We start from the raw sequence: 110982 nt of genomic DNA on the forward strand, positions 1-110982 counted from the left end.
GCACTGTTGAGTGCAAGCCCTTGTACATGGGGAAAAAGAATTTTGAGAAGTAGAAGAAGCCTTCCCATTTTGAAGAGACGTAAGAACATACTGGATTTTTTACTTCTCTTGTTTACTTGTCTTTGGAGATAGGGTCTTGCTGTCAACTGACTTGAAATTTACTAACCCTGAACTTCTGATCTTCCTGTCTCAATCAATCCCTCAAGCTGGGATTAAATACACCACTACATCCAATTGGAGTTTTAATTCTTTTTTTTTTTTTTTGCCAGTCCTGGGCTTGAGCTCAGGGCCTGAGCACTGTCCTTGGACTTTCTCAAGGCTAGAGCTCTACCACTTGAGCCTCAGCACCACTTCCAGTTTTTTTCTATATGTGGTACCAAGGAATTGAACCCAGGTCTTCATGCATGCTAGGCAAGCACTTTAACCACTAGGCCAAACTCCCGGCCCATGGAGTTTTAATTCTTAAAAGCAAAGTTAAATCCAATGAAACACCACAAACATGTATTTGTGCTATTATCTCTTACACTTCTAAGGGCTTTTGCATTTCCCAACTAGATAGTGGCAGCCTGGTGTTATTAACTGGTCCTTTTCAGTAAACATTTATAAAGTGCTTTTTGTGGTTAAGAGAGATTTCATGTCCAAATAGATACAGTTTCAGATAGGGAGTTCACATTTATCTGTAGGGAGCCTTAGGAACAGAATAGGTTCATATTTTGGGAGACACCCAGGTGCCAGTGCTTGTGACTTGTAATCCTCGCTACACAGAAAGCTGAGATCCCAAGAACAGAGGTTCAAACCTAATTCAAGCAGAAAAATCCAAAAGATTCCATTTTTTTTTCCCCATTAACCAGCAGAGTGCGAGACTGGGACCATGACTTAAAATAGTAGAGTGTCAACTGGGACCAAGAAAGCCAAATGAACATGAGAATCCTGAGTTAAGGCCCCAGAACTGGCAAAAGGGAGGAGGAAGATTCCAGACCTTATCTTCTGGCGAAGAGGTCAATGGGTAGAATATATAATTTACGAGACCTGTGAGGATGACCAGTATGACCTTTTGATTGTCCAGTAAAGGAACTACCCAGTCTGGGATGGCTAGAATGTAAGGGTAGAAATGGAATGTTAAAACAGATTTTTGGTAAGGGGAGCAACCATTAAAGTGCTCCAAAAAAAAAGTTTCCCTTTTCCCTAAATGTGTGTGTGTGTGTGTGATCTCTGAAAATCAGGTGACTCTGACTGACTTCCTTTTTTCGTTAAGGATAGAAAACAAACAGTCCTGACAGGTACCAATCTGTCGCAAGGAAGAATGCTTTTCTGGCAGATAGAGCTTTGGACCACTGATTGAGCTGGGCACCTGTGTATTTCCATCTCTTAATACAACAGCCTGAGGAGTTAATTCCAGTTACTGAACACAGCTGGCTAGCAATGAGATCTGGATTCAAACCTAAATCTTAGCCCAGGGTACTCATCTATGTTCTACAAAATATTCTAACTCCCAAAGTAGGAGTGGTAGTAGCTACTATAACAAAATCTTACATTGGGTTTCTGATTTTCTTCCTTTTCTCACCCCCATTAATCTGTAGACTGGTATTTCCCACAAAAGGCCTGTGAATACTGTGCTAGTCAACACTTACTGAGCATTATGTGCTGGCTTCTTTTCAGACAAATTCTCTTGGTGGGAAAGAGTCCAAAGCCTGAGTGTCCACTGCTTACGGTCAGGGAAGGAAAAGAGTCCCTCTTACAATATCCAGACACAAAGGCATCCATGGGTGTCTTTGATTGGATCTTATGTCCACTACTTAGTTGCAGTCTGCTCACAAAGAGATAAGGTAGCTGAAGTGGATGACCCAGAACTTGCTAAGGCCAGTATTTGCTGGCCAAAGTGTGGAACTGTGATTTTAACATCCCACTCTGACCAGATGGAAGGCAAGTTAGAAAAGAAGGGGGAAGAAAGAAGTAGGTCAAACAATAAAATACCTCCCCTAATCACAACAGGGAAGAATTATGGGACCAGGATTCTAGACTAGAAGGAAGCCTTGGATGGTGTAAGGGTTCGACAAAGAGGAGACACATGAGGGTAAATAGAGGCAAAAGGAAATTTATCAGAGTACACTCCTGGGTGAGCCCCCTGGTGGGAACCAGAGAAGTAGTATTGGAACCTAGGCAGCTGGAATTTTTTTAGGCACAGTTCCCAGCTTATGGGGACTGTGATTGAGTCAACATCATGCTGGTGCAATTGGGCAGGCACAATCAGTATTGTGCAAGTGTATCTGACTCGAAGGGGGAGTAGTCTCTGCTGCCACTTCAGTTGTCCCGATGCCCCCCAGCGGCACAACAGATGGTAATCTGGAGAGCCCTCAATGTTGAGTTGTGTCCTCAGGAGGGATAGCGTGCAAGAGCTGGGTTCCAGTGTCTGCCTTACAGTTGGTTAAATCCTGTCAGTGCCCCATCTGTGAAATGAGGTGAGGGGATAAATCTAGATCTGTCATTTCAGCTCTGGTCCTGGAAGTCTGTGATTCATCCACCTTTTCCTCTGTCACTGTATCTTACCTACACCTCCTCAGAGGAGTCTTCAATCAATGTTCGTGAGCACTAAAGTGTTGAAGCAAGTTGACAATCTTATCTATGCCTTTTTGTACAGTTGATTTTATTTCCATCAGGAGAAAAAGCAACCAAACACTTTGGTAGGAAAGGAATGATAGCTTGTAATTTGAGAACTTGAAACAAATGTCTCTACATGGCTTTGGGGTCCTTAAGTAGTAAGCCCACATAACACATACTCCTTCAGTGAGTCTGCACTCCTGTGCCTGCCATTTGGGCTCCAGGAGGGTTGGCCCAGGACCAAGACTTGAAGAGCACCATTCTCCTGCTGGTGCTGCAAATCTGGGTCACCCTTTTGACATTCCTGAGTTGTGTTTACATATTCCCCCTCTCTGCTGTAGAGCAATGGGGGCAGGGAGGGGGCTTTGCCTTTTAAAAAGGCTGCCTTAGTTGACACAGCAGGAAGAGAAAGAGTTAATGCTGTGAAATATCTAGAACCTCTAACTCATCCCTTCGGAATTACAGGAACTGTCCTGAAAAAAGATGGGATGTGTATCGAGGCACAGAGGGATGGAAGGATGGAAAACTGATGTATGAAAGCTTGTCAGTATTGGCTTCTGTTACAATAATAGTGCTTGTTAATTTATTTCAGAGAGGTAGGACTGGAGTGCAGGTAGAGAAATGGAAGGAGAGATTAGTTGAGATGTGAACTTTATTTTTGTTTATTTGGTTTATCTGTTTTTTTTTTTGTTTTTTTTTTTTTTGCCAGTCCTGGGGCTTGCCAGGGCTGGGACACTGTCGTTGAGCTTTCTCAAGGCTAGCACTCTACCACTGAAGCCACAGCACCACTTTCAGCTTTTTGTATGTGTATGTATATGTGGTACCGAGGAAATGAGCCCAGGGCTTCGTGCATGCTAGGCAAGCACTCTTACCACTAAGCCATGCTCCCAACCTGTTTGGATTTTTTTGTTGTGGTTTTAAATTTATCTTAATTTCCCCTGCTAGGATTTTTCTATTAGCAAAAGGGCTGGTTCCACTGTCACTTGTCCAAACTTACAAACAACTTACCAACCATAACCTGATCCCTTCCCCAATCTCTCTCCCCTATTCCACTTCTTCATTTCCCAAATGTTTTCAATAATCACCTTATTTTTAACCAGATATTCGCCAACCTGGGCATAGTGTAACAAATGTTGGACATGCCTTGACCAGACCTTAGAAAGGGTGATAAGACCAGATGTCATGTTTCCTTGTGCTTCCAGGTACTCAGGAGGCAGAGGTAGGAGAATCACAGTCTGAGGTGAGCCCAGGCAAGTTTGTATAAGACCCCCTCTGAAAAATGAACCTGACAAGTACAAGGCCTGGAGTTCAATACCTAGCACCCAAAATCAATAATGAAAAACAATGGATGATTAGTTTTTCCTCCATGGCATTTATTTGCATTTGTGGGACATACTTCCTTCAATGATAACTCAATGACACCTTGCTTGCCTTCCTCCTCTTCCTCCTCCTCTTCCTCCTCCTCCTCCTCCTCCTCTTCTTTCTGTCCTGGGGCTTGAACTCAGGGCCTGAGTACTGTCCTTGGGCTTTCTCAAGACTAGCACTCTTATCACTTGAACCATAGTACCACTTCTGGCTTTTTCTGTGTATATGGTACTGAGGAATCAAACCCAGGGCTTCATACATTCCAGGCAAGCACTCTTAACCACTAGGCCACACTCCCAGCCCCAAAGACTGACTTTTCTTTATTGAAAGCCCTATTCTGTTGGTAGACTGAACTCAGTGAAACAAACAGTAACAGCAGTTAATGGGGGAAAAATAACTAGAAAAGTCTCAATTGAAAAGCCTCAATAAAGGTATATTGAATGAATATTAACCAATTGTAATTCAACATTAGCTGCATATTGTGGTGTAGATCTGTAGTCTCAACTATTTAGGAGGCTCTGGCAGGAGTAAGGCAGAATGAGGCCTGGTGAACAGAAACCAGGAAATCAGAAATGGTGTATTTAGAAACACAGAAGCACTATCTTACTTGCTTCTAAATACATTGTTTCTGAACATCAAAGATGAATATCTTTTTTGGCAGAATGCATTCTCTTCTAAAAGGGATGCCTAACTAAACTATTTAAAGGATAAGTCAGCATTACAGATATCCAGTATAGGTATTTCTGATATACAAAACCTCAGTGTTTCTCCTTTTGGGAGCACCTGCCTGCCTCCCTGCTTGCTTTCTCAAGAATAAAAACAAAAAACAACAACAAAAGCTCTGCCAAGTTTTCTTACTATGACTTGGCCACAAATTATTTTTTCCTGCTTACATGTTTATATTTTTTATCTCAATGTATAGAAGGGTTACAGTTATGTCTGTCAGAGGGTGCATTACTTCTCACACATTGATATCCCTTCTTATGTTTTTGTCCCCATTTCCCTCCCCTCACCCTGTCCCCTCATTTTTCCCCTCCTATTTCAGATAAACAAGTAAACATCTATATAATATACCAGGTAACAAAGTGGGATACTGTAGCAATATGAGATTAACCGAAGGGCAACACAAGAGAAGGGAGAAAAACATGCTACATAAAGAAAACAGTCACTAATAATTAAGCTCTTGTTTGCATGTCCTGGAGGTCCATTAATTTGGCCTCATCCTATATGTTGGCCAGAAATTCTTTTCTTTTCCATATTTTTTAATTGTAATTAATAAAAGGGTTACATTATAGAAGATAAAAGGTGCATTACTTTACAAACATTGATACTCTTTCTCATGTCTTGGTCCCCATTTCCCTCCCCCCACCCCCACCCTTCATCTTGTTTTCCCCCTTCCCTATCCTATTTCAAATAACCAAATAAGCATATATACAATATATCAGATAACAAAGTGAAATACTATAACAATATGAGATAATCAGTAGAAACCTTGGGCTTTCCTAGCAGAGATTTACAATAGAACAAAACCTAGATACATAGGCCATATAGTATGACCCTAAATGAAAGGACCTCTAGGATATAGAAACAAAAGCCATATAATGAGTGACTGTTGTCTTTAATGTACTATGTTATCTCTCATCTCTTTTGTTTTCCCTTGGTTATCTCATCTTGTTACAGAAATTCTTATTCTACAATCTAAGTCAAGGACCCTAAGTGGAAAGTTCCTAGCTCTAGAGGGAAACTTGACACCCTCTCTTGTCTCCTGAAAGCTAATTACAGTTTGAGCTTGTGAGCACAAGATTTCAGCCCTAAGCAACATACCAAGTGCCTGTCTCTTAGATTTTTGTTTTAAAAGAAATCCAGCTAAAAGTTTACTTGGAAAGATGCAAAGGGACAGGCAGGTTTGTACCGTCTATCTCTCATGACATAATAAAGGCATTGCTGACGGAAGAAAAGATTCTAGTTCAGATTGGTTTCAATACTTCTGTGTATTTGGTAGATCCTAGGGCATGAATGAAAAGTCAATCTTAAAATCCAGCCATCTTCACAACCAAGATACCTGAGGTCCAATTACAGCATTTTGTAGGAGTCAAGAGGAAATGTGGGAAGACAAGCAGTTAGACTAAGGGCTTTGATCAAAAGAAACTCTCTCCTCATTCAAGTTATAGATGCCTTCATTCTCTAGGTGCTGCAGAGAATCAGAATTTGCCTCATCTGTAAGTTTCTGAGGGCACTATTTCCCAAGCTACAGGAAGAGAGTAGATAGCCCTCCTGTGACTGGAGGAAGCAAAGAAGACTTCATTTTCTACTAAGCTACAGTGTTGCTGCAATTCAAAAACCAATCTCAGAAATGGAACTGTGACTCAAGTGGTAGAGTGCTAGCTTTGAGCAAAAGAAGCCCATGGAGAGTGTCCAGGCCCTGAGTTCAAGTCCCAGGATAGTATGTGCACACACACACACATACCTTGGAGACTTAGTTCCCAGTCTGTTTTCTCCTAAAGAAATGTCTATATCATGAAAAATTATTGTTTCTGCTTTTTATTTTCATTACTTTCAAGTAGTTATACAAGGGATTTCAATTTGAGTACCATGCATCTTGACCAATATCACCCTTCCATCATTCTCCTCCAGCTCTCCCAATTTTCCTACTTCTTAAAATGTGGTTCCTAGAAAACGAAGTGTATCTGACATTATATTTTTGTTAGGCAACACTGCTTCAAAATATTCACCCAGTAAACTTAACCAAGGAAGAAGATTTATACTTTAAAAACTACAGAATGTGTGAAAAGAAATTAAAGATACAAATAAGTGGAAAATATACCATATTCATGGATTGGAAGGCTTAATATCATTAAGATAATCAATATCAGCTAAAGTTAACTACAGATTCATTAACATCCATTCTCTGCCCCCAAAGTCGTACTAAATCTAAGTGAAAGAGCGTAATATAAGAAACAACCATTTAAAATGGCTAATATGATAAAAGTCATATTATATGTAATTTACTACAACTAAATTACATATTTATATTTAAAAGTCTTACCCAAATATAACTCTCCTTCTTGACTCTAGTGAATTAGGGGCTGTCATTTTTTTATGTTGGACATGCTACTATCATGGCTCTTATTGGGTAATTATTCATTAACAGGATGAAGGTTGGGATAGAGCTGGAAGGGGATGAGTACTCATCCACTTCTGGGGCCGGATCAGAAGCTGAGAAAATAAATAATAGGGTTTTTGGCAAGAAAGAAAAGAGGCAGTTTTCCTAATGGCACAAGGGATAGCAAAAGCATATATTGTACAGTCTTTTCACCTCAGGCTCGACTTGGAGAGACTTCGTATCCAACATCTTTCTATAAGCAGTTCTGCAGATCTTTAAGGCCCTTTTCCTGTCCAGCAGTGTGGCTTAGTGGTAGAGTGCTTGCCTAGCATGCATGAAACCCTGGGTTCCTATGTACCACATGAACAGAAAAAAGAAGTGGCGCTGTGGCACAGTGGTAGAGTGCTAGCTTTGAGCAAAAGAAGCTCAAGGACAGATCCCAGGACCTGAGTTCAAGTCCCCAGACTGTCAAAAAAAAAAAAAAAAAAAAACCTCCCCTTTTCCATCACGAGGACAATCAGCTGAAAAGATTGTTCCTACCTAGTCTAACTCATGCCAGGAAAGAGAGAAAGATGTTGTTTTAAATAGATTTGAACTGGAAGCATGATTCAAATGGTAGAGTGCTTGCCTAGCAAGTTCAAAGTCCTGAGTTTACACCCCAAGACCATTAACTTCTTTTTTGGAAAGCAGATTTGAACAAACAGCTTACTTACTAGATAAGGTAGGTACTTGTGTTAGTCAATTTCTTATGACTGTTTTTTTTAAATATCCGTGAAAAACAACTTCAAGGAGTATAGATTTACTTTGCAGAGGTTTTAGCATTTTGTTGGCTCCATTGCCTTGGAACTGAGCCAAGACAAAACATCAAGGAGGTAGGAACCTTTGGTAGAGACTACTCATCTCTCATGGGAGCCAGGAAGCAGAGAGACAGAACAAGAGGTATGGGGATAGGGCAGGGACAAGGTGTATCCTGGAGCTGTGACCCCAGTGACAGTAATTCTTCCCACTAGGCCCCATTCAGCTCTGAACCTATTGGTAGCTTTACTCCATTGATGAATTTAGTGCCCTCATGTCCCCATCACCTCTACCAATGCAATACCACTCCTTCAACACAAAGCCTTTTGGAAGATAATTCATACTCAAACCACACCAGTCCTGAGGCTATATTGCTTTTTCTACATGGATTGTTTGTAACACCTAAGAATTATTTTTTCTAATACTGGGCAATTTTCCTGTCCTGATCTCATAGCCAAGAGGTTTATATTTGTTTGATTTGTCTTGGCTCCCAGATAGTAAACAAAGAGCAGGGACCATGCTTTATTCATTATGCCTTGCTCATTAGTTCTGGCACAAAGGAGGTGCTCAATAAATGCCAAACAATGACCCATGGTTTGTTAGGGCAGAGGGAATCTTTACAGAAATCCAGAGAAATACCTAGCGTGTATCTAAGACAAGACAGAATTTGAGAATCACGGGGCTTGCCTGGTTCTCGGTGGAATTCAAAGGCGAAGAGGAGGCATGAGGAAAAAGAACATCTCCCCCTGTCTGTGTTTTCTGACTTGCAGATCTAAATCTTCTACTCAGATGGGTTAATTTTCCTTGGAGAGTTCTGAGTGATGTTTCTGTAAGGTCTAGTTCTTTAATAGTTCTGCAGCAGAGGGCTGAGACCAGAAGCACCCTATGGGTTGACGGCTGCAGGTCAGCCACAAATCACTTATGCTATCACCCAGCAGGCATTGCCTGGGCACGTACAGTGAGCACCTGAGCTGCACAGTTGGAATTGGGCCACTGCCAGCTGCCCAAGGAGCCACTAACAGGATTTAAAATTCTGATTGTGAAAGAGCGAACAAATGCAGCAGGGGTACTCACTGGTCGAAAATAAACTATAGAATTTGTGGGTGGGATGGGAGGGGAAAACTGGGAGAGGGAAAGAGTGATGTTGTTCCAAAAGAAATGTACTTTTTACCTGCCTTATGTAACTGTAACCCCTCTGTACATCATCATCATGATAAAAAATTGTGGATAGGGCCTTACCTGGTCATGTGACTATTTAAAAATTTTCCATCAAGGATGTGGCTTGAAGGAAAAAATAAAAATAAAAAGCAAAGCTGAAAGGAAAGAAGGGGTTGTCTGGAAACTCTTTCTTGGGCCTGAAGAAACACACACCATACACACATACACGCATATTTTGGAGTCTGAAGAACCGAGAGACAGAGAAGGGGGGGCCTGCCCCACTCTCCCCACGACCTCCTGGAGCGGCCGGTACCTGCCCAGTGGGCGCGGCTGGGCCGGGCGCCTCTCCCCTCCCCAGCCCGCAGGCCGTCGTGATTGGCTGGTCTTTCTTCCCCGCGGAGTCCCTCGCTCCTCTCATCCCACGATCCCTCCCCCCCCCCCGCTTCCCCTCCCCTTTCCTCTCCCTCTTCTCCTCCTTCCCCCTTCCTCGCGGCCACTGACTGGGTGACTCGCCCAGCAACAGATGCCAGCCGTCCAGCCTGGCATCCCGAGGCCCCGCTGAGGCCGGGGGCAGAAGCTGGGGGCACGGGCTGGGAGCGGGCACGCGAGGCGCGCCGAAGCCACCGGGACCCGCGCCCTGCCCAGCCATGCCGGGCCCGGCCGCCGACCCGGGGCAGGTCCCGCTCCGCGCGGGGCTCGAGGGCCCGCGGCCGCGCGTGGTGTGGAGGAACGTGGTGCTGATGAGCCTGCTCCACTTGGCGGCCGCCTACTCCCTGGTGCTCGTCCCCCGAGCCCAGCCCCTCACCCTGCTCTGGGGTAAGTGGGGGTGGGGTGCGCCCCCGGACTTGGCCCCCCGCGCACCCCCAGTTCAGGAAGGGAGATGGCGGTTGGCGGGGGGGGGGGGCGAGGAGAACCCCGACACGGGGCTGACTCTTGCCTTCTGAGCACCACATAGAAGAAATCAGCTCCCTCCCACCTCTCCGGGCCCCGGGCCCTGCCTGCGCCGCGGTCACCCAGGTCCAAGTGCAGTTCTTCGGCCCTAAGGGCTTCTCAGCCCCTGGGCTGGAGCCTTGTGCCCCGCACCGAGCTGAAACGTGGCGGTGAGGGTCCTGACTCCTTCCCGACCCCCGCCATCCTCAGGGGAGAGAGCTCAGGAGCTGGCCACTTCTCTTCGGGACCCCAGGGACTCCGTGCCTGCCCTGCAGTGCTCACAGCAGAGGCCCTCCTGACCGCACCCCCAGGACGGCCACCCCTGGGTAGTGCTGGGGGAAATGCTTTTAGGTCCCGTCTCTGAGATCTCGAAGGAAGGAGAGCAAGAGAAACTCAACCTACTTTTACTTCCCGAGGAGGGAGAGGAAGAAGGAAATAGGAAAACTCCCTACAAAGCTTATTCTGCATGTATCCAGCACAAGTAGGTGCACTCACGCGGAGAATACCACTACTGTGTGTCACGCTGCCCTGGGAAGCCCTGCCAGCTCCTGTCTTGAAAGTAACCCCGCCTTGCAAGTGGGCACAGTGTCTTAGGGGATGTGGCTCAAGGAAGGAACTCTAGTGCTGAGAATGTGAGAGAAGCAGGGGTCTTTGGGGATCCCTAAAGGGTAAGATTCCCCCCACATTCTCATCCTGCTTCCTGCAAAAGTTTGGCTTCCAGTTCTGGGCCTTATCTCTTCCCTTTTCAGTGCACCCTTTTGATTCTTATTATCTGATTTAATATTCTTCATAACAACGTGTATGAGGTTCAGCCATTTCTCAATGGGCACATTTCCACACTGTACACCAAAGCTGCATCTCTATCCAGCCCCTGGCTCCCACCCTCAGATTGCAGAGGCAGGCAGAGAGCCCACTGGGCCCTAGGGGATGGGGCTGATCTCCGCCAAGATCAGCAAGCACTTAAAATATTTTCTTACATGCCTGGAGCTCCACCGTGCCCAGATCTACTCCCTTACGACCACTGAGTTCTGAGGTGCTGGCATTCATCCAGGGACCACAGGACTAGGCCTGCCTTCTCAGGTTGGCCAAGCCACCTCTGCCCTTTCCAGATTGTTCTCAGTGGTAAAGATAGAATCTTTGTTCTGAAAGACCTTGGCTGGAAACTCCTCCAGCTGCTCCAGAGAAGCTGACACACTTTAAGAGACTGTTTTTTTGTGGGTTTTTTTGTAGGTGACGTTGCTGAACTCCTTGTACTTTGCTTGAATGGAAATCTTAAGAGCTTTAAATTTTAATTCTCTCTAGCCCTTCATTGAAGGTATTTTCTTTCTCCAGAAAAAGAAATGTTGGTCACAGTAGTTCACACCTGTAATTCTAGCTACTGGGGTGGCTGAGTGTGTAAGAATCAAGATTCAAAGGTAGACCAGGGAAAAAAGTTGAGGAGACTCTCTGTGGAACCAATCTGCAGGTGGTGTCGTGCTCCTGTCAACTCAGCTGTATGGGAGGGTGGTGGTTCAAGCTAGCCCAGACCCAAACCAATTCGAAAAGCTACAAAAGTGAAAAGGGCTGGGGGGCAGTAGAGTGCTTCTAGCTAGGATAAGCTGCTGAGTGAATTCAGAACTGAGTTCTGTACTGCTCAGAAAAAGAAAGAAAAAGAGCAGACAATGAGATATATATATATATATATATAATAGTTTCAACATCTAAAATTATGGCTTAAAAACATTCCAAACAATGTTTTGTTTGTTTTCTAATAGCTATCTTTTTTTGGGGGGGGCGGTGAGGAATGTAAAGGACAATCCATTTCCAGCTAAGACCAATTGTGAGAATGGCTAGGCTTTGTCAGGCACCCAGAGAAATACAGTGAAAGTGTTCTGTCAGTGAAAACATCAGTGCTTTGGCCTCCAACTTTTACCTCACAGCCCCAGGCCTTTCCTGTCATGGAGTTATTTTGCCAGCGGGCTGCTCAGCCATTCAGGGACAGGAGTTGTTACAGAAGTAGCCTTAGCCCATTGTTTGCCATTCTTCACTCTGGGAACAAGAGCTATCCAGGCAGAGAGAGCACTCCTCAGCCAGAGGATGCTTTCCATAACAGTGCAATACTGAAGAAGTGAACTTTCATTGTCAGAGATGTCATCTGTGACAAACCCACCAAGTAGTTCTGTTCACCTCTCCCTCACTCCTGGATCCGCTCACATCTGCTCATGATTCTCCTTGGGGTCAGAGGGAGTTGTTTTTCCCCTCTGATCCTCCTGTTTCCTCAGTGGCTGCTCTTGATGCCTCAGGAGTGAAGTTTATGGATTCCAGGACAGAGAGCAAGTCTAGCAGGAGACTAAGTCACCTGCAAGACATGAGCCCACACAGAGCTGAGGGTTTCTGGCCATGGGAACAGTTAGACAATGCACTGCAGGTCAAGAGCAACAGTTAGAGGTCAAAACTCATGAGGCCATGTTCCTGATCATCTCTAGACGAATTTCTCTTTCTGGACAACAGTCTGGCTGTCAGCTCCCAGAAATATTTTGGTGGTTTCATCCTAAATGGCACTACAGTCCTCCAGTGGTGCTCTGCAGTAGTGTAATGATATTTTCACTTGTAAAATACAATTTCAGGGGGCTGGGAGTATGGCCTAGTGGTATAGTGCTTGCCTAGCATGCATGAAGACCCAGGTTCAATTCCTTGGTACCAAATACACACAGAAAAAGCACAGAAGTGGTGCTGTGGCTCAAGTGATAGAGGTCTAACCTTGAGAAAGCTTAAGGACAGTGCACAGGCCCCGAGTTCAAGCCCCACGACCAGCAAAAACAAGAAAAGAAAGAAAAAGAAAAGTAAAAAAAAATTGACAACTTCAGGGCTGGGAGTTTGGCCTAGTGGTAGAGTGTTTGCCTAGCATGCATGAAGACCTAGGTTCAATTCCTCAGTGCACATACACAGAAAAAGCTGAAAGTGGTGCTGAGGCTCAAGTGGTAGAGCTCTAGCCTTGAGAAAGCCCAAGGACAGTGCTCAGACCAAGAGTTCAAGCCCTGGGACTGGCAAAAAAAAAAAAAAAGGAAAAGGAAAGAAATAAAAAAAGACAATTTCAACCACAGATCTGGCTCACTGAGTAGTAATTTATTCTCTTAGATGGACTGGCTGGCTGTCCTCTTCCTATCCTGTCTCAGAGCCATGGGAGCCTTCTTGAAGGCAAATGGAGGAGTATTTCTGGACAATCTTGAATGGAGTCCATCCAGTGACAAGGAAGCTGAGAAGGGGTGGAGACAGAGGCTGTGGAGGTGGGCAGGGGAGCCCAGAGAAGCTGGGGTTTAAGAAGGCTCTGTCAAAAATCTCAGAATCAAAGTCCAGGAGTTTGGCCTAGTGGTAGAGTGCTTGCCTAGCATGCAAGAAGACCCGGGTTCGATTCCTCGGTACCACGTACATAGAAAAAAGCCAGAAGTGGTACTAAGGCTCAAGTGGTAGAGCTCTAGCCTTGAGAAAGTCCAAGGACAGTGCTCAGGCCCTGAGCTCAAGCCCAGGACTGGCAAAAAAAAAAAATCTCATACTCAACCATAGATGTGCTATCTTTTCAGGAACTGGGCAATCTGTATTCACCCCTTGGGTGGTCCTAGCGTCTTTCTGGGTGATTTTTCCTTCTTATCAGGTTCCCTGGAGAGCATGGCACTCAGCTTCTGTCTTGCCTCCAAGTTTTGCAGGATGAGCAAGGCTAATTAAGTCCCGGTGGTAACCGCTGCTTTCTTGCTTGCCAGCTGTGTGGCCAGGAACAAATGAATATCCCTGACTTGTAAATAGCTGAATTAGTAAATAGTACTTGCTCATGAACTTGTGAGAATTAAATTAGCAGAGTTCATGGCTTTTGGTTTCTGTCAAGAAATCATTAGTATTACTGGACCTTATACTGGCTCTTGACATTTTTTTTCCTTTTTTTTTTTTAATATGGGTCTTTTCTTATTTACTTCTTTTCAATATTTCTGTCTCTTCCTTCCTTCCTTCATTCCCTCCTTCCTTCATTTTTCTTTCTTGCTCTCTCTACTCGTATATATGTGTGTGTGTGTGTGTGTGTGTGTGTGTGTGTGTGTGTGTGTGATCTTCTTTAGAAACAAAGTCTTAATATCTAGCCAAGACTTGAGGCCAGGGGAAAGCTAAGCTGGTCTGTAGCAATTGTGATTGTGGTAGAGACATAGCCCAAATCTTTGTTTGACCGTGTCTCAGGTTTGAATTGTTTTTCTTCCTCCCTTCCCTTTGAGTCATCCTTTAAAAACAAGCTCTAATGTTTAATTAAACCACTAAAAACCTGAAAGAAGTGAATGTCTTTTATTTTTAAACCCTGCAATTTCCAGCCACTGTTGTTGCATTTTTAATAAGTGGTTGAGACTAAGAGCAGCAGCAGGCAGGACTACGGCAAAAACCCCCGAGAGTAAGATACATTGTGCTTGCTGAGTAGTTTCAGTGAACATAAAACAACATGGGCTGACACTATTTACTCAGGTTTTTTTTTTTTTTTTTTCTAAAACTGCTCAAGGTCCCTGTAAACTGCACTGTGCTTATGAAATGAGAGGGGAGATCCGGTTGAATCTGTAGAGGGGAGATCAAGGTTGGAATCTCAGCATTGCCAATTCAGACTTCTCTATAATTTATAAACCTCAGTTTCCTTGTCTGTAAAATGGAGATTGTAATGCTGTGCTAGGATGAGGGCAACCTTGTGGACAGATAGTGAGTACTTATGGCTCAAGTGTGAGGCTTCACCACTCGAACCACAACACCACTTCTGGCTTTTTCTGCATATGTGGTATCAAGGAATTAAACCCAGGACTTCGTGCATGCTAGGCAAGCACTCTACCACTAGGCCACACTACCTCCCCCCAGCTTTTTCTTTTTCTGGGTAGGGAGATTGGACTCAGGGTCTTGCAGTTACTAGGCAAGTGCTCTACCACTTGAGCCACTCTAAAAGCCCTCTATGCTTCAGTTTATTCTTTTTGTATAGGGTCTTACACTTTTTTCTGGGCTAGCCTCAGTGATCCTCTTACCTCTGCTGGGATGGCAGGCAAGTGCCAAAATATCCAACTAAAACACATCTTTTAAATTCAAATATTCAATCTTGACTATATTGCTTTAGTTCTCATGTAATTTTATGTATTGATTCAAATTATAATAGTCACTTGGAAAAGCCAGTGATAGATTTATAAAAAAGGTAAATAGCCATGGTAGGCTTTTTAAGGATTTACAAAAGAATGTGCATTTGGTTGGTATTTTCCTCGCTGAGCATTTATTTTCCTCTTCTATAGTCCATGCCAGGAAGTCTATGTATTCCCGTGTCCCAGGTTACCTTAGGAGTGCCCATTTGGGGATAAGGTATAGGTACTGTAGCTGGGCATGGTAGCGTCACCTGTATCCTAGTTACACAGGAAGCTGAGATAAGGAAGATTATGATTCCAAGACAGCTCAGGCATAAAAGTTTTCTAGATGCCATCTCAGAAAGTTGGCTACACGTGAAGCATAGATAGGAGGATTACAGTCCACGCTGGATAAAGTGAGACCCTGTCTCAAAAATAAAGAACAAAAGAATGGCTGGAGGCATGACTCAGATGGTAAAGTCCCTGTCTAGCAAATATGAAGCCCTGAGTTCAAGTCCTCAAACTACCTCATGGGAGAAAAGAGCATGGGTTTTGAAGGGAGAGGATGTAGTTTTGAAGCCTCACCCTCTAGAGTAGCTCTGGGCAAATCACTCATTGTCTTGTACCCCAGCATCTACAGCTGCCCACTGGGGATCCTAACACTCCACCACCATCCGCTGCTGCTGGAATGAAATGAACACCTCTGAGATTGGCTTGCAGGCAATACCCTGATGCTTTGTACGCATGCTCCCGCTGCTCCCCTCCCTCATCTCTCTGAGTGTGGCAGAGAGCCTCCTGGGTAAAGAAAGCCCCCTGGCTGCCAGGAGTTAGTCCCAGTCATGTCTGTGTAAATTCAGTTTGTCTCTGGTTTGATTTCCTTTGGGCATGAATTGATGACCTCAACAGGGGCAGCTGTCTTGCTCCTGTCCATGATGTATGTGAGGCCTGCACACTGTCACATAGCCATTCACTCCCAAATTCACTCCTGCTTTCCATGAACAGAGCGGAGAAAGGAAGTGACTGGGTCAGAAATGGCTACCCAATCAGGATTGTGCATGCAGCTTCCATAGTTTTCAGAAGCCCAAGCTCCTGACTTAGAACCTCTCACACCAGTCCCTGGTTTATTTATTAAATTTGTAGGTATTTTGTGGTCCACAGCCAGGCTCAGAACTATTACTTGATTTCTTTACTTGACAAGCTTTGTCTCTTATCCATGAATCTGCTTGGCACTGGTACTGCCTCTGACTGGGCCACTGAGGCAGGTCTGTGTGGAGTCCCCCGGGCAACATTAGCTTGGTGGGTGGACTTGGGAGAGTCCCTGAGGCAAGACCAGTGTCACCTGGCAGGAAGCTGGTGGAGGGACTTCTAAAAGTGTGTGTGTGTCTTGTCCTATATTCTTTTTTTTTTTTTTTTGCCAGTCCTGGGCTTGAGCTCAGGGCCTGAGCACTGTCCTTGGACTTTCTCAAGGCTAGAGCTCTACCACTTGAGCCTCAGCACCACTTCTGGCTTTTTTCTATGTATGTGGTACCGAGGAATCGAACCTGGGTCTTCCTGCATGCTAGGCAAGCACTTTAACCACTAGGCCAAACTCCCGGCCCCTGTTGTCCTATATTCTGAGCTAGCTTCACACTTACCATTTAGACCAGTCCAACCCTGAATTCTCAGTCCTCTTGCTTCAGCCTTCCAAGGACTGGCACTGCAAGCATATACAACCACACCGAACGTCGTGCTTTTCATTCTGTCTGAGACGGGGCTCACACAGGATTTGATGTTCATTAGGGGCTGAGCTATGAGGAGGAGGCTATCGACCTGCACCTGTCAACTTCCTTCTCAAGACTTCCCGGAACTTTAGAACGAATGTACGAACAGTGCCTGGTCTACAGCCTCCTACAGAGAGAGGGGGGTGGATTTTGAGGTTTGAGCTCAAGGCCCTGTGCTTAGTGGCGGGTGTTCTATCACTTGAGCTAAACTCTCAACTTACTTATTTTTTTACATAGTATATTGCTTTTCTGCTAGGGCTAACTTGGATCTTGAATCTTCTATTTATACTTTTCAAGGGATGACAGGCACATTGCCACTGCACCCAGATTTTCTTTCTTTCTTTTTTAAATGAGTTGAAATGAGGTCTTGCAAAGGCTTTTTCCTAGGGTGGCCTCAAACCATGAACCTCCTGATTCTAGCCTCCTGAGAAGCTAGGATTATAGGCTGAACCATTGTGTTGGCAATATGTCTCCAGATGACTCATCCGCACATTAAAATGAAAGAAGCCACAAGTCTAAGCACAAGCTGACAGCTTAAGGAAGCTGAACTTGAGTAGCGTTTTACAATATTTCTTTATTTTATTTTATTTTTGTGCTGGTATTGGGGCTTGAACTCAAGGCCTGAGTGCTGTCCCTTAGTGTTTTTACTCCAAGCTAGTGCTCTGCCACTTGAGCCACAGCTCCACTTGAAGCATTTTGCTAGTTAATTGGAGATACGAGTCTCACAGACTTTTCTTCTGCGGCTGGATTTGAATCGTGATCCTCAGATCTCAGCCTCCTGAATTGCTAGGATTGTAGACATGAGCCACTGATGCCTGGTTGGAATTTTTCCTTTTAATGTCCTTTCCTTTGCTGCTTCTTCTACTCTTTTGACTCCTTATAGCCTATTTTAGAGCATTCCAGGATCCAGCTCTTTTGCCAGCAAAAGATGGTTGCTGAAGTCCTTCAGACATCAGCAGCAATGTTTAATTCATGCACTAGAAAATTAATTTTATTTCCATGACTAGAGTCAGGGAGACCCTGTGCATGGCCTTTGGGAATTCGATTTGTCTATTTAATGGATGAACTGCTAATAGTGAAGGAAGAGTCTGTAGGGAGGATTTCCTTCCATGAAATTGGAAATATATATATATATATATATATGTGTAGTTTACATATATATTCTCTCCACATATGCATATATAAAATGCATGTGCATGTGTGTACATGTGGTGGTGGAGATTGAACCCATGTTTCACACATAGTTCTGAGAAGCAAATTCTCATGGCTAGTATGCTTTTGGCCATAGGTATCATGGAACCGCTTCACATGCATTCAGTGACAAGGATCACGTCTAGTTTTACTAAGAAATCCTAGGGTGGCATGTTTGCTGTGCACACAGGGGGGAGGCCCGGGCATGCATGGAGCAGGAGATGCTGAGACTGGCCACTTCTTGGATGGCAGCAGTGTAACCAAAGTGCCTTTGTCCTATGGAAGAAGAGAAAACGTACCCCTTCTCCAAGTCTTAGTTTATCAGTGTAAAGTTTTTTCTTGGCAGCAAGTGAGCTCTCACTTGCAAGACTGGGTTGCATGTACTTTGTGAACCCATCATGGGCCCCCCCCAAAAAAGCAATTGCCATGGCTGGGTCAGCTCTGTTAGGACTGACGTTATCTGAGTCCATTCCTGATGCTACCAAAAAATACGAGAAATGGAGTGGTTTCGTGTGTACGGGCCTGCCTCTGTTGAGGCTTGAACTTGGGGCCTCCTGCTCTGCTTAGCGTTTTTGCTCAAGGCTGGCCCTTTACTATTTGAGTTTTACTACCACTTCTGGATTTTTACTGGTTAATTAGAGATGAGGGTCTCTCATATTTCTTATCCTGGCTGTTTTGTGCTGGCAAGCCTACTCAGATCTCAGCCTTCTGAGTAGACTAAGATTAAAGGTGTGAGCCACTGGTGCCTGTGTAGAAAAGTTTTCTTTTTGTCAGTCTTGGGGCCTGGGCACTGTCCCTGAGCTTCTTTTGCTCAAGGCTAGCAGCTACCATTTGAGCTACACAGCACCACTTCCTGCTTTTTCTGTTTATGTGGTACTGAGGAGTCAGAAGTCAGACCCAGGACTTCATGCATGCTAGGCAAGCACTCTACCACGAAGCCACATTCCCAGCCCTGGAGTAACTTTTAAAGAACAGAAATTTGTTTCTCACAGTTCTGGGGGTTGGAACGATTGATGTCTAGTGTTGCCTCACTTCCTGACTGATGGCACCTACTCATGGTGTAGACACGTGGGAGAGCCGTGTGGCTGGGCTGTGGATGAAGAGAGTGGGAAGACAGCAGAGTGGATGGAGAGGGAGGAAAAGGGAAGGGTAGGGAGGAGAGGGAGAGGGAAAGAGGAGGAGGAGGGGGAGGAAGAATGCTCTTGAAGTATAATGCAGAACCCATCCAACAGCAGCTCTATGGTCATCATCGAATCATTGGACTCTGAAGTTCTAGTGACTTTCAGGTTTTGGAGAAGAGACTGCTGTACTTTCATCACATTTTGTATTGTAGGTATGAGAGCGTCAGAAGGGATCTAGCTGCCAAACTCATAAATCTGGGAAAGGCCATCAGAAAATCCTTCTGACTGCTGACCCCTGCTAGAGACAGGTGGCATTGACCTCAAGGCTCTGACTTCCTACCTGGACATGACGTGGGCACTGGATATGTGGTTGACTCTGGGTGAGGATGGATTCGGATCTGGGCAGTGTTGTCCATTTGTGATCCTGATGTCTGAGCTCTGATGCTTCTTCTCTTGTGGAAAGTACAATAGCAGCTGAACATCTGTAATCCTAAAAATTTAGGAGGATTGTAGTTTGAAGCCAGCCCCGGCAGGAATACAAAGTCTGTGAAACTATTATCTCCAATTAACCACAAAAAACCCAGAGTGGAACTGTGGCTCAAGTGGTAGAGCATGCGTCTTACACAAAAACACTCAAGGACAAGGCCTAAGCCTTGAGTTCAAGTTCCCAGGAATGGCAGAAAAAAAGAAAAGAAAAAAAGGTAACAGGGGAGAGAGAGGGGGGAGGGAGAGAAAGAGAGAGAGCAAGAGGGAGAGAGAGAGAGAGAAAGAGAGAGAGAGAGAGAGAGAGAGAGAGAGAGAGAGAGAGAGAGAGAGAGAGAGAGAGAGAGAGAGAGAGAAACAGACAGACAGACAGACTCTGTCTGGGGATTGAATCTTGGCTACCCTCTTGCGATTATAACCTTAATTTATAAGGGAATGAAGATTTTGTACCTCTTTACCTACAAGATCTGCTGTTATTTTGACAAAAATGGTCCCTGGGTCATATTTTTACTGTTCCCTTTCACAATTTTCCATTCTTCTTGCATCTTATCCCCATTACTGGCTCCTGCTTTGTAATCTTTTTTTTTTTTTTTTTTTTTTTGCCAGTCCTGGGCTTGAGCTCAGGGTCTGAGCACTGTCCTTGGACTTTCTCAAGGCTAGAGCTCTACCACTTGAGCCTCAGCACCACTTCTGGCTTTTATCTATGTATGTGGTACTGAGGAATTGCATGCTAGGCAAGCACTTTAACCACTAGGCCAAACTCCCGGCCCCCCTGCTTTGTAATCTTTAAGGTCTGCAACAAATGGGAAAGATGCGCTCATAGAAAATTCTGGAGTTTAGGGTCGAAACCAGGATCAATGGAGAGTAGAAAGGGAGTGGATAGTTGAGAGAAGGACTTTTAAGGACAGAGGCATTCAAAAGTCCTCATATCCCCACCTTCAGTGGTGCCAGGCCTTTGGGACAAGGGTTCTGGGCCATGGTTCTACTTCAATAGTTTCATAAGCTCCTTGAAATAGTCTGCAAGGTTTTGTGGCTGTTGGCAAATTTCTCCCATCAGCTTCTGAGCGGTTGCTAATTTTAAAAAAGATTGAGTGCTGCTGGTCTAGAGGAGCCACATTAAGCATGCCAGCATTTCCTGAGAGTATAAATAGGGAATGAAGGAACACTTGTGGGATATTTCCATCCATTATCCCCTTAGAAACCTGGAGTCAATGTAATCACTTTTATGCTTGATTTAATAGACAGGGCTATTATGTCTTGATACAACAAAGGGGAAACTGCACTCAGTAGATCTTTATGGGGTAAAAGCAGGGATCCCTTGGAATGATGGAGCAATACAAGGACAGCAAGAGAGGTTTCTTTCTTTCTTCTCTCTCTCTCTCTTTCTGTCTCTCTCTGTCTCTCTCTCTCTCTCTCTCTCTCTCTCTCTCTCTCTCTCTCTCTCTCTCTCTCTCTGTCTCTCTGTCTCGTTTGCTCCCTCCCTTCCTCCCTCCCTCCCTCCCTCCCTCCCTCCCTCCCTTCCTTCCTTCCTCCTTCCTTCCTTCCTTCCTTCCTTTCTTCTTTACTTCCTTCCTCGCTTTCTTTCTTTCTTTCCCATCCTGAGGCTTGAACTCTGGACCTGGATATACTGCCCCTGAGCTTTTGTGCTCAGTACTATCCCTCTGTCGCTTGAGTTACAGCTCCACTTTAGGGTTTTTCTTTTTCATAATTAGTGGAAGCTTTAAGCAATTCAAAGAACAACCCAATACAGAATGCCAACATTGGATGAATCTTATTTTTTGATCTAATCTGCTATTCTTCCTCTTTTGATTGGAGAATTGAGTCCATTAATGTTTAGGGTTATTATAGAGAGATGTGTCGTGTTTCCTACTATTTCTCTGATTTCCTGTATTTTGTTTTTTTCTCTTCCTATGTGTACTGAATTGATCTTTTGTTGATTATTTTCTGATGCGCTTTTTAAAAAACATTACATAAGGTTGTCTTTAAAAGATCATTCACAAAATACCATATCCATAGATCTACGTTTTGTCAGAGCACTGAATGTATTAAGTGTTTGGAATTCCATTCTCATTTAAAGGCCCTCTGGAAAGCCCAAAGTTTGGGTGGATTTGTTCTTACCTTCCACACTGGGGTTGTATAGGGCATGTGAAAGCATCAGGTTTGACTGCGACCACATAATGCAGGTCTTCCTTAAGTTAATTATTGGTGTTACACAAATGGTTCTTATCTCAGAAGCAGAAAAGATGGCAAGCAAAAGGATGGAAGGTATGAAGAAAGGGAAGGAAGGGAGGGAAGGAAGGAGGGAAAAGGAAGGGAAGGAGGAAGAGAGCTCCCGAAATTGCTGAGATCTTGCAACAAAGACAAACAAGAGCAAGCCTGACAGTGGTGGCCACCAAGTAAGCACACTGCCCAGGGGCCCAGGGCCTCCAGCCGTGCCAGGCCTCTTCCCCTAAGACTTAGGGCAGGCTGACCCCCACCGGCCGGGCCTGCAGAGCTCTCCATCTGTTCTCCCAGGCACCACCTAGCCCTCTCCTGGGGTGCTGGCCAGGGCCCCGGTGGAGGGCTCAGTGACTGCAGCTCACCTAAGATTCCAGGCTCGGGTGTCTATGTGTGTGTGGGGGGGGGGGAAGGAGGAGGTGATGGACACAGGAGGTGGAACTGCCACTGAGGGATGGAGGCCTCTATGCCGGGGGCCCCTGCTTCGGACCCCGTTGGGGGAGCAGAGAGAACGAATCGAACCCCTGTGCTGGATGGCATCCAGACTCTGAGCCACCAGGTCTCACTGTGGGATGAGGGCTGCTCTGCCTGGCGGCCCGGGACCCTGACCGAGACTGGGATGACAGCTGGGGCTGCTGGAGGCGGCGGTGGGCACACACAGCGCAGCATGCGTTTGGAGCAGCACCCAGAACAAGGAAGGCCCCGCAGGGCCCCACGCTCACCCCTGCCGAGCGAGCTTCGAGGAGCCAGGAGATGAAGACACGCAGGAGAGCCAGAGGCAGAGAGGAAAGAAGCGGACGAGCAAGGGAGCAGGGCCAGGGCCGGGAGGAGGCAGGGGGAGGCATCTTTTAAAGATTCTGATTGTTAGCCAGGCCTGGTCGGTCACGCCTGTAATCCTAGCTACTCAGGAGGCTGAGATCTGAGGATCATGGTTCATAGCCAACCCCGGGCACAAAAGAACTTGAGACTCTTATCTCCAACTAACCTCGAGAAAATGAGAAGTGGGGCTTGGTTCAAGGGTAGGGCGGTAGACTTGAGCTGAAGAGCTCAGGGACAATGCCCAGGCCCAGGGGTAGGGTGGTAGCATTGAGGTGAAGAGTTCAAGGACAGGGACCCATGACCCCCCCACACACAAATCTGATTGTTTTCTTTAGATTGCTCCCCTCCCTTTAAAATTCTTTGAAATTTTGGCGTAATGATCATGCATTTCTCTAATTTTTGTGTGTCAAGGAAGATATTGGTTTCACATCTAATATAAACGATATCTTCATTTATGTTGACAGTTGTTGACCTTCAGTGCTTGGATTATACCAGTCCAGGCTCTCCTTGCACTGAGGGTTTGTGTGGAGAGGTCTATAGTGATTCTGATTTTCTTTCTACTGTAATATAGCTCCTTCTTTAACTTCGTGGCATTTAAAATCAATTCCTTGCTATTCACATTTAACGATTTTACTTTGATGTGTCTAGAAGTGCTTCTCTTGGGTCCAGTCTACTGGGGCTTCTATATGCTTCTGTTAGGCAGGTAAGATTTTTCTCTCTGAAGAGTGGGGAAGTTCTCAGCTATTATTTTATTGAATAGGTTTTCAAAGACTTTAGTATTAAGTTCTCTCCCCTTGTGGTTCCCTAGTTGAGTCTGCCAATTCCTGGCTCTCAGTGTTTTTCCATACTTTTGACTTTTTGTTCTAGCTGCTCTGCTTTATTCTCAGCTTTTGAAATTCTATTTTCCATTTCACTTATTCTGTGACCTATGGATCTCATGGTAATTTGCATTATGGAAACAGCCTTTTGTGGCCCATCTTTTAATATGACATGTAGTGTGTCTAGTTTTCTCTTCCTATTTTTCTGGGAGTCTTGGATTTTCTTTGTCATTTCTTCTTGAAGTTGTTATTTTTGCATCTCCCCTTTTGTATTATTGACCCGTTCTGTCATCATTTCTTTCTTTCTTTCTTTTTGTGGGTCATGGGGTTATGGGGCTTGAACTTGGCCTGGGCACTATCCCTGAGCTCTTCAGCTCAAGGCTACCGCCCTACCCCTGGAGCCACAGCCCCATTTCCCTTTTTCTAGAGGTTAATTGGAGACAACTGTCTCAGGTCCTTTTATGCCCGGGCTAGCTTTGAACCTTGATCCTCAGATCTCAGCCTCCTGAGTAGTTAGGATTATACAGGCGTGAGCCACCTCGCCCGGCTTCTGTTATCATTTCTTTATTATTATTATTATTATTATTATTATTATTATTATTATTATTATTTACCAGTTGTGGGGCTTGAACTCAGGGCCTGGGCACTGTCCTTGGGTTTTCTCAAGGCTAGAGCTCTACCATTTGAGCCACAGCACCACTTTTGGCTTTTTCTATATATGTGATACTGAGGAACTGAACCTGGGTCTTCGTGCACTCTAGGAAAGCAAGCACCCTACCGCTAGGCCACATTCCCGCCCTTTAGTAGTTCTTTTGTCTTCCATCTCTTCTTCACTGTCAGTGGAGTCCTTCCTGGGGTTGTTCGCTGTTGGATTTGGTTTGCTGTCTTGATGACTCATGAATCTTGAGCTCTTTCATTGCCGTGTAGGCATCTGGGTTCAGAGACGGCCAGGGCCGTGGCCCCAGCTTGGCCTGTTTGAGCCTGACTAGAGGGAGCCCTCGCCTGGCTTGGCATAGGTCAAATGGCTGGGCTAGCACACTGGGTCCCCCTTGGTGAGCTAGCTGGAGGGAGCTTGGTCAGGTTTGCGGTGGTCAGGTCTGCAGAAGGACTGGACAGGTTAGATTCAGGCTTCTGAGATGGACCGGCACAGGGCTGCTCAGGTCCCCGGGCCTCCAGGCCTCTCCAGCAGCTGCTGGAGCCTTCGACAGACCGCCGGGGCCTCTCCCAGTTCTGCCGCCTGGGCAGTGGGTTAGCTGGGGTGTGGGGTTTGCCATCTTTCCTCTATCTTTCCAGAGAAGCCATTAAACCTCTTCTGCTGCTTCGTTTCCCTCTCCAAGGACCCTTATGGTTACATCAAGATACCCAGATAGTCAAGGATATTCTTCCTAGTGGAAGGTCAATGGAAAACCAGCCTAATTCCTCTTTGCTCTGGAATGTACCATATTCACCGTCCCCAAGGACTAAGCTGTGGCTGTCTGTGGGATGCAATTATTCTGCTCAGCACACCAGCATAATAAAGAAAACGAATACATTAGTGCCTCTGGTTTTATAGATACTTGTTTACATAGAGACCTCTCTCTCTCTCTCTCTCTCTGTCTCTCACTGCTCACCTCATTAGGTGAGCAGTGGTCGTACTGACCATGAACGGACTCTCCCTCGGGACCTTTCGAAGAACATCATTGTTTGAACATCCACATTAGCAAAAGTTGACAGGAAGCAGTGTGGGTTATGGAAGCTGTCAGATAAACATTTGTCTAGGATGGATGAGAGGAAAGCTTCGTGGGCCTATTTAGCATGCACAATTCCATGTTCCCTTGTGCAAGGACCATACACTGTGCAGGAGCAGTTTGTGAGCAGTTGGAGAGGACAGGATGGCAAGATAGGACAATGTGATAATGACAATAACAGCAGAAAATGGTATAAATTTATGCAAGGAAGAGCGGGGGTGGGGGAGAGCCACTGGTCATTTAAATTGTGAGTCACCTAAAATGACAAGATCTTGGGTTTGGTGTCTCATAGTTTTAAATATTTCCATTGGAAAATACCACCTTTCATAAAGTGGAGTTTGAGGGCTAGCTGAGTGTTGAGACTTTGTTGGCTAATTGCATAGCTTTGGAGCTCTGGGAGAGCAGATTGTGTGTGTGTGTGTGTGTGTGTGTGTGTGTGTGTGTGTGTGTGTGTGGTCTTGGGGCTTGAATTCAGCCTGGGCACTGTCCCTGAACTCTTCAGCTCAAGGCTACCGCCCTACCCTTAAATCAAGCCTTACTTCCGGTTTTCTAGAGGTTAATTGGAGATAAGGTTCTTTTGTGCCTGAACTGGCTTTGAACCTTGATCCTCAGAATCAGCCTCCAGAGTAGCTAGGATTATAGGTGTGAGATACCGCACCCAGCCAGTAGATGGTTTTGAGGCTGAAACACCTTTGCTATGATTCTGAGTAAGTCATAGACTTACAGGAAGCTCTGAGGTTGGAAAGGCTGACTGTAGGAAGAAATGATTAAGAAGCTTTCCTAGAAATGGTACATAATTTACAGGGTCCAGTACAAATCCCTCAACAACTATGAAAGATTTGAATTACTTGCAGAGTAATTCTATGGAAGGCATGTCTGTAAGCATGCTTGATGTAGTGCATTCAATCCCCAGCACTGAAGAAAAAATTCAATGTGTGATAAAAGCATATTTAACCAAGCATGGAGCCCTTCTAAGCTTGGAGCCTCCTAGGTGACCACATTGGTCACATACAATGAAATAATGTGCCCCGTGTGTCATTCCAACTCTTATCAGGAAAGACATCCAAGGTTTCTTTCCCAGGAATCTGGCACTATTGACTCACTTTCTTATCATGAAACTTGCCTGCCTTACCCTGGGTATTAGTTGCTATTGAAAAAAGATTTTGCTCAGTTCTTGGGGGGAGCCAACATTCCAGGGGCAGAGAAGGAAAAGGGGCAGAGGAGGTAAAACTTGAAACTCTCTCAGAGCCTTCCCTTCCTGGTTGTGACCTTGGACAAGCTGTCTCAGTTCTTCTGTACAGTGGAGATCATATTTCTGACCCCAAAGTGACATCATAAAGCTTTATTGGTGAAGACCCTCTGAGAGAGGGTCAAGACTGCCTGGTGTGTGGAGATTAAAGAGAGTGTCTTTTGATTTCCATCCATCCATCCATCCATCCCTCCCTCCCTCCCTCCCTGTTTTTGCCTGGAGCCTGTGCCTCTGCAGTCAGCATTTGAGTGTGGGACAGAAGTAAGGATCAACCCGGTTCCATATGGTTTCCCAGATGTTCTTGCTTCTCCTTATCTCTGAACACACTTATTCCCACACCTGTTCCTGAACAGATGCTTTCCTGAGCAGCACAAGAGCATAGACTTAGCCTCCACAGTATTAGTCCACTCAGGATCCATTACTCCCACGCAGCCACTGGTTGGGCTTGAACACAGAAGGATGATTGTAGTCTAATGAATCTGGGAACATCCTTAAACCTCCCGACACCATGCCTCACACCTCTTTCCTAGCAGTCTGTTTTCTCACAAGAGACAGAAGCATGACTTTGAGTTTTTCTCTTCTGCCCACAGCACTCTGGCTGAGCCTGAGGTGCTAATTAGCAGAGAAGGGACAGGCTGGGAGGGGGAGGGAGGAGCCAGGGGACTTAGCTCCATGGCACGTGCCTGAGGAAATAGTGGCTGCTGCAAAGAGTGCCTCTTGGTAAGCCCGAGGGCTGCCAGGCAGAGCCAGGGAAGCTCTAATATGTGGTCTTCACCCCTGTTTCTTCCCGTAAAGCTTGTTGAGGGGAGAACTGCAAATTACACCCATCTCAAAGCTGATAGACTTAACTGGAATTAAAGCTGGCTCCTTTCTTTGGAATCCTGGAGGACAGAGAAGGTGGAAGTGGTAGGCTGGGAGATTTGGGGATCTATTCAACCATTTTTTCTCAGGTAATAAATTCCTCTCATCACAGATTGGAAGAAGCATAGGGCAGGAAGGGAGGGAGGGAGAGAGGGAGGGAGGGAGGGAGGCAGAGAGAGAGAGAGAGAGAGAGAGAGAGAGAGAGAGAGAGAGAGAGAGAGAGAGAGAGAGAGAGAGAGAGAGAGAGAGAGAGAAAGAGGGAGGGAGCATGAGTGCTCGCCTTCAGTAAAAAGAAAAAAAATCTAAAGCCTTTTGTTCTCTGAAGGATTTGGGGCCAAGGTGATTTCTGATCATCCTGGCAAGACAAGCTGAGATTGAGGAAGCTCCGTGCAGAGCTGATGAAGGGGCATGAATTTCAATCCTAGTTCCACTGTTAACTCTCCAGACGTGTATTCTTGGGCAAAACACTTAACTTTTCTTAGTCACTTGTTCCTTATGTGCAAAAACTAGGATGGTCACATTTGTGGGACTGTTGTGAATCTCCAAGGGGACAACATAGAGCAACACAGTCAGTAGGTTTTTAGTAATCTGCATTTCTTTCTTTCCTTCTTGAAACTTCTGCCCAGAATCAGATATAGTGAGAAGAATCGGAGTGGTCTGAGTGTGAGAAGTTTATATGGGAAAGAGAGAGAAGTCAAGCCAGGGCATGTTCATAACCAGCTATCACTGTGGGCCGTGGGAACTCTGCCTCTCCGGGGATATCTGGGAGGCTTATTAGTATGAAAAAGGCCTCAGAGGATGAAGAATTATGGGGTGTTTATGTACCAAGCTGTCCATCCATCATTGACTGAAGGATGCTCTCAGGAACAGAACCGCCCCAGTGCTTCTGTTCTGCCACACGCTCATATGCAAGAATGGCGAGAGCAGAGGGGACATGCACAGAGCCCTGACAGTGTCCACCATACTGACTTTCACCGAAAGAACATTCTTCATGCTCACATTTATCCCCATCGGTGCTTATATTTAGCAAGTCTTTCACTGGAAGGGCATGATTGGGGATGAGATCCAAATGGACTATGTTCTGTTCTTACTGTAGCTAGAGATCTAGAGACCTAGTAACTTTCCCTCCCTCCCTCCTTTCCTCCCTCCCTCCCTCCCCTTCCCTTCCTCCTTCATTCTTTATCACTTAACAATTATCTCCTAATAGGCTTTGTATCAAAATATAATCATATTCTGGGGTACAGAGGGTATAACTTCCATGTATGAATCTTTTGTCATTCCTGGGACTTGAACTCAGGGCCTGAGCACTGTCCTTGGGCTTTCCTCAAGGTTAGCACTCTACCACTTGAGCCACAGCACCACTTGCGGTTTTTTCCTATGTATGTGGTACCAAGGAATCAAACCTGGGCCTTCGTCAGCCCCCTGCCCCCACCTTGTGTATGAATTTGGGCCTCTTCATTGAGTCCCATACACATATTCATATTCAATATTCATATTGAGTTCCATGACAGCCAGGGACATTAGTTGACATTAGTTGTCATAGCGCCCCCTTGAGGATCATGCCTCCCAGCTTCCTTGGTTCAAGACTAGTTGCCTGGGAGCAGAGTGTACTCTCTTTCCCCAGCCTTTCGATGTCAATGAGCCCAGGACCAACCCAAGAGAGGAAGGATTGAGTAGTTCACCTCTCAGAGTTGGGGACGAAAGAAGGATAGGAGGAAGCAAACCTGTCCACCCAGAATCCTGTGTTCTATTTTGTCTATAAGAAATTGTACATCTCAGGTATAGGTGTTAATTGAATTATTACTATAATCTTTTCCTTCTGAATTAATAGTGAAATGAACAAACACTTTAAGTAAACAATGCAGTTCCCTCTGCAAGCCGGAAGAACTAAGGGAAAGAAGCTGGCAAGGCCACCAACATCCTCACCCACAAACACCTCTGATTGCCATGGCAACCATCTTTGCTAAGTTTAGCCCCAGGTTGTCAGATTCTAGGTGAGGTTTGATATTTGGGAGAAGAAAGGAAGGATTTGTAGGAAAATGCTGCAGGAAAGAAGGCATGAGGGCCTGAGCCACAACTCAGGAGAAGAAATGAGGGCAAGTCCTTGGAGCAACTTAAAATAGATGTATTTACTGGAAGCACCACCATCTCATGGCAACCTCTGGCAGATCTGTCTGTTGCCATCAAACCTTCTTCCTTCCATGTGCACAGAGGATCTCTACTGAGGATCTCAGGGTAGAGCAGGTTAGAGTAACCTAAGAACGGACAAGAGGAGGTGAGCTCTTAGCCTTGGGGAGATTCTCCCAAGAGACAGGTGTCGATGATGTTCATGAGCGTGGTAGCTCTATTTCCTCCCTCCCTCCCTCCCTCCCTCCCTCCCTCCCTCCCTCCCTTCCTTCTTTCCTTCCTTCCTTCCTTCCTTCCTTCCTTCCTTCCTTCCTTCCTTCCTTCCTTCTTTCCTTCCTTCCTTCCTTCTTCCTTCCTTGCTTGTTAGGAATGTAGGCATGTAACAGTGGCAGAGCTCTTAGGTTTGAAAGGCTGTGGTATCTCTCTTCCTGCCTCTGTGCTTTAATAACCTGAGGACACTTACCAACCTCTAATTCATTCATTTGATAACAGCATTCCATCTTACCAAGGTCACCTCTCAGACTGGTGAGAGGCGCATATCCCATCCTCAGGGTGGATGCCCACAGAGTGAGTCACTTGCCTACATTTCTGCAGCAAATGGAAGCAAATGTTCAGAACCCTCAAATGACCAGTTACTCCCGCTCACTGACCCCCACTTTTGGTGTGTGTGGGGAGTAGTGGGGTGGGGGGGTGGGTGTACCTGTTCATGCATATGCCCTCCAAGCATGGTGGTAGGTGTTGAAAAAGTGAGGAATCAGGTATGGGACCTGCTTTTGAGGATTTTACAGTCTAGATGATGGAAATGCAGGGTTGTGACAAGAACGAATGACAAGATGAGGTGGCACCTACTACCAAGGAATGTTCTAGACAATGTGCTCCATGGGAATTAGAGAGCAGCTTCTTGTTTCCAGACCTGGGAGGAGCAGAGAGCCTTGATGAGGTAAGGCTTGAATTGATCTTAACTGAGGGGCAGGGACTTGGATAACCGGAGGATCTTGGAAACAAATGAGGAAGAGAGTTGCAGGAGAACTGATAGAGGGGTTGAGGATGGGTGGTGGCTCAGGGGCAAAGAGCAGAACTGTGGGGAGAAGAGAGTTCTGAGCCTATATGGAAAATGGGCCAGGAGGCTGAAGGCTCAGGGTGTCACAACTCCAAAGGCCACACTGTGGGCAGACTTAATCAGAGGGTTTAAAGAAAGAGAGGTGTTTGGGTCCTTGTTTGGAAAATGATGCTATAGGATGCTTGAGCTGATAGCCAAGTGTTGGATAGATGAAGGAGGAGGCACCGTAGGTGAGGAGAGTGAATAGAAAATTGCTTTGGGGAATAGGTTAGAAGTTGGGCAAATGGAAGGAAAGGAGTGAATGGATGAGTGGAATGAGGAGAGAAACTCCAGAGATACTGAGAAAGGAGACTCTACCTGGCTGTTACAGAGAAGACAGAGAACACAGGAGAAGGTATGGATGTACTTTAGGAGGGAAGGAGCCAGGCCTTAGAGAGAAGTGATGCCTACTAGTTAATCAAAAAGCATAACAACAAAAAAAGCCTGGCACAGTGGTGTACATCTGTAATCCCAGCATTCTTGAAACAGAAGCTGGAAGATCCAGAGTTAGTAGTCAGCCTGAGCTAGATAGCAAGGCCTTATCTCAGAAACGAGTAGATGACAAGAAAGTTCTTGCCAATAAGGAACTCACAATACTCCGATGCAGAAGAAAGATTATCGATGCTGCGACGGATGTATTTAGAGAACAAGGATGGCTCAAAGGAAGGACAGGATAGGAAGAGGAGCTGCCAGGAAAAGACTTGTAAGGGATGACATTGAGCTGGGCACCAATGGCTCCTGCCTGTAATCCTAGCTACCAGTGGGCTGAGATCTGAGGATCACAGTTTGAAGCCAGCCTGGGAAGAAAAGTTCATGAGACTCATTACCCTCCCAGATGCTATGGAGATCAGTGTTTCTCCTAAATGCTCTGGGAGCCTTGGAGGTACAACAACTGATGGGCCCTCTGCCCCCTCCTAGGAGCTGTCAGCATGTAAGAATGTCCATCATTTTCCTGAAGATTCTTTTTTTCCATATATTTTTATTGTAATTAATAGAAGGGTTACATTATTTTCACCAGATAGAAGGTGCATTACTTCACATCCATTGATACCCTTTCTCATGTCTTGGTCCCCATTTCCCTCCCCCAACCTCTGCCCCTCATCTTGTTTTCCTCCCTTTCTTATCCTAATTCAAATAACCAAATAAGCATATATACAACATATCAGATAACAAAGTGAAATACAGTAACCATATGAGATAACCAAGGGACAGCAAAAGAGATGAGAGATAACACAGTACATTAAGGACAACAATCACTCCTTATATGGCTTTTGTTTCCATATCCTGGAGGTCCTTTCATTTAGCATTGTCCTATATAGCCTTATGTATCTAGGTTTTGTACTATTGTAAATCTCTGCTAGGAGAGCCTGAGCCTGGCCCTGTAGCTCTTCCAACCAGACAGTGAGCAGAGAACAGAACACTTCAGTATTTTGGCGAGAATCTACCACCTCACCTGTTCCTTCTTAGCTCTTGCACTAAACTACATCAGGAGACTTAGTACATTTTCTGACATAATAGAATCCAGGGTTTGAAAGCAGAGATATTAGTTGACTCGTTGATTGGTTTATGCTGGTATTGAGCTTGATCTCAGGGCCAGAACTCTGTCTCTTAACTTCTTTGTTCACTGCTAGTGCTCTACCATTTGAGCAACAGCTCCATTCCAGGCCTTTTGGTGGTTAATTGGAGTTGAGAATCTGCCTGGGCTGGCTTCACACTGTGATACTCAGATCTTAGCTTCTAGGACAGCTAGGATTACAGTGTCTGGCTTTTCAGCCTTTTTGTTTGCTCTGCAATATTCATATTTCTCTACTTTGACACCCCTCTGCTTTTTTAAAGAATTTATTAATGTTGATTTTTACATCATATTTTAAATGACAGGTTTAACAAACAAGTGTTCAAGAAGGGAATCTCTATTTACAATCACTGGGACTTAGTATTTAGAACTTAATCAAAATTAGACCTCTCTCCCTTTTTAAATTGTTATTATTAAGTAGTTTTTTTTAAAGAAGCTATCATTCCATAATACCTTTCTTTTCTTGAATTTCTTCTCTATCTCCTTTTACCTTTTATTTCATTTTGTCCTTCTTTCTCCTGATAAACCAGGAGGTAAGTTTTCTCCGACATACAAAGCCAAGCCTCTGAGAATTCCCCTTTCTGAGGTCTTGTCTTTCAGGCCATCTGTGCTTGAAAAGGACTGCACTGTGTGTTGAGGACTCTCACTCCTTAGGAGTGAGGAGATCTTCACCTGGGAGCTTTTCCTAAGCTATCTCCTCAGTGTCTTTCTGAATCAAAACCCACTTTAGTTTCCCCTCCCTACCCGACCAACCCCGGCTGACAGCAGCCAGCTTTGCATCTTCCCAGGGCCTTTGGAGTTGTATAGATATTCCTGTCAAGATGATGTTTGCTGGCTGCTTTTCCTGTGGGGGATTGGGGGAAGGGGACCAATATAAATGCACTTAATACCCATTTGGTTGTCTGGTTTTCAACAGTTATCCTCCAGGCCAGATTAAATGATTTCTCTGAAAGTACAAAAAGGATTTGGGCCCCTTCCTTTGAAAGCCCTCTTTACAATGTGCCTCAGCTCAAGAAAAGCCAGACCAGGAAGGAGAAACATTCTTAAAGTCAGGATCCATTTGCTTGAGGGGGGCCAAGAGTCACATTGCTTTGGGGTTTGGGTTGAATCCTACCACTGGCTTACTTTATGGCCAGGGCAAATCAGTTTCTCTGCAATTATACTTCATCTGTATAATGGGTCCATCAGACATGATTCCCTCCCCTGGGACAGTGGTACACACTTGTGCCCAGAGAGGGTGATGAGCTTGCTCTCAGGAGCAGGAGAAGAAAGGGGAGGGAAAAATAGAGGAACAGGGGAGAGAGAGAGGGAGGGAGAGAAGTAAGAAGAAACAAGGGGAGGAAAGGGAGAGAAAGAGGGAGGGCAGTGAAGGAAAGGGAAGAGAAGGAGACAGGGAAGGGAAGGGAAGAGACAGGACATGTCAGTGCTCATGGGGGAATACTCAGTGCTTATGAATATTTAGGGCTTAGATGATAAAAGGGGAATAAATGTTGACGCTTCTCATGTCCAGTTCTGGTGAGGAGATGGGGGCGTGCTATGTTATTCAGTTATATTTTAAGGGGAAGGTATTCTTCCCAGAACAGCTCAGAGTGCCAGATATCATCCGCTTGGCCTCATCTCTTTTCTGTCCTAAAAAAGCCATTTGTTCCCAATTTTATTCTTGAACTATAGTGACAGCTTGTGCTTTAGGCTGATTTCAAATCATTGCACCAGAAGCAATGAACGTGTGCCTTTCTTGGTCAGAACACTGCAGCTGGTACCTTTCAAAGGCTCTCTTCTTCCTGTCCTTCTCCACCTCCTGTCCTACCATCCCTTTCAGGGCCCACAGACACCATCTCAGAGTATCAAAACTGAGTCTGGGGCTGGGAGTTTGGCCTAGTGGTAGAGTGCTTGCCTAGCATGCATGAAGACCTGGGTTCGATTCCTCGGTACCACATACATAGAAAAAAGCCAGAAGTGGTGCTGTGGCTCAAGTGGTAGAGCCCTAGCCTTGAGAAAATCCAGGGACAGTGCTCAGGCCCCGAGCCCAAGCCCAGGACTGGCAAAAAAAAAAAAAAAAAAAAAAAAGAAAAAAAGCTGTGTGTGTGTGTGTATGTGTGTGTGTGTGTGTGTGTGTGTGTGTGTGTGTTTTAAAGTTCACCTCAAAGAAATTCTGCCTACATTTTGCCTTTTGCTATTCCTTATCTATATAGAACAAAAAAAGTCCCAGATATGAGCAAATGATATTTGTTTAAGGTTATATATGTCAAGTGACAATTCTCTTGTTCACAGACTAATGGGAATTTCCTTTTCAGATAGGTCTCCCTCCCATTTTTCTTTCCTTCCTTCCTTCCTTCCTTCCTTCCTTCCTTCCTTCCTTCCTTCCTTCCTTCCTTCCTTCCTTCCTTCTTCCCTCCCTCCCTCCCCCTTTTCCTCCCTCTCTCCCTTCCTTCTGCCAGTCTTGAGGCTAGAACTCGGGGCCTGGGCACTGCTCCTGAGCTTCATTTTGCTCAAAGGTAGCACTCTATCACTTGAGCCACAGCTTTTGTGTGTGTGTTACTGAGTAATTGAACCAAGCACTTCATGCATGCTAGGCAAGCACGCTACCACTAAGCCACACTTCCAGCCCCATCAAGAAACACTTTCTACCACCCCCTTTTTTTGAGACCACCATTGTGCAAGGCACTAAGAGAGTAAGGTGGCCAACTTTGTTCCCCCAGAAGGATGCATGGGAGAGTTTTAGTCAGGAAATTAAATACTATATAGCCAAGGAGGTAATAGAGATTTTCCCAGAGAATGAACCCCCATCAGCCTGGGCAGAAAATGGAGGCCACACCACATGTAGTGTTTGGGACAGTCAGGGACAGTGAAGAGGTTACTGACAAGTAGAAATAAGTGGGATAGTGGGGGCACAGGAAGAGGAGAATGTGTGGCTTCACCAAGCTGAAAATAATTTGGAAATAAAATGACCAGTAATGTGATTTTTCACAGATAGTACGGAGTTTGTCTTTCATGTGGTGTGTGGTGTTTCTGGGTCCATTATAGTAGGATAAAGCTTAAAAGATCATTTTAGCCAAAGTAATTATTAGCTTCCTTTCCTGCCCTTTCCATCATCAAGGCTGTGTTCTGGTGAGATACTGCCTGCAGGGCGGCAACCATTGATTGCTCTGGCCCCAGTGGAGAGGGAGCACCTATTCTGGTTCCTTTCCCACAGCTTTCATTCCAGCTGAGAAAACACATCTTAGAGTTTGTTGGTCCTGACCTTATAGCTTGCACTTTGCAAACTCTTGCTCTTCACAGCAAGATTTTTCCAGCTTTCAGGTTGCAACCCATATTGTATAAAGGTGATAAAATGGATACTTTGCAAATAGCATTTTAAGGAATGAAATAGAAAAAGAACATCAGAATACATCACACAAATAAGGTCTGGGCTCTTTAGAGAAGCTTTGTGTCACACGTACTGTGGATCATGGAGGAGTGCTTGGAATATTTCGGAGAGCACGATCATCTGAAAGACCTTATCATGTATACTCCAGGGACCTTCCATCTTGTATTCCAGCTTTAATCAGCTGGAAGAGTTGCTTGGGTTGAACACAATTTGCAGGTGGTGTGTAGACTCAGGAAGTGCCACCATGGATGATTAGTAATGTCCAACACAATTTTTTAATCCAAAGCCTAAATACTCATCTACTTACGCTTCCTGTACAGCTAGATCACTGTGCGAAGCTTTTAACTGGTTGATATGGAATCTCGTGAACTTGTATTTTTGGGTCAGGATCTCCTTAAACAGATCTTTCTAATCTCTTTTTTCCAAGAAGCTAGGATTGTAGGTGGAATTACAAACCAAAAAGGTTTTGGTACCAAACCTCTTTGTTTTTTGTCCTGCAGGCAGACACAAAACTATAGCCTTCCATTCAAAAGGCTCTTCATGAGCCATTAAGAACATTTTCCTTAGAGGATTTCTTGGAGTACTGGCCAGGATGAACATTGGTATTCATTGTCTTGCCATATGCTTATTCTACACAAAGGGTGCTTGTTTGTTACTACTCTCAAACTTGTTTTTGTCTCTTGATTGTATGAAAAAACTAATTTAAGACATTATTTATTTATGAGCCAGATAGGGTCTCTAGGCTTGCCTCAAACTTTCAGGTATAGTGCCCCAATTTCCTGAATGCTGTGATTACAGGATTGTGCTTCTACACCCTGCTTGACAAGTCACTGTTTTTAAATTAAAGAATTTATTAATGTTGATTTTTACATCATATTTTTTTTTTGCCAGTCCTGGGCTTGAGCTCAGGGTCTGAGCACTGTCCTTGGACTTTCTCAAGGCTAGAGCTCTACCACTTGAGCCTCAGCACCACTTCCGGCTTTTTTCTATGTATGTGGTACCAAGGAATCAAACCCGGGTCTTCATGTATGCTAGGCAAGCACTTTAACCACTAGGCCAAACTCCCGGCCCTTTACATCATATTTTAAATGACAAGTTTAACAAAGAAGTGTTCAAGGAGGGAATCTCTATTTATAATCACTGGGACTTAGTATTTAGAACTTAATCAAAATTAGGCTAAGGGTTTGTATGTCATAGAAACATTAATTTATGAAATAAAACATTATGTCTATAGAGTCATAGGTTTTTATGTCTATATAGTTATGTTTGTATTTCCATTACCATGTCCATAGCTTTGGGTATGCAGCTATTGAGTCCTTGCTCTTGTACTCTTTGGATTTAATGGCCATATATTAAGGATACCATGCGCCTTTTGTTCCTTAGGTTTTGACTTGTCTCACTCAACATGATTTGCTCTAGATTCATCCACTTCCCTGCGAATGCCATTATTTTATCTTGTCTGTTGGCTATGTAGAATTCCATTGTGTATATATACCACATTTTCTGTATCCATTCATCTGCAGTAGGGCATCTGGATTGTTTCCATCGCCTGGCTATTGGACAAGTCACTTTTAAATAAACATATTTGATATGCAGTTTCCTCTTTGTTATTTCCTGTGAAATGTTACCTGCCTTTCCCTGTGTGTTGTATGACCGCTCATGAACTATAACACAGAGAATGAGGCGAATTGCAAGTTATCAGTAAGGAAGACTGATAGAACAGCAGAGTCCCTGTTCCTTCCAAAAGCATCTGTGCTAACTCTTCTCAGCCTGATGTTAAAGAAAGCAAACTTTTTTTTTTGCCAGTCCTTGGACTTGAACTCAGGGCCTGAGCACTGTCCTTGAGCTTTGTTCCTCTACCACTTGAGCCATAGCACCACTTCTGGCCTTTTCTGTGTATGTAATACCCAGAGCTTTGTGCATGCTAGGCAAGCATTCTACCACTAGGCCACCCTCCTGGCCTGAAAGGAAACATTTTGGTAGGTACAATATATGTCACTCATCAAATTGCATACTTCATGGACAGTTTTCTGTTTTCACTACGATGGTAGAAAGTAAATCCTGTTAATATTTCCATTGATAGATGAGGAATCCAAAATCTAGAAAAGTAACTAGATAGGGTTATATAACTAACAGATGTTTCCAAGATCCTTACTCTTAGCCACTATGCTTACTTTGCCTACTAAATGAAGATAGACTATACATAAAGGTATTAAGCCTGGAGTCATTTTGGACGAGCAACTCCTAAAACAACATGTAGCTAAACTTTAAACAGTATGTGAGTCAGTTCTGGAGTGACTTCCTGGACAGGATTCCTTCTCCACGCTGGGCATCTGTAATCTGAACCTCGGAACTACAAAATGCTCCAGTGTGGGAATGTTCTGCACTAACACAGCACCACCAGTGGAAAATCAAACATCTGCTCTCATGTGATGGGCCACTGTCAATGCAGGTGGCAAGCTGGGTGGCAGCGGCTCGTACCCACAATCCTAGCTACTCAGGAGGCTGACTCCTAGATCTAAGTTCGAATCAGCTCAAGCAGAAAAGTTCTTAAGACTCTATGTACAGTTGTCCAGTAAAAAAGCTGGAAAGTGGGAGTGTGGGTAAAACGGTAGAATACCATGCTTGAACAACAACAAAAAAATCTAAGCAAGCATGTGAGGCCCTGTGTGTGTGTGTGTGTGTGTGTGTGTGTGTGTGTGTGTACACCGTACACCAAAAATGCACAAAACTACCATCAAGCTCTCTAGATAAGAAAAACACATGTAAGAAAAATAAGTCAACTAAGATCTCATTTCTTCTCTTTTCTCTTTTCTTTTTGCCAATCCTGGGGCTTGGACTCAGAGACTGGGTACTACCCCTGAGCTAACACTCTACCACTTGAGCCACAGCACCACTTTTGGCCTTTTCTGTGTATGTGGTACCGAGGAATCGAACCCAGGACTTCATGCATGCTATACAAGTTGGGCCACATTTCCAGCCCTAGGAGCTCATTTCCAAGATACCTCATTACCTGTGCAAACATGCATACATCCGAAAAAGCTGGAAATCCAAAACACTATCACAACTCTCCTTCAGCATCTGCAGCTCAGGGGAGTGATGTTGAGAGAAGCTGCTTGGCACTGCCATGGGCTCTGCTTCTGATTCTACTGGCATCGTGGTGTGGCTTCTGTCTTGCCAGATGTGAGGACACAAGCTATCCCCAAGAACCACAGATGCCCACGTGGCCCAGCTTGTGCTGTTATTTCTCCTCATGCACATGTTTTGTTTCCTTCAAGCAGGATTGGGGAAACATCTGGCCTGTGGCCACTGGAGGCCAGTGAAATCCTTCAGTACCGATGGGACTGACATGTATGCTTCTTGTCAGCGTCCTGCAGCCACTGTTGTGGTGTATTGCTTGTGTTGATAATTTTGTGTGACCAGCATATGACAGCACAGGTATCCAAATGGCCCTTGACCGAAAGAAGGTTCCTCCAGATGTGCAGCTCTTAAGAACCATGCCCTTCAGTGGCTCGTGGCGCAGGGAATAGTGGGTATTGGTGATGGTGGTAGCAGGCAATGATCTACTTCCATCTTCTCCCTCGCTCCTCTCCCGCTGAAGGATGCTGTTCTCTGATCCCTGGTTGCCCACAACTCCACAGCAACTCTGCCATCCAATGATAAATTCAGCAAATTGAACTTTTGTTTCTTCCCATTCATTTTATCTTCCCCCCCTCCCCCGAACCTCTGAATTTCATGTTCACTTTTTATTTGGCTCAGAGTCATTTAGAACTATTCACACTAGGTGACCTTCTAATATATTCTTTGGAGTTTTTTTTTTCTAGATAGTTCAGAAATTACAACAGATGCACTGATTCTCCGCTGGACAGATGTTTAAAGAAATGCCCTTACTAGATGTGATGGCCTATGCCAGCATTTGGAAGACTGAGGGAAGGGGATATTGCATTTGAAGCCAGCTGGATTTTTTAGTAGACACCTTATTTCAAAAACCAAACTAAAGGCTGGGCACCGGTGGCCCACACCTGTAATCCTAGCTACTCAGGAAGCTGAGGTCTAAGGATTCTGGTTCAAAGCCAGCCCAGGCACAAAAGTCTGTGAGACTCTTGTCTCCAATCAACCACCAAAACCAGAAGTGGCTCAAAGTGGTAGAGTGCTAGCCTTGAGCCGAAAAGCTCAAGGGTAGTGCCAAGGCCCAGAGTTCAAGCCCTATGACTGGGGAAAAAAGAAGTCTAAACTAACTAATAGAGAGAGAGAAAATTGGAAGGCTTGTCTGGAGAATGGAAGTTCTGAAATCTTGCCTATCCTGCTTGTTGACCCTCTTGTCTGGCTGAGCTCCAAACACCTCCATAGTTTTGAATAATAAACAATAGCCAAGTTTGCAATGATTCGGGTAATAATTCACCAGAGTCCTTGTCTGTAATGGCTAGGAGTCTTCAGACAATATGACCAAGTATAATCCCACAGCTCAAAATCGTAAAGATCACAGATAACAACCATTCTGAGTCCTCACCCCCATTTCCTGAAGGGGAACAGGAAAAGCTTCTTCATGTTCTATTTCTCCCTCCTTTATCCTAAGGATTTTCATTTAAATAAATCCTTGCGAAAATTGAAAAAAAACCCCACAAAATGTAATTCCATTGCCATGGATTGTTCAAACTTGACTTAAATTCCTGGTATCTTTGGCATGCCTAAGTGGAAATAAACACAGCTGAATTTGATGTCCTCATCCAGTGGATGCAAGTAAACACTGGGTAAAAATCATGAAGGCTCTTTCTTGTGCCCTCTCCCCAAGTTCTGCCCCATGCCCCCCGTGTTTCCTCAGAACCTAATGAACCCTTTAGGCTGAACCTGCTCAGTTCTTCCACAGTCAGGGGCTTTCCTTCTCGTTTCTGGACTAGTCATCTTTTCTTTCCCGCATTTGATTCTGTCAAGGTTCTGCTTTCCATTTAAGACTCTGGAAATGCCATGGGAATTGCTCCAGTATGCAGAGAGGTTCCAGTACAGTAGCTGATGGCACTTTGATGTATGTGATTTTTACTTGGGCTGGTAAGAATTATCACGCTGATATCTATTTGAATATTTATTGTGAGCCACTTCTAATGCTGAATGCCCTAACAAGCATTTAACTGTCACAAAATATTATGAGGAAGCTATGGTTAGCCTTTCTCATCTTATGTAAGAGGAAGCGAAGTGACATCTGAAGACGTTAAGTAACTCGTATATGGCAGGGATAGAGTTTTGACCCAGAGGGTCAGTTCTAGAACCCATACAGAAGCATGTAAGACAAAGGCATGAGCTGGGGAGTCGAGATTTATTTATTTGTTTATTTATTTTTATATTTATGTATTTATTTTTTTGTTGGTGTGGGGCTTGAGCTCTAGGCCCAGGTGCTGTCCCTGAGTAATTCAGCCAAGGCTATTGCTGTACCACTTGAGACACAGCATCACTTCCAGCTCTTAGATTTATTATCTGTGACCCTCAGGTAGTCCTTTACATACAAGTTAGAAATACCAGCCACACTTCAGTCATTGTGAAAGTAGGCTTAATGGGTATGAAGTGCTAATCACAGTGCCAGCACATAGTAGACCCTCAATTTGTTATATTTATTATTCTTACATACTACTCTCTCCATTTACTCTATCAAAACTTCTTCATGGGTTGTGAAAATATTTTAGTCTCTTGCCTGCACACTATTATCATCTTCTATTTGTCCAGATCTCTCAGAACACAGAAGAATTATGTGCAAAGGGGGCTAGCAGGATGGAGGGTGATAATCAATTGATACAACTGATATAGTTTGACTTGACATTAAGGTAAAACTCTGATTGATCTGAAGACAAGAAGTTCAAGTTTGAATTTGACCAGTGGACCACAATATATCATTATGACCTCAGCAGAAAGCTATAGGAAAAAAGGCAAGGTGTGCAGGAAAGAATGAGGCTTCTCTCCAGGAAGGAGATACTTATCTCAACAAGACACCTTTCATCTTGACTCAAAAGCCCTCATGCATTGAAGAGAGTCTTAGCCTCATCTTGATAATCTCCTCTAGTTCTCATTTTCCTTCAATTCAGTGTCATAATTTTGCCTAGTTTTCTAACTTAAGGACAATGGAAACCATTCGGCCTCTGATTTCTCTCATGTTCTGCTCAGTGTATGTGATTCCATGAAATCTCTGTTCTGGAAACTTACATTGTGGGGCCAGGAGGTTAGCCTTGTGGTAGAGTGCTTGCCTAGCATGCACGAAGACTTGGGTTTGATTCCTTGGTACCACATACGTAGAAAAAAGCTGGAAGTGGTGCTGAGGCTCAAGTGGTAGAGCTCTAGCCTTGAGAAAGTCCAAGGACAGTGCTCAGGCCTTGAGCTCAAGCCCAGGACTGGCAAAAAAAAAAAAGAAATATTGTGGAATTGGAGACAGGGCTCAGTTGGTAGAGTGCTAGCCAATGAGTCAAAGCATCAGGTACCGTGTTCTAGTCCTGGTCTAGCACCTAAAAAACAAACAAAGAAATACAAATAAAAACCTCCACAAAACACCCCCCACCAGTTTATTGGCATCAACAGTTTGTGCAAGGGGGATTCATTTTGACATGTGTGTCAGGTGTGTATATATTGTACTCTAATCGACTCCATCATTACACTTTCTCTGCCCTCCCCTTCCCAAACCTGTCTCAACACGCTTCACTGTTCCATCTTCACACGCATACGTCAAGTATTTTGACTCTCTTCTCCCTCCTTTACTCTCTTTATTATGGTTTTCCTCCTGCCGCTCACATCCAAACTCCACGTTTTGCCCTTCTGAAATTTTTGTGGAAGTGCGTGTTCATTGATCAAGGGGGTTTCACCATGCCATTTTACATAATGCAACTACCTACATGTGCCCTTGATGCGCTTCATAACGTTCACGTAATGCTTCAGTGGTAAAAACTCACATAGCAGGCACTGCCCCTTGCTCCTACTGATACTAAGTCAAGTGGTTTTTCCCAACCCACTTTGCAAACAAGGAAACTAAAGCAAAGAGACATTCAGTATCCTGCCCAATGTTTAGACTGCTAGTATCTGGCAAAACCAGAATGTGAATCTACATAGCCTGTGCTTGCTGTCTGGGCAAAACCACTAATTGTTTCCTCTCTATCTTCTGTACAGTACTCTGATGCTTTCTATTCCACTCTACCCTCTGTTATTGCCTTAAAATAAGGTATCTTGATATGGTTCATAAAATGATCTTACCACCTTAATTCTGAGTACTGACACCTGGTTAATAAAACAAGGAGTTAGACTCCATTGTGAGAGGGACTCTTCACTCATATTTCCCCTTGTTCTGATTCCTTTTCACTCTACAAGTGTATGCTTAGGCCTCGGGCCTTTCAATAGGAAGGAATGCACTAGCTATGTGGACTTTCAGGTCTTCTTGAGAATTCGTGATCTGCCTCTCTGATTTAGGTTGGACAGTGGGACTCTGTCCCCAGGAAATGGATCCTTTAGAAATAGTGTCACCAAATCTCTGTGCCCTGTTCTTCATCGCCTAGGGGTTTTTATTGGCTCACATCTTCCCACAGAAAAGAAATGGATGCCACTTTTCCATTTCAGCTTTGTTGCCTTGCATGAACAAATGCAACACATCACTTGCAAATAATTGCTTGAAATGCAATCCTCTAGTTCCGCCCAATCTCCCTCCTAAGAGGGACCATGTCTTCATGCAGTATGCATCTCTGTGATTGTGCATTCAACTGTTGGGAACTAGCAAGCGACACCTAAATTCTTCAAGCTTGTTTGGTTATGCTAAATAATGGATAGCATCTTTTATTTATGAAAATGTTCTTGCTTCAAGTTCAGACATAGATCTTGCCAGTCTCACTCGCAGACTTCAGTGTTTTAAAGCTCTTAGGCAGACAGCCAGAATGAGGTCTACCTCTGGTCAAGTACACCCGGCTTTCAGCCCACAGACACCTGTACTCTCCTCTTCCCACGGCCTTAGAAATCGAGCTTGCCAAGCCCAGGGGTGCCTGAGGAAACTTACCCATGTTTATGGGCTCAGAAAGTGCCGTGCTCTACGTGATGGTGGCACTTAGGGGCTCTTTGTACCTGGGTAAATGTTTTGCGATAAAGCCTTTTGTTCTGGGAGTGGGAGGATCAAGTAAGTTAAGAGAAATATCTGGGTGTGTCTGAGGGACCAGTCTCCACAAGTACTTTTTTTTTGTTTGCCCCTAGCTCCTTGCAATGCCCTCTGCTTTCTGTTGCTGGGGTTTTGGTTTTGGAGATCAAACTCGAGTCTTCTGTTGGCAGAGCCAAAGTCGTCTTGCTACTTTTAATTTAGAAAATTGAAAATGTCCAGCTAAAAATGAGAATCTATTCTCTGTGCCCAATGACTGCCCACTCTCCATCCTTTCTCATCTCCAGGCCGCACCTGGTTAGAAGTCTCAGCAGGCAGGCAAGGCTGGAAGCCTTCTTTGGTCTAGGAGCCTTCTTTGCTACCTTTCTCTGCTTCTCTCTGCTACTGTCAGCTTCCTAGGTAGTTTTGGAACCTTGTAAGATTTGGAGGAGCAGGTTAGAATTAGAAAGATGGGCTTCTCACTCAGCCTGGTTGGGGCTTGCTGTGTGGGATGTTGGTGGGGGGCTCTTTAGAGAGCCCTATCACTGGCTGGCTGGCCTGTAGTTATCTGGGCACACTAGGATCCTAGCAATACAGTGCTTTTATACTTTCTGGTGTCTCTCTGCGCCTTTGTTTGGTCCTGACACAGTGATACTGAAAACCTGAAAGACCTGGATTGCATCCCTTGCCTTTATGGTCTGGAAGAATGGTTCCACAGACACAGAGGGAGGGAGAAGTAAACGGTTGAGATTTACTGAGCTTCTGCTGACTGGGAGCACTATATAAAGGGCACTGCTTGGGGGGGGTATTGTTCAGGGTTAATAAGGTGCCTCTGAGAACTATGTGACTCTCAAGATCAGTGGACAAGTTGCAGGTCAGAGTAGTCCCCAGACCCAAGCAGAGGCTTTATGCTCCCTTTAGACACTCTGGCAGTTTGTTGATTTGTTATTTGTTCACGTGCAAGTCTTCCCGAGAGCAATGAGCTGTGATGTGATGCCCAGGGACTCGCATTCAAGACTACTCAAGGTCACGGTGTAATGTCTAGGGACCTTCATACAGGACGGCTCAAGATGGTGATGAGGTACAAAGTAGTTCTATGGGAGAGGGCCTTCACCTTGACTGCCTAGCCAGACTCTTTCTCTTCTCTCAATAGGAGCTAATGTGATCTCACACCAGCCTCTCATGATTGGCAACATTTGATTTACAGGGCATATTTTACTCAAGAAACCAGACTACTCTATCATTACCCAAGGGAAAAAAAGAAGACTATCTTGTCCCTGCATTCCTCTGTCACTCACAGTGTCACGGGCACCCATCTGGGATATTCCCAGCGGTTAGGAAACTATTTTAAATCTACCCAAGTGGCCTATGTAAGAACTATGACACTTGTCCATTGTTTCTGCTCATTGACCGTTCTTCACCTGTCTCCTTATCAGCACATTCTGACCCCCTTTCAGATCCTTCATCTGGACAAGGTGTTTAGGAGTGATGGAGCTGGGTCTGGTTCTTCCTGAATTCCATGCGAGGGTAATGGTTCCCATCTGTGTGGGTGTCTGATAACTATCATGGTGGCGCCTCAGTCCAAATGGAGGCTGAGGGCTCCAGTCTCATACCTTATCACACAAACAATAAAGCAAAAGGTAGTTCGCTGTCTGTCACCCTAAAGTAATGGCTTAAAACCACCCTGATATTTGATTCCTCTAGAGCTGTGGCTGGCTGTTATCCCCTCCTGATTCCTCTTGGCTTTCCCCAGCCACCCTTCACAGGGTGGGTAGCTGGCTGCTACGGACCTCTTGGGGAGATTGGGGAATTGATTGGCTATCTTTTTTATGGCTTTTCATTCTTTAATAGCCCATATGGGCTTCGTTTCATGACAACATGGGAGAAGCCCCAAGGCCTCCAGGGCGCAGGCTCTGGAATGCATAGAATCACCTTCATGCAGTCTATTGGCTAAAGAAAATTACAAGACTAGCCCAGATTCCAGAGATGGGGAATGAGACAATAATTCTCACAGTTAAAGTTTTCAAACTCCTTGGTGATTCACCACGGATGGCCCTCATTCTGCCAGTTCTGGGACTGTGTGTGTGTGTGTGTGTGTGTGTGTGTGTGTGTGTGTGTGTGTGTGTGTGTGTGTGTGTACAGAGGGTGGGAAGCTAGGGATCAAACCCAGGACATTTCCAGGTGCCAGTAGATTATGCCTATAACCCTAGTTACACAGTAAGTTGGGATGTGAGGATCCCAGTTTGAAGCTAGCCCAGACAGGAAAGTCCATGAGTCTATTATCTCTAATTCATTATCCCAAATCCAGAAGTAGAGATGGCGCTCAAGTGGTAGAGTGCCAGATTTGAGCAAAGAAAACTAAGGGACAGCACGCAGGCACTGAGTATAAGCCCCCAGTACTAGCACAAACAACAACAAAACCCCAGGCAATTATGCATGCTAGCTAAGTGCTCTACCTAGTCCTAGACATTAGGGTTTTTTCTGGGGGGGGGGTGTTGCTGGTGTAGGGGCTTGAACTCCGGGCCTGGGTGCTATTCCTGATCCAAACATTGTATCACTTGAGTAACTACTCCACTTCTGGCTTTATTAGATGCTTAACTGGAGATAGGAGTCTCATGGACTTTCCTGTCTGGGCAGGCTTCAAACCATGATCTTTAGATCTTAGCCTCTCCAGCAGCAGCTGGGATTACAGGGCTGAGCCATTGGCTCCCAGCACGAAAGGGTTTTCTTCTTCTTCTTCTTCCTCTTCTTCTTCTTCTTCTTCTTCTTCTTCTTCTTCTTCTTCTTCTTCTTCTTCTTCTTCTTCTTCTTCTTCTTCTCTTCCTCCTCCTTCCTCTTCCTTTTCCTCTTCTTCTTCTTTGACAATTTCTTTTCCTGCATTGATGTGGCTGCTCAGAACTTTTCAGTTTTAAAACTCTCTCTCTCTGTCTCTCTGTCTGTCTCTGTCTCTCTCTCTCTGTCTATCTCTCTCTCTGTCTCTCTGTGTCTCTCTGTCTCTGTGTCTCTCTGTCTCTCTCTCTCTCTCTCTCTGTCTCTGTGTGTGTGTGTGTGTGTGTGTGTGTGTGTGTGTGTTAAATTCAGAGCCTAGAGCCTTGCTCTCTCTTGGCTTTTTTTTTTTGCCAGTCCTGGAGCTTGAATTCAGGGCTTGGTCATGGTCCTTGGGCTTTCTCAAGGCTAGCATTCTACCACTTGAGCCACAGCACTACTTCCAGCTTTGTCTATGTTTGTGGTACTGAGGAATAGAACCCAGAGCTTCATGTGTGCTAGGCAAGCACTCTACCACTAGGCCACGCTCCCAAGTTCTCTCTTGGCTTTCTTAATCATGGTGCTGTGTCACTTGAACTATGCATGGTTAATTGGGAGAATGAGTTCCACAGACTTTTTTTTTTGCCCACGCTGGTTTGATCTTTAATCCTCCAGGTCTCAGCTTCCTGAGTAGCTAGAAATATAGGCATGAGCCACTGACATCTCCTAAACCATTTCTAGAGTCTTTACATTCTCCAGTCCGAGTTGAAAGGCCTGTGTTTATTATCAGACACCAGCCAGAGGAATGGCGGGTGGCTGGTGATACTGGAAAGCAGTCAAGTTGCTGTTTCAGTGGGGAAAATGAGAGGGCCCCCCCAGCTGATTGCTGTAGCTATAATAAGCAAGCTTGGGGGCTGGGGTGCTCAGAGTCTGTACTAACCTTGGCTTTTAAACAAAAGTTTAAAAGTTTAAGTTTCTAGATTTTTTTTTTTCATGTTCAGAGATCCTATGCCGTTCTGTTTTCCGTTGTGGTCTATTTTTCCTTGTGGTGTTTCTTTATCAACAAAGCAAATCTCAAATACTAGCTGCCTTGACTCCCACTCTATTGCTCTGTAATTCTTTGGTCCTCTTTAAAACGGGCGCGTGCGCGCATGTGTGTGTGTGTGTGTGTGTGTGTGTGTGTGTGTGTGTGTGTGTGTGTGTGTGTGAAGCCTAGCACATGTCTTGTGTTATCCATACAGCAATGCACGTTAGAGAAGGTGGGGATGAATCTGGGGACTGTCTGATGACTTTGCTCTTCTGAGTAAGGGCACTTTCCCAGTATGGCTAGCCAGAATGAATGCAGTGTCCATGGGCCCTCCAGGACCTCCCAGGAGGGCAGTGCTACAAGTCTGCCAGTAGGGGGTGCTGGGCCCACATCTCCAATTGCCAGTGTAATGCTACCACAGTAGTATCATAAGGCACTACTATAAAATTGCTTTATAAACTGTAAAGCATTTAAAGCTGGAGAGGATATTAGAAGCCATAGCCTTCACTGGTTTCCATGTGCCCCAAAAGAAGCTGTGGTCCAGAGAGGTGAGTTAAGTTGCTAGAACTGGGAGTAAACATTCAAGCCTCTTGTCTTCTAGGTTGAGGCTTCTTTTCCAATCCTTTGTGTAACCTCGCCTTGTCTCTCTGTAACTTCAGATACCTTAGCAGTGTTGAGAAGACAATGACTTTTGTGTGGGAAGACCAGCAAGGAACAGAGCAAACTCTTAGTGCTCTTTGTGAGGGCTATTTTCGTTCTCCCTGGCCTCCCACCCCAGTAACAGGGACACTTGTGGACTTTTCTGCCCTGGCTTGCTTTGAACCTTGATCCTGCAAGGCCTTAGCCTCTTAAGTAGCTAGGATTACAGGCATGAACCACTGGTGCTTGGTTCATATACTTAAGTTTTATTTACATTAATCTCGACATGATCTTTTTTACTCAGCTCACCTGCCCCATTATAAACATTGCTGTTAACTTGACTCAATTCCTTATCTTTCCAGTGGTTGTAAAATGCTTTGAGATGATGACATCTAAGTGCTACCTTAACCCAAAGCCCCACTATAAGTCAGAAAGTCAACCATGAAATAACAGAGGATAGAACATTGAATAATTGCTGGTATTTTTGACAAATTGGGACTATAGTTCATTAGAGAACTGGGGGGACTTAAAAATCAGGCAGGCTTCAGGAAAATTTATGAGATGATTACAGTGTGCAGCCACCAGAAAATAGGGCATCGGGAGCCTGAGCTGAATTGATGGTCTTCTGCCCCAGTGAACGTTGTGTCCACAGAGCCAAACTTTCTTTAGTTAAAGTGACTTGGGGAGGAAATTGTGACTAATAGAATGAATGAAAAATAATAGTGCCTAGAATATCTAGGGGATGGAATGGGCAATATTATTTCTACTGCATCAGTGGTCACAGACTGTGAATATGTTGCTCACACAACAGGTAATTTAAAAAAAAAGCCGTGCACATCCTTAGAGGCATAAGGTGGGGGTGGGGTGATTTAGTGAGACCCTGGGTTCTAGCTTTAGCACTGAGAGGGAAAAAAATCTTGGGAAGAGATTTAGCCTCTATTAATTTCACGAGCTTCAACCACAAACTCATACAATGCCACGGGAACTAGTCAAGTAACTATAATTACAAATTCAAAATCTGGCAAGCCTTTTGAGAAAGCTCTCCTCTCATGTGGACATAAATTAGTACACTGTGGCTTGAAAACAACATGGAAAAATGTAATGATCCATGAACTAACATATCCTTGGTCCCTAGTAAATGTATTTGTGACTGTATTCTGGAGACACAACTCAAAAGAAGAAAGATAGGAACAAAAGCTTACAAAATATGGAACCGGGTGTCAGTGTCTTGTGCCTACAATTCTCACTATGAAGGATTAAAACTGAGATCTAAGGCTTACTCTTTGAAGCCAGCCCAGACAGAAAAGTCCTCAAGACCCTATCTTTAGCTAACCAGTACAGTGCTGGGATTGGAGGGCCAACCAGGAGCAACAAAGCCAAGTGACAGAGTGAGCTCTGAGTTCAAATCCTGATACAACACACACACACAAATGATACAAATAAAGTGTCACTATTAAAAATGATACCTTTGTGTATTGTAAAAACAAATAGGAAAGTTGATGCAAAAGAGTGCTGAAAAAAATAATTGAACTCAACTTTGTAAATATTGATGCTAGGATGGTTTTTAAAAATGACCAAGCATCAACAATAAAATGAAGAGATTATTTGATTTTATTACCTGGCAGACTGTGACACTAATTGAATATTTTCTGTTGCTTTGATGCTTTGTATTTATCTCTCAATAGATGACTGGTTAGAAATAACAGTTTAAAGTCTGTGCTATAAAGTATTATTTATCAAATTGAAATAAAGTTGATTCTTTAACCTTCACTTGGTGGCATCTGACAGTGGCACAGGTCTTAAACAGGAGCTGGAATGCCATCAAGTCTACCCTCAGGGATGCATCCTGTCCCTGCCAGTGGCACAGAGATGATCATTTGATGACCAAGAGCCTTGAGTGGCAACAGGAGAAAAATGACGTCTCATTAGCTCTGTGGTTCCATTAGCTCATCTGATGCCAGAGCTTGATCTGCTTGGATCTGACCCTTTTTCTCTTCCGTTGGCTGGCCTGGAAGACAGGAAGGCCAGTATGGGATGGAAAGGGAGGCAAAATTTTGGCTTTTCCCAAAAGAAGTACGAATTCATCTATTAGATAAGTAATTTTCATTCACATTGCAACATCACAGGCTTCCTTTTCCGTCTGGTCAGATTTTTCTTGGCATCCCCTACTGGTTATTTTTGTTATCTACTGGCAGTGCCAATAATCTCTATGTGACAAAGTCTCATATGTCCTCCAAATTAAGAGTTTTGACCCAGACTTCACCCAGGTGTAAGCAGGGTACTGGATCTCATAGTTACTAAACTTTGTTCAAGTTCTTGGTGGCAGCAAAGACCCCAGTGAGTCCCTGACATATGACAAAGGGTTTTATGTGGAAAGGATGGGCTAGGTCAACACATGTGATGAGATCCAGAATGGAGAGGGAGTCTCATTTCTACCATGCAGGTGTACAAAAGCAAATGTGTCCTTAGCAAGTGCTTCCAGAGCAGAGGTGCACTGGGCCAGTACACTGAAGATTTTACCCAAGAAGTTGCTACAGAATTCTAGGCTAGATTCTTTCTTCCTTGTCTTCTCTTTTCCATATTTTTCTTTTTTTTTATTTCAAAATTAGAAGCTTTCTTGATAATAAGGGAACATTTGTTGAGCATTTTCTGCTGTTTTAGGCACATCTTGTGTTACTTAATCTTCTGAAGTATCCTTTGGGCTGGAGGGATACTATTATCTTTTGGTAGTACTGGGATTTGAACTCAGACCCTTACACTTGCTGAGACTTATGTATTTTTACCACTGGGCCACACTCCCAGCCAAGATGGGTATAGTTATTATTTCCAATTGAAATACATATAAAGAATAGTTTGTCCAAGTTCACTAACTGGTGAGAATAAAGCTCAAGCCCGAGCAGTTTACCCAGTGTGCAGGATTTTGACTACTATGCCATATTGCTTCCTAGCAGTGGTCCAAGCCCAGCCGGCCGGCCATGCTCTGGGAAGGGGCTGAGGTGAAGGAGCCAAAGCAGGAGTGACAAGCTCAGTCAAGAAATGCACATTTGTGGGACTGGGAGTTTGGCCTAGTGGTAGAGTGCTTGCCTAGCACACACAAAGACCCGGGTTCGATTCCTCAGTACCACATACATAAAAAAAAAGCTAGAAGTGGCTCAAGTGGTAGAGCTCTAGCCTTGTGAAAAGTCCAAGGACAGTGCTCAGGCCCTGAGTTCAAGCCCCAGGACTGGCAAAAAAATAAAGGAGTGGGCATGGTGACTCATGCCTGTAATCCTAGTGACTCAGGAGGCTGAGATCTGAGGATCAAGGTTCAAAGCCAGCCCAGACATAAAAGGACCCAAGACTCTTTTCTCCAAATTAACCTCTAGAAAAGGGGAAGTGGGGCTTGGCTCAAGGGTAGGGTGGTAGCCTTGAGCTGAAGAGCTCAGGGACAGTGCCCAGGCAGAGTTCAAGCTCCATGACCCACAAAAAAAAATGCACATGTGTGTGATTTATTATTTGTGCTGTGTACATATATAGGGCCTACCCTGTTCTGTCATTTATTTTGCGCATCTACCAAGTTATTTGACTTTTCTGTTTCTTCATGTGTAAAATGGCAAGAATATTAATAGTACTGAACTCCTTATAAGGCTGTGATGATTAAGTATGTTAAAGTCCTAAGAACAGTGGCTGGTGAATACTTGGACTTAATAAATGTTATCCATTATGATTATCTAATTATTCATACCCATTTGGGATCACGGCTATACTTGGAAAGTGGTGATGGTTGGTCAAGACAAACACAGAATTGCTAGCAAGTTCCCAGGTGGTATTGATACTTCTTGTCTGGAATCTCAGCAAGGACCAGGTTGCCAGCTGAGACTTGTCTGGAATCCAACCTTGAGAATATTGGGGTAGGGCCAGGAGTTTGGCCTAATGGTAAAGTGCTTCGCTAGCATGCACAAAGACCTAGCTTTGATTCCTCAAAACCACATACATAGAAAAAGTTGGAAGTGCTGCTGTGGCCCAAGTGGTAGAGCTCTGGCCTTGAGAAAGCCCAAGGACAGTGCTCAAGCCTTGAATTCAAGACCCGGGACAGAGAGAGGGGGAGGGCAGAGAATATTGGGGTATGATGTAGAGAGGATCTGGAAGCAAGCTTTTCCTTTTCCCAGCATCCTGAGATCCCTTTTCTTCCCAGAGCCTTTTCCTGGATTCTTTTCATTTTCCATCTTTACCTGGGAGCAGCCAGTGACTATGTCCTCTGCCTGCTTTCACGCTGTCTATAGTCAATGAAAGTTCTCCCAGATCCCAGCAAGGGCCAGGCTGCCAGGCTGGTCTGTCGAACACAAGGAGGGCACAGAGACATCTGAGGGAAGGAATCCAGCAAAGAATCTAGCAGATTTGAGTGTGTGTGATGTGTGTGTGTGTGTTTGCTGGTACTAGGACTTGAACTCAGATCTTTGCACTCTTCCTTAGCTTTTATTTCCTGCTCAAGGCTGACATTCTACCACTTGAGCCACACCTCCACTTCTGGCTTTTTCCTTTCCCTCCCTCTGGAAAGGGAAGGGAATAATGAGGCACTTGGCCTGCTGATGCCCTATATGCTGTTGATGTCTGAAGTCTGAGCTCTCTCCTCTCCCCCCAATCCCATGATGGGAGTGCAATGGGAGCTTCATTCTTAGGGCAGCTTTGCTGAAGCTTGATGTTGGAAAATGAATTTCCTGCCCTTGTAGAAGACAAGAGCCAAGCTAGGAGGTGATTCTAAGTCTAGGACCCTGTGGATTCTGAATCAGGCCCTGGGTGTCACAAGTACATCCTCACATGCAGGGCTCAGCCCAGCTCATAGCACAGAGCAAGCCAGGAAAGCTACCCTTATTTCTCCAGGAGAAGAATCTGAGGCTCTTTCCAGGTAGTTTCCTGTTCTCTACTCATAGCCCTTTAGGCTCTTCATAGCTGCCACATCCAGTTGGATCTGGGCCAGGCCTTGACCCACCAGCTGTGTGCTGTACCTTGGATTCCTGACAAAAGCAAGATAAGTGCTGTTTCTAGCTAAAACCATCTGGCTGCCAGGGAGACATCTGTTGTGTGCCCATTCCTCCTGCAGCCTCTGTGGGCCCTCTGAATAGCAGTCTCTGGGTTGAAAATGAAAATAGAGGGAATTGGAACACACTGAAATGTCATAGTGGAGTAGCGCATGCAGCCGGATGTGAGTTTGCATGTGGTCGATGATGGGTTTGGGAGTTTCATATGTAGCCTAAACAAGGAGCCTTAACTTATCCTGAGGCTGTTAGCTCCTGGTTGGAGGCTTCCCTAGAAACAGCAACTTTTCAAAGAGTGATCTCTATGTTCATAGGAGAGGAAGAAAACGTTCCCTTTGCGCTTTCCTAGGTTTTCTCCAGCTGGGTTGCTGGAAGATAGACCGAGAAAAATGTATTGACACATGGGAACCCTCAGACATGAGCCATCCAGTGAGGGCTCAGCCCTGGAGCTGCTACGGCATCTTCACAAAACAGCAGTGCATTCTTAGGGAAATATTAAGACAGAGAATGACTGCAACATGAAGCTGTAATGAAAGACAAGGGCTAATTAGTAATGTGTTTCATAGGTGCCTGTATCTAGAATTCTCTCTGATCTTGGTAAAGAGAGGAGGAGGGTACCTTTATAATGTGTGTGTGTGTGTGTGTGTGTGTGTGTGTGTGTTGCAGGTGATTGAATCTAGGGCATTCTACCTGGCAAGTGCTCTACCACTCAGCTACATTACCATCCTTTGTAACTTTCAAATTGGTATTCTTTTCTGTTGCCTTTGGCCCTCAGGAATCCCCTCTTGCATTTTCCTGGCTTAATATCCTATTGGTATTATATGCAAGAATATCAATTAAAAATTGTATTTAGGGGGCTGGAGTTTGGCCTGGTGCTAGAGTGCTTGCCTAGCATGCATCAAGACCTGGGTTTGATTCCTCAGTCCCACATATAATTAGAAAAAAACAGACATGGTACTGCAGCTCAAGTGATAGAGCTTTGACAAAGCCTAAGGACAGTGCTCAGGCCCTTAGTTCAAGCCCCAGGCCTGGCAAAAAAAATGTATTTTTGTGGAAATCTGAAATGCAAGTAGAAAATACTGTGTTGTCTTTGCATAGAAGAGGATGAAGATTTCAGTTATGCTTATGAGGGTTGAAGAGCCACTGGTGGTTTGCTCTCCCAGCTGCAGCATAGACTAGCACCAACTGGAGGCCTCCATGCCTGTGTTCTCATCTTCTCCCTGCTTTAAGTGATCCCCACTGCTCAGAAAGACATGCAAGGAGATTATCAAATATCTACTCACCACCTGTCAGGCACTTGACACTTTTCATTATTAAGAAGAATGTTTTCAGATTTGTGTTGTTCTTACTGTTTTTTTTTTCTGGAGACATTTTATTTAGAAAGACAAAACATCACTAAATTTAAGATTTAAATTTTTAAGTGGCATGTTAATGATATAAAGAGATCCTGGATAATAAAAGTATTTACACACAGAATACAAATATACAATAACTAAAAAACAAAATAGTTATCCATGGAGTCATTTTGCATTCCCTCTATTCATCTTCTGTTGAATTTTCCTTTGCCTTTTATAAACCCTCTTCTTTCTTGCTTTCAAATCTACTTTGGGCTCTGGTTTTACCCACTGTATTTCTATTGGTTTTTCCTCAGCTGGTACAGCAAAAACATCTTCAGTAGGATCATGTGGATGAACAGTCTTTGGCTCTTTCTTTTTCAGTTTCTGAACATCCTTCACTTGTTGTTTCTCTCTGTATTTTGCAGCTGTGATGGATCTTATGATCCGTCGATGCATATTTGGTGATTGGTAGTGAGGATTTTCATATAATGTTGGTCCTCCAAAACTTCCCTGGAAAATCTTTATGAGATTTAAGACAAAATGAGGTCCTATTTCTACAAGAGCAGCATCTTCTTCTATGATCTGAAAGTTCCGAAACCATATCCTATTATCCAAAATGGTGAAAGTAAAAACATGGTCCACAAATGGTTGGCTTTTGGGATGATACCGAGGTGTACTAAATATCTGAATTAAGAGTTCTTTTAACAAAGAATAATGTGGCAATTCATCAAAGGCAGGATCAAAAGACAAAAGTGGCCTAGAACCTTTCAAGCAATTGCCAGTCATCTTCAGTTCAGCCAGGGTATGAATATTCTGAACAAGGAATTTGCCAAGGGCCCATGAGGTGAATTTGAAAGCCACATATAGAGATCTTGCTTTTTCTTAGCTTCAAAATAGATACACTTATTGCAATTTTTCATTTCACAGACCTCATTAATCACAAATAATTTATCTTTACGATCCATTTTAGTATCTGCTTTAGAATGAGGCATCAACATTCTCAGGTCCTGCATTAAATGTCTTGTTCTAAAATTTATTCCTCTGGAAGAAAAGATGAGAATCCGTTCCTTATTTTTCCATTTGCCCTTGCAAACGGGGCCTGGGATACAATTTCGATCTTCTTCCTCCACGTCTTCTGGCTGCGTAGCTGGCTTCCCGGCCTCTTTTCCATCTCTTTTTGGCTTCTTCACTTTGAGCAGCAAGTCTCCACGCCGCTTCCTCTTGGTTGCCGCCCTGTTCTTACTGTTTTATGCATAGGAAACTGAGACACAAGTTCAAGGATCTAAACATAGTCCCAAGACGATCTTTGTAAATTATTTCTTTTCAAAAATCTGATTTTTTTTTGTTAGTTCTGGACTTGAGTTCAGGGCCTGAGCACTGTCCTTAGATTTTCTCAAGGCTAGAGCTCTACCACTTGAGCCACAGCACCACTTTGGGCTTTTTTCTATGTATGTGGTACCGAGGAATCAAACCCTGGTCTTCATGCATGCTAGGTAAGCACTCTACTACTAGGCCAAACTCCTGGCCTCCAAATCTGATTTTTATCTTCCCCACTTCTTCTATGACCTACTTATTTATGGTCAGAAAACAGTATACCTATGTTTAACTATAATCACTTAGCCTGTCCACAGTGAAATTTAACCCTTAGTTCCATCTCTATTCTGATTCCAAAGTTCTTCTTGTGTTAATGCATGATGTAAAATAAATTTATAAAGGTGAGGCTGGAATAAAAGAAATGCAAATCAAAACAACTTTAAGATTCTATCTCACTCCAGTTAGAATGGCCATAATCAAGAAATATAACAATGGTTGCTGGCGGGGATATGGCCAGGAGGGATCACTACTACACTGTTGGTGGGAGTGTAAACTCGTTCAACAACCACTGTGGAAAGCAGTGTGGAGGTTCCTCAAAAGACTAAATATAGAGCTCCCCTATGATCCAGCAATTCCACTCCTTGGCATTTACTCAATCGTCCAGAAACAAGGACATACTAAATCCATTAGCACAATGATGTTCATTGCAGCACTATTTACCATAGCAAAGATATGGAACCAACCCAGATGTCCCTCAGTTGATGAGTGGATCAACAAGATGTGGTATTTATACACAATGGAATTCTATGCTGCTGTCAGAAAGAATGATATCACCCCATTTGTAAGGAAATGGAAAGACATAGAAAAAAATCATATTAAGTGAAGTAAGCCAGACTCAAAGGAACATAGGCTCAATGGCTTCCCTCATTTATCACAATCAGTAGAAACCTTGGGCTCTCCTAGCAGAGATTTACAATAGAACAAAACCTAGATAGGTAAGGCCATATAGTATGACACTAAATGAAAGGACCTCCAGGATATAGAAACAAAAGCCATGTAATGAGTGATTGTTGTTCTTAATGTACTATGTCATCTTTCATCTCTTTTGCTGTCCCTTGGTTATTTCATATTGTTACAGTATTTTACCTTGTTATCTGATATATTGTATATATGCTTATTTGGTCATTTGAAATAGGATAGAGAAGGGGGGAAAACAAGATGAGGAGAGTGGGCGGGGGAGGGAAATGGGAACCAAGACGTGAGAAAGGGTATCAATGTTTGTGAAGTAATGCACCTTCTATCTGGTGAATATAATGTACCCTTCTATTAATTACAATAAAATATATGAAAAATATATATAGGCTGGAAACTGGTAGCCCACACCTGTAATCCTACTTATGCAGGAAACTGAGATTTGAGAATCACAGTTCAAAGCCAGCCCTGGCAGAAAAGTCTTTGAGACTCTTATCTCCAATTAATAAGCAAAAATGTTTGACTGGACATAGCTGATGCTACTCAAATGGTAGAATACTAGCTGTGAACAAGAAGTTTGAGAGACAATTTAAAGCCCTTAGTTTAAATCCCAGTGCAGGCATGAGAAATTTACAAAAAGATGAAATTCAGTATTTGCTTGTTGAGTTTCAATGGCACTATATTATCTTTTTTTTTTTTTTTTGCCAGTCCTGGGCTTGAGCTCAGGGCCTGAGTACTGTTCTTGGGCTTTTCTCAAGGCTAGCACACTGCCACTTGAGCCACAGCACCACTTCCAGCCTTTTTCTATGCATGTGGTACCGAGGAATCGAACCTGGGTCTTCGTGCATGCTAGACAGGCACTCTACCACTAGGCCAAACTCCCGGCCCCATCAAGTCTTTATCTTTTTTGCTTGTAACATTGACCATCTCCTTTTTCCATCATTTACCAAGTCTAGGCTAGTTTTTTAGGTGAAAGCTCATGATTTACTAAGTAAATCATGTTTTTTTGTTCGTCATGGGGCTTTTAGCTCAAGGCCTGGGCACTATCCTTAAGCCTTTTTGCTCAAGGTTAGCACTCTTCCACTTTGAGCCACAGCACCACTTCTAATTTGGGGGTGTTTAATTGGCGATAAGAGTCTCACAGATCTTTCTAGGGGCCAGGAATTTGGCCTAGTGGTAGAGTGCTTGCCTAGCATGCACGAAGACCCGGGTTTGATTCCTCAGTCCCTCAGTCCCACATACTTAGAAAAAAGCTGGAAGTGGTGCTGAGGCTCAAGTGGTAGAGCTCTAGCCTTGAGAAAGTCCAAGGATGGTGCTCAGGCCCTGAGCTCAAGCCTGGGACCGGCAAAAAAAAAAAAAAAAAAGAGTCTCACAGATTTTTCTGCTCAGGGTGGCTTGGAATTGCATCCTATCTCAGCCTTCTGTGTGGTGAGGATTACAGGCATGAGCCACCAGCTCCAGGCTCAAATCTTTTTATTTTTAAGTGTTTGTTCAGTTTTTTGAAAGAATTAGTGGGCTGTCGGTGAAGTTTCCAGTTTGAGGAAGTTGAGAAACAGTGAGCCTTTCTGAAAATTGTTGCTCACTCTCCAACTTTCAGAAAACCTAGCATATGTAACTTACTCACATATTTACTGAAGTACAGATAAATCACCATCTCCTGCTAAGGTAATTCCCTAAAATTGGGTTGAATCTTAAGCATCAGGATTCAGTGAATGTGAAAAGTTCAGCCCTGGGTTGAGCTGCAGAGGGGAAAAATCATTCACAGTGACTTACATAAACCTGATAGAAATAAAATGTGTGAAGAAATCTCTAGATACCAGAGTCCATCAACTAGGCCAGGCTGACCAGAGACCTGAAAGAGCAATCATAGTATTTTTGGAGAACACTCTTTCATTTTGACCTCCTTCTTCTACTTAAAGTCAAAATGATATTACGGTAGCAACCTTAGAAATAATGTATTTTGTGATTGTTCTGTGGGGATTGGATAGCAAAGATCTCTCACTGCAGTTGGGAAATGGAGGACAGTTTGGTTAACACCCTCCAGGGGTGACACTGAGGACCAAGATGAGAACCTGCACTCCTCTGGTCAAAAAAGAGGCAGATAGGGCTGGGAGCCATTGGCTCATACCTATAAACCTAGCTGCTCAAGAGGCTGAGATCTGAGGACTGAGGTTCAAAGCCAGCCTGGGCAAGAATGTCTGTTGAGTTTCATCTCCAATTAACCACCAGAAAACCAGAAGTGATGCTGTGGCTCAAAGTGGTAGAGCATAAGCCTTGAGCTAAAGAGCTCAGGAACAGCACCAGAGAGAGAGAGAGAGGGATTTTTCTGGAACTTGGAGTATTCTTTGTCCTAAATTTTATGCCTCTTGATCATCCAGTCCCAAATTTGCAGTGGTTCATTAGTAATAAGAATGAATGCATTTTAGTAATGTTTATTGAGATATCGCTATGTACACTGTACATATATTGTCATTTGAGATCTCCAGAGTCTTTTGCCCTAGTCTCTTGTTTGTTTCACAGAGAACTGAGACCAAGTAAGAGCAAACAAATGTCAGTGGGTCATCCATCCAAGCTCCTGTGAATCCCTTACTTCTCCAGGGAATAGTCAATATTTCCCATGAGTTGTTGCAGAATGCTTTCATGTCTAGTAACTGAGCCTCAGCCTTTCTCTCAAGGACAAGTTTTCAGTCTTTGAAGAGCCTTTGGAGAGGCAAGAGTGAGGCACAGAGGAAGCAGGAAACCAAGTGGGGCTAGTGGGAAGATCTCAGTCGAAACTAGCCTGTGCTATTCAATGTTTACCTCTGAAAGCCTTATGATGAACAAATACCGACAAATAACAATGTTAAACATTTTAAAACATGTAAAATCTCTGAGCAGTCCCCGAGACATTGCATCCTTATGCAACTGGATGCAGTTTATCAGAAATGTTTAGAATTTTGGAATGATTGTGTATCCATAATAAGATGTCTAAACTTGAAAGTGATTCATATTTCTTAAGACCTGCACACATAACCGGAAGTCATTGTTTTTGTAAGACTTCTTGTTGCTGTGACTAAAGAAACAACTGAGAAGGAAGGAGTATTTATTTTAGTTCATGGTTCAGAGGTTTCAATCTATGGTTGCTTGACGTTAGGTGTAATGTCAGAGAAGAGAGTGTGTAATGGAGCACAGGTACTCGATCACATCATGGCAGCCAGAAAGCAGAGGGAGGCAGAGGGATTGAGGACAGGACATACCCTCTAAAGACATGCCCCATGGGACTTACTTCCTCCACCCAGGCCCACCTTTAGATTTCCACCACTTCCCAACAATGCCATCAGATGATGAATTCTCCAGTGGATTCATCCATCGATGAGGTCAGAGCCCTCATGATCTAGTTATCTCTCATTGGTTGTATCTGTCAGGTGAGTGGCAAGCCTTCAATCCATTTGGGGTGACATTTTATATTCAGACCATCAGAGTACATTTTATACAGTGCTGTCAATGGATCTGTGTTCTGACTGTCACCCATCACCCGAAGTCAGCTGTGGAATTTTCTACTTGTGGAGTCACGCTGGCACTCAGATATAGATAAGAAACTTGTCAAAGATCATCCACTTCATAGATTTTGGTGCTGAAAACAACCCAAGTAGAAGGCAGAGAAAGCCCATTGGTATAGCCTAGGCAGCCAAGGTCCCCCAGGGGACACAGTGAGAGGGAAGAAGGATTTGTGTCTTTTATGATATCTCCAATTTCAGCTCACCCCAACCTAGCTTCACCAAGACTTTCCTAGCTGCTATTCTAAATATGATCATAGGAGATGTTTCAGTGCTATCCTACTGTCCTTGAGATCAAACATATCATTCCGAACTTCATACAAGTCTCTTCCTGGATCTCTTGCTTCTCTGTATTTGCATCTTCCTGCCAGGAGCCAACCAAACCACTACCACTGATGGAATGCTGGAAGACACCCACCTCCATGCTTTGCTCACGAGTGCTCACTACCCGAATGCCAGCCCCTCTTCCTTCAGCTCCTGTGCCTCTTCTTATTGCCAGAGTAGTGACTCATTCAATGTTCATCTAGACTGCCCGTGAGTCAAGGGAGCACACCTCTCTCTCCTCTGAACATGGCTGAGAGACATTTTAGAAAGGGTCAAGGTGTGGGGAAAGGGCTAATAACTGAGAAGAGCTATCCTCAGGCAGGGATGAACTATTCCAGTTTTGCTATAAAAAGGTGCAGGGAGTAGAGTAGGATCTTGATGGAATGGGGTCAAGAGAGATTAAAAATTTTTGCTTTTTTTGCCAGTCCTGGGGCTGGAACTCAGGGCCTGGGCACTGTCCTTGGGCTTTCTCAAGGCTAGCACTCTATCACTTGAGCCACAACACCACTTCTGGCTTTTTCTGTGTGTGTGGTATCAAGGACTCAAACCCAGGGCTTTGTGCTTGCTAGGCACTAATTTTTACTTTTTGACACATGAAAAGTAACAGTGTGGCTGTAGGCCATGGGGGGGGATTGTGTGTGTGTGTGTGTGTGTGTGTGTGTGTGTGTGTGTATGTGTGTGTGTGTGTATGTGTGTGTGTGTGTGTGTGTCTGTGTGTGTGTGTGTAGATGGATAGATATGGGGCCTGAGGAAGTTCTACTGTTCTCAGTGAAATTGGGATAAAGCTATGAGGAGAGAACAAAAGTGTTGAGGGTGATGCGAGCAGGAATTCAAATCATGCCTGGAGTAGTGGGGTCATGTTTGGACTTGGGACTTGCAGTATGATTACTGGGTAATGCAAAAACCTGAGTTAGGATCCTAATTCTGTAGTGGCCAGTCAGTCTAGTTGAGCACTCACCCCCCTTTTCTTCTGAATTGGTTGCACAGAAACCTGCTGAGAGCACAGGAAGAGCAGACATGACAGTTGTCCGCCTGGGATTGTTTTGGAAAAGAAGAGAGTTCCTTATTTGGTTACAACGTGAAGGTTGCCACATGGGTAAATATAGGTGATGTGAGAGCATTGAAGAGAGGGGACTGGCCTGTCTGAAGGGAGCCCTGGAAAGATCCAAGCTCTTGTCTTCAATACAGCACTTCGTATATGGCAGTCATATGCTTACACATGTATTATTTGCTGTATTGTGGATCCTCAGAGCACAGAACAAGTGACTTCTCTCTGTATTTCCAGCCTCTCACATTGTTATACCTGACCCTTAAAATATGATCAGTGTTATGACCCAGCAATTCCACTACTAGGCATTTACCCAATTGTCCAAAAACAAGGACAGACTAAATCCACTAGCACAACGATGTTCATTGCAGCACTATTTACATAGTGAAGATATGGAACCAACCCAGATGGCCCTCAGTTGATGAGTGGATCAACAAGATGTGGTATTTATACACAATGGAATTCTATGCTGCTGTCAGAAAGAACAACATCGCCCCATTTGTAAGGAAATGGAAAGACTTAGAAAAAAATCATAGTAAGTGAAGTAAGCCAGATTCAAAGGAACATAGTCTCAATGGTTTCCCTCATTTGTCATAATCATTAGAAACCTTGGGCTCTCCTAGCAGAGATTTGCAATAGAGCAAAACCTAGATAAATAAGGCCATACAGTATGACGCTAAATGAAAGGACCTCTAGGATATAGAAACAAAAGCCATATAATGAGTGATTGTTGTCCTTAATGTAATATGTTATCTCTCATCTCTTTTGCTGTCCCTTGGTTATCTCATATTGTTACAGTATCTCACTTTGTTATCTGATATATCAGATATATTTGTATTTGGTTATTTGAAATTGGATAGGGAAGGGGGGAAAACAAGATGAGGGGTAGGGGGGGGTAATGGGGACCAAGACATGAGAAAGGGTATCAATGTATGTGAAGTAATGCACTTTCTATCTGGCAAATATAATGTAACCCTTCTATTAATTACAATAAAAATATTAAAAAATATGATCAGTGTTGTCACACTTGCTACTCAGGAGGCTGAGATTTGAGGATGATGGTTTGAGCCTAGCCTGGACAGGCAAATCTGTGAGATTCTTATCTCCAATTAACCAGCAAAAAGGCAGAAGTAGAGGTGTGGCTCAAGTGGTAAAATGCCAATCTTGAGTGAAAAAGTTGACCAAGAGCATGAGGTACTGAGTTTAAGACCCAGTACCAGTACAAAAGATAAAATAACAATTAATTAAAATATGAATAGATTTTAAAAAAGAAAGACTGCAACTCTTGTGTTCTTTTTTGCTGGAATTACAAATACATGGTTTAATAGCAGGGTAGTATCATGATGTGTTGTAATTTTATACTTCTGGGTGATCTGCTAAATCTTTTATTATTATTGGCATTTACAGGCTTTCAATCAACCAGAAAAACAGCATTCATTGAGGACATGAGATAGTGTGTGTAAAATGTGTGAAATACATCCTCTGTTTCCTGTGTCCTCTGTTACATTTTCTTGGATGCTGCAGCACTTGGGTGTAGAGTGGGGTAGTGAGATTACAGGATGGATTTCCTTGAAGCTCATAAGATAGAAGGTGGAGCTTTGGTAGGAGATGGATGGCAGAAAAGGACTGTTGACTCCTATCAATGTCATAGAACTCAAAAGATTTGAATAGTAAAGAGGCTTCTCAGCCTGTAATCTCCACCATGTTATGAGTTTGAATTTCTGAAATAGTTGAAACAGGAGGAATTGCCTGAGTTTCCAAACTTGACATAAGATTTAACGGGGATTTCCCCGCACCCTCCGCAAAAAAAAGTTCCGGGGGCCCTTGATCTGTCACTAGCAGCACTTTCTAGGCACTGTCTCTGATCTACCCAGACAGCTAAACTCTATAACCAGGGCCAACAGCAGTAGTATCACGTGCAAGGTCCTTAGAGACACAAGGTTCTTAGAGTGTAGTTGCAGACGCCTGTAATCCTGACACTCAGGAGGCTGAGGCAGAAGGATTGTGAGACTGAGGTGAACATGCATGGGTTCCTCCTCAGAGCCTCTGAAGCAGAATCACCTGGTGGCCCCGGTTATCTACCTTTCACCAAGATGTTCTGGTGGTGCGGATAGCATGTTATAGTTTGACTATTGTGACTTAAAATACTACATCTTGTTTATCCTAATCCTTTGCTTGGAGCCTATTCGATCAAATAAATTATTTCTAGAGTTCCTTGCAAAGCAGAGATGTGAGGAAGCAAGGACAGGCGCAGCACCCAGGGAGTGAGCAGGGGACACTGAGACGCACTTGCTTGGGAAACTGGAGCAGGGTTTTCTCTCCCATGACACTCATAGTGGTTGGTTACAGGAAGTATCCATGTCATGGATACTCAGGGCCAAACCAGGTCCTTCCTGTGCCATGCAAGTAGCATCCTTCAAGACTAATAATGTCTCAAGACATTGTGAAATGCGGGGTCACCCTTGTGAAGCCATGAGAGAGGGTTTATGTTACAGAGACAGAGGAATGGCCTTCATACCAGGGGAGAGAAAATATGCCTAGATAGATATGGACTAAATTATTTTATTTTATTTTTCTCTTTCTGCCCTCCCTTTCCCACTCCCTCCCCCCTTCCTTCCTACCTTGGCAGCATCTTGTGCTACATTCCAGGCTAGACTTGAGTTTATGATCCTCTTGCATAAGCCTCCAGAATTCCGGGATTAGATTCATATACTATCCTGCCCAACTGTAGTACATCTTTTATCATTACAAAAAAAAAAAACATGGAGAAAGTATTACTTCCCCTACTTTATGGATGAGAGAACATGCTTTAAAGATATTATCTCGTGGAGAACTTAACAGGGGTTTAGAGCCAGGTCCATCCTAACCACTTAGCTATATTGCAGAGCAAGAACAAGTATGCCCTTCCGTTGTCTCCTAGCCACTTCTCTTTCCACCCTTCTTTTCCTCCTTCTCTTTCATTCTTCTGGTGCTGAGGATGAAACTTAGGGCCTTGCACCTTCTAGACAAACATTCTTTTTTAAGAAATTTAAAATGTATTATCAAAAGCAATACTGAAAATACGATTAAATCAACATTTGTTTAAGACTTTACAATTATTTTTCTTAGTGACTTGCAGACTTTTGTGAAATGCACAAATGTATCTAATTTTAAAATCTGGGGGAGATGTAATTTCCTCACATTTTCCAACTTAATATGTACTACTTCCCTATCATCTATAAACTGGTTAAATTTGGTGGACCAAACAGCACAGTGATTCTCACATGATCACTAAATAATATACCTTTTTCTTTTTTTTATTGACAGACTAATGTATAGAGGGGTTACAGTTACATTTGCCAGATAGTAGGTGTGTTACTTCTCACACATTGATACCCCTTCTCATGTTTTTGTCTCCACTTCCCTCTCCCCACCCCTCCCAATCATCTTGTTTTCCTCCCTTCCCTTTCCTATTTCAAATAAACAAATAAACGTATATAAAGAATACCAGGCAACAAAGTCAGATACAGTTACAGGGCTTGAGCACTGTCCTTGGACTTTCTCAAGGCTAGAGCTCTACCACTTGAGCCTCAGCACCACTTCCGGCTTTTTTTTCTATGTATGTGGTACCAAGGAATCGAACCCGGGTCTTCATGCATGCTAGGCAAGCACTTTAACCACTAGGCCAAACTCCCGGCCCACAATTTTCTTTTTTAAAAGAAGTATTTCAACTGTAAAAGAGATAGGAAATCTGTGAAAGAAAGTGAACATGATCGTCATGGAAGAATGTATTTAGAAGGATGAGCTTTTGGAAGGACATCAATGGTAGAGTATTGGAAATCAAAGGTGAGTCTAAACAAACATTCTGCCGCGAGACTACCTCCTTATCCCCCTACTTGGATTTTGTACACTACTCTCTCCATCCATCTATGGGTCTGTAGGTGTTTCCCTGTCTACAGAATCTAGAGTAAACTGGAGGGAAACAATAATCAATTATTGGCCAGAATCCAGAACTGGTTTTCTGAACACTTGAGTTGGCTGGCCAAGTGGACATCAAAGCATGGTGTCTTCTATTCCTCCCCAGGTGATGTCCTGGTGCTCTGTTTGCTTCCTCCACCTCTCCCTGCTGCACTTCTGCCCAGCCCAGTGTCTAGACACAAAAAGCTCTGCTTTGGAGGCCCAGAGCTGCTCATGCTTCACAGGGAGCTGGGGGTGGTGAGTAGGGAGACAGGGACAAAAAACAGGACTTGGATGGAACTCACATAAAAGAGCGATGTAGCCTTTCCCCAGGCCTAAGGAGAAGCATCTGGCGGTAGGTGCCAGTGCATGGTGCTACACTCTGCTCAAAAATTCAGCAGATGGGGCCATGTGGTTTCTCAGGCTGTACCGTTGAGGGGGTCTCCTCACAGATCCTGTTAAGATTCCAGATGTGGCAAATCATAGCCAAGATCTATAACTATGACATTAGAATTAGACAGCCTTTTGGCAGGGCTCTTCTGGTAGTTGAACCTTAGTTCTGTTGCTTGGAGATTCCAAGGTGCTTATTTAATGTCTTTGGACCTCACTTTTGCACGTAAAATGGAGGTTATAGTATCTACGGCATAATAGTGAAACAGGAAAACACAGTGTACTGGTAGGCCTTCACTGACTCTAGACTTCTTAACCAGATCTTACTTGTTCCTTAACTCCTTGACAATTGAAAAAAACTTTATTAGTAGAAACATGAGGTCAGGAATGATATGAAAATTAGCTGTGTTTCACAGACTCACAACCAAAGTAAAATGATCACAAAGGAGATCTGAGCCTTTTATTTACTGCACTTTGTGTGATTTTGGGGTCCTGTGTGTGTGTGTGTGTGTGTGTGTGTGTGTGTGTGTGTGTGTGTGTGTGTGTGTGTGCTGGTACAGAGGCTTGAACTCAGGGCCTGGGCATTGACCCTTGGCATTCTTTTGCTCAGGGCTGGCACTCTACCACTTGAGTTACTTATCCATTTCCAGATTTTTGGTAATTACTTGGAGATAAGATTTTCATGGACTTTTCTGCTTGGTCTGTCTTTGAACTGAAATCCTCAAATCTCTCCCCCTACTCATATGAGATATCAGCTCCTGGATTGTTTTATGCTTTTAACCTTTCAGGTAAGGAATGGTTTCTCAAGTCCATAAAAACTATGTGTATTCAGAATTGCTCATTACTCTTAGAGCTGTGGCTAAATCTTGTTTTCAGATCCGACTTAATGTAAATAAAAACCAAAATAACACTGTGCTTTTTTTTCCTTTGGTGTTGTTCAGGATTGATCTCAGAGCTTTGTTGTTCCTGAGATAAGTTTTTGCTTCATATTCAAGCTGGCCTGGACTGTGATGCTCCATTTGCTGCTGAGATGCAGGGATGTACTACTTTTCCCAGCTATTGTTGAGATAGTCTTGTAATCTTTCCTATCTGGGCTGTCCTGCAACAGTGACACCTCTGATACAGTCTCTTAAGTAGACAGGATTACAAGCTTGGCCTACCATGCCCAGTACAGGTGCCATACTAATTCTTGAAGTAGTTGACATAAGGATTTTTTTTTGCCAGACCTAGGGCTTGAACTCAGGGAGTGAGCACTATTCTTGGGCTTTCCTCAAGGCTTAGCATTCTACCACTTGAGCCACAGCACTACTTTCAGCCTATGTATGTGGTACCGAAGAATCGAATCTGGGTCTTTGTACATGTTAGGCAAGCACTCTCCCACTAGGCCAAACTCCCGGCTCAAGTTGACATAATAATTCTTGTAGAGAAGAGCTATAGTAGGTTGCCTACGTCTTTGCTCTGGTATGAGATTATTTACATCTGCTGTGTGAGGAACTCATAATGCCCTGCTAGTTTTTCTGTAGAACTGTGACTCCTGTGATGAGCAATAGTGAGAGTAATGTATTTGTATGGCAACCACAACACCAACTATAGTTTGATGCTGAATAAAATCCCTATTTCACCATCTCCCCATCCCAGGCTGTTAGAAGGCTATAGGTGAGGGTCTCTAGAAATCAAATTTGCCATCTCTGTGGATTGGCTTATCTTCACCATTTTGCCCTGCACTTAGAAACACACTCTTTGTGTCACACTCTCTCTAGTGAAGAGGAGATACAGAGAGTGATGTCACTACACAGCAAGTAAAAGCACATCATAAAACCCGAGATGGATGGGGCCGGGAGTTTTGCCTAGTGGTTAAAGTGCTTGCCTAGCATGCATGAAGACCCGGGTTCGATTCCTTGGTACCGCACACATAGAAAAAAGCTCGAAGTGGTGCTGAGGCTCAAGTGGTAGAGCTCTAGCCTTGAGAAAGTCCAAGGACAGTGCTCAGGCCCTGAGCTCAAGCCCAGGACTGGCAAAAAAAAAAACCCGAGATGGAAATGCACTCATGTGGATATGACTGCATCTATAACCCTAAGATACCTTAATACATAATGCTTCTCCTGTTTGCTGCAAGAGAGAATTGTATTTAAAGCTTTCTAAACATAGGTCTGAATCTCCTGAAGGAAGTTCCTGGTGCTTCTGGCTCCTACTAGGAAGCTACAAATCTGTAGCAAGGCTACACCTGCCCAGGCAAGTGATTCTTCATGTTGGGGTTCTTCCTCTGACATCATTTTTGCACGGGCCTTACTCAGGAAGGAAAACAAAATGCCCATGGGAAGGTGAGAAGACTTGTGACACTTGTTGACTTGCTCCCTGCTTGTGTCTTGCAGCTTACTTCTGCTTCCTCCTGACTGCTCTGGGTGTGACAGCTGGAGCCCATCGCCTGTGGAGCCACAGGTCCTACAAGGCCAAGCTGCCCCTGAGAATATTCCTGGCTGCTGCCAACTCCATGGCTTTCCAGGTGGGCTGGAGGAGGAAGGTCCTTTCTGCCTAGGAACACCAGTGCAGATGGCAGTGTGTGGATGGATTAATTATCTTCCCCCAGCCCCCACCTCCACCCTCCCGTCCCTCTTAGGCTAAATGCTCTGGTCCCAAGCATTCTCAGTCTGTCCCAACTTGTGTATACCTGTATCTTTAGATTCGTGAACACATCCCCGAGGATTATGAGTGTGCTGACTTGTGGAGGAGGATGGGAGCTTCTCGCATTCAGAGTCTAACCTGTGGTCATATTCTGAAGCTCCCCACAGTTATCCAGCGACCAAGTTCTGTGCTGAGTATGCTATACAATATGTCACATTGTTTTTGTGACAGTTCGGGGGCTTGAACTCAGGGCCTGGGTTTTATCTCTTAGCTTTTTTTTTTTCCCTAAAGGATGGAACTCTGCTGCTTGGGCCACAGATCTACTTCTCGCTTTGTTCTGTTGTTTTTTTTTTTTTTGATAAGAGTCTTACAGATTTTTTCTTTACTGGGACTGGCTTTGAACTGAGATTCTTGCATATCAGTCTCCTGAGTAGCTAGGATTACTGGCGTGAGCCACCAGACACCTAGCTTGTCTATCACATTTGATTCTTACAGGTACTCCATTAGCAAGAAGTTAAGTGGATTCCCATTTGGAGATGAAGAAACGGGCTTACTGAGGTCAAAGAACTGGCTCAACTTTTAGAGCTAACAGTGGATACCTCCAGTATAGGCAGATGCAGGTCACCCTGACTTCAAATCCATCACTCCTACCAACCCTGAGTTGGCTCTACAAGATCATGAGGGGAAGACTGTTTTATCTGGAGGTGGAAGACTCAGAAACTTTACTCTGATGGTTACTAGGTGTGAACCAGCCCTCATCTCCTGTTTGTTCATCTGTAAAAATCAGACCTACAACTTTAGGTTGTTGTTACACAGTTCTTGAAAATTGTAGGGAGCCATAAACTATGCACTAGGATGGGACAATATTCTTTAGGAAAATTGTATGCTAGAAAATTTCCTGTCACTTTGAACACTTTCTGATTGTGCATCTCTGGCTTTTTGTTCCTCACCTGATCCCGGCATTGTGTGTAGGAGCCACTTGTTTTTGGTTTTTACCCATTTGTGTGTGCAGATGATTCCCATTCACCCACTGAGAAGGAATGGTGGTTTCTTAAATTGCTTTAGGGATCAGGGATTCAAGTAGCCTAGCACCTTCCCTGTGACTCAGACATGCAACTCAAGTGACCAATTGTGACCATATCTGCAATGGGCCTCCACATCCTTACCAGAAAGCCTGAGTGTTTCTCAACTGCTCTTGTGGTAGGAATGCATTTTATGCCACGCATGGTGGCTCACACCTGTAATCCTAGCTACTCAGGAGACTGAGATCTGAGGATCATTGTTCAAAGCCAGCCTGGGCCCAAAAGGACCTGAGACTCTCATCTCCAATTAACCTCTAGAAAATGGGAAGTGGGGCTTAGTCCAAGGGGTAGGGTGATAGCCTTGAGCTGAAGAGCTTAGGGACAGCACCCAAGCCCAGAGTTCAAGCCCACAAAAAAATAAATAAAAAATAAAAAAGAATGTATTTTGCTCTTTTAAGCTTCTCTGTGCAGCTGAGCTTTCAGAAAGTAAATAGAAGATAACACAATTAATTAAGGAAATAGAATTAGGATGGACGGTAGCTACAGAGACACGCGTGTTGTCATTTAAGCTCTGTCAGGAGGAGTACCATGGTCCTGAGACGTAGGCTGTTATAAACCAAGGAATAGCTGGAAGCTTCCTGGACCTGTGTTCACACTTGACAACGTGAATGATGCTGCATCTTATTTGGAGTTCAACCATCATCTTATTTCAGCATTGTATTTTGTTTATCATAACATAGAAACTCATGACTTAGGTCTGCGATGCCATTCTGATGACTTAAGCCAATAATTTTCAAGTTATTTTGCTCAAGGAATCAATAGCATTTAGATTCCAATTACACATTGATGTAGTTATAAAACACTCATGTTATTGGATTTTTTCAAACAAGATAAATAACTTGTAATGGAGAACCGAACACCTTGATTTTTCTTTTCCCAATGAAATTGTTTATAACTCAGTATTTGAAAACAAAAGTTTCCTTAACAAAATATCACATAGCAGACTATCAGATTGAAACTTTAAATACTTGAAGAGAAAGATGGTAGCAAGATGTACCTAGGTCTTGAATAAAGTTTTGGTTCTGCCATTTGCTACATATGGAATGTTTTGCCAGCCTTTTTTTGTCTGCAAAAATAGCCTAATAAAATTGACTCATAGAGTTACTGGGGGGATGAAGTAATGAATAAAAAGTGCAAAGTAGCTGGACATGGTAGTGTACACCTGTAATCCTAGCACTAAAGAAACTAAGGAAAGAGGATGAAGAGTTCAAAGTCAACCTGGGCCATATAATAGGAACACTATCACAAAAAACTATACTAAACTTACTATAGTATCAGTCTTTTGTTCTTCCTCTTATCTTTCATGAGACATGGCATACTTTCTCCAAATCCCTAATTTCTAATCCTTCATGCATAGTGATGATTAGATACATGAAAAATAAGTGAATAGCTTTAAAAATATTTTTAAGGATCATCAAATTTGACTTTAAGGTCATATTTGTGAGGTTTTCTTGTTTTTAAAATTAATTCCACAGATATTCACTAAATACCTACTATATTTCAGGGATGGTAGATTGAATAATTCTTGCCTTCCTAGAGTTTTTCCATCTAGTAGAGTATTAGAATTCCCCAAATTTCCCAGTGGAAAGTTTCAGTAGTTCATGGCTCTGTGGTTTTGTGACAAAGTCAACTAGACTACATGAAGTAAGCAGAGCAGGCTTCCATATATGGTGTCAGTAGGAACAGCTAGTCTGGACTATGAACCTGGAGAGCAATCTGAGAAAGTGGCAGATGGAACTGTGGTCTGCCAGCACTGATGAGTAGTGACTCTGCGCATGGACTTAATGCAGCCACTGAGTTAGCATCCCTTTCATGGCCCCCTGGATTTTTTTTTTTAAACGATAGAAAGAGCACTTCAAAGGTTTTCCCTCTCTTTCCTCCAGCAGAATGCTTATGCCTTTGGCCAAAATGGACATGTTTGTGGTAAAATTGTCTCTGCCTTAGCATTAGCAGGCCTTTTGGTGGATGTGACACACAAGATCATGAGTCCTTAGAACAATCTTAAAGTTGCGACTTAAACATCCTAATCTTCTTTCACTTTCTTCTTTACAAGATGGATTTATTTATAGGACAGGGAAAGGTGGAGGCACTTTTAGTGTGAAAGGATGATTTTGCTCAGGAATGTTTGACAAGGACCTATCTTTCCTGCTCTATCTTCAGTGAAGCCTTGAGTTTATCTCTAGTCCATCCTCATTCCTTCCAGTAAGATGCAAGTCAACCTAAAAATTGCTTTTCAGTTTTCTCCTAGTCAAATGTGGACCCACATGTTGGAATCCTGATAATCTCCAAGAGTTCACTTGCACAAGCAGGTTCCAGGAATTTGCTTTTGTGCTCTCAGGCTGATTCTCTGATTCTACTATAAATCTATTCTTAGATGTTTCTTCTTATAGTCATTACTGTTAGGTCCGACTGGAAGCAATGACTTCTTCCCTTGGCTCTCTCCCTCCCCCTGCACCCTGGAAATTCCTGCCCAGCACCTGTAACCCTGCCAACTGGCATGCCTGGGGGCAGTGGGAGGTCCCTACTGAGGTATTACCCATCCTCTGAGATCACATCCACTTCTGCTGTGTCTATACCCCTCCCCCTATATAATCTCTCACTTCCCGCCCTAAGCTCTTTTGCTCACCTGTCTCTATCTTGGGCAGCAAGAGTCTGCTCTTTCGTCACGCAATAAACCCTCTTCTGAACTGCGTGGAGTTTCCTTTCAGCAGACCTTACAATTACCACTATATTAATCACACATCTCCTAAATTCCCAGTCTGATTCCAACCTCTGTACCATATCTGAATCTGGTTCTGATGTTTGCTTTGTCTTTTTCAGTTGTAGTTTTGTCTTTATAGCAAGCTTTATAATTTTTTTGAAGTTGGACAAGATGCGATAGGTAAAAGGATCTGAGAGAAATAACTTTATGTGTAAAGTTTCATGCTTACCTGGCTCAGATTTTTACTGGCACTAAACATTTAAAATAGCAGTTGTATGAAGATTGTGTCCTCAGATGGTTTTGTCTCTCCCACTGTCTTTAGGCTTCCCTAGATATTTCTTCTTAATAGAGCCTAAGCCTTTCCCTTGTCATTACAATGTACAAGTATCAAAAAAAAAAAAAAGTCAAGTGTCCTAGAGTATTAGGACCCTATGATAGCCTCTTTCTTTCTGTTCCTGGCAGCCATGAGGTGACTAGATCTCATCCCCCACCATGTAACCCCACCCTGTACTGCATTTCCACAGACAGGGAGAAACAGGGCTGAATGACTTTTTTCTTATTAGGCTGGTTATTTCAAGTGTTTTGTCATAGTAAAGGACAGATGGCTAATATAGGAGAAATTCTATGATAAAGTCTCATTTTCTTTGTGTGTTCTAGGTAGATCGGGCTTTGGTGAAACTCCAGTTGGTAATGCTCTGTAGCATCGTTTCTCTGGAGGACTGTCCTTGTGTAGGAAAATGAAAGAGTCCTGCTGTATTTCAAACTGATTGGTCTCTCTTCTTTTGTGTGAAGCCAGAGGTTTTTTTTTGTTTTTTTTTTTTCCTGGGATTTTCATAGGAAAACTTGATAGGGATCCTAGAGGCAAACTTCATGAAGGTTTTGGGCTCTCCCAGGACAGAAACTCTCAATCTTTTTTCACCTAGACTCTGGCACCCACCCACCCATCACTGTTAAATTGTTCTTTTGTCCCAGTTTAAGCTGCAGGCTTGTGCTCATGGGAGCCGTGATTCTCTATGCCGTTTCTGTTTTTATTTTTGGAGTTGCACCCTGAGCTGTTGTGAGTCTCTGCTATGCCTGAGAAGAGCTGTTGGTTTTCAGTTTATGTAGCTTTCATCTTATTGTGAATGGATCAATTTTTACATATAGACATTCCAAGTAAGTCACACTGTCGTGGGTTGTGAACTTTCGTAGGATTCTAATAATTAAACAAAACAGTTATTGAGGGCTAAATTCTATTATCACTTCATTAAGTCCTTATGCAGTCATTAGATACCACAAAATTATGTAGGTACTGTCATTTTATTTGGTAGGCGAGAAATGGTGTGTAAGTACACAAGTATTTAGTGCCTGTCAGGGCTCAGGGCAGGCCACGGGACGGCAGTGTTCATTCTTGCTAGCAGAGCATGTTTTACCAGTTGGGTGGAAGAAAGACAAACACTGTTCCTTCAGAACTCTCCCTCCAGTTTCCTTGTTTGCCATCTTCCCTGACCTCGAACCCACACCTCATACATCCATCTTCTCAGCTGCATGGTGAGAAACTGTGTGCTTTCTTCCTTTTCACAAAGATAGATATGGATGGATGGATGGATGTTTACTCCTTCTTCTGTGAACTGAATATCCTGAGAAGCCTTTCTGTTGTAGGGAAGGCTGATGACATGGTGGGTCTCACATTCTCTTCTTATAGAGAATTTTGTCCCCTTGGGTTTATTTATAAGTCAGGTGCAAAGAGCAGATAGCTTGATGTGTCTGAACAGCAACTCCTATCCTGTGTTCTTGACAATGGTGATTTATCAGTTCATCAAAGCATCCTTGCTCTCTTCCTGCTGCTTTATAACTCTCTCAGTCACGGCAGGCAAGGTCTGGCAGATGAAGTGGTACAAGGAGGAGAGAGAACTTTCCCAAGCCTGCTGTGTGACACACAACCGTTTTGTCTTGCTCTACCTGGCAGGATTAACTCTCCATCCCACCAATAAAAACATACCTTATAAGACAGAGAATCTCCAGCCCTGAGATGCCTCCTTTCTGTCTTTGTTGGGAATCTAGGTCAGTAAAAGTAGGTGAGTGAAGAGAAGTCACCTTAGGAAATTTAACTCAAAGAAATGAATGGGACAGCCTGAGAGATCCCCAGGAAAGATGGGGACATATAGTCAACAGGGCCAGGCTTCCTCCTGTGTCATGCTCTCCAAATGGCATTAATACAGGTTTTTTGTTTCTTTTTTTTTTTTAACTTTTAGTATATTTGTATAGCTGATATATAGAGGGGTTACAGTTATATGAATCTCGTACAATCAGTACGATTCTTTTTGAACCGTCTCTCCTTCCATTGTTCTCTTCCATTATTTCCCTCCTGTCACCACCCATAAGATATCCAGTTCATTTCCAAGTAGTGTCTGGTGAATATCACAGTTACATTTCTTTGTCCTGTTCCACCTTTTATGTGCCATCCCAAATACAAACAAACACACAAGACGACAGGAAAAGAAAACAAAAACAGGAACCATGGGAGCTAAAGAATGTCCCTTGCTTTCTTTTCTTTTCTTCTCCCTCCCCACCCCATGTGTGGGGTATTGTCAAGATGATGTACACAGGGCTTACAGTTCCATTTTAACATAAGGTTTTTGGTGAGAAAAGATCCCGCAGGGAGAAATAAGGCAAGTAAAGGCAAGTTTATTGGGGTACACTCCCAGGCAGACTCCATGGTCAGGCTCAGAGAGGTCTCCTCTTTCTCTCTTTTCTTGGAGTTCACCTCATAGAACATTATTGTATGCAATTGTCTGCCCATGGCTATTGACCCTTTCCCCACTAGTCCTATGTTTAGCCTCCTTTGGCCTCTGTACATTAGTGAGTAGGGTCTTGTGCAATTTATCATGTCCCGTTTAATTAATTTATTTTAGTCATTCAGTATATTTACTTGTAATACATAGTTTTATTTTTGTTTTGTTTTGTTTTTCGTACTAGTACTAGGGCTTGAACTTGGGCCTCTCCTCTTTCTTTTTCTTTCTCCTCTCCTCTTTTCTTTCTTTTGTCTGCTCGGAATAGCTTCAAACCACGTCTCAGCCTTAGGTCTGGCCCACCAGCACCAGGTTATTAACGCAGCTCTTACCTGCTTTGTACCACATATGCATTTCTTAATTGTTTTTCAGGTAATTAAAATTTTGTAAACCAAAACATTTTTTGCACTTTTTCTTTTTCAATCTGTCTTGGGACTTGAACTCTGGGCTGGTGTATTGTCCCTGAGCTCTTCAGCTGAAGGCTACCACCCTCCCCCTGGAGCCACAGTGCCACTTCTGGTTCTCTGGTGGTTAATTGGAGATTAGAGTCTCATGGACTTTAGTGCTCAGGCTTTGAACCACGATCAGCCTGCTGACTAGCTAGGATTACAGGCACTAGCCACCGTAACCAGCCAAAAATTGGTATTTAGGGATCTACTTACTCGGGGTGGGTTGATAAGTAGCTAGCTGCCAGGTTTTCTACATTCTAGGTTTATTGATGATGAAGCTCCTGTCAACTCTGGAGTATTTGTAATCCCAAGCTCTGTGTTTCATTCTGCGACTTTTCATGAAGAGGATCATTAGAAGAGCATTGTTTAGAGCAAATCTCCGAAACCATACACCTCGTCCCCTAGTAGCCTCCTCTGCTCCTAGAAAAGCAGATTGTCCCAGCTTGCAGTCCTTGGAATCCACAAGCCAACTCTTTTCTGTTCCTCCTACCTGCTGTTTGTGCTGGGATAACATGCTGCTGCAGCTTCTTCTTTATCCCTTTGCTCTTCTGCCAGATGCTCTTCTGCTGCTGCTTTCCAGGTTTCCCAGCTTGCTGATCATTTTGTATTTTGGATGATTTCTTCCCCAGCTGCCTTCATTTACACTTTTCCTAAATCAAATCTTATGGTAATCATTTCTCTTCATAATTCAGGCCTCTAGTCCCCCCCTCCATCCATCTGCGTTCCTTCTGTGTCCTCAGGGATGCCTGCTGCACCTCCTAACTTAGCACCAGCCCAAAACATTATTAGTAAAATATGTAAGTCTTGTTCCAGGTCGTTAGCGAAGTGGCTAAATAAAATCGCGTCTGCCAGACACACGGTGGCTTCCATTTGCTGCCATTCCTCTCTGTCTGTGGCTTCCATTCACTGCCATTCCTCTCCCCCTCAGTAGACACTGAGCTGTTTTCAACATTGATCATTGCTCTGGCTTTCCTTTCAGTCTGTGCCAGCTAGACCTGCTACACCAGTGTCTGAAGGGGGTTGATGCTTCTCAAGTTGTAAACGACTCCACAGGAGTTGAGGGATCAACAATTTTAATGAATGGTAAAATTTTTGAGTTTCATATGCCAAAAGAAGATTCTGGTCGTGGTTTCGAACATCTAATTATTATCATCTTTTCCTATTGTATCTTTCATGAATTTTGTTGGCATTGTTGTTTCTTGTTTTGTCCTGGGGCTTGAACTCATGGCCTGTGTACTGTCCCCTTAGCTTCTTTTTGCTCAATGCTAGTGCTCTACCATTGAGCCAGAGCACCACTTCCAGCTTTTTCTGAGTAGTTTATTAGGGATACGAGTCTCATGGACTTTCCTGCCCACAATCTTTTTCAGATCTCAGCCTTCTGAGTAGCTAAGTTTACAGTGGTGGTCACTAGTATCCAGAAAAACAAAAATAAAGGCAAAAAAAGAAATCTACTTTTTTTTTGGTGCCAGTCCTGGGGCTTGGGCTTTCTTAAGGCTAGAGCAATAACACTTGAGTCTCAGCACCACCTCTAGGTTTTTTTCTATGTATGTGTTACTGAGGAATCAAACTTGAGTCTTCGTGCATACTAGGCAAACACTCTACCTCAAGGCCACACTCCTGGCCCCAAACCCACCACTTTTTAAGGCGGTTCAGATGTTCTTTTCAACTCTTGCTCACTAAAACTTACACAAAGTGGGAGATATCAGGGGCCAACTTGCTCTTTCAATACTTCCTCATGCCTTGTGGTGTAGACTGATGCCAGGACCTTTTTTGGACTTTCTTACTGATGGTTAGCATTATCTGTAAGGAAATCGGGGCTAACCCAGTATCAACAATGAAGATTGTGCAGAATGTTTGTCACTGTCTGAATATGGGCCTCTGATCTGGAGCAGATTAGGTTCTAACCTTAGAGAACCTTGAATCGTAGTTTCTAGTAGAAGGTAGAGACAACTTGCCTCAATGATAGAATGACTTTTTCCATAGCCGAGTTGTGATTTGCTCATAGAGCATGTGTGTGTGTGTGTGTGTGTGTGTGTGTGTGTGTGTGTGTGCATGTGTGTGCACCATAAACACTGTCAGTACTGTGTAAACTCTGGCAGGGAGAGAATGGTTGGATTACCATCAGGATACTGCTGGGGGCTATGGATTTTGGTACAGCAATCTCGATTCACTTCCCATTCTCACAGTTAACTTCACCGCCCGCCCCTCGTTGATCCTCAGCTTTCTCTTTTGCTTGTCTATAAAGCACATACTGACTGTTCTAAAACACACCCTCACTGCGTACACTTCTTCAGTATACACAATGCTTCTCACGCACAGGCTCTTAGCTGCACCTATGCTTCAGTTCCCAGTCACTCCAGGTGGCAGCAAAATGTAGATGAGTAGAAAGAGAAGGGCCTTGGGTGTGAAGGTGTGAATCCTGCTCTTTACCTATCCTTCCTTCCTTCGTTTCTTCCTTCCTTCGTTTCTTCCTTCCTTCGTTTCTTCCTTCTTTCCTTTCTTCCTTCCTTCCTTCCTTCCTTTTTTTCTTTCTTTCTTTCTTTCTTTCTTTCATTCTTTCTTTCTTCCTTTCTTTCTTTCTTCAATTGTGGGCCTCGAATTCAGGACCTGGCCTCTGTCCCTGAACTCTTTTTCTCAAGGCTAGCACTCTGTCATTTTGAACCACAGCTCTACTTCCAGTTTTCTGGTTGTTAGTTTAAGAAAGGAGTCTCACAGGCTTTTCTTGCCTGGGCTGGCTTTGAACAGAAATCCTCAGATCTCAGCTTCCTGAGGAGCTAGGATTACAGCAGCGAGCCCCTGGTGCCATTTCTTTATCTACTTTATTAGTGACTATCATCTTGTTTATTTTTTATTTTTTATTTTTTTTGCCAGTCCTGGGCTTGGGCTCAGGGCCTGAGCACTGTCCCTGGATTTTCTCAAGGCTAGGGCTCTACCACTTGAGCCACAGCACCACTTCTGGCTTTTTTCTATGTATGTGGTACCGAGGAATTGAACCCGGGTCTTCGTGCATGCTAGGCAAGCACTTTAACCACTAGGCCAAACTCCTGGCCCCTCATCTTGTTTTTTGAGTTCAGTTTTCCCCACTGGTTTGAACTTTACAGTTAGACAGAAACTAATGACAAAGGATTACAAAACTATGCCTTAGCTCAGTTACAGGCTTGCCTTTTTTTTGGAACATGGCCTGAGCCCTCGTCTTCTCCCGTAATTATAGTCAAGTTGTTTCTGTTAGGATGGAGTCAACACAAAAGGAATCAAGATGAAGATCTTTCCTCCAACTTGTCAGCATTAAACTTGGTACTTTTTGGAAGCCTTTTTTATTATACTTAATTTTTTTTGAGAATGTTTCTACTACTCTGGGACATCTTACTTAGAGTTTCTTTAAAAAATTGTGTGGAACTGAAATGTTAATACAACTTTTTAAAAAGAAAAATGAGAGTTCTCTATACCTCTGCACTTGAATAACGAGGGTATGACTTGCTAGCACTAGAGACTGAGCATCCAGGGATCTCCGTATTGGTTCTATTACTGTTTTGACTTACTAGATGAACTTGGATAAATGTCTTCTAAGTCTTAATGTTACCATCTGTGAGTAAGGCACATTAGGGTCTTTTCTTTTCCTATGCCATTGTGTTCAGATGGGCACTGTAATAAAAGCAATTCTTTTCCGACTCCAAATTCTGTAGTTATAAATAAGATACTCTTCACATACTATGTTTAAATACACTGGTACATTCTAAATACTTCTTTAGCATTAAAATAAGCCAAGTTATAATTTTTACCTCAAACACACTTCTATGTACCTATTTTCTTTACCAGCAAAGTTGCTTCATAGGCTTCTTTTGTTTGCTTGGCAGGAGAATGAGGTACGTTTGAGACAAAAATTTTGCTATGTAGCTTAGGTTGACCTGAAACTTGAGACCCTACTGCCTCTGTCTCCTGATTGCTGGGATTATAGGCATGCATCACTATGTTCGCTTTCTTCAGCCTCTTTTCTGTCTTCTCTATCCCATTACTGAAGGGTTAAGCAAATTAAAATCTTTTTCAGTGATGCTATGGGATGAACAAACTAGGATCTTGATGGTGGTGGTGTTTGTTTTTGTTTTTTGGTCTCTTGGGAGAAGCAAAGGGAAAGAGGAAGTGTGAACAAAGGTGATCATGATATTAAGTATATAGCGTGGAAAATGAACTATGTTACTTGTAGGCTGGGGAGAGAGGGAGAAACTGGAAAAAAGTAAAGGAAGGGGTGATGCTGCAAAAAAAAAAAGAAATGTACTCATTACTTGACTTAAGAAATGGTAAGCCTGCTGTACCACATCTTAATAATAATACTTTTTTATTAAGAAAAAAAACTTAACTAGGCTCTAGCAGCATTGAGTGAACCAAAGAAACCAAAACTCAGAATGCTTCTTTGGATTAGAAGAACTGCTGATACATTTGGGCATGAAATAATCCCTTCCTTTCTTATCAGAAAGATGAATATTACCTAAGCTAGTGTATTGAATATACATCTATTTGTTTATTTGAATTGAGGAAGGGAAGGGGGAAAATAAGATGGTCAGACAAAGGACAGTGATATTTACAAGACAATATGTTAGGAATGAACTTTATAACTTGGGAGGGGCAGGGGAGAGAAAGTGGGAAACAAACATGAGAAGGATAACAATGTTCAAGAAGTAATGTACTCACCCCTCTATACATTACCCCAACAATAAAAAAAGAAGTAATGTACTCACTACCTTCCATATGTAACTGTCACTCCTCTATGTATCATCCTGACAAAAAGATTTTTGAAAAATTTTAAAGAACAATATGAATTGTTCCTATAAAAATAACCTTGAATATTATTAAATAAAACACTACCACCAGGATTGTAGAAAGAAAAGATTTAATTACTATTTATACTTTCTATTTTCAGAACTCCTCTCAAAAACACTATTTCCTAATTTCATTTGCTCTAAAATTTGTTTTAAAGCGTTATTAGAGTAAAACACACCCAACAGTGTCAGTTGAATGTCTGTAGATTCAGCAGGCCATGGCTATAAAGTCTCACTAATTCGAATAACCATCCTGGTCCCTGCCACTCACCCAGGACCCTGATGCTTTCTAGTACCTCCTCCCATCATACGAGGCTCAGTAGGGTGTGCTAAACAGAGAAGTGTTCTGTGGAGACTGTACACTAGATTCTGCATTGAGTGGCCATTTCTTCCCCTCCCTTTTTGATATACTACTAGAATGGTCATAGTCAATGTCAGTTGTTCACAGAGATTTGGTCAAGTACCTCTGAGAGTTTTTAACTTCCTTAGGTCTTGCTCTGAGTGGGCTATGAGAATCATTGAAACTGAGAGGGAGGCAGAAATATCCAAGCCTGGAACCAACACACTCTCCTATCCTACTCTATGCTTCCCCCTCCTCTGACAAGCCAAACTCTATCCTAAGGTTGGGCCTTTATTTATTCTGTTAGAAATGATCTTGTTAGTAGTACCACATGAATGACGTAGAAGCACTCCAGATCTCTCCTCTCATTTACCTACCAATATGAGCTTCTCAGGGTGCACATCCCAAACGTAAACTAAGATCAGATGAAATGGGGGCTTACCCTTGCTGACAAAAGCCACCCTGATCACCCGCAGGCTTAGACATGAGGTGCAGGCTAGGAGGAAAGTACAAGTGGGCAGAGTGGGGAAACTGAGTGTTTTTCCAGGAAGGCATTTGGCATTTTGCCTCTTTGTTCAGGCTCTACTTTCTCTCTGCAGAATGATATCTTTGAGTGGGCAAGGGACCACCGAGCCCACCACAAGTACTCGGAGACAGACGCTGACCCCCATAACGCCCGCCGAGGCTTCTTCTTCTCCCACATCGGGTGGCTGCAGGTACGCAAGCATCCAGATGTCATTGAGAAGGGAAAGAAGCTTGACGTCACAGACCTGCTGGCAGATCCTGTGGTTCAGTTCCAGAGAAAGTAAGTCAATGGCGCTCATAGAGAGTTGTTCCCTGGAGGCCAGGCAAGAGACAGAGCAGAAGGAAGTACAGTGACTTCCCCAAAGCCCTATTGAATTCTCCTCAGGTATTCCCCCTGTAGACCGCACCCTATTGTCAGGCTCCCCTCCTCCTGTTTTAAAAAAATATATATTTTTTGCTCATCAAGTTTTTTCTGTTGAAGTTTCACTGTAATAGATTCTCATAAAACCCAATATCTTTTCCTTCTGAGCAGTGTGGGTTGGTTGATTTCAAGGAATTTTTCACTGTGTTTTCCTAGTATGGTCATAGATGTGTCACCATGTGTGACCAGATGTGGGAAGGATGTTTTGCTTTATTTTAGTGACACTCTTGTCTCTGACAGAATCACTTCTCTCCAGTATCCTGCTGTCTTGTATAGTTTTCTCCCTGACACCTCCTCCCCCATGGAAATGTTATATTTGCAATTTTTCTGAGTAGAGAAAAATACGATCATGTAACAAGGAGCCTCACAGCAACTACATACCCAAGTAGTATCAACTGAATGTATTCAGTTGGTTAGTAGTCAAAGTGAAAATGAAGAAAGAGGGCCTGTAGCAAGGTTGTACTAGCGAGCAGAAGGGCTGCCCCTTAGTCACCTAAAGCCGGCATGACCATGTCCTGGCTAGTCTGAGTCTGCAATTGGCCCCATTAATGTTGATAAATGTACTTGTTGTTCCTAATGTACTGGATTTATGTATAAAGAGAACAACTTTTAGATCATGTTCTGGTCTGTCTTTTATGATAATACAGTAGATAAGTGGTTTCTGAAGACCATCTCTGAGTTGCCTGAGACTCATCAGTATGCAGTCTGTTTGGGCAGAAATTGGAAACGGAGTTCATGCCACCATCCAACACAAGAATCCTTGCATGAGAAAGTATGGTTTCGAATGGGTTCCTTTCCCTGGCAGCCTCTCCTTCTACCTTCACTGGAAGAAACACAAATGGAGTGAGAAAATGGTGGACCATGGGAGTGGCCTGCCTCCATCAAACCCCAAGCTCTCCCTGACCTGGAGCAAATTAAGCAACCCACATCTGCATCCATCTATAAAATGGGAATCAAACCCCAAGCTCCCACTTACCTGGAGCAAATTAAGCAACCTACAACTGCATCTATCTATAAAATGGGAATCAAACCCCAAGCTCCCACTTACCTAGAGCAAATTAAGCAACCTACAACTGCATCCATCTGTAAAATGGGAATAATAGCAATAGTCATCTCTCATAGCTTTTATGAAAATGTAAGGAAAATAAAAGGGGGGAAATTTGTGGCTCAGACTAAGAGTTCTTGAATGTCAGCCATGAGAATTATTAATTATCTGGACATTTTGTTAGAAGCTTCCAAATGTCTTCTATTACTTCTGTTGCTTTCACTGTAGGGTTGTGTCTTAATACAACTCTTTCAGGTAGACTCACTTAGTGTCTATAGCCTAAAGTTTTTAGCAGAAAATAATGAGATATTTTCAATGAGCAATGAAAGATTTATTGATTTTCATTTGTCAACCTGAGAGTAAAATATTAGAGGTCATTCGAGAAAAAAAAAACCTGGTAGCTGGGTGCTGGTGGCCCATATCTGTTATTCTAGCTACTCAGGAGGCTGAGATTTAAGGATCAAGGTTGAAGACCAGCTTGTGAAAGTCCTTGAGACTCTATCTTTAACCAGCAAAAATGTAGGAGAGGCATGGCTCAAGTGATGGAATACCAGCATTGAGCAAAAAAGCTAATGGATAGCACCCAGGCCCTACACTCGAGCTCCAATATCTGCATACACACAAAAAGGAAAATAAAAGGAAGAAAAAAAGAAAGAGCTGGAAAAATTTATAGTAGATAATACAGCCACCAGTAATATTCAGTTTGCATGCATGTATTTGATATATGTGTCATGATGGCAGCTACATTGTATATGTGACTTTCTGTCTTGTCTCTAACTTCAGATTATATTGTGGATATAAATTGTTAAAGATATAAATTTTTTATTTAACCACTTCTGTCATTCCCAATTCTGTGATAAATGATATCACTATACAATCAGTAACACTTTGAGACAATCAAACCTTAGATTAATTTGGAAAGCTCACACAAGAAGGCAAAGGGTTTTATTAATAAAACCTGGGCTGCATATAATAGTCTGAGTTTCTTACTGTAAAAATGGAAATTTTTTCTCTCCCTTTCCCCTGGATAGTATTGTAATCTGCTTCATTATGTGTGCTAGTGGTACATATGTTCCAAGACCGTTTCTAAATGCAGTCTAAGGAACAAAGATGATTTCAGCAAGTTCTCTGAGTAGTTATCGGAGAACATCTTTCATTTCCACCCCAGTGACAGGAAGAGGGCCCTGGCTATTAGAAGTCATTCACTTGTATCATTGTTTCGTAGAGATCTGAGATCCTGTTGGGCACGAGGTCTGAGCATGTGGCTCTAAAGATGAGCTTCTGCACTCTCAGAATTTGCAAAGGAGTTGGGAACTCACAAATTAATTTCCAGACAGTTATACCCCAGTGAGAGGGAGGGCTGCAACACAGCTCAGGCCTCTGTGGGAATGAGATGAGTCTTCTCACCCACCACCCCATGGGGTAAAGAGTGAGGGAGGGCTTGTAGAAGGAACCAGACCTGAGCAAGATGGAGGTGGTAGTCAGGAAAAAATAGGGAACAGTATTTCACATGGCTATCATATTATAAATGTTTATTGAGCCATTGACCCTTAACACCACAAGGCACCTTACAAATCATTTGGCCCATGCTTCCATTTCCCCACTTCCTGTTTTATTTCTGTGCTAATCAGTCAGGTGCAAATGCAAGGGGAGACAAAGAAATGCCCAGAATTACCAAGTCCATTATACTAATAGGTCCTGGAGACAAGAGGCTTGGGATCCTATGCAGGGGTGACATGGGGTACTTTCATGTAGTCTAGAGGCAGAAAATAGGAGCAAGAGGCAAAGTGAGATTAGAGTCCTTTCGATGGCTCCTCTAGAAAGGCAAGGTAGAGCAGGTAGGGTGCACAGTTTGTGATTAGTTGGTCTTAAATCAGCTTCATGCTTCAGCTTAATCACCTCCCTCCTTCTCTCCTTGCTCTCTTCCTCCCTTCCTTCCCACCCTCCCCCCTCTCTCACCCTCCCCGCTCTTTCTTTGTGCCAGTCCTGAGACTTGAACTCAGAGCCTTTTGCTCTTCCTTAGCTTTTTTTGCTCTAGGTGGATACTCTAGCACTCAGGCCACACCTCCATTTTGGGGGGTTGCTGGTTAATTAAAGAGTCTCACAGACATTCCTGCTCAGGCTGGCTTCAAACTGTCATCCTAGATTTTCAGCCTCCCAAGCAGCTAGACTACAGGTGCAAGCTGCCAGCGCTCAGTCTCAGTCAGCTTTCTATTATATGGTTTAGTGAAACACTTCAGTCTACAAGCTGTCAGCTATAGGAATGGTCTCTTGTTGCCTGTAGCAGAGGACTGTTGACTCTTCTTGTGTATGGGCAGGCACAGGAGTCCAGCCCTGGATGAGTTAACTTATGTGTCACAAGTGTACTCCAGGCTGGGAACACTGTGCCTCTCAGAATTGGCTGGCCTCAGGAAGGCATTCTGAAAGGTTTTGAAGACATCAAAACAGCATAATATTACAGAAAAACTTTAAATTGCATCGACACAGACACACAGCACATCTTTGGGGAAACCAATAAAATATGTGGACAGAAAGCAGGAGCTCCAGGTCTCTACGGTCTCTACATCTCAGATTGTTTTCTTAGTGTTCTTCTGGTTACACCTACTGTATGAAAGTCATATAGCTCTTAGCCATGTGGGAAGGTGTTCAGGTCTTTTGGTAATTATCCAGCAGAGAGAACACAGAGACCTTTGGTGGTCTACAGTAAGACTTTTGCTCATTGAATTCAGTGAAAAAAAAAAAAACAAAGAGCAAAAACTGTCCAAGACACACATAGACAGAACAGTGGTTAAGTTTTCTCACATTCATCAAGTTGGTTCTACAGGTTCTGCCAGGATCAAGCTAATCAAAGTCAGTGCTTGGGGTATGTGAATTGGAGGGAATCACCTTGTCTACAGTACTGTCCCATCAGGACTCAGCCTTTACTTCCTGAGTGACAGGGGAAAGTGTTCAGTTGATTTGGGGTCATTTCTATTGAATTCTGCTTGTTTCTCTGAGGGCAGGGGTCCCTGTTCCAGTTTGGCATATACACTGTGCACACCTCACTCCCAGGGGACAGTCTTTGTGCAAACAGACACAGCCAAACGCTTCTTGGAGTTTCCTCAAAGAACTGGCTATGCAAGTGATGGAGATCAGATTAGAGGCTATCCTCAGTCCACTCAGGGTAGAAGCACAGCAATGCATTGGACCCATAGCTAAATGTGGGCTTGACTATCCTAAGGACCACTGACTAGAGAAAAACATAGCTTCTGGGCTCAATGGGCTTTCTATTATATGGTGTACTAAAAGAAGATACACTAGGATGGGAAAGCAATAGTTTCCCTATAGCTCATGCTATAGTTTCATACTTTCCCTACAGAAATTAATTTTCCCAAGGCTATTAGAGCAAGTAGTTAACCAGACGATTGTACACTTCACTGTGTTTGTGGCTAATGCAACGTCAGACTTCCATAGATGAAAGGTCAAGAAGAAAGTGGTTGCTTTTAGACCCTGGCTGCTAAGGCCTCTCCTTCCATCTTTGTATAAAGAGATATGCTTCTTCTCCTAAGGTGAGGAGATCATGGAGTCTGAGGGACATGGCAGCTAGAATCTTCTCAGATTTTAGACCATGCTCAGTTGCTAGACCTTAGTATCATTGTCTAGGAAGCCCAAAGCCCAGTTCCAAAGTCTGTATCAGCCTCTATCTGGGTTCTGTCCTCCTAAAAAGTATGTACACAGGCCAAAATTGTGGCGGAGGGATAGTGGTAGCATGGTGATTCAAGCCTAGTTAAGAGTGAGCTCAGAGTAGACAAAACTACAGGTGAGAAGAGAAGCGAGAAAGCCAGGCCAGGGGTCTCCACTGGCACTCCTCACCTAAGTCCTGCAATTGTGTGGATATACTTGGAAGTGAGCCATGTATTTGGTTGAGAACAACCAGTTCTTTTTTGTTGTTGTTGTTATTCACGGGGCTTGAACTCTGGACCTGGATGTTGTCCCTGAGCTCTTCAGTTCAAGGCTAGCACTCTACCACTTGAGTCACAGTGCCACTTCCAGTTTTTTAGTGGTTAATTGGAGATAAGAGTTTCAGGATCTTTCCTGCCTGGGCTGGCTTTGAACTGTGATCTTCAGATCTCAGCTTCTTGAGTAGCTAGGATTATAGGCATGATTCACCAGTGCTGGTTCTGGTTGAGAATAGTTCTGTTTGTTAGGATGTGTGTTTTAGATTAAATACAAGGCAGAGTTCTTTTATAATGAAAAGCATTGTGGAATGCAGCAGTCTTGGTTAGAGATGGTGGCCTCATGGGGTGAGTAGAGAGGATTAGGTCCTCTTATGTTTCTCCTCAGCCAACTATAGCATGCAACATCAATTCTTGTCATTCATGGTATATGCTGACCACTAAACTCCAACAGGAAGACAGTTGGGGGGGAGGGGCAGGGGAGGTGAGCAAAGGGGTGGACTGATGAGTTGAATCACTTGCTTGTAAGGAGTCTTCCCAAAATACACACAGCCTTTCCACCCTCCTTTTCTTGGGTATGTCTACATTCAGGAAATTGCAGACATATAGCCTCTCGATCCTAGCACACTTGAATAAAATCCTGTGTGTAAGGAAGAAAAGGTGGCACTGCAATTGTTACTCAGTTCTTTTGTCTGAAGCACAGCATTTGGCAGTCACACATATTTCAGCCTTGTTACATTGTAAAGTAAGAAGGTCACCTCCCTTTCCAGCTTAGTGACTAGAAAACGGAATTCTCAGATTGTTTTTCTGGTAGGACAGAATGAAGATAAAAGTCCATAGACGAGGGGCCGGGAGTTTGGCCTAGTGGTAGAGTGCTTGCCTAGCGTGCACGAAGACCCGGGTTCAATTCCTCAGTACCACATATGTAGCAAAAAGCCAGAAGTGGTGCTGTGGCTCAAGTGGTAGAGCCCTAGCCTTGAGAAAAAAATCCAGGGACAGTGCTCAAGTGCTGAGCCCAAGCCCAGGACTGGCAAAAAAAAAAAGTCCATTGACTACTAGGTACCCAAGACACACACCTGTAATCCCAGCTACTCTGGAGGCTGAGATCTGAGGACAGCTTAGGCTGGAGAGTTTGTGAGACTCTTTTCCCCAGTAAAGTACCCCCTGGAAGCAGAGATACGGCTTCAGTGGTAAAGAACTAGACTTGAGTAAAAGAAGCTCAAGAACAGTACCCAGGCCCTGAGTTCAAGACCCAGGACACACACACACACACACACACACACACACACACACACACACACACACACACACAGTCCAGAGAGTTTCTTCTAGTGATCTAATAATGATTCCTTTTAGAAAAAGAATTTCTTCAGAGATCATAAGCTAACATTGCCACATGTACTTGTGAAATGACTGGGAAACTGACTGGGCAAATCCATGAGAGCAAGCCCTTGCTTCATTTCCATGCTGATGAGCTGAACCACAAGAAAGTGGATGGCATAAACTAGAACAGAAATGCTCTTCTGTTTTAATACCCTGGGAAGAACATATATAACTCCTACCATTCCGGGAAGACAGGCAATTGAGAGGCTTCTTTCTTGAGGCTCAGTTTACCTCAAGTCATTCCCTGGGGTACTGTCACAAGTCCCAACCTCCAAGAATGAGCAGCAGGTCTCACAGTGACACTGCTCTTTTTATTGGATTGCTAAGAGTCACTTAAGGCTTACAGAAAAATTGAGAGTGAGGTATAGAGATTTCCATACACCTGTCTCCATTTGTTCCTGTTGTTGAATGTGCATTGCCCTATCAGTTAATATTACTCAGAGTCTGTAGTTTGTGTTAGGGTTCTCTTTTTTGTGTGTGTATCATCAGCAGGGGGATTTGAACTCAGGGGCTTTGCTCAAGGCTAAGGCTCTAGCACTTGAGCCACACTTCTACTTCCAGGATTTTGCTGATTAATTAGAGGTAAGATAAGACCCTTGGCTTTATTTGCCTGGCTTACCTTTGAACCTTGATCCTTAGGCTTCAGCCCCCTCAGTAGCTAGGGTTACAGAGATAAACTGTTGGTGGCTTTTGTGTGGTACATTTGATGGGTTTGGATGTGTGGGTAATGTCATGGCTTCTGTCTTAGAGTCACACAGAATGTCTTCACTACATGATCCACCACTTGAGCCACATCTCCAGCCCTTTTGGTTGTTTATTTCTATTTTGTGCAAAGGAAAATTCTATAGAAGTAATCTCCAAAGGAAAGAGTCTGGATGGCAAGATATCTAAATGAATGTTGGCAAATTCTGGGAAATCCAGGTATGGTGGCTCATGTCCATAAAATGTAGCTACTTAGAAGGCCAATATGGGTAAAACATGTACAAGACTACCAACTTAACTAATAAAAAGCTGCTTGTGTGCTCCTCATATCCTAGCTGTGTGGGAATTTAAATAGGATTTCAACCCAGACAAATCTGGACATAAATACTTAACAAAAGCTGGGCTGGGAGTTTGGCCTAGTGGTAGAGTCCTTGCCTACCATGCATGAAGACCCAGGTTTGATTCCTTGGTACCACATATATAGAAAAAGCTGAAAGTGGTGCTGTAGCTCAAGTGGTAGAGCACTAGCCTTGAGAAAGCCCAAGGACAGTGGTCAGGCCCTGAGTTCAAGCCCCATGATTAGTTGAAAAAAAAGCTAAATGTGCCGGAGCCAAGCTCATGCGGTAGAGCATCAATCTAGTAAGCAGAAGGCACAAACTTCAGTGCCATCAAAGAAGAAAGAAGAGGAAGGGGAAGAGGAGGAGGAAGAGGAATTAGATGCACTGGAGATTGGGGCTTTTTAAGGCTTTTAAGGCTCTGTGACTATCTGGGCTCTGGTGGCTCATGCTATAATCCTAGCTGTTCTGGAGGCTTTGATCTGAGGTTATAAGCCAGCCTGGGCAGGAAAGTCTGTGAGACTCTTATCCCCAATTAACTATCCAAAAGCTGGAAGTGGAGCTGTGGCTCAAGCAGGGGAACATCACCCTTCAGTGAAAGTGCTAAGGCAACACCGAGATCCTGAATTCAAGCCCTAGTGCTGACACACAGAAAAAGTATGTAGTGTTTCAGTGAGTTGTTTAAAGTGAATGGGAGAAGTAGTTAAACTCTTCCACTACTTTTAAAAGCTTTTTTTCCCCTTGAAGGAGATTGTGGTTGTTGAAAACAGCTGAATTAGAGTCTGGTTTCAGGATAGAGGTAGTTCAGTACTGAGGTTACAGCATCAGTACCAAATTTCCCTCTTGTAGTGGACAACATTTGGGCAGAGGAGAAATCAGTGGAGCAGGGAAGTCAGCAGCTTGTTTTGATTTGTCAAAATTTTCCAAGTGCACATGTCACTTGCTTTGCCTCTAAAAGTGGTACTTTTGCTCCTGGAACTTTGGGTGAACTTGTGTGTGTGTGTACTGGGGTTGGGGAGAGTAGGAAACAACTGTGAGAACAATCGTTTTTCTTCCATTCTTTCCTTCCTTCCTTCCTTCCTTCCTTTCTTCCTTCCTTCCTTCCTTCCTTCTTTCCTGTTGTTGGACTTGAACTCTGGGCCTGGGAGAGTGTCTAAATTTCTAGATACAAGTATTAGGCTTACTACATGGGAAACAAAATATATTTATCAAACCACAGGTGGCAGTGAATTCTGGAACTACTATTGGTAACGTGTTACCTCAGTTCATTGTTGATGGCAATAAAGACATCTTCATACATCTTAATTTACTTCTGCAGGCAGCAGTAGCAGCTATTTATTCTCTATCAACTGATCCTTACATTCTGTCTTCACACATTTCTGATCCTCTCAGTAATTCTGCCATGCAAGGTGGTGGGCCTTGGATTCCAGACTTGAATCCTAAATACCCTGCCTTCTCATTGCCTTGATTAACTAAGTGAAAAGAAGAATAGTGTATGTTTGCAATAAGTTGTTCTCTAACCAGAAAGCACCATCAAAGCTGTAAAGAAGTCTTAGTTATCTGGGTAGGATGGCACACATCAGAAATCCCAGAGTTGGTGAAGCTGCAGCAGGAGGATTGAGAGTTCAAAGCCAGATTGGGCTGCAACTATAGTAAATACCCTATCTCAAAAGACAAAAAGAAAAAAATTAGCATAAAATATAAGTATTTATTTAGAAATTCAAGCAAGGCTAGAATTTTTTTTTTTTTTTTTGGTGCTGGCCCTAGGACTTGAATTCAGAGGTCTGGTCACTTGCTCTTCCTGAGCTCAAGGCTTTTGCTCTACCACTTGAGCCACAGCTCCACTTCTGGCTGCTGTTTTTTGGTAGTTAATTGGAGATAAGAGTCTGATAAGCTTTCCTACCTCTGCTGGCTTGGAATCACTATCCCAAGATTTCAGCCCCCTGAGTAGCAAGGACTAGCTTTAAAAGACATTTTGGTGTGAGTAGATACCATTCTCTGTAATATTTATTATCAGCTCCTGATCTTCTTTCTTGTCCCTGTGGAAAATAGTATTCTAGTCTATCCTGCACGTGTTCTTAGAACAAACTCTCCTCCAAAGCAATGACATGGCTCCAACTCCAAGGCTTCAGCCAGTAGAGCATTTACAAGAGGCTTCTGTTCTTTGTTCATTATTGCCATTAATTATACATCAGAGGAAAAGGGTTTTTTTTTGCCATTCTGTTATATCTTCTTCTTTATTACATATTAAGGTTAAAAAATAGTAGAGAAACCTTTCCATAAGAGAAAATATTTTTCAGTTGCTATTTATTCCTTTGACAATGAGCTTATAAAATTTCAATAACCCTGGAGTACTTGAAATCCATACATTACAAGCAATCCTTAAGTATATATATATATATATATATATATATATATATATATATATATTTGGTCGATCATGGGGCTTGAACTTTGACCCTGGGGGCTGTCCTTAGCTCTTCAGCTCAAGGCTACCACCCTACCCCTTGAGCCATAGCCCCACTTTTCATTTTCTAGTGATTTATTAAAGATAAGAGTCTCAAGTTCTTTAGTGCCTGGGCTGGCTTTGAACTGTGATCCTCAGATCTCAGCCTCCTGAGTAGGTAGGATTACAGGCATGAGCCACCATGCCCAGCTCTTAAGAATATTTTTAGTATCATAGTTTTTAGTACAATTCTATTTTTTTAGTACAAAATGTGATTCGGGCTCAGAGCAGAAAATTTAGGAAGATAAATAAGTATCAAGATGAAATAGAATCAGGTGCTGGAGGCTGAAAGCCCATAGTCTAGCCACAGGGGAGGTTGAGGTAGGGAGGATAGCAGTTTCAGGCAAGCCCATGGAAGGAGAGTCTGCCACCATCTCCATGGAGGGGAGCTGGGAAGTGTGGTGTGTGTCAGTGACCCCAGTAATGATGGGAAGCTAAACTAGACAGATCATTGTTCTGGTGCATGCCTGGGAAGGTGGAAGGAGAGAAGCAAGGCCCTATCCAAAAACAACCAGTAAAAGATAGGGCTGGAAGTGTGGCTCAGTGGTAGCGTGTTAGTCTAGCAAGTGTGAGGCCCTGAGTTCAGATTCCAGTACCAATGGAAGAAAAAAAAGATTAAAATGAACGAGTTGAGCTTTGGCACCAGTGGTGTTTCAACCCGGTAATCTCAGCTACTCAGGAGGCTGAGATCTGAGGATTGTGGTTCAAAGCTAGCTGATGCAGAAAAATCCCTCCCCAGGAGACTCTTATCTCTAATAAACCACTCAGAAAAAACTGGAAGTGATGCTGTGGCTCAAGTGGTAAAGCCGTAGCCTTGAGGACAAGAAGATCAAGGAAAGTGCCCAGGCCCTGAGTTTAAGGCCCAGGACTGGCAATATATATATACATATAGTAAGCCAGGAGTTTAGCCTAGTGGTAGAGTGTTTGCCTAGTGTGCACAAAGACCCGGGTTCAATTCCTTGGTACTACATTCATAGAAAAAAAACCTGTGGCACTGTGGCTCAAGTGGTAGAGCTGTAGCCTTGAGAAAGCCCAAGGACAGTGCTCAGGCTCTGCTTTTAAGCCCCAGGACGGGCAAAAAAAAGTGTTGTATATTTTGGAGAAATCTGCTGTCATTATCTCTTTGCACATAATATTTCTTTCTTTTTTATTTTTCCTCAGTGCATTCAAGTCTGGAGAAAGGGCTGTGGCCCAATGTGCAATGGTCACAAAACGTAGGCTGGATAATGCATTAACATGTCATGCATTTCTTATTCTTTCTCCAGTGCTCTGGGCTGAGATGTATTACTCCAGAGGTAATAATGGTCACTTTAGTGCAGGTTTGTGTTAGAGAAAACTCCTTTTTTTAAAAAAAAAAAGTCAACTAATACTAAGGTAGAAAGAGACTCTTAAAGGAAATAAATTACTTAGACCAGAGGCATCTGAAGCCACGAATGGTGTATGTGAAGTAAGAAGCAGACTTACTCTCTACACACAGATCAATTCCTTTGCTGCCTAACTTGGATTTCTTTCAAAGAAATGATTTATGAGGTTAATATCCTTATAGCAGCCATTTTTTGGAGAGTATTAAATGACCCAATGCCCCATTTTTAAATTGGAAAAGTGTGCCAGGGGCTGCTGGCTCACATCTATAAATCCTAGCCACTCAGAAGGCTATGATTTGAGGATCACAGTTCAAAGCCAGCCCAGGCAGGAACGTCTCTGTGACTTATCTCCAATTAGCCACCTGAAAACTGGCAGTGAAGCTTTGGCTCAAAGTGGTAGAGTGTTATCCTTGAGCAGAAAACCTCAAGCCCCAGGGCCACCACCCTCCCCCCACCCCACTAGGCCAAATTCCCAGCCCCTAGCTACTATTTCTTATAAGTGAGTCCCAAATGACTAACAGAAATCGAAATGAGCAATTTCCACATGCATTCCAGTGGTTTATCAGTGCAGTACCTGCAGCACTCTTCTCCCTACTTTCTATTGGACATTCCTCTTCAGTGTGGTCCTCCTGTGTCCTCAGAGCCATCTCACCAACCACTTGGTTTGGATGGACCCTCAAGCCACCAACTTTGCGCCAGAGGAGCTGCCTAGCCTGCAACAGCCGTGTCACCTACACACCTCTTTGGTGTACTTCTGCCTCACCAGAACTCACAAAGTTGAGGCCAAAGTTTGCATTCATTACCTTCTACCACAAATACCCTTTCCTTTTTTTTGCCAAACTCCATTCTGGATTGTCAATCATTATCAGATACTCTTGAGCCTTAAACCTCCTCCCTCCCTTCCCTTTCCTTCCTTCCTTCCTTCCTTCCTTCCTTCCTTCCTTCCTTCCTTCCTTCCTTCCTTCCTTCCTTCCCTTTTGGTGCCCACACTCTAGTTTTGGGGCTTAAAATCAGGGTCTCATGCTTACTAGATGAAATCTAGGTGGCTTTTTTTTTGAAATTACTCATCTTCTCCCTTTTAAGGAAAACCAAAAAATACTACCAAGATGTCTACAGAAACAATATAACACATATTTAGGTATATACATATTTATGCATGTATATATGCACATGTGTGCATGCATGTGTATGTGTATTATTCTGAGGCAGAATTTGCAAACCTATTTATCTCAATAAAGAATTTTTTTAAAAGCTATATACCCAGGAATTTCGAAATCTGTCCAATTGGTTCCACTTAACTAGAACTTGGATTTTTGTGATAATGAAAGGTTTCCCTTATTGGGCTTTACCACTTCAGCCATGCCTCCTGCCCCTCTTTACTTTGGTTATTTTCAAGGCAGTGTCTGGCTTATGCCTGGTTGGCCTGGGCTGTGATACTCCTGCTTTTGCTTCTTCATGGCACTGTGGGTGACAGGTAAGTCACACTGCCTAGCCATTGTGCTTTCCCTTTGGCAAGGATAGCAGGTATATCTCTCTTTGTCTAGCCTGGCCTCCAGTATGGTATCCTGATCTTCACCTCGCAAGTAGCAAGGATTACAGGCGTGAACCACTGTGTGTGCTCGGTGAGCTACATCCCCAGCCCTCTCATCACGTCTTCCAGTACATGTTTAAAGTCCACTTGCATAGGTCCTCCACCTCGAGTGTGGGTTTCATGGTTGGCTTATTTCCAGGCAGACAATAATTTTTTGTTGTCATTGTCAATAGGAGTCTCTGGATTTTTATCCTAGACAGCAAGAAAAGCCAGTGAGTGGAGTCCCAGACACCTGATCTTGCTGCCTAGTTTCCTTTAACAACAGCATCTTGAGTTGTAATGGGTCACGTGCAGCCATTTGCCTGCTCAGGGTGTCCTCTAGAAAGCTGTTAAAAGTCACACTGGCAGAGGTGGAATGATTCCCAAATGGGGACCATTGTCTAGATACTTGATGTAAATGAGCCTTGGAAATCAAATGTTCTCCTTACTTCTGTTCTTAATTGCTTCCATGGGTTCAGAATTTGCATGTGTGCATGTGAATACTCGTGTGTGTGTGTGTGTGTGTGTGTGTGTGTGTGTGTGCGCACCAATACAGAAGCTTGAACTCAGAACCTGGGTACTGTCCTTTAGCTTTTACATTCAAGGCCACAGTCTCTCCTGCAGGTTTTGTTTTGTTTTGTTTTTTGTTTTGTTTTGTTCTTTAGTCATGGAACTTCAACTCGGCCTGGGAGTTGTCCCTGAACTCTTCAGTTCAAGGCTACCCCTCAAGCCACAGCACCACTTTCAGTTTGCTGGTAATTAATTGGAGATAAGAGTCTCATGGACTTTAATGCCCGGACTGGCTTTGACCCATGACCCTCAGATCTCAGCCTCCTGAGTAGTTAGGATTACAGGTGTAAGCCATTGTATCTGATTGGGTTTTTTTTGTTGTTGTTTGTTCCTTCTTCTTCTTCTTCTTCTTCTTCTTCTTCTTCTTCTTCTTCTTCTTCTTCTTCTTCTTCTTCTTCTTCTTCTTCTTCTTCTTCTTCTGGTTAATTGGAGATAAGGATCTCACAGACTTTTCTGCCTGGGCCGGCTTTCATTCATGATTCTCAGATCTCACTTTTCTGAGTTGCTAGGATATAGGTATGAACCACCAGTAGCTAGCCGGGTTTGTAATGTTGTAAAAGTTACAATGAGCATAAGAGAACTGCATTCCTGGAGGAAAGAACATCTTTCCAAAGTTGTTCTGAAAGTTGAATTCTCAGTCTAAAATACTCAAATTACAAAGATGGGAGTGAATGAAATCTCTTTCATTTCTCTCTGGAGAAATCTGCCACCTGGCCCACTGAGGGCTGTCTCTGACAGTGTTGGCTGTGGACTTGCTTTTTCTCACATTGCCCGTTTTCCTGTAAAACCTGTTGCTCTGATGAAGCAATTGGTGCTGAGAATGTGATTTGTCACAATGTGTTCATGGCCTCAATTGAATAAATAATCCTCTGCCACTTGGCTTTCTTTGAAACTACTCTTACCTGTCTCCTTTTACATTACTACCAAGAGGACTGGGACATAGCTCAGTGGCAAAGCACTTGCCTAGCAAGTGCAACATTCTGGGTTTGATCCCTAGTACCAAAAAAAGAAAAGGCAAAAAATACTTAAAGAAAAACCCCAACAAAATAAATTACTACCAAGAAATCTAGAGAAACCATATACATATATATATATATACAAACACATATGCATATTTGTGTGTAGTTTTTTTAGATGGGCAGAATCTGATAACTTAATTATCAAAAAAATAAGCCATACATATAGAGACTTAAAATTCCTCATTAATTCTGCTCAACTAAGAGCTTGGGTTTTTGCAATAATGAAAACTCTCAATGTTTGCTTGAATATCTTACTAAAGCAGCTTACCATATATATGATTGCAATAACCAAGATTTAGGGCATAAATGTAGTGTCAAAAATCTCAGAGTTCTCTGGGTGCCAGTAGCTACTCAGGAGGCTGAGATCTGAAATTTTTGGTTTGAAGCTAGCCCAAGCAGGAAAGTTTCTTATCTCCAATAAACTACTACACAAAACTAAAAAGGAAATAGAGCTGTAGTTCAAGTGATAGAACAGCATGCTAGCTTTGAGCAAGAAAAATCATGGACAATGTGTAGACCCTGACAATGTGAAGCTCTAGGACCAGTAGAGAGAGAGAGAGAGAGAGAGAGAGAGAGAGAGAGAGAGAGAGAGAGAGAGAGAGAGAGAGAGAGAGAGAGAGAGAGAGAGAGAGAGAGGGAGAGAGGGAGAGAGAGACAGAGAGAGAGACAGAGAGAGAGAGAGACAGAGAGAGAGAGACAGAGAGAGAGACAGAGAGAGAGAGAGAGAGAGAGAGAGAGAGAGAGAGAGAGAGGAGAGAGAATATTTCTGGATCTTAAAGGTCAAGAATATCCAAAGAAAATGAGGACAAGAAATTAGGAAACAGCCGTAGTGTGGATGCTGGGGCAGGGAGAGTTTTGAAATAGTATGACCTCTATGGCTCTATTTAATGTTCAAGATTTTTCTTTGTGCCCCCTGTGACTTTAGTCATTACCACTGTACCAATCCCCAGGAAAAGAGAAGGAATGGGGAAACCAAAGCTTGAAACCATTTGAAGTTTGTTTTGCAAGTTGTATTTATAAAAGAGATGACTCACTTGAGGCTAGAGATTTTTTTCCTGAGTTATCCACATCGTTTCCTGGTGTCATCACTTTTCTGAGACTGTAGGTAACTATGAACTGACAGGCTTGCACATAAATAGTCAAAGTATTACCTTCAGGTGATTCTCTTCAAGTACTCATTCAAAATCACTTCTTTTCTTTTCTATTCTTTTCTTTTTTCAGTCGTGGAGCTTGAACTCTGGGACTGGGCACTGTCCCTGAGCTCTTCAGCTCAAGGTTATCACTCTACCAATGGAGCCCACAGCATCACTTCCTGCTTTCTGGTGGTTAATTGGAAATAAGAGGCTTATAGACTTTAGGACTGGGAGTTTGGCCTAGTGGTAAAGTGCTTGCCTAGGATGCACAAAAACCCAGGTTTGATTCCTTGGTTCCACATATATAGAAAAAGCTGGAAGTGGTGCTGTGGCTCAAGTGGTAGAGCTCTAGCCTTGAGAACACCCAAGGACAGTGCTCACGCCCTGAGTCCAAGCCCCAGGAATGGGAAAAAAAGTCTCATAGGTTTTAGTTCCTGGGCTGGCTTTTTTTTTTTTTTTGATCTGTCATGGGACTTGAACTCTAAACCTGGGCATTGTCCCTGAGCTCTTCAGCTCAAGGTTACCACTCTACCCCTTAAGCCCTAGTGCCACTTCCTCCAGGCTGGCTTTGAAACGCAATCCTCAGATCTCAGCCACCTGAGTAGCTACGATTATAGGCATGAGCTACATGGCCCCAAATCTTTTTTATTTTTATTTTATTTTATTTTGTTTTTGGTACTGGTCCCAGGGCTTGAACTAAGGGTCCTTGAGCTTCTTTTGCTCAAGACTAGTGCTCTGTCACTTGAGCCACAGCACCACTTTCAACATTTTCTGAGTAGTTTATTTGGAGAAAAGAGTTTCACAGACTTTCCTACTGAGGCTGGCTTTGAACCATGATTCTCAGATCTCAGCCTCCTGGGTAGCAGAGTAGCGCCTGTCTCAAAATCTTTTGGCTCTTAAAAACAAAATTAACTGGATATGGATGACAGTGAGCTATACAACTTGTGGGTAGAGACAGGAAGGAGGGATTGGGAGAGAGGGAATAGAAGACACTGTACAAAAGGAATTGTACTCAGTTCCTGACTCATATAATTGTAATCCCTCTGTACATGACCTTTATAATAATAATAAAGTAAATTAATTAAAAAATAAAATTAAATAATTTTAAGTCTAGGATGCTGCTAGTGGTTCATGCCTGGAATCCTAGCTACTCAGGAAGCTGAGATCTGAGAACTGCAGTTCAAGCTTGGGGGGTAAAGTCCATGAAATTCTTATCTCCAATTAGCCAGAAAAACTCTGGACGTGGAAGTGTGGCTCAAGTGGTCAGCCTTGCGTTGAAAAAGTAAAGCACGAGAATGAGTACCTGAATCCAAGCCATAGTATTGGCAAAACAACAATAAAAATAACAAGTTATTCAGAGTAAGAAATTTTCCTTGATTGTGAGCCAGAGTTAGCTCCTGCTTAAAACCTTCTAAGATTTCCCCTTGGCAATCAGTGACAACTGATCTCACTATAACATGGCCCCAGTTACTTTACACCTGGCTCTTCCACCCCCACAACACACTCTGTCATCCTGTTCCTCTCACAGGCCATGCTCTTTTTTCATGACACTTCCATGTATTCTTTCTTTGGCTGAGATCCTTTCTCCTCAAAATGTGGCTCTGTTGCCAGCATCATCCAATCATACCTAAGAGCCTGTTACGAATGCAGGATTCTCAAGCCTACATCCAGATCCTAAGGACCCAAATATATAATGATGTTTTGAAACATATAAATCTCTTGCCCATTTTTTTCACCTAGCCAACTTTTGAAGAATTTTTTCTTTGAAAGTCACTTTTGGGGAGCTGAGGTGGTCAGTTCTCTCACTGGGGTCCAAGGATTCTTGGTGTGGAAAGTTCTCAAGATAGCCTGTGTCCAACCGCTCTAAATGACTCATAGACTTCAGGCCACAGCTTGTAACTGCAAGTACAGATGTGAGAATCCAGCTGTTCCTGACAGAAGATTTGTAGATGTACTAAACAGCTCCACTCTTCAAACCAGATTTCTGTTATTGCTTTGGAATACTATCATGTGTTATACACATGTCAGGAATTAACAATTCAATATTTCTTATATCACTAACAAATACATTTACATATTTGATATACAATCCTTCATATTGTATGTAATTTTGCATTAAATTATTTCATATTTAAGAATTTATTTTTCAACTTTGCTGAATTTTAGTTTCCCGTAGAGTAAATAGCACTAGCTATTTTTTTTTAATTTTATTTTGTCAGTAGCTGGGGCTTGAACTCTGGGTCTGGGCACTGACCCTGAGCTCTTCAGTTTAAGGCTCGCACTCTACCCCTTGAGCAGCAGCCCCACTCCTGGTTTGGAGTCTCACATAGATGTGAACCACTGGCCCCCTGCTTTTCATCTGTTTGTATTGAGCTGAATGAAACTCCTTATGGCCCCAACCACTTTAGCTGAGTGTGCGGACTGGCAGGTCTATAGGGAAGTCTACAGATGACTCGGAGTGGACTGGGCCTGGGGAGGACATCGCATGTCATGTGGACACGGAGTAACGCCTGGTCACCATCACCACCAGCGGCACCCACGGATCTCCCCCTGCGAGGATGTTTAGCACCTGAAGTTCCACTTCTGGTAACAACATAGGGAGCGCACTTGGCCCCTAGCCCACCATGCCCCTGGTCAAACACGGCTACCTAGAGGGGAAGACCAGGCGGTCTCAGGAAGAGACACAGAGGCTGAGACCCCAACCGGGGCTTCTAGATTCTTGTCACTATCAGAAAAGGAACAGAGACAAGACAAAGAAGGGAAAAGTGAGCAAAACATGGTTACTGATAAAATACATAGGCAAAAAAAGAGATTTGTGCTTTACGTGCTTTCTCTTGATGAGCTGCGTGCCTACTCATGGACAGGTTCTTTTTTGATGAGGGTGGTTTGACAAGACTATTTCATTTCTTCGTTGTGTCAGGGTGTGGACTTGTGAGATCAGATCGATTGTCTCCATTGAGGCTGCTTTCTTTTAGCACAAAGCACAGCTTGACAGTTATAGCTCTCATTACATGACAGTTCTGGGTGTTTGGAGGTTTCTACATTCAATTGTTTGTTTATTTTAAAGTTCTTCCCTTTGGCCCCTTTGTGTTCCCTGATCAATCAGGCCCTATCTTCACATACCTCTTCTTCAGGACTTGTGGGGCCTGCAAGTAGAGAGTGACCCTCAGAGATACAATGATAGAGCCACAGAAACAGAGATGGTGCAACAGGGTCCTTCTGTTTGGCCCAAATGGACTGTGCTCCTTCCAGTGTGAGAGGAGGTAAAAGACTGGGGTCTTCCCTATACTGAGTTGCCATGTAGTCAGACTGTATTCTACCACGAATAGCAGTAGAAACCTCAAAGCCACACTGTATTTCTATTTCTGTCTTCTCCCTTTTACCCTGCTTGAGGGCCTAAAGAACACTGCCCAGCCTTCTCAGGTGGCAAACATGACTTAGTAGCATGTTAAGGGTACAGAGTCCAGATACAGCAACAGAATCCTTTCTGTGGCCAGAGACAGATTAATATTCCAAGTAGATTTGCTGTGAGGTAGCTGTACAGTATTTCTAGCCAAGCCATGTATTTCCGACACTAGTTTTCTTTTGAACCATTAAAAATTTATTTCTACTCTCCTATTAATAAATTCTTTCAAGGTGATTGGAAAGAAAACAAAAAATTGGTTGAAGCCTTATAACAAATCTCTGGCAAGTGGGCCAATTAGTTTGTCTAGTGTTGCTAAGCTGCTCATCAGGGCACTTCATATGCTAATAAATTGCTTCTAGGGGAGAAGAATAAAACACACACATTGCTGTCATTGTTTATGGGAAAGAAACATCCCTAAAATCATAGCTGTATAACAATGTCATTAAGTTCAAATATACACAGTGGAGTGAAAATGAAACATGAGGATGGATCAACTACTCAGGAAGCCATTTAACCAGAGCTAATGCAAGGACACTGGACAGAGAACCATCCCAGTAGGCACAGAATTGGCACCTGTCCAGTGATGACAGCTACGTACCGTATTTCATGGGATCCTTTGAAACTGCCCGGCGTGAGTATCTGCCCTCTGCCTCCATAGCAAGATATCTCAGAATTAGTGCCAATTCTAATGTCTTCATATGCCAGACCCCTTCCGTTCACACCCAACCCCTGTGTGCTCCTGATTTGCACAAACAAACCTAGTTCTCTGGTTCTCAAACGCTTTGCTCAAACAAGTTTGATGACAGAGAACTCTTCACCCCTCCGTCTTCTCTTCCCCTTCTTATCTCTCCTCCCTCTTCACCCCTTCCCTCCCCTCTCCTCCCTTCTTCTTCCCCTTCCTGTCTTCCCCACTTCTCCCCTTTCCTATTTTCTACTCTCTAGATTAAGACAAACAAGTTTGAAGAGGACAGAGAACTCCCCTCCCCTTCTCTCCTCCCTTCCCTTCCCCCCTTCTCTCCTTCCCTTCCATCCTCTACTCTCTTCCCCCATTCTCTTCCTTTTTTTGGTGGTCCTAGGGATTGAACTCAGGGCTTTTCACTTACTAAGCAGGTGCTCTACAACTTGAGCTGCACTTTTAGCTCTATTTTCTTTTCTCACGTGTGTGTGTGTGTGTGTGTGTGTGTGTGTGTGTGTGTGTGTGTGTGTGTGTGTGTGTGTGTACTGAGGCTTGAACTCAGGGCCTTGCATTCTCACTTGGTTTTTTTTGCTCAAGGCTGCTGCTCTACCGCTTGAGCTGGTCTCATAGACTTTTCTCACATCTCACCTTCCTGGGTAGCTAGAATTTTCTGTAGCACTCTAAGAGCTTCCCCATGAAGCTTCCATCTTCAGTTCTGCATCCAAAGGCATGGCTCAGACCTCCAACCTGTGTGTGATGCCTGGGGGGCCGGGGGAGGGAATAGAGTATGCCATCCTGTTATAAACTTCCAACACCTATCATTTGTCCTCTAAATAAATGTTTAATAGGTATACACATAATTTTGTGCTGGTGCCCTACAAAATGCAAAAATTGAAGGGAAAATGAGTTTCTGGCGAAGGTTGAAGTGAAATCACAAAAGCAAACATGTTTAATCAAGATGCTTGTGGCAGCTCATCCCTCATCATTATGATCCATTTGTAGGGCTGTAATTTCTTTCTCGCCCATGGAGGTGTTTGCTTCTTTTCACATTTTCTTGGGCTGCCTCCCTTGGAAGCCAGCTGGCATGTTACTCTTCATTCCATCATGCGCAGATAGATTTTTCTGTAAACACCTTACACACTACTGTGAGACTGCCATGCTTAGAGCTAGCCAAGCAGTGGGAAAATGTTTGGAGATTGAGGACAGCAAATTTTTTCCATCCAAAGAAAAATGAGTTTTAAGATATTTATCACACCCACATTTGGAAAGGGGGGATGGTGAAGAGGAGGGTAAAGACGAGGAAAGAGAAAATGATAAAATAATAGTAATTCTTTCACACAGAATGCTTTGTGTGTGTGTGTGTGTGTGTGTGTGTGTGTGTGTGTGTGTGTGTGTGTGTGTGCCAGTACTAGGGCTTGAACTCAGGGCATGGGTGTCTCCTTTAGCTTTCTTGCTCAAGCCTGGCATTCTACCACTTGAGCCAAGCTCTACTTTCTGCTTTTGCTCCTTAATTGGAGATAAGAGTCTCATAGTCTTTCCCGCCCAGATTGGCTTCAAGCATAATCCTCAGATTTCAGATGTGAGTCTCCAGCACCCGGTTAGAAAACAGTTTTTGATTTCAAAGAGATTTTCTATGTTCAATTCTCTTTATCATGGTTCAGTATATTGGAATATGGTTATTCAGAGATGATGAGTAACAGGGCTGTGTATAGTTACACAGTGTAACCAGAGCTCACTTGCAGTGGGACACTGTTGTGCACCATTACACACTTGGTTCTGAAGTACAAGCAGGGGTGCATCTTTGCCACTGTGGTGTTGGTATGATGGGGAACTGTGAAGTAGTGGGAGTGGAAAGACCTCCCTCGTAAGTGCCACCTTCAAGCAACAGAAAGCTGCTCTTGAATCACAATTTAGGAGGTTCAAGTGCCTTTGCTTTTGTGTTTCTGGCAAAAAACAAGCACATCTCTGATTTCAAAACTGCAGCACCTGTTCTCTGGGTTCCTTCTTGGATGCAAACCTATCAACTCCTCTTTCTAGTCTTGACCTTTTTCTTCCTTGATCAGCCAGGCTTATTCTAGGGTGTAAATATTTCCAGAAAGACAAAGAGAAGGCCACTTTTCCATGTCAAATCAAGAAAGAATGAATGAGTCAAAGTGACTGTCAATCTTACATGTTGTCAAGTTGTTACTGTATTTGACAGCTTGGAGAATAACCTAAAAGCTAAAGGTCAGAAATTGTTCTTTTAGGCCTAGTATAGTGGCTCATGCTTGTAATCACAGATTTGCAGGAGACAGAGATCAAAAGACTTGCAGTTCAAAGCCAATTTGGGACAAAAACATTAGTAAAACCCCATCTCAACTGATAAGTTTGGTGTAGTGGTGCCCTTCCATGATCTTAGTGACACAGAAAGTGTAGGTAGAAGGATCAAAGTCTGAGACCTGCTTGGGGGAGGGGGGCAGAAAAGACTCTATTAGAAAAATGGCTTGGAACATGACTCAATTGGTAAAGTGCCTGCCTAGCAAGACACTAAACTCCAACTTCAAATCTCAGTATTGTCCCCCCCACACACACAAAAGGCAAAAAAAGTTACAAAAGGAAACTGTTCTTTTAAACTAGGAGTAGGAAGTCTTGCCAGATCTCAGATGCTGCAAAATAAGAAGAAATTTAATCCATGGTCTGTTGTGTGGACATAATCTCCACCCCAGCACCAAGCCAAGAGCCAGAAGCTAGAGACGAGGCAGATATGACATTATAGAAGGTGTCCTGGGGAGGGTGCCTGAGCTCAAGTCCCATTGAAGAAGCAGTGGAAGCAGGATAGAAGCTGGAGCTCTTATGGAACTCAAATGAGAAACTATATTTGAGTTGTATGCATTAATATACTGATAAGTTCCACATTTCTATTCCTGCCTCCTCCTGTCTCTTTAGCACCTCAAATTGCCACACCAGTCTAGTGACACCCGTTCCTTGGCACTCCTGAATGAATGTGTACAGTCAGCATCTCCCACAACCTCTCCTCTGCTGCTGCAATGAGCTCCTCATGCATCCTGCCCACCCACATCACCTGACAGTGTCTCTATTCTCACCCCCTCTCTCTAACAACAAGGCTATTAAGAAGTTCTGCCCTTTGCTTTTTGAAATATACCCATAATCTGATGATTCTCAACACTGTTCCCCTCAGCCTCCCGCTCCAGCCCACCTCCTCTTACCTAGAATATTGTGACAGCTTGCAACCACAGCCTCCACACTTGGTTCCCTGGTTATTCCTGTCACCTTCTCTCCTACCACTCTTGTTGCCATTCTCCTGCTGTCCCCCATATGTCTCCAGGGCCTGTGTGTGTATGGCATTCCTCAGCCTTACTCAGCCAAATGGCTAAGTTTCCCCTTCCCTTAAATCTTTACTGAAAAGCTAGCCTCAGCAACGTTTTCCACAGATGCCCTGTTTCAAATCACAGTGGCTGCTCTGGATGCATCTTAGCCTCTTTCTTTTCCTCATGTCTCCTTAGTAGCTACCACTAACATGCCTAAAGTTAGGTTTATTTCTATGGCTTATCATCTGACTTTCCTATCTGAATAGATGACCTATAGATTGCTACCACAATTCCCCTATTCTACAAGCACAGTGATTTTCATCGGCTTTGTTCACTTTGTAACCCAGTGCCAGGGCAGAGACTGGCACATGGTAAGCACTTCCTTAACAAACTTGTTACTGCAGCATTTTCTGAAAGGGAAATCTGAGACTCAGCACCATTAAATATTCCACTCAAGGTCACACAGCTAGGAGATAGCTGACTTGGGTAGTTAAATGTTTGAGCCATTAGCAAAAAGCCCTGACAATTTTAATGGCTGTTTGCCAGCCAGTCTCCTAACACAAGTAGATGTGTTTTCAGTGGGGAAGGATTTGGTGCTGGAGGACTTTGTGGAGTTTTTCTGTGGACCATTGGCAAGGTCATGCGGATTGGAGTGATATTAAGCAAGAATTTTAAGAAGCTATCTCAGCATAGCACAGAGGCCTGTGGCTGTGAATAAACGGAGAGCAGCTTCTCAAGGTTAATAGTGTCTGGGAGGAAGAGTTGCTTGGCCGCATGGGAAAAGACTCACTGGTGTCTGTTTAAAATGATCTAGGAAAGTATTTATTTATTTATTTATTTATTTATTTTATTCTTTTTTTGCCAGTCCTGGGCTTGAGCTCAGGGCCTGAGCACTGTCCTTGGACTTTCTCAAGGCTAGAGCTCTACCACTTGAGCCTCAGCACCACTTCCAGCTTTTTTCTATGTATGTGGTACCAAGGAATCGAACCCGGGTCTTCATGCATGCTAGGCAAGCACTTTAACCACTAGGCCAAACTCCCGGCCCGATCTGGGAAAGTTTTAAAAACAGTTTTTGGCTGGGGATAGGAGCATGAGCTAAGATTGCCAATGCCACTGCACTGGAAATCTAGCTGAGACACAGTCTGCCCCTAATCCATCCATCCATCCATCCATCCATCCATCCATCCATCCATCCATCCATCCATGCAATTACAGAACACACAGAGAGGTCACCTGGTCAAAAACCAGGAAGAACAATCTGAGAGCAGCCCTAGCTTTCACCTGCCACATCTTTGCTGGAGAACAGGAAGACCATAATCTTTTTAGAAAAAAATAATCATCAATTTATTTATTTATTTATTTATATTGTGCTGGTCCTGAGTTCAAACCTTGCTGGGACATGAACTCAAGGCCTAGGTGCTCTCCATGAGCTTTTTTTTCTCTTTAAAAGCTAGCACTCTATCACTTGAGCCACAGCTATATTTCCAACTTTTTGACGGTTAATTAAAGATGAGTCTCATAGATTTTCCTGCCCTAAATCCTCAGATCTTAGTCTCCTGAGTAGCTTCAATTATAGGTGTAAGCCACCAGTATGTGGCCTTTTTCATTTTTATTTTATTATTTTTATGGACTATCTTTTTCAGAGAAAGAGAGAATTTGGCCAGGCAAGTTTTTGCTAGTTGGTGATGCCCAGGACTTTCTCACTTGGGAAGCCATGTCACAGGCACAGAGTGTTTGGTCGAGTGGTACTGCCAAGCCTGGCAGGTGGCCCATTACATAGATCAGAAGGAGAAGACAGAGGAGGGTGTTAGTGAAAATTGAATTCTATAGGTGATGGCCAAACACAGATGGCCAGGCAGGGAGCCATAGCGCCTCTCTATGCCACAGGGTCTTGATGGATGGTGTATGCCAAGACTAAGTCTGCCATGATGAATAGGAGAGGTCCACGGCACTTTTCATGCCCAATGGTGTATGGAGAAAGCCTCTGATTTCTTTTCAGAAGTGGAGAGGCCTTTGAGAGGCCTGGCTTATAACTGAGTAAAGAGAAGAAGGAACTCTGAGTGGCAAAATGCCTTCTCTTAGCAATGTTAGCTTCTTTCTTTCTTCGCCAGACTTGAGATTGGATCTCACTTTATGTATTCCAGCTTGGCCTCAGACTTGTAATCCCATTGCCTCACTCTCCTGGGGATTGATGGTATCACAGGTATGCTAACATGCCCGGCCCATCATGCCCTGAGCTCAGGCCTCAGGGTTGTGGCCAGTGCAGTGCCTGTGTGCTCTACCCAGATGGTCTCCTAGCTCATATGCCCTCTTCCAGCTGTTATTCCTCCTGGAAATTGTCTTTGTCTACAGACAGCTACCTCACCCACGGGTTCACCCTGTTGGAGGCTCCCTGAGATGAGTGGCTGGAGGTGTGGGTACATCTTCCATTTGGAGGTCATATCAGTTACTAGTCTTTTGATTCCAGGCCAACTGTATAGCCTTTCTCTTTTACCATTGCCCCACCTGTTAAGATGGGCAAAATAACAATCCCTTCCTCAGAGTGTTTGTGTTGGAATTAAACGAGTCAGTACATTAGTCACTGCCACACACTGGTGTCTCAGTAAATGTCTGGTAGATGCTCACACTAGCAGAGAATTGCTTTATTTGTTTCTTTTTGCTAGGATTGGGGTTTGAACTCCAGGCCCTGTGCATGCTCAGTTTGCTTGCTTAGCTGGAGTTCTACCATACCTTGAATCATACCCTTAGCCTGGCTTTTTGCTGATTCTTTGATTATTTTGAAGATGAGTTTTGTGGACTTTTCTGCCTGGTTGGCTTTGAACCTCAGTGTTGCTTGTCTTAGCTTTCTACCTAGCTAGGATTACAGACAGCCCCCGGACTGGTTTACTTTCTAATGAGTACTTTTTTATGTGGTTATGTTTTTGTTTATTTATTTTTATGCTGGTTTGGACTATAACCTCTGGTTGGCAAAAGACCATATTTGAAGTGAGAGTCACTTACCTCTCAGTAAATTAAGTAAAGACTCAGATACCTGATACGATTCAAGAACTTCTGAATCACCTTCCTCCCTCCCTTTCCTCCTTTCTCCCATTCTTCCTTCCTTCCTTCCTTCCTCCCTCCCTCCTTCTCTTTCTCATTCCTTCATTCCTTCCTTCCCTTCTTTTTCTTTCCTTCTTTTTTTCTCTCTTTTCTTTCTCTTCTTCTCATTCTCTCTCTCTGTTTTTATGCTGGTACTGAGGCTTGAACTCAGGACCTTGCATTCTCACTTACCTTTTTTTTGCTCAAGGCTAGTGCTCTGTTACTTGAACCATATTTCAACTTCTGGTTTTTTGCTGGTTAATTGGTCATAAGAGCCTCATGGATTTTCCTGCCTGAGCTGGCTTCAAAGTACAATCCTCAGATCTCAGCTTCCTGAAGAGGTAGGATTACAGGGGAGAGTCACCAACAATTATTATTTCTTGAAATTATTTAAGAAAATGTAACTCTCAGATTGAGTATGAAAAAAGTTTTTGAGCTATCTCAAACTTGTGCCTCACAGGATACACATATACATTTGATTATTTTAAAATTGAAATGCTTCTGAAGAAGGCTGACCTTTTCCTACAGCAAATTACCTGCCTAACCTTTGTAAGTCTATGGGTTTGTGACTCCTTCACAGAGTCTCATGCACAAGGTTCTTCTTACATGAAGGCGTTGGAGGAGCTCACCAGTCCAGTACCTTCCTTGGGTGTTTCCAGTCTTCCAACTATCCCCATCTCTGACCTCACAGGTACTACAAGACCAGCGTGGTGCTCATGTGCTTTCTGGTCCCTGCCCTCGTGCCCTGGTATATCTGGGGAGAGAGTCTGTGGAATGCCTACTTCTTGGCCTCCATTCTCCGCTACACCATTGCCCTCAATGGCACATGGCTGGTCAACAGTGCGGCCCACATGTATGGGAACCGACCCTATGACAGGCACATCAGTCCTCGGCAGAACCCACTAGTGGCCCTGGGCGCCATCGGTGAGTAGGAAGGAGACAGCCAACAGAGAGAATGATGGTCTGGGGTTCAGGGACTTCTCAATGGCTTTATGGGGTTGGTTAAGGGAAGGGGGAGAAAGGAGTGAATGTGAACTTTACCTTTAGAATCCTGGCTCTTGCATAAGTAGTGTGATTTCTCTAATTTACACTTTTCTTTTTTCCTCTACATTTTGATTAGCATCAATTTGTTTTATGACAGGGTTGCATGTTGACATGTCCACGCACGCACTTTGATCAGACTCCCTCTCCTTATCCATTACTTTTCCTCCTCCCCTTGTCCACTTCTTAAACTAATCTCAACAGCCTGACTGTTCAATTTTCATACATGTACATAAAGCATTTTGATCTTATTCACCCACGTGTCCCCTCTCCATTCACATCCCACTAGCACCTCTACCCTGGATAGAACCTATATTACTTTCCAGTCGCTCATTCTTTTAAGTTTATGTTAATTGTTCAGAAAGTTTTCACCCCCACACCTCACACATGCATTTACAGTCCTTTAGTCAGATACCCTCACTTTCTCCATCCCAGCTACTCCTTATTATTCAGCAGATTTCAATGAGTTCCATTTGGCATTTCAAGTAGCATTTAGCTTGGCAAGTTCAGGGCTGGAGTTATGTATCATGTTTACCATTCACATGAGAAAGTTATTCTTGTGACTTTATGCTGGTCCCTGTATCATTTCATGTTCATGCTTAATGTTGTCTCACCAAATGAATAAATGCTCTTGAGGATTAGAATAAAGATTTTTCCCCACAGAACCCAACACAAAGTCTTGTCTATGTTAAACCCTCAAAAAAAAAACACATGATAAGCTAGATGTTGGTGGCTCGCACCTGATCCTAGCTACACAGGAGGCTGAGATCTGAGGATCATGATTCAAAGCCAGTCTGTGCGACTCTTATCTCCAATAAACCAACCAAAAAAGTGAGAAGTGGAGTTGTAGCTCATGTGCTAGAGCACTACCTAGAGAAAGGAAAACAAACAAACAAACTCAGGGACAGTACTTAGGTCTTGAGTTCAAGCTACATGACCAGCAACACCATAATTAAATATATATTTTTTAAAATCTTGGGGCTGGGAGTTTGGCGTAGTGATAGAGTACTTACGTAGCAGGTACAAAGTCCAGGGTTTTGTTCCTCAGTACCACATACATAGAAAAGCCAGATGTGGTGCTGTTGCTCAAGTGGTAAAGTGCTAGCCTTGAAGAAAAAGCCCAAGGACAGTGAGTTCAAGCCCCAGAACTAGCAAAAAAAATAAAGTCATGTGACAAGATCCTATGCAGGTAGGTGATGATCCAGTTGTCTGAATGCCTGCTTTGTATTCCAGGGGAAGGTTTTCACAACTACCATCACACTTTTCCCTTTGACTACTCTGCTAGTGAATTTGGCTTCAATTTCAACCCCACCACCTGGTTCATTGACTTCATGTGCTTGCTGGGACTGGCCACTGACCGCAGACGGGCCACCAAGTCAGTGATTGAGGCCCGGAAAGCCAAGACAGGAGATGGCAGTGGCTGAAGCGAGACCAGCCATTCAACACGTCTCACTGACCGGGATGCCAGCCCATGTCTTTGTTACTGGCTCATTGTGTGGTAGAAGGGATAGAATCCATGTGATTATGAATTTTTGATTTATCTCAAATAATGTCAACTACAATAATCAATGAAAAGCATTAGGTCAATGTTAGTATTAATGAGTTAACACTAGTATGGCAATCTCTATAGCAATCCTATGCCAAATAAGCATTGTTCTGTGATTATACATGATGTTAACCCAGACAGGATGAACTTCGACCTGTTAATGTTTTCTGTGTGATCCAGGGAACAATTGCTTTTAGTTTCTGTGCATTAATCCAGAATTGCTTTTAAATACACTATGTGAGGAGCAGAGCCAGAAGTGTAGCTGTGGCCCAAGTGGTAGAGCACTGGCCTTGGGCAAAAAAGCTAAAGGATAGTGTCCAGGCTTTCAGTTCAAACCTCAGTTCCAGAGCAAGAGAAAGAGGGAGGGAGGGTAGAAGGGAGAGAGCATGAGAGAGAGAAAGGGGGGGGCATCCAAAAGTTGAAAAAAGTGAGGAAAGGTATCTTGTACTTTTCTGCCCCATTTATAGTTTACTGCTTCACCATTATTACATTAAAAGATTTGTTTTCTATGGAGCTGGTTTTATGCTCTAAAGTTGAAGGCTCACCTACTCTGTAAATCAGTGCCTGATCAAGCATTTGTGTTCTTTTTGTTATTGTCATTTTAAAGGTGTGTAACTTGGAAATTCCTGACATCAAATAAGCTCAAATTCAGTTCTCATTTACATATTTAGACAGCTAATTTGTATTCTGATGGATGTTAACCATCCATGCATATATTTATGCTACTTTTGCTAAATAGGTGTATTAATTTTCCACACCAGCCCATCAGATCTTAATAACCAGCAGTTATCTAGAATTCTCTTATCTA

General features: G+C 43.4%; 1 protein-coding gene and 1 pseudogene across 1 annotated transcript; one reads left to right on the forward strand and one right to left on the reverse strand.

Annotated features, from left to right (window-relative positions):
• The first annotated feature begins 9506 nt into the window (after window positions 1–9506).
• Window positions 9507–110549, forward strand: Scd5 (stearoyl-CoA desaturase 5). The gene is made up of 5 exons (XM_090343339.1): window positions 9507–9835; window positions 68205–68335; window positions 81211–81416; window positions 108279–108511; window positions 109862–110549. The coding sequence occupies exons 1-5, from the start codon at window positions 9667–9669 to the stop codon at window positions 110050–110052; spliced, it is 930 nt and encodes a 309-aa protein (XP_090199465.1). The 5' UTR covers window positions 9507–9666; the 3' UTR covers window positions 110053–110549.
• Window positions 54495–60558, reverse strand: LOC150055524 (ribosome biogenesis protein BRX1 homolog pseudogene; annotated as a pseudogene).
• Window positions 110550–110982: the final 433 nt, after the last annotated feature.

The sequence above is a fragment of the Megascapheus bottae genome, chromosome 13 (genome assembly GCF_031878675.1).
Source record: "Megascapheus bottae isolate mThoBot1 chromosome 13, mThoBot2.hap1, whole genome shotgun sequence".
NCBI classification, from domain to species: domain Eukaryota; kingdom Metazoa; phylum Chordata; class Mammalia; order Rodentia; family Geomyidae; genus Megascapheus; species Megascapheus bottae.

Excerpts from the sequence above, each read along its gene's own strand:
- Scd5 (XM_090343339.1), top strand. The coding sequence starts at position 9,667 with ATGCCGGGCCCGGCCGCCGACCCGGGGCAGGTCCCGCTCCGCGCGGGG. Across the intron at positions 68,336-81,210 it reads CCAACTCCATGGCTTTCCAG|AATGATATCTTTGAGTGGGC; the intron begins GTGGGCTGGAGG and ends TTCTCTCTGCAG. Across the intron at positions 81,417-108,278 it reads GTGGTTCAGTTCCAGAGAAA|GTACTACAAGACCAGCGTGG; the intron begins GTAAGTCAATGG and ends CTGACCTCACAG.